This window comes from Elephas maximus, chromosome 21, assembly GCF_024166365.1.
Source record: "Elephas maximus indicus isolate mEleMax1 chromosome 21, mEleMax1 primary haplotype, whole genome shotgun sequence".
Classification (NCBI taxonomy): Eukaryota; Metazoa; Chordata; class Mammalia; order Proboscidea; family Elephantidae; genus Elephas; species Elephas maximus.
Genome location: NC_064839.1, coordinates 22,680,710 through 22,797,990, shown reverse-complemented (window position 1 = coordinate 22,797,990; position 117,281 = coordinate 22,680,710). Strand labels below are relative to the sequence as shown.

Below are 117,281 nucleotides of genomic sequence, written 5' to 3'. Positions count from 1 at the left end.
AGAAACAGATCGTGAACTTCATATGGAAGGGAAACAAGCCCCGAATAAGCAAAACATTACTGAAAAAGAAGAAGAAAGTGGGAGGCCTGATTTTAGAACCTATTATACAGCCACAGTAGTCAAAACAGCCTGGTACTGGTACAGCAACAGGTACATAGACCCATGGAACAGAATTGAGAACCCAGATACAAATCCATCCACATATGAGCAGCTGATATTTGACAAAGGCCCAGTGTCAGTTAATTGGGGAAAAGATAGCCTTTTTAACAAATGGTGCTGGCATAACTGGATATCCATTTGCAAAAAAGTGAAACAGGACCCATACCTCACACCATGCACAAAAACTAACTCCAAGTGGATCAAAGACCTAAACATAAAGACTAAAACGATAAAGGTCATGGAAGAAAAAAGAGGGACAACATTAGGAGCCCTAATACAAGGCATAAACAGAATACAAAACATTACCAAAAATGATGAAGAGAAACCAGACAACTGGGAGCTCCTAAAAATCAAACACCTATGCTCATCTAAAGACTTCACCAAAAGAGTAAAAAGACCACCTACAGATTGGGAAAGAATTTTCAGCTATGACACATCCGACCAGTGCCTGATCTCTAAAATCTATATGATTCTGTTAAAACTCAACCACAAAAAGACAAACAACCCAATTAAAAAGTAGGCAAAGGATATGAACACGTACTTCCTAAAGAAGATATTCAGGCGGCTAACAGATACACGAGAAAATGCTCTCGATCATTAGCCATTATAGAAATGCAAATTAAAACTACGATGAGATTCCATCTCACTCCAACAAGGCTGGCATTAATCCAAAAAACACAAAATAATAAATGTTGGAGAGGCTGCGGAGAGATTGGAACTCTTAGACACTGCTGGCGGGAATGTAAAGTGATACAACCACTTTGGAAATCTATCTGGCATTTCCTTAAAAAGTTAGAAATAGAACTACCATACAACCCAGAAATCCCACTCCTCGGAATAAATCCTAGAGAAATAAGAGCCTTCACACGAACAGATATATGCACACCCATGTTTATAGCAGCACTGTTTACAATAGCAAAAAGCTGGAAGCAACCAAGGTGTCCATCAACGGATGATTGGATAAATAAATTATGGTATAGTCACACAATGGAATACTATGCATCGATAAAGAACAGTGAGGAATCTGTGAAACATTTCATAACATGGAGGAACCTGGAAGGCATTATGCTGAGTGAAATTAGTCAGATGCAAAAGGACAAATATTGTATAAGACCACTATTACAAGATCTTGAGAAATAGTTTAAAATGGGAAGAACGCGTTGTTTTGTGGTTAGGAGACGGGGGAAGGAGTGAGGGTAGGAGAGGGTTATTTACTGATTAGATTGTAGATAAGAACTACTTTAGGTGAAGGGAAGGACAACACTCAATACACAAAAGGTCAGCTCAACTGGACTGGACCAAAAGCAAAGAAGTTTCCGGGATAAACTGAATGCTTCGAAGGTCAGGGGAGCAAGGGCGGGGGTTTGGGGACTATGGCTTCAGGGGACATCTAAGTCAATTGGCAAAATAAATTCTATTAAGAAAACATTCTGCATCCCACTTGGAAGTGTGGCGTCTGGGGTCTTAAATGCTAACCAGCGACCATCTAAGATGCATCAGTTGGTCTCAACCCACCTGGATCAAAGGGGAATGAAGAACACCAAGGTCGCAAGATAATTATGAGCCCAAGAGACAGAAAGGGCCACATAAACCAGAGACTACATCAGCCTGAGACCAGAAGAACTTGATAGTGCCTGGCTACAACCGATGACTGCTCTGACAGGGAACACAACAGAGAACCCCTGAGGGAGCAGGAGAGCAGTGGGATGCAGACCCCAAATTCTCATAAAAAGACCAGACTTAATGGTGTGACTGAGACTAGAAGGACCCCAGAGGTCATGGACCCCAGACCTCCTGTTAGCCCAAGACAGGAACCATTCCCAAAGCCAGCTCTTCAGACAGGTATTGGGACTGGACAATGGGTTGGAGAGAGATGCTGATGAGGAGTGAGCTACTTGTATCAGGTGGACACTTGAGACTGTGTTGGCATCTCTTGTCTGGAGGGGAGATAGCAGGGTAGAGAGGGTTAAAAACTGGCAAAATTGTCAAAAAAGAAGAGACTGGAAGGGCTGACTCATTAGGGGGAGAGTAAGTGGGAGTATGGAGTAAGGTGTATATAAGCTTATATGTGACAGACTGACTTGATTTGTAAACGTTCACTTAAAGCTCAATAAAAATTATTAAAAAAAAAACTACGATGATTCCCTGTTATGAGGATTTTTTTTTTAATTAATCTGAATTTGTTTTTGTGATTTCCCTATTTGAGTTGATATCAGGATGCTCTGTTCTGTGAACTTGTGTTGTGCTGGTATCTGATATTATTGGTTTTCTGACCAAACAATTTCCTTTAGTATTTCTTGTAGCTTTGGTTTGGTTTTTGCAAATTCTCTAAGCTTGTGCTTATCTGTAAATGTCTTAATTTCGCCTTCATATTTCAGAGAGAGTTTTGCCGGATATATGATCCTTGGCTGGCAGTTTTTCTCCTTCAGTGCTCTGTGTATGTCATCCCATTGCCTTCTTGCCTGCATGGTTTCTGCTGAGTAGTCTGAACTTATTCTTATTGATTCTCCCTTGAAGGGGACCTTTCTTTTCTCCCTGGCTGCTTTTAAATTTTTCTCTATATCTTTGGTTTTGGCAAGTTTGATGATAATACATCTTGGTGTTTTTCTTTTTGGATCAATCTTAAATGGGGTTCGATGAGCATCTTGGATACATATCCTTTCATCTTTCATGATGTCAGGGAAGTTTTCTGTCAGCAGATCTTCAACTATTTTCTCTGTGCTTTCTGTCCTCTCTCCCTGTTCTGGGACTCCAATCACACTCAAGTTATCCTTCTTGATAGAGTCCCACATGATTCTTAGGGTTTCTTCATTTTTTTTAATTCTTTTATCTGATTTTTTTTCAGCTATGTTGGTGTTAATTCTCTGGTCCTCCAGATTTCCCAGTCTGCATTCTAATTGCTCGAGTCTGCTCCTCTGACTTCCTATTGTGTTGTCTAATTCTGTAATTTTATTGTTAATCTTTTGGATTTCTACATGCTGTCTCTCTATGGATTCTTGCAACTTATTAATTTTTCCACTATGTTCTTGAATAATCTTTTTGATTTCTTCAACTGTTTTATCAGTGTGTTCCTTGGCTTTTTCTGCAGTTTGCCTTATTTCGTTTCTGAGGTCATCCCTGATGTCTTGAAGCATTCTGTAAATTAGTTTTTTATATTCTGTATCTGATAATTCCAGGATTGTATCTTCATTTGGGAAAGATTTTGATTCTTTTGTTTGGGGGGTTGTAGAAGCTGTCGTGGTCAGCTTCTTTATGTGGTTTGATATCGACTGCTGTCTCAAAAAAAAAAGATATAGTAGTAGTTTATTCTGAAATTGCTCACTGAGTCTTATCTTGTTTTGTTTTCTTTCAATATACGTGGGTGGGCTACTAGATTGTGCTGTCTTGTTTGTTGTAGCCCTTGACTTACTTATGACCTACTACCAGCTGGTTTGGGCTGTTGCCAGATATATATGCCTGAGTCTATTCACTATTCTTTAGTAGAATCTGATTTTGGGTCATCAAGTGTGTGGTGCTGACTGTCACCTATCCACCTACAGAAGTAGTGGTGATATTTGTGAGCACCAGATTCTAGTAGCAGCAGGGGGTCACACTCCGGGGGGGCAGGATGCTGACAGGCTTCCCCCAAGAGTCAGTGAGGTAGCTGTGTCTCTATTCCTATAGCACCTTGGTGGGTGGGCTCTGCAGCTGCACCTTAGGCCCCCAATGCAAGTACCTCTACAGATTGGTAGGTGTCACCCTCCTTAGACCCCTAAGGCAGGAGGCTAGGTGGTCTGGGGGGAGCTTCAGCCCTCAGTTCCCTGTTGTGGGTCAGTGAGGGCTCTGTTGAATATGCAGAGATATCAGACCTGGGAAACTTGTCTTTCCAGTAATCTGCTAAAACAATTACAGTCAGATCCCCATCAGGAATGCCTTTGCATTATAATAGCCACCTTGTTCCCTGTAGGGATGAAAGCCCAAGACTGTGGATCACATATGCTTGGCTGGAGCTGGTTCTGTGTTTTTAGTCCAATTAGGGAAGGATTTTTGGTCCCTGGGTTTTTTGTAGCTGCTTCTCTCAGACCAGGAGAATGGGTTAGGAAAAGACCCCCCCCCAAAAAAAAGAGAGAGAGAGAGAGAGAAAAACCGCAGTGCAGTTCACCCTCTGGCTCAGGAAATTCCAATGTTAATGAAGCCGCCGGGGAAGGGGAGGGGAGGATTCAGATAAATAGGAGAGAGTAGCACCCCAGAATATAGACAAAGTTACTTATCTTGCTTCAGATGACAGTTTTATCTGAGATTCCCGAGGGGAGCGCGTTGACTGTGTGCGCTGGCTGGGTAGAGATCGCCCTGAGGGTCTGGCCCACGTCCCGCGCTTGCGCTATCTCAGAAGCTGCGGTTAGTTCCTCCACTCCCAGTCCAAAGCCCAGCGCTAAGGTACCCGGCTGGGACGCTGCAGTCCTGGCTCCAGAACCAGTTGCTGCCTCCCGGTGACTTCTCCTCCTGTCAGCCGTGTTGCTGTGCTGCCTGCGTGCACTGGCTGGGCTTCCCCCAAGGTCAGTTCAGGGGGCTAGGGCTGTGCCCCGTGTTTGAACCCTCTCAGGATGTCGTGCTCAGCTCCCATGCACCCTGTCCAAAGCCTGGCGCCAACGTTTCCTGACTGGGACGCTGGCTCCAGGCTCCGAAAACAGTTGCTGCTTCCCCGTGGTTGTTCTTGCTCAGTCTCTGTCATTCAGGTCAACTCTTTAGATCTGTGTTTGATGGTCAGGGTTTGTAGATTGCCATGTATGTGATCGATTCACTTGTTTTTCCAAGTCTTTGTTGCAAGAGGGATCCGAGGTAGCTTCTACCTAGTCAGCCATCTTGGCCCCCGCCTCCTCCATCTTCTTTTGGTGCTTCCTGTGTCATTTAATATTTGCCCCATGTAATCCTTCAATATTGCAACACGAGGCTTGAATTTTTTCATCAATTCTTTCAACTTGACAAATGCCAAGCATGTTCTTTTCTTTTGTTTTTCTATCTCCAGATCTTTGTACATTTCATTATAATACTTTACTTTGTTTTCTTGAGCCAGCCTTTAAAACGTTCTCTTCAGCTCTTTTACTTCATCATTTCTTCTGTTTAAGAGCAAATTTCAGAGTCTCTTCTGACATCTGTTTTGGTTTTTCCTGTCTTTTTAATGACCTCTTGCTTTCTTCATGTATGATGTATGATGTCCTTGATGTCCTGCCACAACTCATCTGGTCCTCAGTCATTAGTGTTCAATGAGTCAAATCTATTCTTAAGATGGTCTCTAAATTCAGGTGGGATATACTCAAGGTCATACTTTGGCTCTCTTGGATTTGTTCTAATTTTCTTCAGCTTCAACTTAAACTTACATGTGAGCAATTAATGGTGTGTTCCACAGTCGGCCCCTGGCCTTGTTCTGACTGATGATATCGAGCTTTTCCATCACCTCTTTCTACACATGTAGTTGATTTGATTCCTGTGTATTCCATCTGGCGAGGTCCACATGGACAAAAACTAGTAAACCCATTGGTGTCCATTCGAATCCAACTCATACCGACACTATAGGACAGAGTAGAAGTGCCCCATCGGGTTCCCGAGGAGCACCTGGTTGATTCGAACTGCCAACCTTTTGGTTAGCAGCCAAACTCTTAAGCGTTACGCCACCAGCTTTCTGATCCACATGTATATTCACAATTTATGTTGTTGAAAAATGGTATTTGCAAAGAAGAAGCCATTGGTCTTGCAAAATTCTATCATTCAATCTCCAGCATCATTTTTATCACCAAGGCCATATTTCCCAACTGTACCACAGTGCATTTAACTAATCCCTATTTGGGGACATTTAATGATTCTATGAAAGAGGCTTTGAGCATCTTTATTGTGTCCCCAGCATGTTACCCAGGTGTACCCAGGTATACCAACACTCTTTATCCCCCTATTTTGATGCTTTCATATTGACTGTAATTTCGTCCCCACATCTGTGTTGTACACTACACGGTGAACACCAGGAAGAGATGGGATGTGTTTTGAATTCATCTTTATATCCATAGCACCTAGCAAAGTGCCAGGCATGCAGTAAATATTTGAGGAATGAATGAATAAAGTATGGATGGATGACTACAGCCAGGCACAAGGGGGAGATGGATATCCTTCACTGTAAGAATAGTCCGATCAAAGACCACTGCCTTGAGTGGCATGGAGTTCTCTGTCTCAGGAGTGTGTAACAGCAGGCTGGGTCAGCTGGCAAAAATGTTGTGAACTTAATCGAGGCATCACATGGGGGATTGGATGAAATTTAAGATGTCTTCCAAATTTGAGAGCCTAGAAATCCAGGAAATTTAAGCCCAGGGAAGCTAAGAGATTTGTCCTAAATTACCCAGCAGTTCTGGGGATGGGAGTTCCTCTAACAATTTTAAAGTTTGTTTTGAGTTTTCAAGATCAAAGCTTCATCTCCCTCCTGGGCTTCTGCCTGCTTGCCTTTGGGAAATTCACAGGGCACTGAGATCAATGTCCAGCAAAAGTGGCAACCCTTATGTAACAAGTTGTTTAATAAGTTTGTAACTTTGGGAATTAGAGAGTTTGTTCAGGCTGCTTAGAGAAGAGGTCATACTCCAGGTGGGCGTGGCTTAGCCCCCTCCCCCGTCCCGCCCCAGCGATCCTTACAAGAGGGATAGCTTTTCAAGATATCTTCTGTTATGGCTAACCAGGGGCCTGACCCGGAGCTTAGGCGCTGGGGCGGGACCTGCGAAGCACTTCGACCTGCGAAGCACCCTGGAGCGCGCGAGCCCTCGCTGGTTGCAGATACAGTAACCCTTCCACGATGCGGTTCTTGGCTCTGGTCCTGGCCTCCATCGCCGCTGCCATGGTTCAGGGTGAGTCATTTTGAAATACAAATATTGGGGGACACAACTGGAAATCCTTGTTTTGGGAGAATTGGACCGAGCTGTATTTAGGGCAAAGAAGAAGTCTCGTTCAGTTAACAGTGCACGCCTTACCAATTGGAGAAGCCGGGCCAGCCCATCCTGGGTCCTGGAGGTGGTGCAAGAGCGGATAAACACTGGGCAACCACCGCCCTACGGGCAGGACAGCAAAGAGCTCACCTCATGCCTCACAGATGAGATCTTCATTAGTCAAGATATGGCCAAATCACGGGGAAGGGCTTAGCAGAGAATTAAAAGCATGAACTCTGAAGCCAGTGTACTTGGATTTGAATACAGCTCGGCACTTACTAGCTGTGTGCTCTCCTTAACTTTTCCGTGCCTGTTTTTCCATCTCTGAAATGGGAATGATAATAGTAACTACCTCACTGGGCTGTTGTGAGGATGAAATAGGTTATCGTTTCCAAAGCACTTAAGATAGTGCAAAATACAGAAAACCGTAAACCAGTGCAAACCCTTTGCCATGGAGCTGATTGCCACTCATAGCAACCCTCTAAGAGAGAGTAGAACTGCTCCAGAGTAGAACTGCACCTCAGAGTTTCCAAGGAGTGGCTGGTGGATTCGAACTGCCAAGCTCTTAACCACTGTGCCACCAGGGCTCCTCCTGATATAGAGGAAGCATGAAAAAGGATTCGATACATAAAGGGGTACAGCCAGGGACCTCAGAATGCATCTGTACCATTTTAGAGAAGGAGAAACTGAGGTGCAGAGAGGGAAAGTACTTGCCCAAGGTCAGCCAGACAATCATGCCCTGGGATGCATCACTGGCTTTGGAAACCAGGCCAGCACTCCCCCTGTTGATATGCTGACAGCCCAGACCCCACCTGGATTCTGTCTTCTTTCTGGAGCAAAGAGTTGGTGGCTGTGACTCTGTGAGAGGCTAGGACTGTGTGAGGGCACAGTGAGAAAGGAACCGAATTTGGAGTGTGATACATTTCCTTACGCTGGTTACCGCATCCCATCTCCATCTTTACAAAGTCCACACTGGCTGCTTTCACATCCTCAGTTTACTTCTTTGTAAAATGGGTATATTAACACCTACCTAGCAGGGCTGTTTCGAGGCTTAATTTAAAAGAGCTGGAGTCATAACGTAAGTGGCAACTGCTGTTATTACCATTATTGTTTATGCCCCCATTCACCCACTTTCGCAACCTGGGAAATTTGACTTCTATTCACGGTTGAAGGTTATCATTGAGCTAATAAAGGCAAAGCCTAGTGCATTCTTCTCAATTTCTTCTCCTTAAGATCTTTGAAGCACTCTCTTCACGTGGCCAGCCCCTCTTCCTCTTTCCCCGTTGGCTACCATGATGCTGTCTCCCCACAACCCCACTGTGACCCCTGCCACCCCTCTGAGGGAGTTTCTCAGGCTTACCTGTAGCTGTCCCCTGTTCCTTATCCTTAGCTCTGTCTCTTTCCTCTCACACCGGCCTCCTCAGTGAAGCCTCATGCACCCATGGCCTCACCCTGCCCCATTCAAGTCTTGAAGTGCTCACTTCCTGTGGCACCTTCTCACTTGGTTATGTGGCTGAACCTCAGTGAAATGAGCCTGAAACAAAACCCAGGACCACAAGCCAGCCTCTTGGTCTTCTTCCTTTCCTTTGCATGTCCCCCACGTCTGGTCAGGTGCCAATTCTTGTCAATACCATCTTCAAAATTCCTTACATACATTAACTGTATTTCTTCATATTTTTCCTTCTAATTATGAAAAGGAATCCATGTGCAGTGCAGAAAACTTGAAAAGCACACACACACAAAAAAAGGTCACCTGTAAGGACATCACCCATTGGCATTTTCATATATGTGCACCCAGAAGAGTTCACCTCACGGTCATTTGTAACAATTAGCAACAACAACAAAAGAAAGCAATCTGAATGTCCACACTATGGGACTGACTGTTAACAGTATCCGACATGGATACTGCTTTGTAACCTACATTTGCGTGAAGAGTGTCCCATATCATTAGATATTCTTCCATAAGGCCATATCTATGTTATTCTTTTCTGTTCTGGGCTCATGCTTTCAGGAGATGTTGACAGTTTGTCTGTACCCAAAGGGAAGCAAGTGGGAGGACAGGAGGCTAGAAATAAGTTCCTATGAGGAATGTTTAAACACATGAAGGTTACTGGGGCTGTAAAAGAGAAGGTTCGAGGGATGGGCATGGCTAAGTGCCTGAAGAGCAGATAGGTTAGTTCAGTGCAGTCCCAGAGCAGGTAGAACCAGGACTGATGGTGGAAGCCGCAGGGAGGTGAATATTAGCTCAAGAGGGAAGACTTGTCTGCTCTACAAGGATGGAGTTGGAACAGACAAGAATCTGACCCCCAGACTCTCTCCCTGCTGGGTGCACCGGCTCAGAACCACCAGAAGAATATTCTTCCAGCTGCCAGGCCACTTTCCCTTATTCCAGAACTGTCCTGTGCTGCTCATTATTCCACTGACTGAAGCCCAAACCCTTAGGCTAGCATTGGAGGCCCTCCCTGGCATGCACCTCTCCCATTCCAGGGTGACCAACCCCTCCTAGATTCCACCTGGCCCCAGTAGGCCACTCGTCCTTCCCTGGGCAGATCTTGCACTTTGCCGTCTCAGAGCCTCAGCCTATTCTGTCTGCTTTATGGTTTATAGGCCCTCTTCTATCTCCTCTGGTTCAAATCCTCCCCTCCTGCCAGTTCCAGCTCCAGTGCCACCTCCTTCACAATGCCACCAACCAGAAGACATCACTCTACTTCTAACTCATGTAGCACCTCACTGGTACCTCTCCTAGGACACTGTCCACGTTCTTCCCACATTAGGGTCAGGTATTTCCGGGCCTCACTTTCCCTGCAAGGTTCACAACTGCTGAGAATCAGGGCCACCTCTTGCTCATCTTCTCATCTAGCATGCAGCTCAGCATCTACTGGGTGAAATGCTTCCAGAGACTTCTAAGAGAGGAAACCAAATGTCATAGTCAATCCTAGCAGCTTCCTTTTTGCATTTATTTCTGTTTATTTTTAATAATCTATTGAGGTGAAATTCACATAACATAACATTAACCATCTTAAAGTAACAATCCCGTGGCATTCAGTGCATTCACAGTGCTGTGCTGCCACCACGTCTATCTGGTTCCCACACATTCCCATCACTCCAAACTAACGCCCCTTACCAGTGAGCTGTTGCTCCCCACTGTCTTCTTCCCCACTCCCCGGCAACCACCAGTCTACTCTGTCTCTATGGATTTCTCAGTCAAGTAGCAATAGAAGGGAAATTGCTCAACATGATAAAAGGTATTTATGAAAAACCCACAGCAAACATCACACTCGGGTAGCCCCTAGAGAGGTCAGAAGAGTCAACTACAATGTTCTGAATCAGATCTGCTTTGTTCCTCTGGAACCAGGCACCAGGGTCCCACACTTGGAACGCAGCTGCTGGTCTTTAAGATGGTACCTAGCCAGGGACAGGGTGGGGTAAAGGCCAATCAAAGCACCATAAAGTATTTCTAAAGCATTTTTGAGTTGCTCTTTTTGATCTCTGATGTGTCTTCGTGTCCTCCCAATGTCCAGCAGGGCACCCATCCTCGCCACCTGTGGTGGACACCGTCCATGGCAAAGTCCTGGGGAAGTTTGTCAGCTTAGAAGGATTTGCACAGCCCGTGGCTGTTTTCCTGGGAATCCCCTTTGCCAAGCCCCCTCTTGGATCCCTGAGATTCGCTCCTCCACAGCCTGCGGAGTCCTGGAGCTTCGTGAAGGATGCCACCTCTTACCCTCCAATGTAAGCCGCTGGGGCGCGGCTTCGACATCTTTCAGTGGGGATGATGGCTTCCAAGTGACGCAGAAAAGAATCAAGGCAATCGTCTGGCTGGCTTCCAGTTTGTTCTGGGATTCATTAAGTGAACAAAACAACAACTTCTCTGTTCATTGCACTTGCATTCTAGCAGGGGGAGACAGATAAAAAGATAAAACCAAAACCAAACCCACAGCCATCAAGTCGATTCTGACTCATAGCGACCCTATACGACAGAGTAGAACTTCCCCATGGAGTTTCAAAGGAGCACCTAGGGGATTTGAACTGCTGACCTCTTGGTTAGCAGCCGTAGCACACAACCACTGCACCACCAGGGTTTCCCTGAAAAAAAATGTTAATAAACAAATTATGCAATATGTTTAGAAAACGAAAACCAAACCCACTGCCACCGAGTTGACTCCAACGCATGTTGGCCCCCAGTGTTACAGGGCTGACATTTTCTGTAGACTTTTTGGCCGTACCTTTGAAGGAAGCAGCTCACCAGGACTTTCTTCCATGGAATGGCTGGGTGGGTCTGAACCGCCTACCATTAGGTTACCAGCTGACTGCAAACTGCTTGCCGCGCCACCCGGGCGCCTATGACAGAGTAGAATTGACTCCAAGTTGTTGTTGTTGTTATTAGGTGCCATCGAGTCCTTTTCCACTCATAGCAACCCTATAGGACAGAGTAGAAGTGCCCCATAGGGTTTCCAAGGAGCAGCTGGTGAATTTGAAGAGCAACCTTTTGGTTCACAGCCTGAGCTCTTACCCATTGTACCACCAGGGCTCCAGAATTGCCCCATAGGGTTATGTTATATGTTAGATTATGATAAATGCTTTGGGAAAAATAAACAATTGACTGGGAGAAGGGATCAGAAGTAATAACCCTATTTATTCTCCTGCCTTGAAGCCTGGTATGGTTGGGGAGTGGGCAGGTGAGGTGAGGGAGAGTGTGACGACTAGGTGAGTTACCACCTCCCAGGTGTGTCCAGCTGACCCTTCATGAGCAGAGAATGGTTCCTTGGTCCCCATCCCCCTGGCCAAGCTGGGCAAAAGGTCAAAGCTTTCCTGGCTGGCCTGTGTCTCCCGTTGGGGACCTGGGCCACCTGCCTTCACCCATTCAGACCTTCTTCTCTTCAGCAAGACATTTCTGGGTGCTTCCAAAGCCCAGACTTTTGCTGCTTTTTTTTTTTTAAATACTCTACTCACAGTTTTCATTTCTCGATTACACAAGTAATACTTATTCATTGCAGAAAAGTTAAAAAAAAAAAAACACAGATGTAAGAATATTAAAATCATACACAATGCTACCACCCATAGAGAATGGCTGTGAATATTTCCGAATTTTTTTTAGTTTTTTTTTTTCCCTTCCTGTTGTATATCTATACTTTCTCCCTTTGAGATGGAATCATACTCTACAGATAGTTCAGCTGCCTGTTTTGTTCACTTAGAATTTTTATATCCTGAACGTTGTTCTATGCCATTAAATATCATAGTCTGACATTTCATAGCTGCATTGCATTGGGTGCTTAAACCATAATTTATTTATCCAGTCTCCTATTTTGGGCACTAAGCTTTTTTTTTTTTTTTTTTTGGATAATATAAATAACACTATGGTGAACACCACGTAGCTAAAACTTTGTGCAGAGCCATCAACGTTTCTTTAGGGTTAAGTTCCAAGAAATGACATTCTGAGTGGGATACCTTAGTGAGTCCCAGCTTCTCCACCTCCGGCCCCTCTTAGGTGTCCTCCACCTCCAGGTAACCCCTTACCGTTCCAGTGTGTTGGCGTCTGATAGTAAAGACTCCACGCAGAGGCTTAATCCTCTCAATCCATGTCCTGTCCCAACCCCTGGAGACACTGCCTCGCTTAGACCTGGTTGAAGCTCAGCAGTTCATTCTTCCCTCGGTCCCCAGGTGCTCCCAAGATGCATTTTCAGAAGAGATGACCTGGCAATTCATTACCAACAGAAATGAGACCATTCCTCACAAGTTTTCTGAAGACTGCCTCTACTTAAACATCTACACCCCCGCTGACTTGAGGAGGAAAAGCAGACTACCGGTGAGTAGCGGGAACCATCGGTCATGGCTTGTGAGATCTAGCTGCCTAGGGTTTTCTGGCAGAGACAAGGAGGGGGTGAAGGCAGCTTTGGTGAGAGCCTCAGGGGTCAAGGCTGTTATTTCAGGGGTCCCAGGGCTTCTTTTGAAATGGTTACCGAATGCTAGAAGGTGGGCCCTTGTCCAGCTTGCTCAGACTTGCCGATTACCTGAACACCCATCTTTGAGAAAGAGAATGTATCTCTGTTGCAATGCGCAGAGCAAGGAGCTAGGAGGCAATTCCTCAGATCTGGCTCCCTGAGTGACAGGGAAGCAGGGCTTATATGTGATTTGGGCAGCAAGATGGCAGCCGCACAGGTGTACTGGGGAGGGAAAATTCGAGAAGGTGATAAGGAAACAGGAGGTGATGTGATTCTTGTCAGACCTCTTGCTTTAGAATAGGGTCTGGGTGATGATTGTCCTTCTGATTCCTTCCTCCTGTCGCTATGTCCTCTGTTGAGGTCAATTAGTGATCACAGTTGGCCCTTCTGTGCATGGGGGGTGGGCCAGATCTGGCTTGGGCTAGTTTAAGGACTCCTGGAAATTTACTGGTATTTGTAGGGTCAGGTTATAGAGTCCCTGAATGGTACAAATGGTTAACACACTTGGCTGCTAACTGAAAAGTTGAAGGTTTGAATCCCCTTAGAAACACCTTGGGAAAAAGGCCTGGAGATCTACTTCAGAAAAAATCAGCCACAGATGGAGGGAAGATGAGAGGGCAGAGGGGGTCAGAAGCGGGTGGAATGGACACGAAAAGAGAAAGTGGAGGGAAGGAGCGGGTTGTCTCTTTAGGAGTATATAGCAAGGTGTATATAAATTTTTGTATGAGAGACTCACTTGACTTGTAAATTTTCACTTAAAGCACAATAAAAATAAAAAAAGTAATAGTAGTAGTAAAAAGGCAGCCACAGAAAACAATGCAACACAGTTCTACTCTGACACACACAGGTCACCATGAATTGGGAGTCGATTCCGTAACAACTGAGGTTTCTTTACCCAACAGGGTCAGAGAGCGTGACCGTGGGAAACCCAACAAGTTTTCCAGTATCTCAGTTTCCTCCTGGTGACACAGGGCATCTGGGGGAGTTTGCTGTACAACTGTCATGCACATTGTCATTTTTCCAAGTTCTCGCCTGCTGATAGACAGACAAAACTAATCACTCTTGGTTGCTGCATTAGGAATCTGATACCCAGAGCAGCTCAGACATCGTTTCAGATAAACCTAGAGCTGGAAGAAATCTTAGAGATAAGTGAAGATTCCAACACTCCCTTTACGGACAGGAAAACTGAGGTCCAGGGATGGGAAGAGAGGTCACGCAGCGAGTTGGCAGGCAAGAACTTGGGTCTCCTGATTTTCAGAACAGTGCATGTGGAGTAATGGTTAAGCATTCAGCTACTAACCAAAAGATAGGTGGTTCGAGCCTACCCACCGCTCCACAGGTAACAAATGTGGCAATCTGCTTCCATAAAGATTTACTAGGGTTTTTTTGTGGGGAGGCTCTTTGACCTAGACTAGGATGTGTGTGGCCTTTCCTCAGCCCGTGAACACCTGTCTGCAACAACTCTCAGTGCCTCATACAGAGAAGAGGGTTTGGGGTGTAGGACATGGGACAGTCCAAGAAGTGCTTTCCTTTGCCCTTGGCCTGCTTTCTGGGATTTTCTTGTAGCTGATTTCCTTGGCTAAGTCTTTTTGGCACAGGCTGATGGGCCAGTGAGTCAGCATTTCTGGAATAAACAGAGGCCCAGAGGTGGGGCACACTGCCAGACACAGGCTGGAGCGGGGAGGGGCTGATGCTGCTGGGGGCCCAGATTACAATGACTACTTTGGGCACGGAGGTGACCCCTGGGATGGAGAAGGGAGGAGTCTTAGCACCCAGCCGCCCTCCCAGGAGCACCCCGCTCAGTGCCTCAGGTGTGGGGTAGGGTGTCTGTGAACTTGTGCCTGGAAGTTGACCCCACATGGACTTTGTAAGGCCCAAGGAGGTGGGGGGAAAGGCTCACCCATTCATTCTTTTATTATGAACCTATGGAGTCCTGGATGGTGCAGGTGATTAACGTGCTCGGCTGCTAACCAAAGGTTAGAGATTAGAGTCCACCCAGGGATGCCTCAGAGGAAGGGCCTGGTGCTCTATTTTCAGAAAAAAACCAGCCATTAAAACCCTGTGGGGCACAGTTCTCCTCTGATACACATAGGGTCCCCATGAGTTGGAGTGGACTCAACAGCAACTGGTTGGTTGGCCCTCCATATGCGTACTACCGCGTGGGGGTTGGGGGAAGGAAGGACATAAAAGCACTACCATCCAGCCCCTACCTTCAAGGACCTTACCATCTGGGCTGGGCAGACGTATACTTCTTCAGCAAATTATTGCTGGCGCTCAGTCTTCCCTCAGAGATGACTGTAAATTCAGTCCCTAACCCCGGAGGGGAGCAGTGACCAGAGGTATGGGAGAAACAGGGGCTCTGGGAACCTGAAGGCAGGAAAGACTCTAGTTACAGACACAGGTTCTGGAGCCACAGGGTCTGGTTCAAATCCTAGTTCTGTCTCTTACTAGGTGAGAGACTTGGGCAATTACTTAATTTCTCTAAGCCTCAGTTTCCTCCAAATGGGAATAATCACGTAGGAATATTAAATGACACACATAGAGCCTTTATCTCAACATCAGGCTAAGCACACAAGGCACGTGCTCATTAAACATCAGTTAGAGTTGAAAAGAAGATCTCACACCTATCCAAACAGAGGGCTTACTGCACCGTGATCATTGGCTTCATTGTACTGGGGAGCTCAGCATCCGAACTCTGGAGCCAGACTGCCTTGGGTCAAGTCCTGTTTCTATCACTTATTAGCTGTGTGACATTGAACAAGTTAAGTGTCTCCGTTTTCCTTTCTGCTAAGTGGGATAATATAAGTACGTAAGTCATGGGTGGCTTTTTTTTTTTAATTTTTATTGTGCTTTAAGTGAAAGTTTACAACTCAAGTCAGTCTCTCATACAAAATTTATATACACCTTGCTATATACTCCTATTTGCTCTCCCACTAATGAGACAGTATACTCCTTTCCTCCATTCTCTCTTTTCTAGTCCCTTTGGCCAGCTTCTGACTCCCTCTGCCCTCCCATCTCCCCTCCAGACAGGAGAATCCAACATGTTCTCTTGTGTTTACTTGATCCAAGAAGCTTACTCTTCACCAGTATCATTTTTATCCAATTGTTCAGTCCAGTCCCTGTCTGAGGAGCTGGCTTTGGGAATGTTTTCTGTCTTGGGCTAACAGAAGGTCTGGGGGCCATGACCTTTGGGGTCCTTCTAGGCTCAGTCAGACCACAAAAGTCTGATCTCTTTACGAGAATTTGGGGTCTGCATCCCACTGCTCTCCTGCTCCCTCAGGGTTTCTCTGTTCTGTTCCCTGTCAGAACAGTCATCGGTTGTAGCTCGGCACCATCTCATTCTTCTGGTCTCAGGCTGACGTAGTCTCTGGATTATGTGGCCCTTTCTGTCTCTTGGGCTCATAATTACCTTGTGTCTTTGTTGTTCTTCATTCTCCTTTGTTCCAGGTGGGATGAGACCAACTGATGCAACTTAGATGGCCGCTTGCTAGCATTTGAGACCCCAGATGCCACTCTCCTAAGTGGGATGCCGAATGTTATCTTAATAGATTTTATTATGCCAATTGACTTAGATGTCCCCTGAAACCATGGTCCCCGAACCTCCGCCCCTGCTACACTGGCCTTCAAAGAGTTCAGTTTATTTAGGAGACTTCTTTGCTTTTGGTTTAGTCCAGTTGTGCTGACTTCTCCTGTATTGTGTGTTGTCTTTCCCTTGACCTAAAATAGTTCTTATCTAATATTTTTTACTATCTAATTAGTAAAATCCCCTCTCCCTCCCTCCCTTCTCTCGTAACCGTCAGAGAACATTTTCTTCTCTTTTTAAACAATTTCTCCAGTTCTTATACTAGTGGTCTTATACAATATTTGTCCTATTGCAAGTGACTAATTGCACTCAGCATCAGCCTTCCAGATTCCTCCATGTTATGAAATGTTTCGTGGATTCATCATTGTTCTTCATCAATGCGTAGTATTCCATTGTGTGAATATACCATAATTTTTTCTAATGTTGAACTGTCCCTGCATACCTAGTATAAATCCCACTTGGTCATGTTGATATGTTGTTGAATTCTTTTGGCTAGAATTTTGTTGAGGATTTTTGCATCTAAGTTCATGATGGATATAGGTCTGCAATTTTCTTTTTTTTCTGGTGTCTTTACCTGGTCTTGGTATCAGGGGCATGCTGGCTTAATAGAATGAGTTTGGGAGTATTCCGTCCTTTTCTATGTTCTGAAATACCTTTAGTAGTAGAGGTGTTAACTCTTCTCTGAAAGTTTGGTAGAACTCTGTGGTGAAGCCGTCCAGGCCAAGAGTTTTTTTTTGTTGTTGTTGGGATTTTTTGATTACCTTTTCAATCTCTTCTTGTGTTATGAGTCTATTTAGGTGATCTACCTCTGTTTGTGTTAGTTTACGTAGGTAGTGTGTTTCTAAGAATTCATCCATTTCTTCTAGGTTTTCCGATTTGTTAGAGTACAATTTTTCCTTGTAAAGTGATATGATTCTTTTAAGTTCAGTTGGGTCTGTGTAATATTGCCCATCTCGTTTCTTGTTTGGTTTATTTGCTTCCTCTTCTGTTTCTCTTTTGTCAGTTTGGCCAATGGTTCATCAATTTTGTTAATTTTTTCAGAGAACCAGCTTTTGTTCTTCTTAACTCTTTCAATTGTTTTTCTGTTTTCTATTTCATTTAGTTCAGCTCTAATTTTTATTGTTTGCTTTCTTCTTGTGCCCGAAGCTTTCTTTTGATGCTCTCTTTCTATTTGTTCAAGTTGTCTGGATAATTCTTTGAATTTGTCCCTTTCTTCTTTTTGTATGTGGGCATTTACTGATATAGACTGACCTCTGAGTGCTGCTTTCGCTGTGTCCCAAAAGTTCTGACAGGAAGTGTTTTCATTCTCATTGGATTCTCTGAATTTCTTTATTCCATCCTTAATGTCTTCTATAACCTAGTCTTTTTGAGCAGGGTATGGTTCAGTTTCCAAGGGTTTGATTTCTTTTCCCTGCTTTTTTCTGTTATTGTTTTCTACTTTTACGGCCTTATGGTCAGAGAAGATGCTTTGTAATATTTTGATGTTTTGGATTCTGCTAAGGCTTGCTTTATTACCTAATATGCAGTCTATTCTAGTGAATGTTCCATGTGCACTTTTTTTTAGATTATACTTGGCTGCAGTTGGGAGGAGTGTTCTGTATATGTCTATAAGATCGTGTTGTTGATTGTCCTATCTAGATCTTCCGTGTCTTTATTGAGCTTCTTTCTGGATGTCCTGTCCTTCACCAAAAGTGGTGTGTTGAAGTCTCCTACTATTATTGTGGAGCTGTCTATCTCACTTTTCAATGCTGATAGAGTTTGTTTTATGCATCTTGCAGCCCTGTCATTGGGAGCATAAATATTTAATATGGTTATGTCCTCCTGGTATGTTGTCCCTTTAATCCTTATATGGTGTCCTTCCTTATCCTTTGTGGTGGATTTAACTTTAAAGACTATTTTGTCAGAAATTAGTATTGTCACTCCTGCTCTTTTTTGATCATTGTTTACTTGATATATTTTTTTCCATCCTTTGAGTTTTAGTTTGTTTTTGTCTCTAAGTCTAAGGCGTGTCTCTTGTAGGCAGCATATAGATGGATCGTGTTTTGTTTTTTGTTTTTTTTTAATCCATTCTGCTACTCTCTGTCTCTTTATTGGTGCATTTAGTCCATTAACATTCAGAGTAATTATGTATAGGTATGAGTTTAGTGCTCTCATTTTGATGTCTTTTTTTGTGTGTCGTTGACAGATTCTATTTCCCACTTAATTTTTTGTGGTGAGTAGTTTGTATACTGTCTTTTCATCTTCTTCATCGTTGATTTTTTTTCTGCTAAGTCTCTATTTTTTTCTTGTATTTTATTTTGATGAGTAGGATAGTTACTTACCTTTGTGGTTACCTTAATATTTACCCGTTCTTCTAAGTTTAAATACATCTTTTATTTCTTTACATTGCCTTGTCTTCCTCTCCATATGCAAGATCTATGACTACATTTCTCAGTCCCTCTTTGTTATTTTAATGTTGTCTTCTTTTATAGAATGCCATTGCTGTTTCCCTGTTTTGAGCATTTTTTTATCTTGATTTGTTTTAGTGATTTCCCTGTCTGGGTTAACATCTGATTGCTCTGTCCAGTGTTCTAGTCTTGGATTGATACCTTGGTTTGCTTTTTACAAATTCCCTAAACTTCTGTTTATCTGGAAATGTCCTAATTTCACCTTCATATTTGTGAGACAGTTTTGCTGGATATATGATTTCTCGGTTGGCAATTTTTTTCCTTCAATGCTTTATGTAAGTCATCCCATTGCCTTCTTGCCTGCATGGGTTCTGCCGAGTAGTCTGAGCTTATTCCTATTGACTGTCCTTTTTCCTTTGTAGGTGATTTTTCATTTCTCACTAGCTGCTCTTAAAATTCTCTTTATCTTTGGTTTTGGCAAGTTTGATTATAATACGTCTTGGCGACTCTCTTTTAACATCTACCTTATGTGGAGTTCGATGAGCATCTTGGGTTGATATCTTTTCATCTTTCATGATATCAGGAAAGTTTTTGGACAGCAATTCTTCAACAATTCCGTCCGTATTTTCTGTTATCCCTCCCTGTTCTGGCATTCCAATCACTCGTAGGTTATTTCTCTTGATAGAGTCCCTCATGATTCTTAAGGTTTCTTCATTTTTGAAAAATTCTTTTTTCTGATTTTTCTTCAAATATATTGGTGCCAAGTGCTTTATCTTCAAGGTCACCAATTCTGCCTTCCACTTGCTCAATTCTGCTCCTCTGACTTTCTATTGACTTGTCTAATTCAGTAATTTTATTAATCTTCTGAATTTCTGATTGCTGTCTCTCTATGGATTCTTGGAGCTTATTCAATTTTTCATGTTCTTGAATAACCTGTTTAATTTCTTCAAGTCTTTTATCTGTGTGTTCCTCAGCTTCTTCTGCGTATTGCCTGATCTCCTTCCCAATGTCTTGAAGAGTTCTGTATATTAATCTTTTGAATTCTGCATCTGGTAATTCCAGGAAGCCACCTTCATCCAGAAGATCCTTTGATTCTCTGTTTTGAGAGCTTGTTGAAGCAATCATGGTCTGTTTCTTTATGTGATTTGATATTGAATGTGATCTCTGAGCCATCTGTAAGTTATTGTATTAATTTATTTTATGTTTGCTTACTGTATCCTAGTTTCTTGCTTTGTTTTCTTTTGATATGCCCAAATGGGTTGCTTGAGTGAGCTAGCTTGATGGTTTTAGCCTTTGGGGCTCTGACGTCCTGTCACCAGATGGCTAAAGCTGTTATCAGGTATATGAGCTTATGAGTCCACTCACTTGTGTGGATTCAGCTCAGGTGTCCAGGTAGCTGGTCATCAAGTGTGTGTTACAGTCTCTGTCCTACAGCCTTAGAGGGGCCGGTGTGTTTGGTGTAGGTACCAGTATCTGGTTGCAGCAGGGGATCATGCTCTGAACAGGGCAGGGGGTTGAGAACTGTCCCGAGTGTCTCTGAGGAAGCGCATCCCTGTGCCCTAGATCATACAGGTGGGTGGGTTCTGCAGACAGACCATGGGCAAACCCAGTGCTTTTGGTTGTAAGGTCTGGGAGGTACCAGTTATTCTAAGAACCCTGTTGTGGGTTCCTGGGTGGCCTGAGTGGAGCCACCAGTCCTTAGGCCCCTGGTATGGGCAGGTGAGGAGCCTGTTTAATAGGCCAAGCAGTGTCAAATATCAAACACCCACCTCTCCACCGCACAGCTTGAACAGTTTCAGTCTGCCAGCAAGGGCCTATTCAGATCCATGCAGGGGGGAAAGGTATTTAAAATCCACAGACCGTTTATGCCTGGACAGGAGCTGCTTCTGTCCTAATCTCCCCACATTAGTGGAGCTGGCAAATTATCTTTTCCCCTGTTGTGAATGTATTCTTTCTCCAAGTCCGGGAGCATGGCTTGGTGTGTTCAGTGGGCCTATCTCAGGCCTAGGGAAATCAACAGCCACTGAAGGTGGCTTGGGTTTGGGGGGCGTGGTTAAATATATGCAAATACTTAGTTTTTGCTGAGAGTGCTCTTCCTCTCTGGTTCTGGAGGTGTGAGTAGGCTGTGCAGCTGGCTGCTTTTCCTTGAGGGAGCTGTAGCTGAACACTGCCACCAACCTGTCTCAGCCACTCCTGTGAGTTTTGCCTGAGGGATCCCAGTGATTCAGGTGTGGCAACTTTTCTCCACTTCTGAACTCTTTCTCCCCCACCACTCAGCCCGTTTTCTTACTTTGCCTTTGACGTTCAGGGCTCCTAGCTTGTCATAAATATAATCGTTTCACTTGATTTTTCTGGTCTTTGTTGTAAGCAGGATTGCTAGAAGAAACTGGCTATTCAGCCATCTTGGCCCCACCTCATGGATGGTTTAACGAGCATGAAATGATTTGAAGTGCTTAGAACAGTACCTGGCACATATTGTGTGTTATAAAATGTGCCTTCTTTTTATTGACAATATTATTATTTTAGCCACTCCCACTTCTCCCCCATTATGTTAGTTCTTTTAATTCAAGGACCATGAGCTGTGAATGGTTATGTCCACTTTCATCCTATTCTTAGCACAGTCCCTGGCACATGGCAGGGTCTCAGCATGGAAGAGGCTGATTTTAGGCTGGGCTTTGGAGGGTTCCTGGGGTTTGGGGATTCCGAGAATGCAGAGGGAAGGAGGAAAGGCATGTTAGGAAGCGATATCATCAGGGACGTGTGCTCATCTTGGGATAATCATTTGCTCTAGGGGAGAAGTTCCATTCCCCGCAAAAGAGCTAAGTAAGGCAAAGCTGAAACACAAAGGCTGCTCAATGCACTGTTTGCTGAGCTGGCTGTGAGGTCCAGGCATGAGGACAGTGACAGTGTTGGGGAAAACATGACACCCTTGGCCTGTGCTGCTCCCAATGAAAGCATGAGGAGCCTTGGTGTTCAGGTGACACTTGATATGCTAGGGAAGACAGTGGGAGCAGCCAGGGTACACTGAGTGGGGTGGTGGCTTCAACTTCATTGGGAGAATGGGAGATAAGGCTCCAACCTTGCTGGGGACTGTGGACTTTGAACATTGGTCTCCTTTGTTTGTGACCAAGAGGTAGATGGCCAAAGCAAACAATCTCTTGAGGTCTCTCCTAGTTCTGCTTCCTATAACCAACATGGTTGCTTCCTCCTGTCCAGGTAATGGTATGGATCCATGGAGGTGGTCTGCTGGTGGGTGGGGCATCAATATTCGATGGGCTAGCCCTGTCTTCCCATGAAGATGTGGTGGTCGTGACCATTCAGTATCGCCTGGGGATCTGGGGATTCTTCAGGTAAGAGATCGGATTCTCCCCTCTGAACACTGGCCCTCAAATAAGGGTGCTAGGACCTAGCTCTGACCAGGTCAGCCTCTAAGGAGACCTTTGCTAAGTTCCTGAGTAAGACATTCAAGTCCCCCCCCCCACAACTTCTCGTTCCCAGGCCACACTGGTCCACTTACTGTTGAGCTTTTGCATATGCTGTCCCCTCTGCCTAGAACACCTACTTTACCTAACAAACTCCTGTTCACCCTACAAGGCCTACCCCAAATGTTATCTCCTCTTAAATACTCATCTTAATACTTAGTATGTTCCTTTATCATGGCAGTTAGCATGCAGCACAGCAGTTAAGGGATGACACATAAATGTTTGCCAAATGAATGAATGTAGAGTCCTAAACAAAACAAAGTGACAGAAAGGGAAGGTAGATAAAGACCCCTGTGTCAGGGATGTGGAAGCCCAGTCTTATCCTGGAAGGCCCAGCTGGAACCTCCCACCCCATCTACAGTCCTGAGAGGCTTTGCTGTGACATCTCTGTCCCCACCCCCACCCTCTTCTCTCACTCACAGCACCGGGGATGAGCACAGCCCGGGGAACTGGGGTCTCTTGGACCAGGTGGCTGCATTGCACTGGGTTCAGGAGAACATTGCCAGCTTTGGAGGGAACCCGGGCTTGGTGACCATCTTTGGAGGGTCTGCAGGAGGTGCAAGTGTCTCTGTTCTTGTAAGTGACCCCAGCACCAAGCCTGATACCCAGGACATGAGTCCCTTGAAGACCAGCCAGTTGAGCCATGGCCACCTTTTATTACAAGGCCTGGATCCAGGGCTGACACTACTCACTGCCCAACATCATAGGGTATAGAGTTAATCACAAAATTCTTCTCCGCCTCGAGGGAGCTTAAAGCTCAGCTTTGCACCCTTGAGCCATACGAGTAAATCTCCATACGGAGCCTATAGCCATGACATTCTCTTCATCTAGCCTGGTTGAGCTCTGTCTCTTTTTCCTTACCATTATACTGTTAAGACTTGCCTCACTTTTCTTGGGAAGCAGTGGCGGGTATAAATTATGCATACGAGGAGGCGAGGACAAGAGCAAGGCAGAGTTTCATTGTTTGGCTTGAAGCCAGATCCATATACACATCAAGGGGAAGCAGAGCTAGAAAGGGTGGAACCTCCTCTGAGGTGATCTGATGGCTTTTCCATGCCAGAAAGGGTGGACAGCCGTCTCTGGACTGAGGGATGGAAGTGTGTTGGGGGAGGAAATCTGGGGGAGGTGGGAAGGGGATGAGGGATATGAAGAGGGGTCAGGATGGGATAGGCCAGGGGTTGTGAGACATAGACAAAATCTGGAGACACAAGGTGTGATGGTTAAGCTTGTATGTCAACTCGGCTGGGCTATGATTCTTAGTGTTTTGGCAGTCGAATAATGTTGTGATCACTTCCCTATCAAGATTTGGTACATGATCATCCCCATGATGGAATCTGCTGTGAGTAGCCAATCAGTTCAAAAGGAGTTTCCTTGAGCTTGTGTTCTGCATGGAATATAAGTGGACGTTCTGGCAAGGCTTGGGTGCTTTTTCCTCATGCCGGATCCTACAGCTGGCTCCTGTTCATCTGACCTCTGGTTCTTGGGACTTGAGCTAGCAGCTTACCTGTGGTTTTGCCTGCTGATCTTGGGATTCATTGATCTTCTCAGCCTGTGAGCAAGAGCCCTGCTCTCTTACCTGCCAATCTTGGGTTCTCCAGACCTTGCAGCTACATGCCTCAGGAGAAGCCTCTATCTTGACATATGGACTTGGGACGTTCCAGCCTCTACAACTTCATGAGCCATTTCCTTGACATAAATCTCTCTCAATATATATATTAATACACTTTACTGCTTTTATGTCTCCAAAAAAAAAAAAAAAAATTTTTTTTTTTTTTTTTTTTTTTTTTTAGAGAACCCAGCCTAAGACATTTGTTACCAAGAGTGATTCTAGGAAACAAAATTGTAAGGATGACTTTTCTAAAATATTGATTCTCAAGTCTGGTTAGTTGTAAAGATGTTGATGACTCTGTTTCCAGTAGTAAAGAGGACCCTACTAATCCACAGCATCAGGTGGCAATCCAAATAGATCAGATATTGATGAAAGATGAGGTTCTGAATGATTGTGTGTGTGACACCTTTCTACAATTTAATCAGAATGAGAAGTATAAGGAAGCTGGTTGGTTGGTCCTATTTTCAGTAGGCATACTGGTGAAAGAGATGCTCTCAGGGCATCAGAGCTAGAGCTCAAGTGCCTTATAAGTGACCTGAAAGTAAGTTTTCACTTGTGTTTTGAAAGAAAGTAACAGAGCTGATGTTCATGAAAACCAAACCCACAATCTTATTTTAAGAATGGCCGAATTACAATGCCCACTCAGCTGTCAACCTCTAGAGGTGTCTGAAGTTAAAATGAGGGCACTGATTGGGAAGAAATGGGATCCTGAAACTTGGGGTGGGTACATATCTGCAGATAATCAGCAAGCTGGAGACATTGAGCCCCTAAATTCTGTTGAATCATGCCCGCCAACAGAACCAGCCCTGTCACTCTCAGCTGAAGAGATTACTACATGTTTGTCTGCTAAACCACCCTGCCCAGTAAAACCTTTAGCCCCTCCACTCCCATCTAATGAGATTAGCTCAGCTGCCTCTAAAGAGCCCTTATCTGAGTCATTGCCTGGGGCATTGCCTGAGACACATGCTTTACAAGATGATTCTGAATGTCCTCAAAACACTTCCCACTACCAATTTTGGATTCTAGACATATACTCGACTTAAGTCCCAGTGAGCCTTAAAAGGTGAAGTAAGAAGTGTGACCCAGGAGGAGGTACGCTACAGTCCAAAAGAACAGCTGGACTTTTCTAATATGTACAAACAGAAACCTGGGTAATATGTGTGGGAATGGGTATTAAGGGTGTGGTATAATAGTGCAAGGAACATAAAGGTGGATCAGTCTGAGTTTATTGATATGGGTCCACTAAGCACAACTTTTCAACTCAAGAAGGTAGGAAAGTATCTAATAGTTTATTTGGTTGGGTTGCTGAAGCATGGATTTCATGGTGGCCTACACTAAATCAGGTTGAAACATCAGACCTGCATTAGTATGCTAATGGACAGTGAATTCAGTCAGAATAGTCTGTCTTATATGGACTTATCATGTTGACTACTTAGTCGTGGTGTTCCCAGGAGTGAAATAGATAGGAAATCTACTAAATATTTATTTGTGATCTCTGCAAGGAGGTGAATTCTAGGTCAGGTGAACAGCAGTCTAACTTGAATCACCCAAATAGAGAGTCACGGTCCCTCAATCAATTCCCAGACATGCGTGAGTTTAAAGGCCCACAACCCCTTGGATGAAGGAGGCCAGGTCCCCTTGAGGAAGGACTCCAGTACACTGCCAAAAAATTGACACTTTTAATCTTCCTCCCAGCCTTCCAAAGGGATCTATGACCTTTTACAAGAGTGACTGTTGGTTGGGGAAAAGAAAATAATCAGGCTTTTTGGGGATTACTGGATACAGAAACTAGTTCCAGGAGACCCAAAACATCACTGTGGTCCACCAGTCAGTGTGGGGGTGTATGGAAGTCAGGTTATTAACGGAGCCTTGGCTCACATCCATCTCACAGTAGGTCCAGCGTGTCCCTGAACACATCCCGTAGTGATTTCCCAAGTTCCAGAACGCATCATTGGAATAGATACACTCAGCAACTGGCAGAACCCCCACATTGGATCCCTGACAAATGGAGTAAGGGCTATTATGGTGGGAAAAGCCAAGTGGAAGCCATTGGAACTGCCCTTACCTAGGAAAATAGTAAACTAAAAGCAATACTGCATTCCTGGAGGGATTACAGAGATTACTGCCACCATGAAGGACTTGAAGGATGCCAAGCTGGTGATTCTTACCACATCCCCATTCAGCTAGCCTGATTGGCCTGTGCAAAAAACAGATGGATCTTGGAGAATGACAGTGGATTATCGAAAACCTCACCAGGTGGTGACTCCAATTGCAGCTGCTGCTCCAGATGTAGTTTCATGGCTTGAGCAAATTAATGCATCTCCTGGTACCTGGTATGCAGCTATTGATCTGGCTAATGACTTTTTCTCCATACTTGCTTTGAAGGACCATTAGAAGCAGTTGGCCTTCAGCTGGCAAAGCCAGCAATAGACCTTCTTCAGTTGTCTACCTCAGGGTCGCATTGCCTCTCCTGCCTTATGTCATAATTTAGTCTGAAGGGACCTTCCACAAGACTTCACACTGGTGCATTACATTGATGACATTATGCTGATTTGACCTATTTAGGAAGAAGTGTCAAAGACTCTGGACTTACTGGTAAAACATTTGCTTGCTAGATCGTGGGAAATTAATCCCACAAAAATTCAGGCACTTTCCACCTCAGTGAAGTTTCTAGGGGTCCAGTGGTGTGAGGCATGTCAAGATATTCCTTCTAAAGTAAAGGATATGTTATTGCATCTGGCTCCTCCCACAACTAAAAGGAGGCGCAACACCTAGTGGACCTCTTTGGATTTCAGAGGCAACATATTCCTAATTTGAGTGTGCTACTCAGGCCTATTTTACTCTGGCCTATATATCCAGCGAGTGGAAAAACTGCTCCTTTTGAGCAAGGTCCAGAACAACAGAAGGCTCTATGACAAGTTCAGGCTGCTGCGAAAGCTGCTCTGCCACTTGGATCATATGATCTGGCTGATCCAATGGTGCTTAAATTATCAGTGGCAGATAGTGCCATCCCTTGAGGTGATTAGCCAGGAACCTAGTGGACGCTGATTACATTGGACCACTTCCATTATGGAAAGGGCAGTATTTGTTCTTACTGAGATAGACTCTTCCTCTAGATATGGATTTGCCTTCCGTCCACACAATGCTTCTGCCAAAACTACAATCCATGGACTTCAAAATGCCTTATCCACTGTCATGGTATCCCACACAGCATTGCCTTGGATTAAGGGACTCACTTCACAGCAAGTGAAGTGTGGCAGTGGGTCTGTGCTCATGGAATTCACTGGTTCTACCATGTTCCTCATCATCCTGAAGCAGCTGGGTTGATAGAACAATGGATTGGCCTTCTAAAGATGCAATCATGGTTCCAGCTAGGTGGCAATACCTTGCAAGGTTGGGGCAGTGTTCTCCAGAAGGCTGTATATGCTCTAAACCAGCATCCAATATATGGTGCTATTTCTCCCATAGTGAGGATTCATAGGTCCAGGAATCAAGGGGTAGAAATGGGAATGACACTACTCACTATTACCCTTAGTGACCCATTCGCAAGATTTTTGCTTCCTGTTCCCTGAGCTTATGCTCTGCAGGTCTAGTGGTCTTAGTTCCAAAAGGAGGAATGCTCCCACCTAGAGACACGTCATTGATTCCATTGAACTGGAAGCTAAGAATGCCACCTGGCCACTGTGATCTCCTTATGACTCTGGTCCAAAAGGCAAAGAAGAAGTTACCATATTGGTTGGTGTGATTGATCTTGATTGGCAAGAGGAAATTGGACTGATATTACATAATGGAGGTAAAGAAGAGTTTGCCTGGAATGCAGGAGATCCCTTAGGGTGTCTCTCAATACTACCAAGTCCTGTGATTAAACTCAATGGAACACTAAAAACTAGAGCACCTGAATTCCGACATGACTACTAATAGCCCAGAGCCTTCAGGAATTAAGGATTGGGTTGCCCCACCAGACAAAGAAGCACAACCAGTTAGGCTGCTTGCTGAGGCCAAGGGAATATGGAATGGGTGATGGAAGAAGGTAGTTCTAAATATCAGTTACAGCCACATGACCAGTTGCAGAAATGAGGACTGTAATTGTTATGAGTATTTCTGCTTTGTATATGTGCATCAAATATTTTTGTTTTCTTCACTTATAAAATATAAGATGTAAACAGGGCTAGTGCATTTCTGGGTGTATGTGTATTCATTGTATCATCTTAGGCACAAGTACGACTTTATAATTGTCTTTATTCATAGATTATGTATGGTTTAAGGAGATGTGTACAGGTGTCAGTTGACAACGGGTTGACTGATGGTTAAGATTGTATGTCAGCTTGGCTGGGGCATGATTCTCAATGTTTTGGCAGTTGTATAATGTTGTGATCACTTCCCTGTTGAGATTCAATATGTGATTACCCCCATGATAGGATCTGCTGTGAGTAAACAATCAGTTGAAAGGGAGTTTCCTTGAGCTTGTGGCTTGCATTGAATATGAGTGTACATCCTGCAAGGCTTGGGGGCTTTTTGCTCATGCTGGATCCTGCCAGTGGCTCCTGTTCACGTGACCTCCTGTTCTGGGGACTTGAGCTAGCAGCTTACCTGTGGTCTTGCCTGCCGATCTTGGGATTCATCGATCTTCGCAGATTATGAGCAAGAGCCCTGCTCTCTGACCCGCTGATCTTGGATTCTCCAGCCCCTGTGGATATGTGAATCAGGAGAAGCTTCTATCTTGGCACATAGACTTGGGACATTCCAGCCTCTACACGGTGTGAGGCATTTCCTTGATATAAATCTCTCTGCACATATATATTTACACACTTTACTGGTTTTGCTTCTCTAGAGAGCCCACCCTAAGACACAAGGTGTCTGCTGGTTTGGGAATATGGCTGGGGAGACACTGAGAGAAGCTAAGGTGGAAAACCAGATCAGAAGGTGCTGGCAGCTATGAGAAACCTTCCACCTGCCTGACAGTTGAGCAGAGGGTCAGTGCTATCACCATGTTTTGAAAAAGTGTATGGGCTTCATAGTTGAATACACTGAGGGAAATCTTTATATTTTTAAAGTGGAGAAAAAGGAAAAGTATAAGTAAGACCAAAGAAGAAAAAAGACATCCACAGTTGCACTACCCAGGAATACTCAGCATTAACATTTTGTCATGTATTTTTCTAGTGTTTTCTCCATGATTCAGTTAATCAATCTGTCTGTCCATCTATCTATCTATCCATCTATCTATCTATCTGAAAGAGTCCCTGGAGTACACAAACAGGTAACGTGCTTGATTGCTATCTGAAAGGTTGGCAGTTTGAGTGATTCCACTCAGATTTACGTCAGAAGAAAGGCCTGATGATCTACTTCTGAAAAATCAACCACTGAAAACCCTACAGAGGACAGTTCTACTCTGACACACATGGGATCTCCATGAATCAGAACTGACTTGGTGGCAACTGGTACTGGTGTCCGTCAAAAAACCCTCCTTGACATATCAATATAAGTACTTCCCTTAGCATTAAATATTCCACCATAATGTTATTCTTAAGAAGCCCTGGTGACACTGTGGGTAAGCACTTGGCTGCTAACTGAAAGGTCAGTGGTTCAAACCCACCAGCCGCTGTGTGGGAGGAATGTGGTAATCTGCTTTGGTAAAGATCACAGCCTTGGAAACCCTGTGGGGCAATTCTATTCTGTTCTATAAGGTCACTATGAATCAGAATCAACTTGATGGCACACAACAACAACAACAGCGTTAAATATTCTTCCACAGTATCATTTTTGTGTTTGCATAGTCATTCATGGTAATAATGCAAATTAATTTATTTAACCAAAGTCATAATACTGGACAATGGGTTATTTCCAATGTTGGGTAAATATCCTTATACAACCATGTATGCCTCCTTGATCATTTAGCTTAAGATAAATTCTGAGTTACGGAAATGCCTACAAAGAAATGTGTATTTAAAGTTTGTTGGGGATATGCCAAGGTGTTCTTCAGAACACTTTTGGTTGTTGATAATAAAGATGTGCCATACACTTCCTATTCCAGCCCTCACCCTGTGTTCCTGATCCACCCCGCTAAGCTTGTCTTGTGGAAGCCAGGCCCCTGGGTCAGTCTAGGGGAACAGCCCAGGACAGATGAGGAGCTATTATGTCCACTGAGTTCTCTTACATGCTCCTGAACCTCCTTGAGTTATCCTGAGAGCAATGTGCCAGGGCAGAGCTGTGAATGGAGGTAGCTCTGGAAGAACAGATGTGTCATTGACCCCTCCCTGTGAGCATAAACTCTCCTCCTCTCCACTCCCCTCACAGGTTTTATCTCCTCTGGCCAAGAACCTCTTCCACCGGGCCATTTCTGAGAGTGGCGTGGCCCTCTGTGTTGCTCTGGTCAAGAATGAAAGCAGGTTGGCAGCTGAGGTAGGTCTCACTTTGGACAGGTGCCTGCACCTTTTGCTCTGGCCTCCTGGAATCTCAGGGGTCTTTCTTGCCAAGGACTCAACTTACGTTGTCAAAGAATTATGGAAGTGAGAGTGGCTAACAGGACAGACAACGAGACACCTTACTCAAGGTCTTAGTTTGCTAGGGCTACCTTAACAAAAATGCCACAAGTGGGTGATGCTAAAGAACAAGGATTTACTGTCTGACAGTTTTGGAGACTAGAAGTTTGAATTTAAGGCATTGGCAGGGCTAGCTGTTCTCTGTCAACTCTAAGGGAAGATTCTTGTCTCTTTCTGCTTTGGTAGTTGTTGGCAGTTCTTGGCATTCCTGGGCTTGGAGATGCAGCTATCTCCATTATTGCTCTCTCTTTGTCATCTACTTCTCCCTGTGCCATTTAACTTATTCAACAAATACATACCGAGCATTGACTATGTACCAGGTGCTATACTAGGCTCTGGGGTGCCAGTGCACACTCACCAAGGCCCCACCATCATGCAGTCCACATTCTATCCATCTGCTTCTTCTCCTCTGGTTATGTTTTGCTTCCAGTTCACATGACCACTCCACCTGCCCCTGAGTTTTAAGAATTTCCTTTTGATTTCAGAAGGTAGTCAGGCTTTCTCCTCTGCTTTAGAGCGTTTATCATTTTTGTGTTAGAAGTGCTCAGCCCCAATTCCAGATCATTTACAAAAGAAATTCTCTGTCCCAGGTTTGCTTGGATGCCCATCCTTGGTCGCATTGAATGTAGTTAGGAGGGTGGGCAACTTGTATGCACGTGGCTTGCAGGAGCTACTATGGGAGCTCCGTGGCCCAGAAGTAACCATTCTCAGAAAAGTTGAGGGCAAAGTTGTGATGGACAGACCAGTCCACCTCCAAGACAGGCTGAAGGAAACCTCTCCTTCAGCAGGGTCTTCTTTTTCCTTTTTTTTTATTTTTAAAGAGGGAAAAAGGCTCTGGTTGTGTCACTAGCTCTCCAAGCAGTGATCTGAGCCCCTCAGCTTGTCTTAGAATCTTGACCATTATTTATTTATTTTTCATGACCCTTGAGGTAAGAATGATTTTTATATTTTTAAGTAATTGAAAAAATCAAAAGAAGAACAATATTTCACAACCTGTGAAAATTATATGAAATTCAAATGTCAGTGTCCATAAATAAAGTTTTATTGGAACACCACCACACCCATTCATTTACATATTTTCTTGTTTAACTTTGAAGCAACATCTGCTATGCATTGGGATGGATGCCAGGCCATTTTCCTTTAGGCCTTAGAGTTAAATGATATTCTGTACTTTCTGAAGTGCCTTCATGTGAGTCATCTTAACTGGACCTCCCGTAGTTCTGCACATGTTTTAATATGTGTTGGTACCCTTCTAAGCCCTTTCAGGTATTAAGTTAGGCCAGTCATTATCCCCATCTATGGGTGGAAAAGCTGAAGAGCCTTGGTGGCATAGGGTTAAGTGCTTGCTGCTAACTGAAAGGACGTCACTTTGAACCCACCAGCCACTCCATCAACAAAGACCTGGCAGTCTGCTCCCATAAAGATTACAGCCTAAAAAACCTTATAGGGCAGTTCTACTCTGTCATGGAAGGTCACTCTGAGTCAGAATCAGCTGAATGGCACACAACAACAACAACACCATAGTTGTAGAAACTGACGACAGAGAAGTTAAGTGACTTATCCAAGGTCAAATGTAAGTCAAATGTAAGTGGAAGAGCTGAAATAGGAATTCAGGCAATATTATTGAGAGTTGATGCTCTTAACTACCACTCCATACTGCCTCTCTTTAGACATTCAGCTCTGAGATCATTAAACAGATATAAGGTAACTGAGGAGCCCCTGGGTGGTGAAAACGGTTAAGCACTCAGAATAAGGCATGGTGTTCTACTTCTGAAAGATCACAGCCGTTGAAAACCCTATAAAGCACAGTCTTACTCTGAAACACATGGAGTTGCCATGAGTTGTAATTGGCTTGAGGACAACTGGTTCTGGTTAAGGTAACAGACAGAGAGAATGTGTAATTGGCTCAAATCACAATTCAAATTAATAATAGAGGCAAGACTAGGACACAGGACTCATACCTTCTCGTCTTTTTTCTGCTATAGTATGCTACCTTCAGAAATAGGGTAGGGGTGAAACGTTCTGTCTACATTGTTTGAGGGCAGGGATATTACTCTTGAATTCTACTGTAACTTGTGATCTCCACAGAAAGTTGCTACCTTGGCTGGGTGTAAAACCACCACCTCTGCTGTCATGGTTCACTGCCTGCGCCAGAAGACAGAGGAGGAACTCTTGGAGACATCGCTGAAGATGGTAGGTGCATTCATTCTTGTAGCCACATAAGTCCCACCCTTTAAACTTGGCCCCAGGCTTTATCATTTCAGCCGCCACATTTACCTAAAAAATCTACCTGGGCAGTTTCCTTTTTCTCAGGAGCAGCGTTAGCCTAAGGATCTCAATAAGTAATTTCTTCTATCCTTTTTTATTGTGAAATATATCAAATCTCAGAGAAGTAAAATAATAACATCAATGAAGAATTCTGTGATAATCCCCCAGTTTTATCAAAGTTTCTTATTTCACCATCCTCACTTTTGGATATATTTTAAAGAAATTAACGATTACAGATTTGGCTGAAAATCCCTGGGCATCCCTTTCTAGTTCCATTCTCCTCCTTCCTTCACAGAGAAAATCACCATCCTGAATTTTAGGGACAAGGTTATTAAGAACAAAGTTTGCCACAATTTATCGTGGTTAATTTAGAAGCTACCTAAATTATAACTCAATAGTAGCCCAGTTTTCTAGATTTCCTGAGACCCTGCCTCAACTGTGATTCTAGGGTAGCCATCCATCCACCCACCCATCTATCCATTTATCATCTTACCATCTATCTACTCAACTACAAATCTATCCAATCCATCAATAACATTACATCCATCGATTATCAATCCATCCAGATCCATTCATCATCCACCCACCATATATCTTCACTCCAAAAACCAATGATTCCTCTGTCCACCAGTTACCATCCATCTATCCAGTTATTTGTTCAACTCATCCATACTCCATATATTGGCCAACCCCTTCCATCCATTCATGCATCCATCCATTCATCTATCCATCCATGCTAACTATATGGGGGGTGTCAGAGTCGATGATGCAGACATAAATATGGATGTGTTTCCTTGCCCACAAGGAACTGTCGAAGGAAAAACACAACCATCCTTAACTGTGGTGGGAGTATGGAGGGGGAAGCCTTCATTTTAACCAGCAGGGATGCTTCACATAGAAGGTGACGTTTGCAGATTGGTGGATGGCTACAGCAGCTGTCATCTCAGAGAAGCTACAGCAGGGCACACACCTCAGAGAATACAGGACTTCAAGCCAAGCTATTCCCTTTGTGGGGGAAGGGTACGAATGTGAGCTCCAAAGTAGCCAGAACCTTTGGACTTTCCGTCTGGACCCTGGCCTCCTGTGGATACTCCCAGGGTTTCCCAGGGGCAGGCATAGAGCACTGGACTCTGCATGTATCCCCATGAGTTGAGCCCAGTGTGGTTTCTGGGCTTGGATCCTGGTGTCTCAACCCCTAATAAGGTGACCAAAGTGTTCAAAGAATTAACACACAAGTATTTTCTGATGCCTGGAAAGAGGCAAATATTTTAACAATTCTTTATGAGACACAAAGGACCCTGCTTATAAGGGGGAGAGTTGGTGAATTTGGGAAAACCCAGAGAACCTAAGAGTCCTAAAATCTCCTTTTGGGACTTTCTGTGATCATTTGGAAGCGCTTTCCATGATTATTCACTATCCCCAATACACGCGCACACACACACACACACACACACACGCACACACACACTCACACCTGACTGCTGGAGCTACAATTCAGAATGGAGAGACCCTTTCTGGTCACTTCCTGCATACTTGTCAGGCATATTCGCTGCAGTGTAATGTAACATTCAGCGCAATTTTGATGACCACACACCAAGGACAGCCGTGGGGAGGCAGGGGAAGGGTGAGTTTCAGTGAGCTTGTATGAGTCAGGGTTTTTTAGTGCAAGGTGAAAAAACTCATTTCAACGTGTCTCAAGCCAAAAAAAGGAATGTGTTGTAACAGGATCTTCAGATAACTGAAAGGAGTAGGTAGTTTCAGACATAGCTGGATCCTGGTGCTCAAATGATATTACGGGAGTCTCTCTGTCTCTGGAGGCATAGTGGTTGAGAGTTCGGCTTCTGACAAAAAAGGACTGTAGTTCAAATCCACCAGCCACTTCTCAGAAACTTATGGGACAATTCTTCTCTGTCCTATAGGGTCACTACGAGTCAGAATCGACTCAATGGCAGTGGGTTTCCTTTGCTTTTTTAATCTCTCTCTACCTCTCACCTTCCTATGCTCAGTGTTGGCTTCACTCTGAGGCAGTTTTGTCCCCTGGGAGATTAAAGAAAACAATGGCACTCTAAACGTACATTTTAGCAGTTTAGAAACCCTACTGGAAAGAGATGACCATTTCCCAATAATTCCCTCAGAAGTTTTGGGGTAAAATGACATGAGCAAGTACCATTCCTGAAATAATCATTGTGATCAGGGAGACAGAGCACCTCAGGTCAAATATACATTTCTGACCAAAGGGGTGAGAGTGGGGAAGAGGAAAATTGGGGTGCTAGATAGTAAACCGTGGTGGCACAGTTGTTAAGAACTACAACTGCTAACCAAAAGGTCAGCAATTCAAATGCACCAGTCACTCCTTGGAAACCTTATAGGGCAGTTTTACTCTGTCCTATACGGTGAGTATGGGTCAGAAATGACTCGACTGCAACAGGTTTAGTTTTGGTCTCCAAGAGAAGGGGAAATAGATGCAGGGCAGGGTGGCACAAACAAGAGATGTCCAGCGACTGTAGATTGGGGACCCCAGAAGTTGTCCTTGCCTTGTTCCTGCTGTCCCCTCCCCCTGTCCTATACCAGGGAAGCCAGGGTCCAGCCCACTTCCTCATGGCCCAGCCAGGGTGGCACCTGGAAGGAAGCCCTTTACCTCCAGGGCTGAGCTTACAAAAGATCAGCTTCTTTCCCAGGAAGGCTTCTCATTCACGGCCTCTGCCTTTGTCTTCACAGAAATTCTTCAGTCTTGATTTACTTGGAGACCCCAGAGAGGTAAGGGCCTTCGTTTTTTTAATTACAACTTTCAAGCCTTGCACTTTAATCTCCAGTGAAATGTGGATGAAAGAATCCTCCTTTTTGTGGAATCACAGTAACTCCTTGTGTTTATATTACCAAGGCCCAGAGAGGGGCAGTGACTGGCCTGGGTAACACAGCCAGGAGGGCCAGAGGCAGGACTGGAGCCCATTTCCCAGACTCCCAGTCCAGTGCTCCCAGACATCAGTTCTGTGCCATATGGACCAGACTAACCTTCTCTTGCTTATATTTCCTGCTCCCCAAAATGCCCCTTTGGGTGGAGGCTGAGCTAGAATCTTCCTCCATGGGGTGGCAGAGATGTTACCTGGATAAGGAGTTTCCTCAGGAACCTTCACTGAGGAGCCCAAATCTTCTCCTGAGAGGCCAGGGTTGGTTGGCTGTGCAAGCTGCACTCTTTACAGGGCCTCAGGGAGGGAGCCAAGGGTCTCAGTCCTGGGTGCACCCTCCTCCCGGCCACACGGACTGGATACTTTAGCCACATCCTCCCCATCTCCTTCTTCATCTGCCACCTTCCAACAGGTTACCAGCTTCTGGTGACATTGCCTCTGTACCATCTTACAATCCTGTCCTCTCTGCCCCCTCCCTGGGAAGTGATGTCCTGAAGAATCAATTGGATTTATTCAGTCTCTCAGTGATTATTTAATAAGCACTTACTATGTGCCAGGATCTGATTTAGAAACTGGGGCCAGAACACCAAAACAGGCCAAAAAAGACAAAATTCCCTACTCTCTTAGAACCTAACATTCTGGTTGGGGGGATTACAATAAACAAAATGTGTGGTGTGTTTGATGGAAGTCAGTGTTATGGAGAAAAATAAAGCAAGAAATTGGGGTAGAACCTGCCAGTGGGTATGTCCGTGGTTTGAATTTTAAGTAGAAGGATCAGGGAATGGCTCAGTGAGAAGGTGATATTTGAGCCAAGTTCTGGAGGAGGTGAGGAAGCCAGTTCTCAGGAAAACTGGAGGAACAGTGCTCTAGGCACAGGGAATAGCTTCTGCAAAGGCCCAGGGCACAAGGTCAGTGTAACTTGAGTGGATCAGTGAGGGGACAGACTAGGCTTCAGGATAAAGAGATAATGGGATGCGGGGGCGTGGCCATTTAAAGGATTTAGATTTTGATTCAAATCAAGATGAGAACCCATTGGAGGGTTTTGAACAGAGGGGTAACATAACCTTAGATTTCACAAAGGGTCTGTTTGGCTGCTGTGTTGAAAATAAACTGTAGGGAAGGGACAAGGGCAGATGAGGTGAGCCCAATGGGAGGCTGTTACATTGCTGTACATAATCCAAGCAAGGCAAGATGGCGGCTTGACCTAGGGTAGTAGTAGTGCAGTGTGGTGAGAAGGGATGGGAGTGTGGATATTTTTTGAAGGAATAGCATACAGGATTTGCTGACAGACTGAATGTAGGTGTGAGAAAAAGAGGAGTGCCCCTGAGCTTGTTTGTTTGTTTGTTTAAACTGAGCAAGGCAATGCACACAGCCCACATAACACAACCACATGCACCCACTCTGGGCAGCAGCAATTATGTCAACCTAACAGAAGCTGAAGTTGGTCACCCCCTCCCCACCACTGACTCCGCCCAGCTCTGGCCTCACTACTCTGTTCTCTTCCAGAGCTATCCCTTCCTGCCCATTGTGGTTGATGGGATGCTGTTGCCAAAGACACCTGAAGAGATTATGGCAGAAAAGAAATTCAACACCGTCCCCTACATTGTTGGAATCAACAAGCAAGAGTTTGGCTGGCTTCTTCCAAAAGTGAGAAAGTGGACACATCTTAGACTCTACCCCACCACCATCTCAAGTTAGGATGAGCTCTTCATTCTCCAAAGCCCTCTTTGAGTGGAGGGTGCCGGTTGCCTTCGGCATGAGTTGACGTTTCCATGAAAATCTTCTCTGAGATGGTCAAATGGGTGGTGCTGCCCATGGGAACCCCTCCCCCAAACACTGTGTCCTTCCAATCAATGAACCCTGAAACGTCAATGCTGGGATGGCCTGTAGAGATAATAATGGTTCATGTGGGAAAACCAAAGCCTGGAATGGGGATGGAGCTCGGGAGTTAAGAAGAGCTAAGCCTCAGGTCCAGGGCCCCAACCTAAGGCTTGGTGCTTTCATATTTTCTCTGTAAGTCTCTGCACATGCTCTTAGTAATCTAATTGGAAAGATTCAGAGAAAGCTGCTGTCTTGTGAGTTAAAACTGACTTCTAAAAGGGAAGAAGGACTTTCCCCTCAGAGGGATTTCAGAGGTTATCCCAAAGGACCAAAGCCCTAAAGGCAGGAGTCAGGGTTTCCTCAGACATCTGAGGCAGGCCTGTGTCATCTGCTCCACAGCCCTCTACTTCAACACTACCTGGCTTCAGCCTTCCCTTCTGACTCACTGAGCACTGGGGGGATTCTAGCCTGATAAATGTCACAGTAGGCTGCAAAGAATTGGGGCAACTTCTGCAAAACATTTTTCATCCTCCTGTACTCCTTGAGTTCCTGAACATAAGTCCATTTGATTCATTGATTTTGTCCAACTTATCGAAGCCCATGCTCATCAAAGCATGGCAAAGTAAGAGCCTCTTCAGTCTGTGTTGGTTTCCTTGGTTGTTTCTTCCTATTAATTCTCAATGATTCACAGCTGTGTAATCATTTTTTTTTTTTTAACAGTTGATGGGCTACCCACTCTCTGAAGGTAAACTGGACCAGAAGACAGCTGCATCGCTCTTGTGGAAGTCCTACCCCCTTGTTGTAAGAGTCCAGTGAATCATGGGAAGTGGCTGAGACCCCAAAAGGGGAAGGAACTTGCCAAAACCATATAGCACTTAAATGGCAGATCAAAGACTAAGACCTGAGGGTTCTGCCCCCATTTTCCTGCCTTTCCCACCTTGCTGCCCTGGATGAGAGCTGCAAAGAGCTTGATTGGTGTCCTATTAATGCAAGCTTTCCTCACTGGGTGGAGAAGCCACGTCGGCTCACCTGGGGGTGGGCAGCTGGTGGTCACTTTTCACTCTTGATCCATTCAGGCCATCCCTGAGGAACTGACTCCGGTGATCACTGAGAAGTACTTAGGTGGGACAGATGACCCTGTCAAAAAGAAAGACCTGTTCCTGGACATGCTTGGAGATGCAGCACTTGGTGTCCCATCTGTGATTGTGGCACGTCGTCACAGGGGTGAGTGCCAGAGGCTGGACAGGAGAGGGGATGCTTTCCACCTCCAGATCCTTTGTCTGTCCTTCCCAGCCCCCGCACCCCCAGCACAGACAGATATGTTGAAACTGCCGAGAGTCCAATCTCAAAGTTCAATTCCACTTGACCTGGAGTGAGGTACTGTTCTGTTTTGGTTTCTGCCAGAAGCCAACTCTAAGAAAAGAATCTGAGTGCTAGTAGTTTATGTGAGAGGTGATCCCAGAAAACACCAGTAGGAATGTGAGGAGGCGACCAAGGAGAAGAAAGGAAGCCAATCAATGATGCATTGTTCAGCAGTATCCACTGTGGACAACTGGCACTGGGAACTCTGGGAAACAAGAAGAGGACTTGCCTCGGGGTCATCCCATCTCAGCAGCAAGGGAGCTTGGGTACTTACTACAAACTCCCACTAGCCATTGGTTGTTCCCAATGGGTTTTTAATTTTCTGGCACTTTGACCTGTTGCATGAGGGGACAGAGTAGTCTCCAGTGGCCAAAGACCCCAGGCAAATAGTTATGGATGCTGGAGGTAGGTGTCAGGCTGGCATGTCCAGAAATGGAGGATATGGGTGGGAGTACTGACAGCATCTGCTCCTGGTGTTCCTTACTGGAAGTCATGATGATATGGGAGCTGGAGAGCAAATATTGGAAGGTACATCTTGGTCAGAGCTACCTGCAAACTACTTTATTAATTGATGGGGCTGGGAGAAGATTGGGAGCCAAGCATAGGGCCAGGGATGTTGTCAGGGACCAAGAAAACCAAAAGGAATGAGCAGTGGATGTGTGGGAGGAGGCAGTCTGCAGGATGTCAGTATCAGTGGCAGGATTTTGCCCATTCCATCATGTGCCTGCGACAAGCTGAGGGCCAGGGCAGGGTCTTCCATGGGATCTTCCAACCTCACCTTCCCCAAAGATGAGTAGGTGGGATGTGAGGTTAACGATGGAGGAGCTCACCTAGATAGTAGATGGATGTTTCCTCCTAGATGCCATTTTGAGGACTTCGCCTTTTCCACAAACTCCATTATCTCATTCTCCTCATGTGCAAGCTAACAAATGTTTCCTTGGTCCCTCTTTCTCTAACCCTGCTGGAAGGGTTTTTCAATTCAGGACTTTTTAAGTATGATCAAAACTACCTATAGCATGGAATAGGCTACCTAATACTGAACTACTTTGTGCCCAAGCACACCTCACAGCCATAATGTACAGGTGCTAATTACCTACCCTTTCTTCCTCTCTAGGGTCCTGATGAAACCCTTTAGCTGGGGGCCACCTGGGATCAAATCTGTTTTTTTCATAAATTTGGTTTTGTCTCCTGCAACCTGTGGTGTCCCTTTCTGCATCTTCTGCTAGTCTCATCCATCCCAGGATATTATATGACATTGAGTTTAGGGGCTTTTTATTATTTCATTCCTATATTTATGTCACTTCTTAATTAAAGTCCTTCAAATAAAAAGAACTTTTTTAATGTAAAATTAATTTGTTACAATTGTAAAAAGTTTTGAAAGACAGGAACACATATAGAAGAAATGAGGTATCACTCATAGTTCTTCTGCCTGGAGACTTTGCTGTCAATGTTTTTGGTTTTTGTTTTCCTAATAATTGTTTCATGTCTTACCTATAATTAAAAGATCAATGTTATGATTTTTCTTTTAATACTATATTATAAGCATTTCCCAATGTCATTGAAAAACATATATAACATTGGCTGCATGTGATTCCGTGCAATGAATACATTATAACTGGCTTTAACATCCCTTCTTACTGGCTACTTAGGCTGGTTGCTCCTTTTTTGATACCACAAATAACGTTATACTCATCCTTGTGTGCATAAATCTTTGACCACATCTCTAATAATTTTCTTAGGACTGCTTTTTAGAAGCGAAATTACTGGGCTGAACTGTAAGAGTATTTTAAAGCTCTTGACACTTATTGCAAAATTGCTATTCAGTGTATAAGACTGTGGATTTCTTAACTCTCTTGCACACTTGGGATACTAAGATTAAAAAATATTGTAAATTTCATAAGCCCTACCCCAACTGAAGAAAAAAAGAGAGAGAGAGAACAGCACGCTCTGTTTTAATTTGCAAATATTTGATTATCAGTCTCTGCGTCCTTTGTTCCTAATTGCTGTTACCCAAATCTGTGCCCTGCTTTCCTCTGTAGACCTGTGTTGTAATCATAGGAGTGTTATATATCCTACACAGTAACTTTCAAAAAAAAAAAAGAATTTCTTTTGGGCAAGATACTGCTTAAAATAAGTTCTCTCGTTCACAAAAGGCCTTTCCTCTATGGCTGGGTTCTCTTTCTTTTCTAAAACTTTTGAGTGGCAGGGGCAAGGCTAAACCACCTCCTTCGGCAAATTCACCTTGGCCTTGGCCTTGAAGCACCTGTTTAACAAGTAGATTTCAGAGCCACAGAAGAACTGATTGTTCCAAACAACACTTCTCAAGGGCACAGAGGAAGTGAGGGGAAGGATTAAATGAACTCTGCTGAGTCCTCATGTTTTCAGGTTAATAGTTGCCGTCAAGTTGACTGTAACTCATGGCAATCGCATGTGTGTCAGAGTATAACTGTGCTCTCTAGGGTTTTCAGTGGCTGATTTTTCAGAAGTAGATTCCCAGGCCTGTCTTCTCAGGTACCTCTGGTTAGACTTGAACCTCCAATCTCGCAGTTGGCAGCTGAGCACTTTAACCTTTTCTACCGCACAGAGAGAAATCCTAGTGTTGGGATGACATATATTGTTAAATCTTTTTGTGGATGATATTTAATGGTGTGAAGAAATGATTATAGTATATTCCAAAATAGCAAATATGATATTATCTCAACTATATATATATTAAAGGCATACGTGCTAAAATACCAAAAAAGGCTTCCTCTGAGTGGTGGGATTGTAAGTGATCCTTTTGTTCATTTTTCTGCATTTTGTAAATTTCTTACTATGCTTAGGGGGGAAAAGCTGTAAAATTTCTATACCAGTGGAAATATTCAAAACTAGGGAAAATTGAAGACATCTATTAGGCTGTAGATATTCTCCAAAGGAATGAAAACTAGTCTTTTATCAATGAAATACAATAGCGTACACTGGATGTATATAGATTTTTGTGTGTATGAAGGCATCAGTAGGCAAAGGGGTTTATATGAATTGACCTAGGGCCCTGTAATGATAGTCATTTTGAATAGATTGATGTAGGAATTTCAACATTCATTCATTCAACAAATACTAGGCCCAAATCCCTGCCGCACCTCAATCAACTATGCAGTCTTAAGTGAGTTAATGAGCTTTCCTGAAACTCCATTTCTGAATTGAGATGATAACCAGGGGTTTCCTGCAGGGCCACACAGCTCCCAACACACAGTTGGCACTCACAGAGCTCAGCCACTATTAATATAGTTGGTGTTGTGTACTCAGTACCCAGATGTGTGACCAAATCCCTGAACGCTCAGGGCCCCCTGGAGACCTTGGTATCACCCAGGTGGGCATCTGGTAAAATGAATAGAGCATCAATTCTTGTTTTCTCAGATGCCGGAGGCCCCACCTACATGTACGAGTTTCAGCATCGTCCAAGCTTCTCACCAGAGATGAAACCCAAGACGGTGATAGGAGATCATGGGGACGAGCTCTTCTCGGTCTTCGGGGCCCCATTTTTAAAAGGTGATGGCTCTTTGCTGGCTATGAGCTTGTAGTTAGGAGACCTGGGCTCAAGTCTCATTTTGGTGGCCTTAAGCAATTTCCTCCTTCTTTCCTGGCCTTAGTTTCCTGAATTCACCATAATAGGGTTGAACTACATTGGGCAGTTCCCAGCCTTTCTCCTGCCTAACATGCATGATGGGGGATGTGCATTCACATGCTCTCAGCTGTGGTCACTCTCAGAATCCAGACCTGTGGCATCAATAAGACAGGTAGTGAGTCACCTGTAGGGCTAGAATGCCATCCCTACATTTCCCACTCCTAAGAGCATAACAGAATGCGAGTGAGAGTAAGGCTAGACTTGGTGTGAACTTTGAATCACTTCTTATGTGTGGGTGTCTCTCTACTTGTCTGCTCATCTATTATCTAGCATCTATTTCTCTACCATCTATCTATCTGCTATGTATCTACCATCTATTTTAACATTTATCTAAAACTCACATCTTTTAAAATTTCATCTATTTAATAACACATTATTTTAAAGAAAATCCTTCACCAATGTCTACAATACCTAACTACTATGTATTACAGATAACTTGTGACCCACCTTTTGGTTCTCTGTGACACACCAATGCCTCTGGGCATCTCCCGGTTGTATAACCCCATAGGACCATTTCAGCTCTGTTTTTTTGAGACTATCAAAATGGGGGTGGGTGAAGGAGATTGAGAAAATACCCAAGGGAGAGCAGTCTTGGAGTTGGAGCTGCTGTGAAGGCAGCTATGGGGTGTGACATTGTGATTCTGAAGGGGAAGGAGGGTCATGTGGGTACAAAAAGATAAATGCAGCCAGTTCACAGATTGACTAGAGGCCCATCACTGACTCCCAGATCAGTAATTCTCAAACCTGAAGTGCACACAAATTACCCAGGATCTTGTTAAAATGCAGATTTTCTATCAGTAGGTCTGGGATAAGGACCAACATTCTGATGCTGCTGGTCCATGAAGCATACTTTGAGTATCAAAGGCTTTTTTTCTTTTCCCTTCTCCACAGAGAGTGGCACCGAAGAGGAGGTCAAACTCAGCAACATGGTGATGAAACTGTGGGCCAACTTTGCTCGGAATGGGTGAGATTGGTGGCAGAGAGGAGCAGAGTCGGGGACAGGGGTAGAAGGGCATACCTATTTGGGAAGTTTAAGTGGTAAAGCTCTTGACTCTATGACCAAAGTACTCTAACAATGGGAGCTTTTTAAAAGGGAACAAGCTCCCCCCAGAGATGGTGATCTCCCTGTCTTCGAGGCAAGTGAGCCTCTTGGCAGAGATGAAGCCAATGGATCCCTGCATGTCTCAGAAGGTTGCTTCAGTCCACACTCTAACTTTGGGAATTTCTATTTGATTCTGTTCCCAGGGACCCCAATGGAGAGGGGCTGCCCCATTGGCCAGCATATGACCAGAAGGAAGGGTACCTGGAGATTGGCATCACCACTAAGGCAGCCCAGAAGCTGAAAGACAAGGAGGTGGCTTTCTGGACTGAGGTCCTGGCCAAGAAGGCAGCAGAGAAGCCAGCGCAGACAGAGCACATTGAGCTATGAACAGAGGGCCAACTGGGTACTCTACATGGGCATTCTACAGAAGGCACTTATAGCTCAAAGAGGCTTCTTATTGTGGAGGCTGAAGAATTGTCTGGTGGGATGGAGAATTTTGTACTGATTGCCTCAAATTTGGGAATAAATGTTTTGGAGATGAAGCCAGTGTCTGTGTCTTGGTCTGGAGATTAAACTTTCCTCCTTAGAGAGAATGAGGTCCCTGGATGGTGCAAATGGTTTGTGCTTGACTACTAACTGAAATGTTGACAGTTCAAACCCACCCAGCAGTGCTGCTGAAGAAAGAAGAATGGCATGGTGATCTGCTTCCGTAAATATTACAGTCAAGAAAACCTTGTAGACCTTGGGCCTACTCTGTAACAAATGAGGTCCCCATGAGTTGGAGTCAAAGGCAATGGGTTTGTTTTGGGTTTTTTCCTTAGAGTGACTGCACTATGAGCAGGAAGGTGCTCTACTGGGGATGGCTGGGCCTCTGGGCAAGCAGGAAGCAGCAGGCCGAGTTCTGGGAGCTGCTGAGGGGGCCCTAGGTCTGCACCATCTCTCTGGGTCCTCAACAACTTCCAACAGCTGGATTTGGGATGGTCCGAGTAGAGCACCCCTCTTTTCAGTGTGGAGCTACCCATGGAGGTGGAGGTGACACAGGCTGAGTGTGTCCCTGGAGTGAGGTAGGAGGGAGAGAGAGGTGCCATGGTGACCCTGTGGCACTGCGGCATGGCCTTACTGACCATTCCACAGGGCTGTGACACCTTCAATATGCACAGTACTCTCCCAGGCCCTCCCCAAGGCTACCTCCTCCAGCAGCTGGTCTGTAGCCTCTGTAGCCTGGACTACTTCTTGGGTGGTGACCACCTTGGAGTAAGTCCCTCAAGCATCATCCTAAAACTGCCTTAGAGGTTAGTTTTGCCTTCTGCTCAGAGGCAGAAAGCTATAAGGAGTGTCATTCTTACCCTAACTGCAGGAAAACACTGGATTTTTCTCAAAATTATAACTTTTCCTTAACATACCAAAAAGCTGGGGTTGAAATCCAAACAAACAGCCTTAAAGACAGATGACAGGCACTTTGGAGGAGAGATTGGATGTGAACACTGGCTCACCTGTGGCAGAACCCAGGGGGCAGACGGGACCACCATACAGTGAGTGAGAAGAATGAATCTACAATTTGTGATGACATGCGGAAGGCCAAGTGTATGCTAGTGTGAGCGCGTAAAACTACAGGGAGGCCAGACCCAGAATTTCTTTGGTGATTGGAGACTTGTGGTAACAATGTGAGGAGGTGTGAGGAAAGGCAAAGTCAGCGAGACCTTGTGGAGACCTGAATGTTGTCTGGGCAATGGGCCCAAGAGAGCTACAGCAACTGGGCCATTTTTGTCAACCTCCTGCTTTTCACCACTCTCCTGCATAGGTGTCCCCTAGCACTAAGCTGGGTATCCACCTTTATTGGCACTCAGGTCCTCTCAGCCTCTGCAGTCCCGGCTCCTGCCAAGACCCTATCAGTCGGTTTACTCAGGGTTTCTGCTCACTGTTCTCTAGCGTTCTCCTCTGTCCCCTCTTCTGTGCTCTGGCTTTCTCTGCAGTTTCAAACCTCCTGAAAGAGGTTTGGTTGGTTGTCTGAGTCACCCTCCAGTACAGATCACCACTGACCAGGGTGTGATACCCCAGCCACTAGGCACCCTGGGGCTGAATGCCCACTGGACTGCTAGCTGTGACCAAGAGGGCAGGCCCGCAGGGTGCGAGCATAGCGACCGCCTTCTCCCCCTTCACAAGAGCCTGTGGGAAAGCAGTCTTCTGAGTGGCACCACCCAGCTGGCAAGCATGTCCAGAGCTTCACCTGGCAAGTATAGAGGTGAGTGGCTGAAGGCAGGTGTGAACAATTAGCCCAGGATCTGCACACCTGGCCCTGTGAATTGGATGTGACATCTCAGTTCACAAACACAGAAAGTAAAAAAATGGACTTCATTTTTTTTAGAAACAATTGAATTTAATTTCCATCTGGAGCCCACTTGTGCTGGTGACATTTCAGGATCTGTCACCCACGTCCCTGGGCTTCTATCTAAGGTGTAGGAACCCTACCAGCGCTGATTCACTGGGGTGTGTGGCAGGTGGGGGAGCAACGGGCTATCAGCATAGTCATCTGGCCCCACTGGTGTCTCCTGAGGCCTCCAGGTCCCCAACTGGCCCTCAGGTGTGGGTTTGGGATGGCTACCAGACTATGGCAGGGGCTGACAAACTTCTTCTGTAAAGGGCCAGAGATTAAATATTTTCAGCTCTGTAACTACTCAACTCTGTAGCAAGAAAGCAGCTATAGACAACATGTAAATAAATGAGTGTGATTGTGTTCCAATAAAACTTGATTTACTTGCATTGGCAGAGGGGCTAGAGTAAGCCCATGTTTCACCAGGAACTTGGAGTCCTTCTGCCCTGAGGGGGCACTCCTCCTGGATGAAATTCATGTTAGACTCTCACAGATGTGTCAGCTCGGCTGCCAGGAAAGAGCCTCCTTCCCTTGCCACAGCCCAACCTTCTTCCATCATTGAGAGAATGTGAGCAGGGGGGTGGAAGGGGCCCTTCTAGAGCTCCCACCTGGTTGTGACCATCATACCCATAGCCCCTGTGTAATGGATAAAGCATGTCCAAGGCCAGCGTTTCCTCTCAATCTTCCAACAACCCTGGAATAGGGGGATGGTTATTTTTATTAGGCTGAGACTCAGTGATAGGAACACCGTGTCCAAGGTCACACATCTGGCTTAGCAATTCAGGACTGCTTGGCCATCCGTCCTTGTGGCCATGGCTCCTTCATGTTCATCCGTACATTGAAACTGGGGATAAAATTGAAGCCAGGTTAGCTGGTGACCAGAGGCTTTCCCTTTAGACTATCACTTCACTTAGTCCTGGGGTCACGGCTAAGATCGGATTCATTATTGTGGCCCCCTAGCAAGTCCCTGTGTGGTACAAATGGTTACCATGCTTGGCTGCTAATTGAAAAGGTTGGGGGTTAGAGTTCACACAGAGGCAACTGAGAAGAAAGCCCTGGGGATCTACCTCCAAAACATCTGCCATTGAAAACTCTACGGAGGACACTTCTCTGACACTCATGGGGTTGCCATGAGTTGGAATCACCTCAAAGGAGCTCTAACTGGTATGTAAGTGCTTGGTCATAAAGCAAGATCGATGGGCTGATAGACAGACAGACCTTTACAAGGAAGACGTGGGCATGGGCCTTCAGTGATTATATTCGTTATTTGCTTCAACCCTAATAATAGTAGTAGCTAAGGATTATGGAATATTTATTTTGTGTTCTATGCACTTTTCGTATTAATTCAAATAATCTGCACAGCAACCCTATGAGGTGAATACTTGGTATTAACCAAGTGAAGGCTAACACAAGATCGAACCATGTTGTTGTTGGTGTTAGGTGCCGTCGAGTCGGTTCCAACTCATAGCAACCCTATTCACAACAGAACGAAACACTGCCGGGTCCCCCGCCATCCCTACAATCGTTGTTATGCTTGAGCTCAGTGTTGCAGCCACTGTGCCAATCCACCTCGTTGAGGGTCTTCCTCTTTTCCACTGACCCTATACTCTGCCAAGCATGATGTCCTTCTCCAGGGACTCATCCCTCCTGACAACATGTCCAAAATATGTAAGAGGCAGTCTCTCCATCCTTGCTTCTAAGGAGCATTCTGGACGCACTTCTTCCAAGGCAGACTTGCTCGTTCTTTTGGCAGTCCATGGTACATTCAGTATTCTTCGCCAACACCACAATTCAAAGGTGTCAACTCTTCTTCAGTCTTCCTTAGTCATTGTCCAGCTTTCACATGCATATGATGCGACTGAAAATACCATGGCTTGGGTCAGGCGCGCCATAGTCATAGGTGCCATCTTTGCTCTTCAACACATTGAAGAGGTCCTTTGCAGAAGATTTACCCAATGTGATGCGTCTTTTGATTTCTTGACTGCTGCTTCCATGGCTGTTGATTGTGGATCCAAGTAAAATGAAATCCTCGACAACTTCCATCTTTTCTCCATTTATCATGATGTTGCTCATTGGTCCAGTTGTGAGGATTTTTGTTTTCTTTATGTTGAGGTGCAATCCATACTGAAGGCTGTGGTCTTTGATCTTCATTAGAAAGTGCTTCAAGTCCCCTTCACTTTCAGCAACAAAGGTTGTGTCATCTGCATAACGCAGGTTATTAATGAGTCTTCCTCCAATCCTGATGCCCCGTTCTTCTTCATAAAGTCCAGCTTCTCGTGTTACGTGTTATTTGCTCAACATAGAGATTAAATAGGTATGGTGAAAGAATACAACCCTTACGCACACCTTTCCTGACTTTAAACCAATCACTATCCCCTTGTTCTGTCCAAACAAGCATAGTCAACTAGTAAGTGACAGAAAGGACAAGCTACATAATTTGCAGGGCCTGGTACAAAATTAAAATGTGGGACCCTTGTTAAAAATTAGTCAGAATTTCCAGACAGCTACAGCAGAGGATTAATGCAAGTATGGGGTCTTTCTTCTGAGAGCAGGGTCCCATGTGACTGCACAGGTCACATGCCCATGCAGCTAACCCTGGTGACAGAGCTGGGACATGAATCTCCGCAATTTGACGCCAGAGCCTGCGTCCTTAAGTGCAAAGCAATCCTGCCTTTTACCGAGGAAATGGTTTTAAAATCTTTAACCTGGGCTTGACCTGATCTCTAACTTCAGACAAATCTGGTCACTTGATTTTGACCAAGGGCAACCATTCTAGCTGATGGTTCTCTGCTGCCCTCTTGTGGTTGGTATTCATATACCACAACACTTACTGATGAAAATCAAAGACAATAGCCTTCAGTATGGATTACACCTCAGGAAGGCCCTCTTGCCTAGCCTTTCTCTGCAATGATTTATCCTTTGTCTCTCACGGGGGCTGGTCTCACAGACTCCCGCCTGGCCTGCCTGTCACCTTCCTCATCCTACAGGGCCAGAGGGATCCACCTGAACGGCCACAATTTTCCTCACCTCTCTATATCCATGCCCTTTGCCATGTGACTTTGTGGATCCACTCATTCAGTCTGGGCTGGTCTCCTAACTCGCTTTAAGAATAAAATGAGGCAGGAGTGACAGTGTTCCAGTTCCCAGCCCAGGCCTCAAAAAGCCTTGTACATCCTCACGCATTCTCTTTAACCCATGTGATCGCTGTGTGAACTATCGCAGGCTGGTCTGCTGGATACTGAGACACCACATGGAGGGGAGCCACCCCAGTGAGGCTGTCCAGAACCAGCCAGCCCCTGCTGACCCACCAGCTGACTACAGAGCCATGAGGGAGCCAAGTGGAGATCATCTGAGCCTGATTCCGAATAGCAGAACTTCGTGTGTGGCCCACAGATTCATGAGCTAAATACCTAGTGGTTGTTTTAAGCTTTGGGGTAATTTGTTACCCACCAATCACTCACTGATACACCATCTAACACCCACGAATACACTTCGCCAATCTGAAACTCTTCAATGGCTCCCTATTACCCTCCGGAAAAAGTTCCACTGCCTTATCCCAGCACAGCGGCCCCTCATTTTCTGGATTTTGCTCTTGTCCAGCTCCTCCACTTGCACCTTGCACAGTTTTGCAGACCCTCGTACTCATGTGCTGCTTCAGGCCTCTGTGCTGTCCCTTTTGCTAGTCTCATGTTCTGGAATTTCCTTCAAGGCTCAGCTCAAGTGTCACCTATTTGGGGGAACCCTCTCTGATCTCTGTAGATGGGATCCAGGGCCTGATTTCCCTGCCAGGTTGTGAGATGGGCCTTGATTCACTCGTCTCTGTAAGCCCACCCATCCACGGAGCACCTCACCCCACCAACCACTGAGCACCCTCCCAACCATCCACTGAGCACCCCACCCCACCCATCCACTGAGAACCCTACTGTGTGCTAAACACTTGTCTAAGCACTGGGGACACACATACAAGTACTTTGTAGTTGCTGCCTCTTGTCCCAAAACTTACTTGTCCCTTAAAAGATCATCTGCATAAATGCTGACAAGTGCAATGATGGGGGTAGGTCAAGAAAGGCTTTTTTTAGGAGGTGACATCTTGAGAGACATAGAGGAGGTAGCCAGTTTCAGAAAGATGGAGAAAGACGAGGGTGAGGCCCAGGGCATAGGGGCGTGCTGGAGAACTGCAGCTAGTCTAGCACAGTTGGAGCAGGGAGGTAGGGTGGGATGAGGAGAGGAAGGCTGAGAACCTTGGTTTTAGCTTGAAGCTAATGGGGAGTCACTAAAAGGGTTTTAAATGAGCGTTCAGTAGGTGCTTAATAAATGTTTCTTTATCAGTACATTATCTGCTTCCCCCTTGAGACTTTGAGTTACTTGCGGAGAGGTTATTCATTCTTTGTATTCTCTAGTTCCTTCTTGGTACGTAGTAGGACTGGGTATGATGCTGATGAATGAATCCCTCCAAGAAATACAATAAAAAAACAAGTGGATCTTTTCATCTAGACCAGGACCACTTTTCACTCCTCTGGCTTAGGGAGGTGTTGAGGCTCTAAGAAGGGTCCAGAGAACAAAGGTCCTCCATCCTCTCTTCCCTCAGCCCCTGCTTAGCAGCAGAAGTCTGTGTTGGTGCCACCTGGTGGCCACAGTGCCCATGTTATATTTTAATCAGCTTCCTTCATTGCGAAGGTGCCTTATCAGCCAGGGAAGTGGAGAGGGAACCTGGAGTGGGCAGAACGCATTACTCAGCAGACACGTTCACTTGCCAGCTCAGAGATGCCTCTATGAATGCTGACTCCAAGGCTGTCTGCCTTCAGCCTGCAAGACCTGAGGCTTGAGTCCATATAACTTGGACTCAAGAGAAATTTTATTCTAGACCACAGGATGGAATCCAGGGTGAGGAAGCCACAGAAAGGAAGCAATGGCCCGTGTCGAACCAATATTCTTCTCACCCTCTTCCTAACAGCATTGTATCCTGTCAAAAATGTCTCACCTCCCCAGACAACCTGACATGAACTTAGGAGAGACCTGGGGATGGCTCTTGCTGGGGAGCAGGCAGTAGGCAGCAGGCAGGTGCCTATTGTAGGACCTTCAAGTCCACAACAGGCCTACTGTGGCCAGAGGCTTGGGCTTATTCAGACCTCTGCTTCTGACTCTGATCTGCCCATCCTAGACTGTGACTCTCGAGCTACAGAGGAGATAGACTGAGGCTGCCCAGGTGGAGGCTGCTGCACTCAATAGCCATTCTCTGCTGCTGAGACAATGGATACTCAGCTTCGGAGTGTGTCCAGGCCAAATCCTTGGTGGGGCCTTCTCTGGGGACAGGGGTGTCTTTCCTGGTTTCCTGTAGCCCACCCCTTCCTCTCATGCCCTGATAGTCTGACCCAGCTCAGCCCTCCCAACACCTGGGGCCAACAAAGCTTTTAGCTGATAAGCACATCCCCAGACTCCTGTTAGTTACTAGCTCTTTGAGGAGTTGTCTGGCCACTATGTAGTTGTCTCCCCACCCCCTCTGGTTCACAGCTGAGGTCACACAGAGCATCTCCTTTGACAGCAGTCCATGTGGGCTAACAGTGAAGGGTTTTCAGGACAACTGGGTCCTCAGGTGGTTGGATGTTGCCTGGCACAGAAAATTAAGTGGAACAAAGAAACTGTCAGCACCAAACACACACACACAAATACATCAAAATGACAGCACTATTATCCTACCCATTAATAATTACACTGAATGTAAACGGACTAAATGCAACAATAAAGAGACAGAGAGTGGCAGAATGCATAAAAAATGCAATCAGTCCATATGTTGCCTACAAGAGACATGCCTTAGACTTAAAGACACAAACTAAACCTCAAATGATGGAAGAAAATATATCAAGCAAACAATAACCAAGAAAGAGCAGGAGTGGCAATATTAATCCCTGACAAAATATACTTGAAAGCAAAATCCACCACAAAAGATAAGGAAAGACACTATATAATGATTAAAGTATCGGTATGGCAGGAAGACATAACCAGAGTAAATATATACACACCCAATGACAGGGCTCCAAAATACATAAAACATATTCTCACAGCATTGAAAAGAGAAATAGATAGCTCCACAATAATAGTAGGAGACCTCAATATACCACTTTCGGTGAAGGACAGAACATCTAGAAAGAAACTCAATAAAGAGCACGGAAGATCTAAATGCCACAGTCAACCAACTTGACCTCATAGATATATACAGAACACTCCACCCAACAGCAGCCAAGTACACATTCTTTCCCCACACACATGGAACATTCTCCAGAAGAGACCACATTTTAGACCACAAAGCAAACCTTAACAGAATCCAAAACATCAAAATATTACAAAGCATCTTTTCTGACCATAAAACTATAAAAGTAGAAATCGGTAACAGAAACACCAAGGAAAGAAGTCAAATACATGGAAGCTTAAAAATACTTTACTCAAAAACCTCTGGGTTATAGAAGAAATCAAGGACGGAATAAAGAAATTCATAGACTCAAGTGAGAAAGAAAACAGATTCTGGCAGAACTTTTGGGAGACAGCAAAACCAGAGCTCAGAGTTCAATTTATAGCAATAAATGCACTCATTCGAAAGGAGAAAGGACCAACATCAAAAATTAACCCTACAGCTCAAAGAAATAAGGAACAGCAAAGAAGCTGAAGGCACCAGAAGAAAAGAAATAAAAGGGTTTAGAGCAGAAATAAATGAAATAGAGAAAAGAAAAACAGTTGGGTCAACAAGACCAAAAGTTGATTCTTTGAAAAGATCAACAAAGTCAGCAAAACACTGGTCAAACTGACAAAAGAAAATCATGAGAGGAAGCAAATAACTTCAATATGATATGAGATGAGCGGTATCACAACAGATGCAACTGAAATAAAAGGATCGTAGCAGAATACTATGAAAAATTATGCTTCAACAAATATGAAAACCTAGAGGAAATGGAAAAATTTGTAGAAACACTTTATCTACCTAAACTAACAGGAACCAAGGTAGAAAAATGAAATGAACCCATAACAAAAGAACAGATGGAAGAGGTAATTAGATTAAAAAAACTCCCAACAAAAAAGACCCTGGCCCTGAGAGCTTCACTGGAGAATTCAACCAAATTTTCAGAGAAGAGTTAGCATTGGCACTACTAAAGGTATTTCAGAGCATAGAAAAAGAAGGAATACTCCCAAACTCATTCTTTGAAGCCAGCATAACCCTGATACGAAGTTATGTAAAGACACCAGAAAAAAAAGAAAATTACAGACCAATGTCCCTCAGGAACATAGACACAGAAATCCTCAACAAAATTCTAGGCAGTAGAATTTAACAGCATATCAAAAAAAAATAATTCATCCTCACCAACTGGGATTCATCCCAGCTATGCAGGGAGGTTTCAACATTAGAAAATCATTCAATGTAACCCATCACATAAATAAAACAAAAGATAAGAACCACAGGATCTTATCAATTGATGCAGAAAAGACATTTGACTAAGTCCAACACCCATTGCTGATAAAAACTCTCAGCAAAATAGGAATAGAAGGGAAATTTCTTGACATAATAAAGGGCATTTACATAAAGCCAACAGCCAATATCACCCTAAATGGAGAGAGACTGAAAGCATTCCTCCTAAGGATGGAAACCAGACAAGGATGCCCTTTATCACCACTCTTATTCAACATTGTGCTGAAGGTCCTAGCCAGAGCGATAAGGCAAGAAAAAGGAACAAAGGCATCCAAATTGGTAAGGAAGAAGTAAAAGTATCCCTATTCCCAGAAGATACAATCTTATGCCTAGAAAACCCCAAAGAATGCACAAGGAAACTACTGGAACTAAGAGAGGATTTCAGCAAAGTATTAGGATACAAGATAAGCATAGAAAAATCAGTTGGGTTCCTCTACACTAACGAAGAGAACTTAGAAAAGCAAATCAATAACATGTACAATATTCCCAACATAATAAAGTACTTATGAACAAGTCTAACCTGACACATAAAAGACCTATACAAAGAAAAAAAAAACTACAAAACATTACTGCAAGAAAACAAAAGAGGCCTACATAAGTGGAAAGACATACCATGCTCATGGATAGGAAGACTCAACATTGTGAAAATGTCAGTTCTATCCAAAGCGATCTACACATACAATGCAATCCAGACCCAAATTCCACGGCATTTTTTAACAAGATAGAGAAACAAATCACCTACTTCATATGGAAAGAGAAGAGTCCTCGGATAAGTAAAGCATTAGTAAAGAAGAACAAAGTGGGAGGCCTCACACTACCTGATTTCAGAAACTATTATACTGCCAAGGTAGTCAAAACAGCCTGGTAATGGTACAACAACACATACATAGACCAGTGGAACAGAGTTGAGAACCCAGATGTACCAGATCACCTATGAGCAGCTGATATTTGACAAAGGCCAGATGTCCATTAAATGGGGAAAAGACAGTCTCTTTAACAAATGGTGCTGGCATAACTGCATATCCATCTGCAAAAAATTGAAATAGGATCCATATCTCACACCATACACAAAAACCCACTCAAAATGGATCAGAGACCTAAATATAAAATCTAAAATGATAAAGATCATGGAAGAAAAAATAGGGACAATGCTAGAAGCATTGGCATAAAGGTATACAAACCATAGCTAACAATGCACAAACACCAGAAGAGAAACTAGATAATTGGGAACTCCTAAAAATCAAACATTTATGCTCATCAAAAGACTTCATTAAAAGAGTAAAAAGAGAAACTACAGACTGGGACAAAATGTTTGGGGTCTAATCTCTAAAATCTACAAGAAAATGCAACATCTCGACAACAAAAAGACAAATAATCCAATTAAAAACTAAGCAGACACTTCACCAAAGAAGACATTCAGGTAGCTAACAGACATTTGAACAAATGCTCACAATCATGAGCCATTAGACAAATGCAAATCAAAACTACAATGAGATAGAGCCAGGGGCCAAGATGGCTGACTAGGTAGAAGCTACCTCGGAACCTTCTTGCAACAAAGACTTGGAAAAACAAGTGAATCGATCACATACATGACAATCTATGAACCCTGACCATCAAACACAGATCTAAAGAGTTGACCTGAGTGACAGAGATGAGAACGAACAACTACGGAGAAGCAGCGACTGTTTTCGGAGCCTGGAGCCAGCATCCCAGTCAGGAGACTTTGGCGCCAGACTTTGGACTGGGCGAAGGGGAGCTGAGCACGGCATCCTGAGATGGCACAAACACGGGGCACAGCCCTAGCCCCCTGAACTGACCTCGGAGGAAGCACAGCCAGTGCATGCAGGCAGCGCAGTGACGTGGCTGACAGGAGGAGAAGTCACCAGTAGGAAGCTACTGGTTTTGGAGCCAGGAGTGCGGCATCCCAGCCAGGGAACCTTGGCGCTGGGCTTTGGATTGGGAGCGGAGGAACTAACCGTGGCTTCTGAGACAGCACAAGCATGGCACGCAGGCCTGACCCTCGGGGGCAATCTGCACCCAGGAAGCACACACAGTCGACGCGCCCCTTGGGAATCTCAGATAAAACAGTCATCTGAAGCAAGATAAGTAACTTTGTCTATATTCCGGGGTGCTACTCTCTCCTATTTATCTGAACCCTCCCCTCGCCGTCCCAGGCAGCTTCATTAACATTGAAATTTCCTGAGCCAGAGGGTGAACTGCACTGCGGTTTTTCTTTCTTTGGTCTTTTCCTAACCCATTTTCCTGGCCTGAGAGAAGCAGCTACAAAAAACCCAGGGACCAAAAATCTTTCCCTAAGTGGGCTAAAAACACAGAACCAGTTCCAGCCAAGCATATGTGATCCACAGTCTTGGGCTTTCATCCCCACAGGGAACAAGGTGGCTATTATAATGCAAAGGCATTCCTGATAGGGATCTGACTGTAATTGTTTTAGCAGATTACTGGAAAGACAAGTTTCCCAGGTCTGATATCTCTGCATATTCAACAGAGCCCTCACTGACCCACAACAGGGAGCTGAGGGCTGAAGCTCCCCCCAGACCACCTAGCCTCTTGCCTTAGGGGTCTAAGGAGGGTGACACCTACCAATCTGTAGAGGTACTTGCATGGGGGCCTAAGGTGCAGCTGCAGAGCCCACCCACCAAGGTGCTTGATGAATAGAGACACAGTTACCCCATTGACACTTGGGGGAAGCCTGTCAGCATCCTGTCCCCCCGGAGTGTGACCCCCTGCTGCTACTAGAATCTGGTGCTCACAACTATCACCACTACTTCTCTAGGTGGATAGGTGACAGTCTGCACCACACACTTGATGACCCAAAATCAGATTCTACTCAATAGTGAATGGACTCAGGCTTATATAACTGGTAACAGCTCAAACCAGCAGGTAATAGGACATAAGTGATTCAAGGGCTACAACAATCAAGACAGCACAATCTAGTAGCCCATCTACGTATATTGAAAGAAAACAAAACAAGATAAGACTCAGTGAGCAAATATAGAATAAATCGTTACAATATCTTAGTGATGGCTCGGAGACAGCAGTCAATATCAAACCACATAAAGAAGCACACCATGATTGCTTCTACAACTCCCCAAATTAAAGAATCAAAATCTTTCCCAAATGAAGATACAATCCTGGAATTGCCAGATACAGAACATAAAAAACTAATTTACAGAATGCTTGAAGACATCAGGAATGAGCTCAGAAATGAAATAGGGCAATGTACAGAAAAAGCCAAGGAACACACTGATAAAGCAGTTGAAGGACTCAAAAAGATTATTCAAGAACATAGTGGAAAAATTAATAAGTTGCAAGAATCCATAGAGAGACAGCATTCAGAAATCCAAAAGATTAACGTTAAAATTACAGAATTAGACAATGCAATAGGAAGTCAGAAAAGCAGACTCGAGCAGTTAGAATGCAGAGTGGGAGATCTGGAGGACCAGGGAATTGACATCAATATAGCTGAAAAAAAATCAGATAAAAGAATTAAAAAAAATGAAGAATCCCTAAGAATCAGGTGGGATTCTATCAAGAAGAACAACTTGCAAGTAATTGGAGTCCCAGAACAGGGAGGGATATCAGAAAACAAGGAGAGAACAGTTGAAGATCTGTTGGCAGAAAACTTCCCTGACATCATGAAAGACCAAAGGATATCTATCCAAGATGCTCATCGAACCCCTTTTAAGATTGATCCAAAAAGAAAATCACCAAGACATATTCTCATCAAACTTGCCAAAACCAAAGATAAAGAGAAAATTTTAAAAGCAGCCAGGGATAAAGGAAAGGTCTCCTACAAAGGAGAATCAATAAGAATAAGTTCAGGCTACTCAGCAGAAACCATGCAGGCAACAAGGCAATAGGATGACATATATAGAGCCCTAAAGGTGAAAAACTGCCAGCCAAGGATCATATATCCAGCAAAACTCTCTCTGAAGCATGAAGGCAAAATTAAGACATTTACAGATAAACACAAGCTTAGAGAATTTGCAAAAACCAGACCAAAGCTACAAGAAATACTAAAGGAAATTGTTTGGTCAGAAAACCAATAATATCAGATACCAGCACAACACAAGTTCACAGAACAGAGCATCCTGATATCAACTCAAATAGGGAAATCACAAAAACAAATTCAGATTAATTAAAAAAAATGCTCAAAACAGGGAATCATTGAAGTCAGTATGTAAAAGATTGCAATAATCAAAAAGAGGGACTAAATACAGGTGGCATAGAACTGCCATATGGAGAGGGATACAAGGCGATATAGGACAATACAAGTTAGGTTTTTACTTAGAAAAATAGGGTTAAATATTAAGGTAACCACAAACAGGTATAACAACTCCATAACTCAAAATAAAAACCAAGAAAAACATAACGACTCAGCAAACATAAAGTCAACTACTATGAAAATGAGTAACACACAATCTACAAAGAAAAACGTCTCAGCACAAAAAAGTAAGTGGAAAGATGAAATTGTCAACAACACACATAAAAAGGCATCAAAATGACAACACTAAACACATGCTTATCTATAATTACGCTGAATGTAAATGCACTAAACGCACCAATAAAGAGACAGAGAGTCTCAGACTGGATAAAGAAACACGATCTGTCTACATGCTGCCTACCAGAGACACACCTTAGGCTTAGAGACACAAACAAAGTAAAACTCAAAGGATGGAAAAAAACATAACAAGCAAACAATAAGCAAAAAAGAGCAGGAGTAGCAATATTAATTTCTGACAAAATAGACTTTAAAGTTAAATCCACCACAAAGGATAAAGAAGGACACTACATAATGATTAAAGGGACAATTGACCAGGAAGATATAAGCATATTAAATATTTACACACCCAATGACAGGGCTGCAAGATCCATAAAACAAACTTTAACAGAGTTGAAAAGTGAGATAGACACCTCCACAATTAGAGTAGGAGACTTCAACACACCACTTTCGGAGAAGGACAGGACATCCAGTAAGAAGCTCAGTAGAGAGAGACACGGAAGACCTAATTGCTACAATCAACCAACTTGACCTCATTGACTTATACAGAACACTCCACCCAACAGCTGCAAAGTATACTTTTTTTTCTAGCGCACATGGACCATTCTCTAGAATAGTCCACATAAAAAATGTTAGCTCATAAAACAAACCTTTGCAGAATGCAAAACATCGAAATATTACAAAGCATCTTCTCAGAACACAAGGCCATAAAAGTGGAAATCAAAAACAGAAAAATCAGGGAAAAGAAATCAAATACTTGGAAACTGAACAATACCCTGCTGAAAAAAGATTGGGTTGTAGAAGACATTAAGGAGGGAATAAAGAAATTCATAGAATACAACGAGAATGAAAACACTTCCTATCAAAACCTCTGGGACACAGCAAGAGCAGTGCTCAGAGGTCAATTTATATCGATAAATGCACACATATAAAATGAAGAAAGAGCCAAAATCTGAGAACCGTCCCCACAACTTGAACAAATAGAAAGCGAGCAACAAAAGAATCCATCAGGCAGCAGAAGAAAACAAATAATAAAAATGAGAGCTGAACTAAATGAATTAGAGAATGGAAAAACAATTGAAAGAATTAACAAAGCCAAAAGCTGGTCCTTTGAAAAAATTAACAAAATTGATAAACCATTGGCCAGACTGACTAAAGAAATACAGGAAAGGAAACAAATCACCCGAATAAGAAACGAGATGGGCCACATCACAACACACCCAACTGAAATTGAAAGAATCATATCAGATTATTACGAAAAATTGTACTCTAACAAATTTGCAAACCTAGAAGAAATGGATGAATTCCTAGAAAAACACTACCTACCTAAACTAACACAATCAGAAGTAGAACAACTAAATAGACCCATAACAAAAAAGGAGATTGAAGCGGTAATCAAAAAACTCCCAACAAAAAAAAAACCCTGGCCCAGATGGCTTTACTGCAGAGTTCTACCAAACTTTCAGAGAAGAGTTAACACCACTACTACTAAAGGTATTTCAAAGCATAGAAAATGATGGAATACTGCCTAACTCATTCTATGAAGCCACCATATCCCTGATACCAAAACCAGGTAAAGACATCACAAAAAAAGAAAATTACAGACCTATATCCCTCATGAACAGAGATGCAAAAATCCTCCTGAAAATTCTAGCCAATAGAATTCAACAACATATCAAAAAAATAATCCACCACGACCAAGTGGGATTTATACCAAGTATGCAAGGCTGGTTTAATATTAGAAAAACCATTAACGTAATCCACCATAGAAATAAAACAAAAAAGACACAAACCACATGATCTTATCAATTGATGCAGAAAAGGCATTTGACAAAGTCCAACACCCATTTACGATAAAAACTCTCAGCAAAATAGGAATTGAAGGAAAATTCCTCAACATAATAAAGGGCATCTATATAAAGCCAACAGCCAACATCACTCTAATGGAGAGAGCCTGAAAGCATTTGCCTTGAGAACGGGAACCAGACAAAGATGCCCTTTATCACCGCTCTTATTCAACATTGTGCTAGAGATCCTAGCCAGAGCACTTAGGCTAGACAAAGAAATAAAGGGCATCCGGATTGGCAAGGAGGAAGTAAAATTATCTCTATTTGCAGATGACATGATCTTATACACAGAAAACCCTAAGGAGTCCTCCAGAAAACTAATGAAACTAATAGAAGAGTTTGGCAGAGTCTCAGGTTATAAGATAAACATACAAAAATCACTTGGATTCCTCTACATTAACAAAAAGAACATCAAAGAGGAAATATCCAATTCAATACCATTCACAGTAGCCCCCAAGAAGATAAAATACTTAGGAATAAATCTTACCAAAGATGTAAAAGACCTATATAAAGAAAACTACAAAGTACACTACAAGAAACTAAAAAGGACCTACTTAAGTGGAAAAACATACCTTGCTCATGGATAGGAAGACTTAACATAGTAAAAATGTCAATTCTACCAAAAGCCATCTATACATACAATGCACTTCCGATCCAAATTCCAACGACATTTTTTAATGTGATGGAGAAACAAATCACCAACTTCATATGGAAGGGGAAGAAGCCTCAGATAAGTAAAGCATTACTGAAAAAGAAGAAGAAAGTGGGAGGCCTCACTCTACCTGATTTTACAACCTATTATACAGCCACAGTAGTCAAAACAGCCTGGTACTGGTACGACAACAGGCACATAGACCAATGGAACAGGATTGAGAACCCAGATATAAATCCATCCACATATGAGCAGCTGATACTTGACAGAGGCCCAGTGTCAGTTAATTGGGGAAAAGATAGTCTTTTTAACAAATGGTGCTGGCATAACTGGATATCCTTTTGCAAAAAAGTGAAACAGGACCCATACCTCACACCATGCACAAACACTAACTCCAAGTGGATCAAAGACCTAAACATAAAGACCAAAGCGATAAAGATCATGGAAGAAAAAATAGGGACAACATTAGGAGCCCTAATACAAGGCATAAACAGAATACAAAACATTACCAAAAATGATGAAGAGAAACCAGATAACTGGGAGCTCCTAAAAATCAAACACCTATGCTCATCTAAAGACTTCACCAAAAGAGTAAAAAGACCACCTACAGATTGGGAAAGAATTTTCAGCTATGACACATCCGACCAGTGCCTGATCTCTCAAATCTGTATGATTCTGTTAAAACTCAACCACAAAAAGACAAACAACCCAATTAAAAAGTAGGCAAAGGATATGAACACGCACTTCCTAAAGAAGATATTCAGGCGGCTAACAGATACACGAGAAAATGCTCTTGATCATTAGCCATTACAGAAATGCAAATTAAAACTACGATGAGATGCCATCTCACTCCAACAAGGCTGGCATTAATCCAAAAAACACAAAATAATAAATGTTGGAGAGGCTGCAGAGAGATTGGAACTCTTAGACACTGCTGGTGGGAAAGTAAAATGGTACAACCACTGCGGAAATCTATCTGGCGTTTCCTTAGAAAGTTAGAAATAGAACTACCATACAACCCAGAAATCCCACTCCTCGGAATATACCCTAGAGAAATAAGAGTCTTCACACTAACAGATATATGCACACCCATGTATATTGCCGCTCTGTTTACAATAGCAAAAAGCTGGAAGCAACCAAGGTGTCCATCAACGGATGAATGTTTAAATAAATTGTGGTATATTCACACAATGGAATACTACGCATCGATAAAGAACAGTGAGGAATCTGTGAAACATTTTATAACATGGAGGAACCTGGAAGGCATTATGCTGAGTGAAATTAGTCAGAGGCAAAAGGACAAATATTGTATTAGACCACTATTATAAGATCTTGAGAAATAGTATAAACTGAGAAGAACACATACTTTTCTGGTTACGAGGCGGGGGGAGGGAGGGAGGGTGGAAGAGGCTTATTTACTGATTAGGGAGTAGATAAGAACTACTTTAGGTGAAGGAAAGGACAACACTCAATACACGGAAGGTCAGCTCAACTGGACTGGACCAAAAGCAAAGAAGTTTCCGGGGTAAACTGAATGCTTCAAGGGTCAGCGGTGCAAGGGCGGGGGTTTGGCGACTATGGCTTCAGGGGACATCTAAGTCAATTGGCAAAATAATTCTATTATGAAAACATTCTGCATCCCACTTTGAAATGTGGCATCTGGGGTCTTAAATGCTAACAAGTGGCCATCTAAGGTGCATCAGTTGGTCTCTACCCACCTGGCTCAAAGGAGAATGAAGAACACCAAGGTCACACGATAACTATGAGCCCAAGAGACAGAAAGGGCCACATGAACCAGAGACTTACATCATCTTGAGACCAGAAGAACTAGTTGGTGCCCGGCCACAACCGATGACTGCCCTGACAGGGAGCACAACAGAGAACCCCCAAGGGAGCAGGAGATCAGTGGGATGCAGACCCCAAATTCTCATAAAAAGACCAGACTTAGTGGTCTGACTGAGGCAAGAGGAATCCCGGCCGTCATGGTCCCCAAACCTTCTGTTGGCCCAGGACAGGAACCATTCCCAAAGACAAATCATCAGACATGGAAGGGACTGAACAATGGGTTGGAGAGAGATGCTGATGAAGAGTGAGCTACTTGTATCAGGTGGACACTTGAGACTGTGTTGGCATCTCTTGTCTGGAGGGGAGATAGGAGGGTAGAGAGGGTTAAAAACTGACAAAATTCTCACAAAAGGAGAGACTGGAAGGGCTGACTCATTAGGGGGAGAGTAAGTGGGAGTATGGAGTAAGGTATATATAAGCTTATATGTGACAGACTGACTTGATTTGTAAACGTTTACTTAAAGCTCAATAAAAATTATTAAAAAAAAAAGCTACAATGGGATAACATCTCAACCCAACAAGGCTGGCACTAATCCAAAACACAAAACAATAAATGTTAGAGAGATGTGGAGAGATTGGAACACTTATGCACTCCTGGTGGGAATGCAAAATGGTACAACCGCTTTGGAAAATGATTTGGCACTTCCTTAAAAAGCTTTTTTTAAAAAGCTAGAAATAGAAATATCATACTATCCAGGAATCCCTAGAATATACCCCCAGAGAAATAAGAGCTGTCACACCAATAGACATATGCACACCCACATTCACTGCAACATTGTTCACAACAGCAAAAAGATAGGAACAACCTAGCTGCCCATCGACGGATGAATGGATAAACAAGTTATGGTACATACACAAAATGGAATACCATACAACGAATAAAGAGCAATGATGAATCCTCGAAACATCTCACAGCATGGATGAGTCTGGAGGGCATTGTGCTGAGTGAAATTAGATAGTTACAAAAGGACAAATATTGTATGAGAGCACTATCATAAGAACACAAGAAAACTTTTAAACACAGAGAAAAGAATTGTTTGATGGTTACAAGGGTGGGGAGGGAAGGGGAGGAGAATTCACTAACAAGACAGTAGACAAAGATCAACTTCGGTGAAGAGAAGGACACCACAGAGCAAAAGCTAAGCGGTTTCCTGGACACATCCAAACACTTTGAAGAACAGAGTAGCTGGGCCTGGAGTCTGGGGACCATGGTTTCAGGGCACATCTAGGTCAATTGGCATAACAAACTTTATTAAGAAAATGTTCCACATTCCATTTTGGTGAGTGGCGTCTGGAGTCTTAAAAGTTTGCAAATGGCCATCTAAGATGCATCAAATTGTCCCATCCCACTTGGAGCAAAGGGGAATGAAGAAAACCAAAGACATAAGCAAACTATTAGCCCAAGAGATCACATAAATCAGAGATTCCACCAGCCTGAGGCCAGAAGGACCAGATGATGCCCTGCTACCACCAATAACTGCCCTGACAGGGACCAAAACAGAGTCCCAAACAGAGCAGGAGAAAAGTGTGAAGGGAAACTCAAATTCAAGTAAAAAGATCAGACTTAATGGTTTGACAGAGACTGGAGGAACCTCTGAAACTATGGCCCCCGATGCTCACTTAACCCAGAAATGAAACCATTCCTGAAGCCCACTCTTCAGACAAAGATTAGACAGGACTATAAAACACAAAACCATACACTTAGGGAGTGTGCTTCTTAGTTCAGTCAGCTACAGGAGACCAGATGGGTGGCTTCTGTCCTGAGGTAGGATGAGAAGGTAGGAAGAGACAGGTTGAATGAACACAGAAAACTCGGGGTGGAAAGGGGAAGTGTGCTGTTCCATTGGAGGAATTGCAACTACTGTCGCATAACAACACGTTTATAAATTTTTGTACGAGAAATTAACTTGAGCTGTAAACTTTCACCTAAATCACAGTAAATAAATACATAAAGAGGAGTTAAAAAAAAATTAGTGACACATTCCTCATGCATGGCATTAATTTATGTCAAGTTATCCACATCTCCCATTTAGGGAATGATGTCAGATTTCCTTTTGAGTGAGAATATTAAAGTAAAAAAGAGTTAATCCATTTAAAGAAAACTACTAATACAGATGGTATGCTAACATGGCAAAAAAAAAAAAAAGGAAAAGTGACATTGATAGGGGAATAGCTGAGGTTTCAGAAACACAGCAGATGTTGAAGCTACACTGGAAAACATCACAGAATTCTAGATTCAGAGAGCATTGGGCCAGGGGGCTTGGTGCACCAGAGATCATCCCATCTATAGCCAGCCCCTGCCAATCACTCCCCTCTTTCCAGAAAGGCAAACCGGATGTCACCCAGTGGGTTCCCAGACCTCTGCTCTCCCAGAGCAGTGTTCTCCACCATAAAGGCTGCAAGAGAATAATAAGAGGCAAGGTGGAGTGAACAACATGGGCTCCTACTTGCCCAGTGCTGTTCTAGAACATGCTCTCCATGTGTCTGTTCAGTAAATTGATGAAGACGGAAAGGCTTTGGGGGGATAATACGGAGCTCCTAGAGGTGTTTTCTCTCTCAAGTCCTGCCCCCTGCTTAGGAGTTGAGGCAATTTCCTAGAATTTTACCTTCCAGACTGTATAGGTCCACATGGGACAACATAAGAGTTTCCCCAAGGAACAAACAATAATACTAATCAACTGCCATTTAAACAAGAAAAGATGTCTGGCTTCCAGCTGAAATAACACAGAGAAATTTCACCCAACAAGGGAGACTGAGGTCTGGCTTGAGGCTTGGTGTTCTCCAGCCTCACCCATCATCTCTGCAACGTCATCATGAGCAGGAATGGGCTTTAGAGGCTCCGCCAGGCATCAGGCAAGAGCTGGGAGAAGCTGCCTGTGTTTGCAGTATTGATTGGTGTCACCAGCAGGCATGGACTTGAACACCGTGGGATTGGGAGAGTAATTCAGCCCTACCTTGTATTGGGCCAGCATTCTACCGTCTTCATAGGCTGAGAGCCAGGCTGTTTCCCAGGTTGCAAAGATAAGATGGATAGGGCAAAAGGTCATGCCTTAACAGCTCAGTGTGCATGCGTGTGTATGTGTGTGTGTCTGTCTGTCTGTCTGTGTGTGAATGGTGTGCTAAGTGATCGAAAATGGCCTGACTATCTCTTTCGGAGGACCACTCAGACTATCCCCTGTGGACAGAGTTGGGGTGCTCTTTACTGGGAAAAAAACAGTTGCCATAGAATTGACTCCTATTCATGATGAGCTCATGTGTGGCAGAGTAGAACTGCGCTGCTCAGGGTTTTCAATGGCCTATTTTTTGGAAGTAGATTGCCAGGCCTTTCTTCTAAGGTGCCTCGGCTTGGACTCAAGTGCCATCTTTTCAGTTAGCAACTGAGGATATTAACTGTTTGTACCACCCAAGAATGCCAGTCTTTATTAGGGTGCTTTTCCTGACCTGGAGTCCCTGGGTCATAAATTCCAGAATTTTTCCTTTTCAAATAAAGATATATACATTTTTATGAAAATTTTCTTTATTTAATTGAAATACAATTCACATGCCTAAAATCCACCCTTTTAAAGTGTACAGTTTGGTGGGTTTAGGTATATTCACAAAGTTGTACAACCATCACCACTAATTCCAGGGCGTTTACATCACCCTAAAAAGACACCCCAAACCCAATAGCAGTTATTTCCTCCTTGCCCCTTTAAACTCCCTAGCAACCTCTAATCTACTTTCCGCCTCTATGGATTTGCATATTTTGGACATTTCGTATAAATGGAATTCTATAATATGTGGCCTTTTGTGGCTGGCTTCTCTCACTTAGCATAATGTTTTCAAGGTTCACCCGTGTCATAGCACGCATCCGAATTTCATTTCTCTTGATGGTTGAATAACATTCCATGGTCTGGAGAGACCACATTTGCCTTATCCATTCTTCTGTTTGTGGACATTTGGGTTGTTCCACCTTTTGGCTATATGTGTAATGCTGCTATGGACGTTCATGTGAAGTTGTGTGAAACTATGTTTACAATTCTCTTGGGTACACACCTAGGAGTGGAATTGCAGACTTATAGAGAGTAACTCTGTTTAACTTTCTGGGAAACCACCGAATCGTTTTCCAAAGCAGCCAGAACTGTTTTACAACGTTTTTCCCCTTCACAATAGAACATAACCGTCTTTCTCTGTCAATGAGCAGAGCTCTACATCACTAGTTTGAGTAAGTGCATACTACTTGTTGGCCAGCTGTGGTGTTGTTGTTGTTGTAAGGTGCTGACTCATAGTGACCCTGTGTACAACAGAAGGAAACACTGCTGGTCCTGCACCGTCTTCACAATCGTTGTCATGCTTGAGCCCATTGGTACAGCCACTGTGTTACTCCGTCTCACCGAGCGTCTTCCTCATGACCGTTTCTTGATCTACATACGGGTTTCTCCTGAGCACGTTTAAGTGTCCTGGAATCCCCATTCCGTGCAATGTTATCCATCCCTTGTTATGATCCACACAGTTGAATCCATTTGCATAGTCAATAAAACATAAACATCTCTCTGTTATTTTCTGCTTTCAGCCAGGATCCATCTGACATGAGCAATGATGTCCCTCCCTCCATGTTCTCCTCTGAATCCAGCTTGAATTTCTAGCAGTTCCCTGTCAATGTACAGCTGCAACCACTTTTGAATGATCTTCAGTAAAATTCTGCTTGTGTGTGATATTAATAATATCGTTTGGTGATTTACACATTCTGTTGGATCACCTTTCTTGGCGATAGGAATAAATATGGATCTCTTTCAGCCAGCTGGCCAGGTAGCTGTCTTCCAAATTTCTTGGCATAGACAAGTGAACACTTCCAGGGCTGCATCCTTTTGTTGGAACATCTCAGCTGGTATTCCATCAATTCCTGGGGCCTTGTTTTCCACCAATGCCTTCAGTGCAGCTTGGGCCTCTTCCTTTGGTACCATCAGTTCCTGACCATATGCTACTCTTGAAATGGTTGAACATCGATTAATTCATTTTAGTATAGCGACTCTGTGTTTTCTTTCCATCTTCTTTTGATGCTTCCTGTGTCATTTAATATTTGCCCCATATAATCCCTTCAATATTGTAACACGAGGCTTGAATTTTTTCATCAATTCTTTCAACTTGACAAATGCCAAGCATGTACTTTTCTTTTGGTTTTCTATCTCCAGATCTTTGCACATTTCATTATACTACTTTACTTTGTCTTCTTGAGCCATCCTTTGAAATATTCTGTTCAGCTCTTTTACTTCATCATTTCTTCCATTTAAGAGCAAGTTTCAGAGTCTCTTCTGACATCTGTTTTGTTTTTTTCTGACTTTTTAATGACCTCTTGCTTTCTTCATGTATGATGTCCTTGATGTCATGCCACAACTCATCTGGTCCTCAGTCATTAGTGTTCAATGAGTCAAATCTATTCTTAAGATGGTCTCTAAATTCAGGTGGGATATATTCAAGGTCATACTTTGGCTCTCTTGGACTTGTTCTAATTTTCTTCAGCTTCAACTTAAACTTACATATGAGCAATTAACGGTCTGTTCCACAGTCGGCCCCTGGCCTTGTTCTGACTGATGATATTGAGCTTTTCTATTATCTCTTTCTATACATGCAGTTGATTTGATTCCTGTGTATTCCATCTGGCGAGGTCCACATGGACAAAAATTCGTAAACCCATTGGTGTCCATTTGATTCCAACTTATAGCGACACTATAGGACAGAGTAGAAGTGCCCCATAGGGTTCCCAAGGGGCACCTGGTTGATTCGAACTGCAATCCTTTTGGTTAGCAGCCAAACTCTTAACCATTACGCCACCAGGCTTTCCGATACACATGTATATTCATCATTTATATTGTTGAAAAAAGGTATCTGCAAAGAAGTCATTGCTGTTGCAAAATCCTATCATTCAATCTCCAGCATCGTTTTTATCACCAAGGCCATATTTCCCAACTGTACCACAGTGCATTTAACTAACCCCTATTTGGGGACATTTAATGATTCTATGAAAGAGGCTTTGAGCAACTTTCTTGTGTCCCCAGCATGTTACTCAGGTGTACCCAGGTATACCCGCACTCTGTATCCACCTATTTTGATGCTTTCATATTGGCTGTAATTTCTCCCCCACATCTGTGTTGTACACTACCCGGTGAACACCAGGAAGAGATGGGATGTGTCTTGAATTCATCTTCTCATATCCATAGCACCTAGCAAAGTGCCAGGCATGCAGTAAATGTTTGAGGAGGGGCAAGGGGAGATGGATATCCTTCACTGTAAGAATAGCCCGTCCCAAGACCACTGCCTTGAGAGGAATGGGGCTCTCTGTCTCAGGAGTGTGTAACAGCAGGCTGGGTCAGCTGGCAAAAATATTGTGAAGTTAATTGCGGCATCACATGGGGGATTGGATGAAATTTAAGGTATCTTCCAAATTTGAGAGCCTAGAACTCTAGGAAATTTAAGCCCAGGGAAGCTAAGAGATTTGTCCTAAATCACCCAGCAGTTCTGGGGATGGGAGTTTCTCTAACAATTTTAAAGTTTGTTTTGAGTTTCCATGATCAAAGCTTCATCTTGCTCCTGGGCTTCTGCCTGCTTGCCTTTGGAAATTCACAGGGCACTGAGATCAAGGTCCAGCAAAAGTGGCAACCCTTATGTAACAAGCTGTTTAATAAGTTTGTAACTTTGGGAATTAGAGAGTTTGTTCAGGCTGCTTAGATAAGAGGTCATATTCCGGGTGGGCGTGGCTTAGCACCCTCCCCCGCCCCGCCCCAGAGATCCTTACAAGAGGGATAGCTTTTCAAGATATCTTCTGTTAAGGCTAACCAGGGGCCTGGCCAGGAGCTTGGGCACTGGGGAGGGACGAGCGAAGCACCTCGACCTGTGAAGCAACTTGGAGCGCGCGGAGACCTCGATGGTTGCAGATACAGTAACCCTTCCACGATGCGGTTCTTTGCTCTGGTCCTGGCCTCCCTCGCCGCTGCCATGGTTCGGGGTGAGTCATTTTGAAATACAAATATTGGGGGACACAACTGGAAATCCTTGTTTTGGGAGAATTGGACGGAGTTGTATTCAGGGCAAAGTAGAAGTCTCATTCAGTTAACAGGGCGTGCCTTACCAATTGGAGAAACCGGCCAGCCCAACCTGGGTCCTCGAGGTAGTGCAAGAGCGGATAAACACTGGGCAACGACCGCCCTACCTGCAGGGCAGCAAAGAGCTCACCTCATGCCTCACAGATGAGGTCTTTTATTAGTCAAGATATGGCCAAGTCACGGGAAATGGCTTAGCAGAGAATTAAAAGCATGAACTCTAAAGCCAGAGTGCTTGGGTTTGAATCCAGCTCGGCACTTACTAGCTGTGTGCTCTCCTTAACTTTTCCGTGCCTCTGTTTTTCCATCTCTGAAATGGGAATGATAATAGTAACTACCTCACTGGGCTGTTGTGAGGATGAAATAGGTTATCGTTTCCAAAGCACTTAAGATCGTGTAAAATACAGAAAACCATAAACCAAATGCAAACCCTTTGCCATGGAGTTGATTCCCACTCATAGCAACCCTCTAAGACAGAGTAGAACTGCTCCAGAGTAGAACTGCACCACAGAGTTTCCAAGGAGTGGCTGGTGGACTCGAACTGCCAAGCTCTTAACCACTGTGCCACCAGGGCTCCTCCTGATATAGAGGAAGCATGAAAAAGGAGTTGATACATAAAGGGGTACAGCCAGGGACCTCAGAATGCATCTGTGCCATTTAGAGAAGGAGAAACTGAGGTGCAGAGAGGGAAAGTACTTGCCCAAGGTCAACCAGGCAATCATGCCCTGGGATGCATCACTGGCTTTGGAAACCAGGCCAGCACTCTCCCTGTTGATATGCTGAGAGCCCAGATCCCACCTGGATTCTGTCTTCTTTCTGGAACAAAAAGAGTTGGTGGCTGTGACACTGTGAGAGGCTGGGACTGAGTGTGAGGGCACAGTGAGAAAGGAACTGAATTTGCAGTGTGATACATTTCCTTATGCTGGTTACTGTATCCAGTCTCCATCTTTACAAAGTCCACACTGGCTGCTTTCACATCCTCAGTTTACTTCTTTGTAAAATGGGTGTATTAACAGCTACCGAGCAGGGTTGTTTTGAGGCTTAATTTAAACGAGCTGGAGTCATAACGTAAGTGGCAACCACTGTTATTACCATTATTGTTTATGCCCCCATTCCATCCACCCACTTTCTAAACCTGGGAAATCTGACTTCTATTCACTGTTGAAGGTTATCATTGAGCTAATAAAGGTCAGGTCGAGTGGATTCTTCTCAATTTATTCTCCTTGACATCTTTGAAGCACTCTCCTCACTTGGCCAGCCCCTCTTCCTCTTTCCCCGTTGTCTGCCATGATGCTGTCTCCCCACCACCCCACTGTGACCCCTACCACCCCTCTGAGGGAGTTTCTCAGGCTCAGCTGTAGCTGTCCCCTGTTCCTTATCCTTAGCTCTCTCTCTTTCCTCTCACATCGGCCTCCTCAGTGAATCCTCACGCACCCATGGCCTCACCCTGCCCCTTTCAAGTCTTGAAGTGCTCACTTCCTGTGGCACCTTCTCACCTGGTTATCTGGCTGAACCTCAGCGAAATGAGTCTGAAACAAAACCCAGGACCACAAGCTAGCCTCTTGGTCTTCTTCCTTTCCCTTCCATGTCCCCCACATCTGGTCAGGTGCCAGGTCCTATCAATACCATCTTCAAAATTCCTTATATACATTAACTGTATTTCTTCATATTTTTCCTTCTAATTATAAAAAGGAATCCATGCTCAGTGCAGAAAACTTGAAAAGCACACACACACAAAAAATGTCACCTGTAATGACATCACCCATTGGCATTTCGATATATGTACACTCAAGAGAGTCCATCTCACTGTCATTTGTAACAATTTAGCAACAACAATAAAAGAAAGCAATCTGAATGTCCACACTATGGGACTGACTGTTAACAGTATCCGACATGGATACTGCTTTGTAACCTACATTTGCGTGAAGAGTGTCCCATATCATTAGATATTCTTCCATAAGGCCATATCTATGTTATTCTTTTCTGTTCTGGGCCCGTGCTTTCAGGAGATGTTGACAGTTTGTCTGTACCCAAAGGGAAGCAAGTGGGAGGACAGGAGGCTAGAAATAAGTTCCTATGAGGAATGTTTAAACACATGAAGGCTACTGGGGCTGTAAAAGAGAAGGCTCGAAGGATGGGCATGGCTAAGTGCCTGAAGAGCAGATAGGTTAGTTCAGTGCAGTCTCAGAGCAGGTAGAACCAGGACTGATGGTGGAAGCTGCAGGGAGGTGAATATTAGCTCAAGAGGGAAGACTTGTCTGCTCTACAAGGATGGAGTTGGAACAGACAAGAATCTGACCCCCAGACTCTCTCCCTGCCGGGTGCACCTGCTCAGAGCCACCAGAAGAATCTTCTTCCAGCTGCTGGACCACTTTCCCTTATTCCAGAACTGTCCTGTGCTGCTCATTATTCCACTGACTGAAGCCCAAACCCTTAGGCTGGCATTGGAGGCCCTCCCTGGCATGCACCTCTCCCATTCCAGGGTGACCAACCCCTCGTAGATTCCACCTGGCCCAAGTAGGCCACTCGTCCTTCCCTGGGCAGACCTTGCACTTTGCCGTCTCAGAGCCTTAGCGTATTCTGTCTGCTTTATGGTTTACAGGCCCTCTTCTATCTCCTCTGGTTCAAATCCTCCCCTCCTGCCAGTTCCAGCTCCAGTGCCACCTCCTTCACAATGCCACCAACCAGAAGGCATCACTCCACTTCTAACTCCTGTAGCACCTCACTGGTACCTCTCCCAGGACACTGACCACGTTCTTCCCACATTAGGGTCAGATATATCCGGGCCTCACTTTCCCTGCAAGGTTCACAACTGTTGAGAATCAGGGCCACCTCTTGCTCATCCTCTCATCTAGCATACAGCTCAGCATCTACTGGGTGAAATGCTTCCAGAGACTTCTAAGAGAGGAAACCAAATGTCATAGTCAATCCTAGCAGCCTCCTTTTTGCATTTATTTCTGTTTATTTTTAATAATCTATTGAGGTGAAATTCACATAACATAACATTAACCATCTTAAAGTAACAATCCCATGGCATTCAGTGCATTCACAGTGCTGTGCTGCCACCGCCTCTATCTGGTTCCCACACATTCCCATCACTCCAAACTAACGCCCCTTACCAGTGAGCTGTTGCTCCCCACTGTCTTCTTTCCCACTCCCCGGCAACCACCAGTCTACTCTGTCTCTATGGATTTCTCAGTCAAGTAGGAATAGAAGGGAAATTGCTCAACATGATAAAAGGTATTTATGAAAAACCCACAGCAAACATCACCCTAGGTAGCCCCCAGAGAGGTCGGAAGAGTCAACTACAATGATTTCTGAATCAGATCTGCTTTGTTCCTCTGGAACCAGGGACCAGGGTCCCACACTTGGAACGCAGCTGCTGGTCTTTAAGATGGTACTTAGCCAGGGACAGGGTGGGGTAAAGGCCAATCAAAGCACCATAAAGTATCTCTAAAGCATTTTTTGAGTTGCTCTTTTTGATCTCTGATGTGTCTTCGTGTCCTCTCGATGTCCAGCAGGGCACCCATCCTCGCCACCTGTGGTGGACACCGTCCATGGCAAAGTCCTGGGGAAGTTTGTCAGCTTAGAAGGATTTGCACAGCCCGTGGCTGTTTTCCTGGGAATCCCCTTTGCCAAGCCCCCTCTTGGATCCCTGAGATTCGCTCCTCCACAGCCTGCGGAGTCCTGGAGCTTCGTGAAGGATGCCACCTCTTACCCTCCAATGTAAGTCGCTGGGATGTGGCTTCGGCATCTTTCGGTGGGGATGATGGCTTCCAAGTGACGCAGAAAAGAGTCAAGGCAATCGTCTGGCTGGCTTCTAGTTTGTTCTGGGATTCATTAAGTGAACAAAACAACAACTTCTCTGTTCATTGCACTTGCATTCTAGGAGGGGGAGACAGATAAAAAAAATAAAACCCAAACCAAACCCACAGCCATCAAGTCGATTCTGACTCATAGCGACCCTATACGACAGAGTAGAACTTCCCCATGGAGTTTCAAAGGAGCACCTAGTGGATTTGAACTGCTGACCTCTTGGTTAGCAGCCGTAGCACTTAACCCCTACACGACCAGGGTTTCTCTGAAAAAAAAAATATATATATTACTTAATAAATTATGTAATATGTTTAGAAAACGAAAACCAAACCCATTGCCACCGAGTTGACTCCAACTCATGTCGACCCCCAGTGTTACAGGGTTGACATTTTCTGTAGACTTTTTGGCCATACTTTTGAAGGAAGCAGCTCACCAGGACTTTCTTCCATGGAATGGCTGGGTGGGTCTGAACCTCCAACCATTAGGTTAGCAGCTGATTGCAAACTGCTTGCCGCGCCTCCCGGGCGCCTATGACAGAGTAGAATTGACTCCAAGTTGTTGTTGTTGTTATTAGGTGCCATCGAGTCATTTTCCACTCATAGCAACCCTATAGGACAGAGTAGAAGTGCCCCATAGGGTTTCCAAGGAGCAGCTGGTGAATTTGAAGAGCAACCTTTTGGTTCGCAGCCTGAGCTCTTAACCCGTTGTACCACCAGGGCTCCAGAATTGCCCCATAGGGTTAAGTTATATGTTAGATTATGATAAATGCTTTGGGAAAAATAAACAATTGACTGGGAGAAGGGATCAGAAGTAATGATCCTATTTATTATCATGCCTTGAACCTTGGCGTGGTTGGGGAGTGGGCAGGTGAGGAGAGTGTGACTACTAGGTGAATTACCACCTCCCGGGTATGTCCAGCTGACCCTTCATGAGCAGAGAATGGTTCATGGGTCCCCATCCCCCTGGCCAAGCTGGGCAAAAGGTCAAAGCTTTCCTGGCTGGCCTGTGTCTCCCGTTGGGGACCTGGGGCACCTGCCTCCACCCATTCAGACCTTATTCTCCCCAGCAAGACATTTTTTGGGGCTTCCAAAGCCCAGACTTTTGCTGCTTTCCTTTTTTTTTTTTTTAAATACACTACTCACAGTTTTCATTTCTCGATTGCACATGTAATATTATTCATTACAGAAAAGTTAAAAAAAAAAACACAGATGTAAGAACTTTAAAATCATACACAACGCTACCACCCATAGAGAACGGCTGTGAATATTTCAGAATTTTTTTTAGTTTTTTTTTTTTTTCCTTCCTATTGTATAACTATACTTTCTCCTTTTGAGATGGAATCATACTCTACAGATAGTTTGGCTGCCTGTTTTGTTCACTTAGAAGTGTATCCTGAACATTGTCCTATGGCACTAAATATCATAGTCTGACATTTCATAGCTGCATTGTTTTGGGTGCTTAAACCATAATTTATTTATCCAGTCTCCTATTTTGGGTACTGAACTTTTTTTGATGTTTTTTTGATAATATAAATAACACTACGGTGAACACCCTGTAGCTAAACCTTTGTGCAGAGCCATCAACATTTCTTTAGGGTTAAGTTCCAAGAAATGACATTCTGAGTGGCATACCTTAGTGAGTCCCAGCTTCCCCACCTCCGGCCCCTCTTAGGTCCCCTCCACCCCCAGGTAACCCCTTACCGTTCCAATGTGTTGGCGTCTGATAGTAAAGACTCCACGCAGAGGCTTAATCCTCTCAATCCACGTCCTGTCCCAACCCCTGGAGACACTGCCTCCCTCGCTTAGACCTGGTTGAAGCTCAGCAGTTCTTTCTTCCCTCTGTCCCCAGGTGCTCCCAAGATGCATTTTCAGAAGAGATGACCTGGCAATTCATTACCAACAGAAATGAGACCATTCCTCACAAGTTTTCTGAAGACTGCCTGTACCTAAACATCTACACCCCCGTTGACTTGAGGAGGAAAAGCAGACTACCAGTGAGTAGTGGTAACCATTGGTCATGGCTTGTGAGATCTAGCTGTCTAGGGTTTTCTGGCAGAGACAAGGAGGGGGTGAAGGCAGCTTTGGTGAGGGCCTCAGGGGTCAAGGCTGTTATTTCAGGGGTCCCAGAAGGTGGGTCCTTGTCCAGCTTGCTCAGACTTGCCGATTACCTGAACACCCAATAGAGAATGTATCTCTATTGCAATGCGCAGAGCAAGGAGCTAGGAGGCAATTCCTCAGATCTGGCTCCCTGAGTGACAGGGAAGCAGGGCTTATATGTAATTTGGGTAGTAAGATGGCAGCCGCACAGGTGTACTGGGGAGGGAAAATTCGAGAAGGTGGTAAGGAAACAGGAGGTGATGTGATTCTTGTCAGACCTCTTGCTTTAGAATAGGGTCTGGGTGATGATTGTCCTTCTGATTCCTTCCTCCTGTCGCTATGTCCTCTGTTGAGGTCAATTAGTGATCACAGTTGGCCCTTCTGTGCATGGGGGGTGGGCCAGATCTGGCTTGGGCTAGTTTAAGGACTCCTGGAAATTTACTGGTATTTGTAAGGTCAGGTTACAGAGTCCCTGAATGGTGCAAATGGTTAACACACTTGGCTGCTAACTGAAAAGTTGAAGGTTTGAATCCCCTTAGAAACTCCTTGGGAGAAAGGCCTGGAGATCTACTTCAGAAAAAATCAGCCACAGATGGAGGGAAGATGAGAGGGCAGAGGGGGTCAGAAGCAGGTGGAATGGACACAAAACAGAGAGTGGAGGGGAAGAGCAGGTTGTCTCATTAGGCCGAGAGCAATTAGGAGTATATAGCAAGGTGTATATAAATTTTTGTATGAGAGACTCACTTGACTTGTAAATTTTCACTTAAAGCACAATAAAAATTAAAAAAATAATAATAGCAGTAAAAAATCAGCCACAGAAAACAGTGGAACACAGTTCTACTCTGACACACATGGGTCACCATGATTTGGGAGTCGATTCCGTAACAACTGAGGTTTCTTTACCCAACAGGGTCAGAGAGCGTGACGGTGGGAAACCCAACAAGTTTTCCAGTATTTCAGTTTCCTCCTGGCGACACAGGGCATCTGGGGGAGTTTGCTGTACAACTGTCATGCACATTGTCATTTTTCCAAGTTCTCGCCTGCTGATAGACAGACAAGACTGATCACTCTTGGTTGCTGCATTAGGAATCTGATACCCAGAGCAGCTCAGACATCGTTTCAGATAAACCTAGAGCTGGAAGGAATCTTAGAGATAAGTGAAGATTCTAACTCTTCCTTTAGAGACAGGGAAACTGAGGTCCAGGGATGGGAGGAGAGGTCATGCAGCAAGTTGGCAGGCAAGAACTTGGGTCTCCTGGTTTTCAGAACAGTGCATGTGGAGTAATGGTTAAGCATTCAGCTACTAAACAAAAGGGATAGGTGGTTCAAGCCTACCCACCACTCGACGGGTAACAAACGTGGCAATCTGCTTCCATAAAGATTTACCAGGTTTTTTTTTTAGGGGGAGGCTCTTCTACCCAGACTAGGACAGAGAGGATGTGTGTGGCCTTTCCTCAGCCCACGAACACCTGTCTGCAACAACTCTCAGTGCCTCATACAGAGAAGAGGGTTTGGGGGTGTAGGGCATGGGACAGTCCAAAAAGTGCTTTCCTTTGCCCTCGGCCTGCTTTCTGGGATTTTCTTGTAGCTGATTTCCTTGGCTAAGTCTTTTGGCACAAGCTGTTGGGCCAGTGAGTCAGCATTTCTGAAATAAACAGAGGCCCAGAGGTGGGGCACACTGCCAGACACAGGCTGGAGTGGGGAGGGGCTGATGCTGCTGGGGACCCAGATTACAAGGACTACTTTGGGCACGGAGGTGACCCCTGGGATGGAGGAGGGAGGAGTCTTAGCACCCAGCCACCCTCCCAGAAGCACCCCGGTCATGGTCTCAGGTATGGGGGAGGGTGTCTGTGAACTTGTGCCTGGAAGTTGACCCCACATGGGCTTTGTAAGGCCCAAGGAGGTGGGGGGAAAGGCTCACCCATTCATTCTTTTATTATGAACATATGGAGTTCTGAATGGTGCAAGTGATTAACGTGCTCGGCTGCTAACCAAAGGTTAGAGATTAGAGTCCACCCAGAGATGCCTCAGAGGAAGGGCCTGGTGCTCTATTTTCAAAAAAACCAGCCATTAAAACCCTGTGGGGCACAGTTCTCCTCTGATACACGTAGGGTCCCCATGAGTTGGAGTGGACTCAACAGCAACTGGTTGGTTGGCCCTCCATATGCGTACTACCGCGTGGGGGTTGGGGGAAGGAAGGACATAAAAGCACTACCATCCAGCCCCTACCTTCAAGGACCTTACCATCTGGGCTGGGCAGACGTATACTTCTTCAGCAAATTATTGCTGGCGCTCAGTCTTCCCTCAGAGATGACTGTAAATTCAGTCCCTACCCCTGGAGGGGAGCAGTGACCAGAGGTGTGGGAGAAACAGGGGCTCTGGGAACCTGAAGGCAGGAAATGCTCTAGTTACAGACACAGGTTCTGGAGCCACAGGATATGGGTTCAAATCCTAGTTCTGTCTCTTACTAGCTGAGAGACTTGGCAATTACTTAATTTCTCCAAACCTCAGTTTCTCCCAAATGGGAATAATCACATATTGTTGTTATTGTTGTTAGGTGCCATCGAGTCAGGTCTGACTCATAGCAACCCTATGCACAACAGAACGAAACACTACCCAGTCCTGAGCCATACTTACAATCGTTGTTATGCTGGAGCTCATTGTTTTAGCCACCGCATCAATCCACCTCGTTGAGGATCTTCCTCTTTTATGCTGACCCTGCACCCTGCCAAGCATGATGTCCTTCTCCAGGGACTCATCCCTCCTGACAACATGTCCAAAGTACGTAAGATGCAGTCTCGCCATCCTTGCTTCTGAGGAGCATTCTGATTGTACTTCTGCCAAGGCAGATCTGTTTGTTCTTTTGGCAGCCCATATTCAGTATTCTTCGCCAACACCACAATTCAAAGGGGTCAATTATTCTTTGGTCCTCCTTATTCATTGTCCAGCTTTCACATGCATATGATGTGATTGAAAATACCATGGCTTGGGTCAGGCACACCTTAGTCTTCAAGGTGACTTCTTTGCTCTCAAACAATTTGAAGAGGTCTTTTACCAAACGCAATGCATCTTTTGATTTCTTGACTGCTGCTTCCATGGCTGTTGATTGTGGATCCAAGTAAAATGAAATCCTTGACAACTTCAGTCTTTTCTCCATTTATCATGATGTTGCTCATTGGTTTAGTTGTGAGGACTTTTGTTTTCTTTATGTTGAGGTGCAATCCAAACTGAAGGCTGTGGTCTTTGATCTTCATTAGTAAGTGCTTCAAGTCCTCTTCACTTTGAGCAAGCACGGTTGTGTCATCTGCATGACACAGGTTGTTAACGAGTCTTCCTCCAATCCTGATACCTCGTTCTTCTTCATATAGTCCACCTTCTCGGATTATTTGTTCAGCACACAGATTGAATAGGTATGGTGAAAGAATACCACCCTGATGCACACCTTTCCTGACTTTAAACCAATCAGTATCCCCTTGTTCTCTCCGAACAACTGCCTCTTGATCTATGTCAAGATTCCTCAAGAGCACAATTAAGTGTTCTGGAATTCCCATTCTTTGCAATATTATCCACAATTTATTATGATCCATGCAGTGAAATGCCTAGTCAATAAAATACAGGTAACCATCCTTCTGGTATTCTCTGCTTCCAGCCAGGATCCACCTGACATCAGCAATGATATCCCTGGTTCCACGTCCTCTTCTGAAACCGGCGTGAATTTCTGGCAGTTCCCTGTCGATATTCTGCTACAGCAGTTTTTGAATGATCTTCAGCAGAATTTTGCTTGCGTGTGATATTAATGATATTGTTCTATAATCTCCACATTCGGTTGGATCACCTTGCTTGGGAATAGGCATAAATATGGATCTCTTCCAGTCAGCTGGCCAGGAAGCTGTCTTCCATATTTCTTGGCATAGACGAGCGAGCACTTCCAGTGGTGCATCTGTTTGTTTGAAACATCTCGATTGATATTCCATCAATTCCTGGAGCCTTGTTTTTCCCCAATCTTCAGTGCATCTTGGACTTCTTCCTTCAGTACCATTGGTTCCTGACCATATGCTACCTCTTGAAATGGTTGAACATCAAGTAATTCTTTTTGGTATGATGACTGTGTATTCCTTCCATCTTCTTTTGATGCTTCCTGCATCATTTAGTATTTTCCCCATAAAATCCTTCACTATGGCAACTCAAGCCTTCAATTTTTTTTTTCAGTTCTTTCAGTTTGAGTAACGCCGAATGTGTTCTTCCCTTTTGGTTTTCCATCTCCAGCTCTTTGCACGTGTCATTATAATACTTTACTGTGTCTTCTTGAGACGCCCTTGAAATCTTCTGTTCCATTCTTTTTCTTCATCAATTCTTCCTTTTGCTTTAGCTGCTCGACATTCGAGAGCAAGTTTCAGAGTCTCCTCTGACATCCATTTGGACTTTTCTTTCTTTTCTGTCTTTTCAATGACCTCTTGTTTTCTTCATGGACGATGTCCTTGATGTCATTCCACAACTCATCTGGTCTTCGGTCACTAGTGCACAATGCATCAAATCTTTTCTTCAGATGGCCTCTAAATTCAGGTGGGATATACCCAAGGTCATATTTTGGCTCTCGTGGACTTGCTCTGATTTTCTTCAGTTTCAGCTTGAACTTACATATGAGCAATTGATGGTCTGTTCCACAGTCGGCCCCTGGCCTTGTTCTGACTGATGATATTGAGCTTTTCCATCGTCTCTTTCCACAGATGTAGTCAATTTGATTTCTATGTGTTCCATCTGGCGAGGTCCATGTGTATAGTCGCCGTTTATGCTGGCAAAAGAAGGTATTTGCAATGAAGAAGTCTTTGGTCTTGCAAAATTCTATCATTCAATCTCTGGCATTGTTTCTATCACCAAGGCCTTATTTTCCAACTACTGATCCTTCTTCTTTGTTTCCAGTTTTTGCATTCCAATTGCCAGTAATTATCAATGCATCTTGATTGCATGTTCCATCAATTTCAGAGTGCAGGGGCTGATAAAAACTTTTGTTTCTTCATCTTTGGCCCTAGTGGTTGGTGCATAAATTTGAATAATAGTCACATTAACTGGTCTTCCTTATAGGCGTGTGTATGTTATCTTATCACTGACAGCGTAGTACTTCAGGATAGATCTTGAAACGCTCTTTTTGACGATGAATGCAACATCATCCCTCTTCAAGTTGTCATTCCCAGCAGAGTAGACTATATGATTGTTTGATTCAAAATGGCCAATACCATGCATTTCAACTCACTAATGCCTAGGATATCAATGTTTATGCGTTCCATTTCATTTTTGACGATTTCCAATTTTCCTAGATTCATCCTTCATACATTCCAGGTTCTGATTATTAATGGATGTTTGCAGCTATTTCTTCTCACTTGGAGTCATGCCACATCAGCAAATGAAGGTCCTGAAAGGTTTACTCCATCCATGTCATTAAGGTCGACTCTACTTTGAGGAGGCAGCTCTTCCCCAGTCATCTTTTGAGTGTCTTCCAACCTCGTGGGCTCATATTCCAGCACTACATCAGACAATGTTCTGCTGCTATTCATAAAGATTTCACTGGCTAATGCTTTTCAGAAGTAGAATGCCGAGTCCTTCCTCCTAGTGTGTCTTAGTCTGGAAGCTCAGTTGAAATCTGTCCTCCATGGGTGACCCGGCTGGTATCTGAATATCGGCGGCATAGCTTCAAGCATCACAGTAACACGCAAGCCACCACACTATAGCAAACTCACAGACACGAGGGGGAAATAATCACATAGGAATATTAAATGACCCACATACAGCCTTTATCTCAGCATCAGGCTAAGAACACAAAGCAAGTGCTCATTAAACATCAGTTAGAGTTGAAAGGAAGATCTCACTCCTATCCAAACAGTGGGCTTACTGCACCATGGTCATTGGCTACATTGTACTGCAGAGCTCAGCATCTGAACTCTGGAGCCAGACTGCCTCAGGTCAAGTCCTGCTTCTGTCACTTACTAGCTGTGTGACATTGAACAAGTTACATGTCTCAGTTTTCCTATCTGTTAAATGGGATAATATTAGTACCTACCTCATGGGTGGCTTTTTTTTTTTTATTGTGCTTTAAGTGAAAGTTTACAAATCAAGTCAGTCTCTCATACAAAAATTTATACACACCTTGCTATATACTCCTAATTACTCTCCCCCTAATGAGACAGTACACTTATTCCCTCCACTCTCTATTTTGTAGTCCATTCGGCCAGCTTCTGACCCCTTCCGCCCTCCCATCTCCCCTCCAGACAGGAGATGCCAACATAGTCTCTTTTGTCTACTTGATCCAAGAAGCTCACTCTTCACCACTATCATTTTCTATCCCATTGTCCAGTCCAATCCCTGTCTGAAGAGCTGGCTTTGGGAATGGTTCCTGTCTTGGGCTAACAGAAGGTCTGGGGTCCATGACCTCTGGGGTCCCTCTAGTCTCAGTCACACCATTAAGTCTGGTCTTTTTATGAGAATTTGAGGTCTGCATCCCACTGCTCTCCTGCTCCCTCAGGGGTTCTCTGTTGTGTTCCCTGTCAGAGCAGTCATCGGTTGTAGCCAGGCACTATCAAGTTCTTCTGGTCTCAGGCTGATGTAGTCTCTGGTTTATGTGGCCCTTTCTGTCTCCTGGGCTCATAATTATCTTGTGTCTTTGGTGTTCTTCATTCTCCTCTGTTCCTGGTGGGTTGAGACTAATTGACGCCACTTAGATGGCCGCTTGCTAGCATTTAAGACCCCAGATGCCACTCCCCATCTGGGGTCTTAAATGCAGAATGTTATCTTAATAGATTTTATTTTGCCAATTGATTTAGATATCCCCTGAAACCATGGCCCCCAAACCTCCGCCCCTGCTACACTGGCCTTCGAAGAGTTCAGTTTATTCAAGAGACTTCTATGCTTTTGGTTTAGTCCAGTTGTGCCGACTTCTCCTGTATTGTGTGTTGTCTTTCCATTTACCTAAAATAGTTCTTATCTACTATCTAATTAGTAAAATCCTCTCTCCCTCCCTCCCTCCCTCCCCCCTCTAGAACCATCAGAGAATATTTTCTTCTCTGTTTAAACTATTTCTTGAGTTCTTATAATAGTGGTCTTATACAATATTTGTCCTTTTGCAACTGACTAATTTCACTCAGCATCATGCCTTCCAGATTCCTCCATGTTTAGGAAATGTTTCGTGGATTCATCATTGTTCTCCATCAATGCGTAGTATTCCATTGTGTGAATATACCGTAATTTATTTATCTGTTCACTCATTGATGAGCACCTTGGCTGCTCCCATCTTTTTGCTATTCTAAACAGAGCTGCAGTGAACATGGGTATGCATATATCTGTTCGTGTAGAGGCTCTTATTTCTCTAGGATATATTCCAAGGAGTGGGATTGCTGGCAGTACCATTTCTAGCCTTTCAAGGAAGCGCCAAATTGATTTCCAAAGTGGTTGTACCATGTTACATTCCCACCAGCAGTGTATAAGTGTACCAGTCTCTCCACAGCCTCTCCAACATTTATTATTTTGTGTTTTTTGGATTAATGCCAGCCTTGTTAGAGTGAGATGGAATCTCATTGTAGTTTTGATTTGCATTTCTCTAATGGCTAATGATCGTCAGCATTTCCTCGTGTTTCTGTTTGCCACCTGAGTGTCTTCTTTAGTGAAGTGACTGTTCATATCCTTTGCCCATTTTTTAATTGGTTTATTTGTCTTTTTGTAGTTGAGTTTTTGCAGTATCATGTAGATTTTAGAGATCAGGCGCTGATCGGAAATGTCATAGCTAAAAACTTTTTCCCAGTCTGCAGGCAATCTTTTTACTCTTGGTGAAGTCTTTGGATGAGGTTAGGTGTTTGATTTTTAGGAGCTCCCAGTTTTCTAGTTTCTCTTCAGTATTGTTATAATGTTTTGTATAATGTTTATGCCATGTGTTAGGGCTCCTGGCATTGTCCCTCTTTTTTCTTCCATAATCTTTATTGTTTTAGATTTTATATTTAGGCCTTTGATCCATTTAGAATTAGTTTTTGTGGATGGTGTGAGTCATGGGTCTTGTTTCATTTTTTTGCAGAAGGATGTCCAGTTATGCCAGCACCATTTGTTAAAGAGACTGTCTTTTCCCCATTTAACTGACTTTGGGCCTTTGTCAAATATCAGGTGCTCATATGTGGATGGATTTATGTCTGGAGTCTCAATTCTGTTCCATTGGTCTATGTATCTGTTGTTGTACCAGTACCAGGATGTTTTGACTACTGTGGTGGTGTAATAGGTTCTAAAATCAGGTAGAGTGAGGCCTCCCACTTTGTTCTTCCTTTTCAGTTATGCTTTACTCATTCGGGGCCTCTTTCCTTTCTGTATGAAGTTGGTGATTTGTTTCTCCATCTCATTAAAAAATGTCGTTGGAATTTGTATCAGAATTGCATTGTATCTATAGATGGTTTTCGGTAGAATAGACATTTTTATAATGGTATGTTTTTCCAGTTATGTAGGTCTCTTTTGGTTTCTTGCATTAGTGTCTTGTACTTTTCTATGTATGGGTATTTTACTTCTCGGGTCAGATTTATTCCTAAGTGTTTTATCTTCTTGGGAGCTTCTGTAAATGGTATTGATTTGATGATTTCCTCCTATATGTTCTTTTTGTTGGTGTAGAGGAATCCAACCGATTTTTGGATGTTTATCTTATATCCTGATACTCTGCTGAACTCTACTATTACTCAGTAGTTTTCTTGAGGATTCTTTAAGGTTTTCTGTGTATAAGATCATGTCATCTGCAAATAGAGATACTTCTTCCTTACCAATCTGGATGCCCTTTAATTTCTTCACCTAGCCTGATTGCTCTGACTAGGACCTCTAGCACAATGTTGAATAAGAGTGGTGATAGGGCCTCCCTGTCTGGTTCCCAAACTCCAGGGGAATGCTTTCAGACTCTCTTCATTCAGGATGACATTGGCTGTTGGCTTTGTATAAATGCCCTTTATTATCTTGAGGAATTTTCCTTCTATTCCTCTTTTACTAAGAGTTTCGATGTTGAATTTTGTCAAATGCCTTTTCTGCATTGATTGATAAAATCATGTGATTCTTGTCTTTTGTTTTATTTGTATGATGGATTACATCATTTCTTTTCTAATGTTGAACCATCCCTGTATACCTGGTATGAATCCCACTTGATCATGGTGCTAAGTTGTTGAATTCTATTGGCTAGAATTTCGTTGAAGATTTTTGCATCTAAGTTCATGATGGGTATAGGTCCACAATTCTCTTTTTTTGTGGTGTCTTTACCACGTTTTGGTATCAGGGTTATGCTGGCTTCATAGAATGAGTTTGGGAGTATTCTATCCTTTTCTATGTTCTGAAATACCTTTAGTAGTAATGGTGTTAATTCTTCCCTGAAAGTTTGGTAGAACTCTGCAGTGAAACCATCCAGGTCAAGGCTTTTTTTTGTTGGGAGTTTTTTGATTACCTTTTCAATCTCTTCTTTCCTTATGAGTCTATTTAATTGATCTACCTCTGTTTGTGTTAGTTTAGGTAGGTAGTGTGTTTCTAGGAGTTCATTTGTTTCATCTTGGTTTTCCAATTTGTTAGAGTACAATTTTTCCTTGTAATCTGATACGATTCTTTTCATTTCGCTTGAGTCTGTTATAATATCGCCCATCTCATTTCTTGTTTTGTTTACTTGCTTCCTCTTCTGTTTCTCTTTTGTCAGTTTGGCCAATGACTTATCAATTTTGTTAATTTTTTCAGAGAACCAGCTTTTGGTCTTGTTAACACTTTCAGTTGTTTTTCTGTTTTCTATTTCATTTAATTCAGCTCTAATTTTTATTGTTTGCTTTCTTCTTGTGCCTGAAGGTTTCTTTTGATGATCTCTTTCTATCTGTTCAAGTTGTTGGGATAATTCTTTGATTTGGGCCGTTTCTTCTTTTTGTACATGTGCATTTATTGATATAAATTGACCTCTGAGCACTGCTTTCGCTGTGTCCCAAAGGTTCTGACAGGAAGTATTTTCATTCTCATTGGATTCTATGAATTTCTTTATTCCATCCTTAACGTCTTCTAAAACCTAGTCTTTTTGAGCAGGGTATTGTTCAGTTTTCAAGGGTTTGATTTCTTTTCCCTGCTTTTTTCTTTTATTGTTTTCTACTTTTATGGCCTTATGGTCAGAGAAGATGCTTTGCAATATTTCAATGTTTTGGTTTCTGCTAAGGCTTGTTTATGACCTCATATATGGTCTATTCTAGTGAATGCTCCATGTGCACTAGGAAACAAAGTATACTTGGCTGCTGTTGGGAGGAGTGTTCTGTACACGTCTATAAGTTCATGTTGATTGCTTGTGGTATTTAGATCTTCTGTGTCTTTATTGAGCTTCTTTCTGGATGTCCTGTCCTTCACCAAAAGTGGTGTGTTGAAGTCTCCTACTATAATTGTGGAGCTATCTATCTCACTTTCCAATGCTGTTAGAGTTTGTTTTATGTATCTTGCAGCCCTGTCATTGGCAGCGTAGGTATTTAATATGGTTATATCCTCCTGGTATATTGTCCCTTTAATCCTTATATAGTGTCCTGTCTTATCCTTTGTGGTGGATTTAACTTTAAAGACTATTTTGTCAGAAATTAATATTGTCACTCCTGCTCTTTTTTGGTTATTGTTTGCTTGATATATTTTTTTCCATCCTTTGAGTTTTAGTTTGTTTATGTCTCTAAGCCTAAGGCGTGTCTCTTGTAGGCAACATATAGACAGATCATGTTTTTTTGTCCATTCTGCCACTCTGTCTCTTTATTGGGGCATTTAGTCCTTTAACATTCAGAGTAATTATGTATAGGTATGAGTTTAGTGCTGTCATTTTGATGTCTTTTTTTGTGTGTTGTTGACAGATTCTATTTCCCACTTAATTTTTTGTGGTGAGCAGTTTTTATACTGCCCTTTCCTCTTCTTCATTGTTGCTTTTTTTTTCTGCCAAGTCTGTATTTTTTTCTTGTATTTTATTTGGTGAGTAGGATAGTTAGTCTCCTTTGTGGTTACCTTAATATTTACCCCTATTTTTCTAAGTTTAAACCTATCTTTTATTTCTTTATATTGCCTTGTCTTCCTCTCCATATGAAAGACCTATGACTACATTTCTTAGTCCCTCTTTGTTATTTTAATGTTGTCTTTTTTTACATAATGACATCACTGTTTCCCTGTCTTGAGCATTTTTTTGGTCTTGATTTATTTTTGTGATTTCCCTTTCTGGGTTAACATCTGATTGCTCTGTCCGGTGTTCTAGCCTTGGAATGATACTGATATTAGTGATTTTCTAACCAAAGAACTCCATTTAGTATTTCTTGTAGATTTGATTTGCTTTTTACAAATTCCCTAAACATTTGTTTATCTGGAAATGTCCTAATTTCACCTTCATATTTGAGAGACAGTTTTGCTGAATATATGATTCTTGGCTGGCAATTTTTTTCCCTCAATGTTTTATATAGGCCATCCCATTGCCTTCTTGCCTGCATGGGTTCTGCCGAGTAGTCTGAGCTTATTCCTATCGACTGTCCTTTGTAGGTGATTTTTCATTTATCACTAGCTGCTCTTGAAATTCTCTTTATCTTTGGTTTTGGCAAATTTGACTATAATATGCCTTGGTGACTTTCTTTTAACATCTACCTTATATGGAGTTCGATAAGCATCTTGGATTGATATCTTTTCATCTTTCACGATATCAGGGAAGTTTTCTAACAACAATTATTCAACAATTTTCTCTGTATTTTCTGTTATCCTTCCCTGTTCTGGCATTCCAATCACTCGTAGGTTATTTCTCTTGATAGAGTCCCTCATGATTCCTATGTTTCCTTCATTTAAAAAAATTCTTTTATCTGAATTTTCTTCAAATATATTGGTGCCAAGTGCTTTGTCTTCAAGGTCACCAATTCTGCCTTCCACTTGCTCGATTCTGCTCCTTCGACTTTCTATTAAGTTGTCTAATTCTGTAATTTTATCATTAATCTTCTGAATTTCTGATTGCTGTCTCTCTATGGATTCTTGGAGCTTATTAAATTTTTCATGTCCTCAAATAACCTTTTTAATTTCTTCAACTCTTTTATCTGTGTGTTCCTCGGCTTGTTCTGCATATTGCCTGATCTTCTTCCTAATGTCTTGAAGAGTTCTGTATATTAATCTTTTGAATTCTGCATCTGGTAATTCCAGGAAGCCACCTTCATCCAGAAGATCCTTTGAGTCTGTGTTTTGAGAGCTTGTTGAAGCAATCATGGTCTGTTTCTTTATGTGATTTGATATTGACTTGTCTCTGAGCCATCTGTAAGTCATTGTATTAGTTTATTTTATGTTTGTGTACTCTGTCATAGTTTCTTGGTTTGTTTTCTTTTGTTTTGATATGTCCAAATGGGTTGCTTGAGTGAGCTAGCTTGATTATTTTCACCTTTGGAGCTCTGATGTCCTGTCACCAGATGGCTAGAGCTGTTATCAGGTGTATGAGCTTATGAGTCCACTCACTCGTGTGGATTCAGCTGGTGTCCCGGTGGCTGGTTATCAATGTGTGTTACAGTCTCTGGCCTACAGTCTTAGAGGGGCAGGGGTGTTTGGTGTAGGTACCAGTATCTGGTTGCAGCAGGGGATCACACTCTGAACAGGGCAGGGGGTTGAGAATTTTCCCCTGAGTGTCTCTGAGGAAAGCACATTCCCTAGATCGTACAGGTGGGTGGGTTCTGCAGACAGACCATGGGCACCCAAGGCTTTTGTTTGTAAGGACTGGGAGGTACCAGTTATTCTAAGAACCCTGTTGTGGGTGGCTGGGTGACCTGAGTGGAGCCACCAGTCCTTAGGCCCCTGATGTGGGTATAGGAGGAGCCTGCTTAATAGGCAAAGCAGTGTCAAATATCAAACATGCACCTCTCCACCACACAGCTTAAACAGTTGCAGTCTGCCAGGAAGGGCCTATTCTCCTGAAATAGGCCCACAGAGGTCCATGCAGGGCGGAAAGTTATTCAAAGTCCGTGAAGTGTTTATGCCTGGACAGGAGCCTCTTTTGTCCTGATCTCCCCATGTTAGTGGAGCTGGCAAATTATCTTTTCCCCTGGTGTGAATGTATTCCTTCTCCAAGCCCAGGAGCATGGCTTGGGGTGCTCAAATGGGCCTGTCTCAGGCCTAGGGAAATCAGCAGCCCTGAAGCTGGCTTGGGCTCCGGGGGCGTGGTTAAATATACGCAAATACTTAGCTTTTGCCGAGAGTGCTGTTCTTCTCTAGTTCTAGAGGTGTTAGTAGGCTGTGCAGCTGGCTGCTTCTCCCTGAGGAAGCTGCGGCTGAACGCTACCACCAGCCCACCACATCCTCTCCTGTGAGTTGTGCCTGAGGGATTCCAGTGATTCAACTCCGGGAAGTCTTCTCCACTTCTGAACCATCTCTTTCTCCTCATGCTACTCAGTCCGTTTTCTAACTTTGCCATTGATGTTCAGGGCTCCTAGCTTGTCATAAAAACAATTGTTTCACTTGATTTTTAGGTCTTTGTTGTAAGCTGGATAGCTGGAATCACCTGGCTATTCAGGCATCTTGACCCCACCTCATGGGTGGTTTAATGAACATGAAATGATTTGAAGTGCTTAGAACAGTACCTGGCACATAGTGTGTGTTATAGAAGTGTGTCTTCTTTTTATTGACATTAGTATTATTTTAGCCACTCCCACTTCTCCCCAGTTATGTGAATTCTTTTAATTCAAGAACCATGAGCTGTGAATGGTTATGTCCACTTTCATCCTCAATTCTTAGCACAGTCCCTGGCACATGGCAGGGTCTCAACTTGGAAGAGGCTGATTTTAGGCTGGGCTTTGGAGGGTTGCTGGTGTCTGGGGATTCAGAGGATGCAGAGGGAAGGAGGCAAGGCATGTTAGGAAGAGATATCATCAGGGACATGTGCTACTCTTGGGATAATCATTTGCTCTGGGGGAGAAGTTCCATTCCTCACAGAAGAGCTAGGTCAGGCAAAGCTGAAATACAAAAGCTGCTCCATGCAGTGTTTGCTGAGCTGGTTGTGAGGTCCAGGCATGAGGACAATGAAAGTGTTGGGGAAAACATGACACCCTTGGCCTGTGCTGCTCCCACTGAAAGCATGAGGAGCCTTGAAGTTCAGGTGAGATTTGATGTGCTAGGGAGGACAGTGGGGGCAGCCAGGATACACTGAGTGGTGTGGTGGCTTCAACTTCATTGGGAGAATGGGAGATAAGGCTCCAACCTTGCTGGGGACTGCGGGCTTTGGGCAATGGCCTCCTTTGTTTGTGACCAAGAGGTTGATGGCCAATCCAAACAACCTCTAGAGGTTCCTTCTAGTTCTGCTTCCTGTAACCAACATGGTTGCTTCCTCCTGTCCAGGTAATGGTATGGATCCATGGAGGTGGTCTGATGATGGGTGGTGCATCAATGTACGATGGGCTAGCCTTGTCTGCCCATGAAGATGTGGTGGTGGTGACCATTCAGTATCGCCTGGGGATCTGGGGATTCTTCAGGTAAGAGATTGGATTCTCCCATCTGCAACCTGGTCCTCAAATAAGGGTGCTAGGACCTAGCTCTGACGGGGTCAGCCTCCAAGGTGACCTTTGCTAAGCTCCATAGTAAGACATTCAAGTTCCTCCTCCCTTCACCTTCTCATTCCTTGGAGCCACCTATGCTGTCCTCTCTGTCTAGAGCACCTACTATACCTACCAAGTGCCTGTTCATCCTACAAGACCCACCCAAATGTTACCTCCTCTTTAATATTCAGATCAGTACTTTGTACATTCCTCTGTTATGACAGTTAACATGCAGCACAGCAGTTAAGGGTTGACAAATAAATGTTTGCCAAATGAATGAATGTAGAGCCCCAAACGGAACAATGTGACAGAAGAGGAAGGTAGTTAAAGACCCCTGTGTCAGGGATGTGGAAGCCCAGTCTTATACTGGAAGGCCCAGCTGGAGCCCCCCACCCCATCTACAGTTCTGAGAGCTTTTGCTGTGACATCTCTGTCCCCACCCCCACCCTCTTCTCTCACTCACAGCACCGGGGATGAGCACAGCCCGGGAACTGGGGTCTCTTGGACCAAGTGGCTGCACTGCACTGGGTCCAGGAGAACATTGCCAACTTTGGAGGGAACCCAGGCTCAGTGACCATCTTTGGAGAATCTGCAGGAGGTGCAAGTGTCTCTGTTCTTGTAAGTGACCCCAGCACCAGGCCTGACACCCAGCCGTGATGCTCATGAGTCCCTTGGAAACCAGCCAGTTGAGCCAAGGCCACCTGTTATTAAGGCCTGGATTCAGAGCTAACCCTACTCAAGGCCAAACATCATAGGGTAAAGAGCTAATAAGCAAACTCTCCTCGGCCTCGAGGGAGCTTAAAGCTCAGCTTTGCACAGTGGGACCATATGAGTAAATCTCCAGATATAGCCTATAGCCATGACATTCTCTTTGTCTAGCCTGGTCGAACTCTTTCTCTCTTTCCTAACCATTGTAATGTTAAGACTTGCCTCACTTTTCTTGGGAAGCAGTGGCGGGTATAAATTAGGCATAAGAGGAGGCGAGGACAAGAGTAAGGTGGAGTTTCACGGTTTGGCTTGAAACAGATCCACATACACATCAAGGGGAAGCAGAGCTAGAAAGGGTGGAACCTCCTCTGAGATGGTCTGATGGCTTTACCATGCCAGAAAGGGTGGACAGCTGTCTCTGGTCTGAGGGATGGAAGTGTGCTGGGAGAGGAAACCTGGGGGAGGTGGGCAAGAGAGACGAGGGATGTGAAGAGGGAACAGGGTGGGATGGGCCAGGGTTGTGAGACATAGAGAAAATCTGGAGACACAAGGTGTGATGGTTAAAATTGTGTGTCAACTTGGCTGGGCTCTGATTCTCAGTGTTTTCGCAGTGGAATAATGTTGTGATCACTTCCCTATTGAGATTTGATACATGATCACCTCCATGATGGAATCTGCTGTGAGTAGCCAATCAGCTGAAAGGGAGCTTCCTTGAGCTGTGTCCTGCATCGAATATAAGTGGACATTCTGGCAAGGCTTGGGTGCTTTTTGCTCATGCTGGATCCTGTAGCTGGCTCCTGTTCGTCTGACCTCTGGTTCTTGGGACATGAGCTAGCAGCTGACCTGTAGTTTTGCCTGCTGATCTTAGGATTCATCGATCTTCGCAGCCAGTGAGCAAGAGCCCTGTCCTCTTACCTGCCGATCTTGGGTTCTCCAGCCCCTGTGGCTACATGAATTAGGAGAAGACTCTATCTTGGCACATGGACTTGGGACACTCCAGCCTCTACAACCTCATGAGCCATTTCCTTGACATAAATCTCTGTATATATATTTATACACTTTACTAGTTTTGTTTCTCTAGAGAACCCAGCCTGAGACGTTTGGTACTGAGAGTGAGTCTAGGGAAACAAAATTGAAAGGAAGAGTTCTAAATTGATTCTCAAGTCTGGTTAGTTGTAAAGATATTGATGACTCTGTTTCCAGTAGTAAAGAGGGCACTACTAATCCACGGCATAAGGTGGCAATCCAAATACGCAATCCAAATAGATCAGATATCAGTGAAAGATGAGGCTCTGAGTGATTGTGTGTGTGACACCTTTCTACAATTTAGTCAGAATGAGAAGTATAAGGAAGCTAGTTGGTTGGTCCTACTTTCACTAGGCATACTGGTGAAAGAGATGCTCTCAGGGTATCAGGTCCAGAGCTCAAGTGCTGCATAAACGACCTGAAAGTTTTCACTTGTGTTTTGAAAGAAACTCTTATTTCTTGTAGTAACAGAGCTGATATTGATGAAAACCAAACCCACAGTCTTATTGTAAGAATGGCTGAATTACAACACCAGCTCAACTGCCAACCTTGAGAAGTGTCTAAAGTTAAAGTGAGGGCAGTGATTGGGAAGCAATGGGATCCTGAAACTTGGGATGGGTACATATCTGCAGATAATCAGCAAGCTGGAGACATCGATCCCCTAAATTCTGTCAAATCACTCCCGGCAACAGAACCAGCCCTGTCACTCTCCTCTGAGGAGATTACTACATGTTTGTCTGCTAAACCACCTTGCCCAGTAAAACCATTAGCCCCTCCAGTCCGATCTAATGATATTAGCTCAGCTGCCTCTAAAGAGCCGTTATCTGAGTCATTGCCTGGGGCATTGCCTGAGGCACATGCTTTACAAGATGATTCTGAATATCCTCAAAACACTTCCCACCACCAATTTTGGCTTCTGGACATATACTAGACTTAAGTCCCAGTGAGCCTTAAAAGGTGAAGTAAGAAGTGTGACCCAGGAGGAGGTATGCTACAGTCCAAGAGAACTGCTGGACTTTTCTAATATGTACAAACAGAAACCTGGGTAATATGTGTGGGAATGGGTAACAAGGGTGTAATATAATTGTGTAAGGAACGTAAAGATAGATCAGTCTGAGTTTATTGATATGGGTCCACTAAGCACAATATTTCAACTCAAGAAGTTAGGAAAGTATCTAATGGTTTATTTGGTTGGGTTGCTGAAGCATGGATTATGTGGTGGCCTATAATAAATCAGCTTGAAGTACCACACCTGCCTTGGTATACTAACGGACAATGAATTCAGTCAGAGTAGTCTGACTTATACGGACTTATCATGTTGACTACTTAGTCATGGTGTTCCTAGGAGTGAAATAGATAGGAAATCTACTAAATATTTATTTGATCTGTATAAACAGATGAATTCTAGGTCAGGTGAACACCAGTCTAACTTGCATCACCCGAAAGAGAGTCAGGGTCCCTCAATCAATTCCCAGACATGTGTGAGTTTAAAGACCCACAACCCCTTGAATGAAAGGGAGGCCAGGTCCCCTTGAGGAAGGACTCCAATACACTGCCAAAAATTTATACTCGCAATCTCTCTCCCAGCCTTCCAAAGGGATCTATGACCTTTTACAAGAGTGACTGTTCATTGGGGAAAAGAAAATATTCAGACTTTTGGGGGATTACTGGATATAGACACTAATTCCAGGAAACCCAAAACATCACTGTGGCCCACCAGTCGGTGTGGGGGCATGTGGAAGTCAGGTTGTTAATGGAGTCTTGGCTCACATCCATCTCACAGTAGGTCCAGCGTGTCCCTGAACCCATCCCATAGTGATTTCCCAAGTTCCAGAATGCATAATTGGAATAGATATACTCGGCAACTGCTTGAATCCCCACATTGGATCCCTGACAAATGGAGTAAGGGTTATAATGGTGGGAAAAGCCAAGTGGAAGCCATTAGAACTGCCCTTACCTAGTAAAATAGTAAACTGAAAGCAATACTGCATTTCTGGAGGGATTACAGAGATTGCTGCCACCATGAAGGACTTGAAGGATGCAAAGCTGGTGATCCCTACCACATCCCCATTCAACTCACCTATTTGGCCTGTACAAAAAACAGATGGATCTTGGAGAATGACAGTGGATTATCGAAAACCTAACCAGGTGGTGACTCCAATTGCAGCTGCTGCTCCAGATTAATTTTCTCATGGCTTGAGCAAATAAATGCATCTCCTGGTACCTGGTATGCAGCTATTGATCTGGCTAATGCCTTTTTCTCCATACTTGCTTTTGAGGGACCATTAGAAGCAGTTGGCCTTCAGCTGGCAAAGCTAGCAATACACCTTCAGTTGCCTACCTCAGGGTTGCATTGCCTCTCCTGCCTTATGTCATAATTTAGTCTGAAGGGACCTTGAGTGCCTTTCCCTTCCAGAAAACATCACACTGGTCCATTACATTGATGACAGTATGCTGATTCAACCTATTAAGGAAGAAGTGTCAAAGACTCTGGACTTACTGGTAAAACATTTGCTTGCTAGATTGTGGGAAATTAATCCCACAAAGATTCAGGCACTTTCCACCTCAGTGAAGTTTCTAGGGGTCCAGTGGTGTGAAGCACGTCGAGGTATTCCTTCTAAAGCGAAGGATAAGTTATTGCAGCTGGCTCCTCCCACAACTAAAAAGGAGGCGCAACATCTAGTGGACCTCTTTGGATTTCAGAGGTAACATATTCCTAATCTGAGTGTGCTACTCTGGCCTATATACCAAGTGACTCAAAAAATTGCTAGTTTTGAGTGGGGTCCAGAACAAAGAAGGCTCTACGAAAAGTTCAGGCTGCTGTGCAAGCTGCTCTGCCACTTGGACCATATGACCCACCTGATCCAATGGTGCTTAAAGTATCAGTGGCATATAGTGCCATCTCTTGAGGTGATCATCCAGGAACCTAGTGGCCGTTGATTACATTGGACCACTTCAGTTATAGAAAGTGTAGTGTTTTGTTCTTACTAAAATAGACACTTAACTCTGGATATGGATTTGCCTTCCCTGCACACAATGCTTCTGCCAAAACTACAAGCCATGGACTCCAAAATGCCTTATCCACTGTCATGGTATCCCACACAGCATTGCCTTGGATTAAGGGACTCACTTCACAGCAAAAGAAGTGTGACAGTGGGTCTGTGCTCATGGAATTCACTGGTCCTACTATGTTCCCCATCACCTTGAAGCAGCTGACTTGATAGAATGATGGATTGGCCTTCAAAAGATGCAATTATGGTTCCAGCTAGGTGGCAATACCTTGCAAGGTTGGGGCAGTGTTCTCCAGGAGGCTGTATATGGTCTAAACCAGCATCCAATATATGGTGCTGTTTCTCCCATAGCCAGATTCATAGGTCCAGGAATCAAGGGGTAGTAATGGGAATGACACCACTCGCTATTACCCTAGTGACCCATTCACAAGATTTTTGCTTCCTGTTCCCCGACCTTATGCTCTGCAGGTCTAGTGGTCTTGGTTCCAAAAGGAGGAATGCTCCCACCTAGAGACACGTCATTGATTCCATTGAACTGGAAGCTAAGAATACCACCTGGCCACTTTAATCTCCTTATGACTCTGGTCCAACAGGCAAAGAAGTTACCATACTGGCTGGTGTAATTGATCTTGATTGCCAAGAGGAAATTGGGTGGGTATTACGTAATGGAGGTAAAGAAGGGTATGTCTGGAATGCAGGAGATCCCTTAGGGTGTCTGTCAGTACTACCATGTCCTGTGATTTTAAAGTCAATGGAAAACTACAGCAACTGAATTCTGACATGACTACTAATAGCCCAGACCATTCAGGAATGAAGGTTTGGGTCACCCCACCAGGCAAGGAAGCACAACCAGCTAGGGTGCTTGCTGAGGCCAAGGGAATACAGGATGGGTGATGGAAGACGGAAGTTCTAAGTATCAGTTACAGCCACATGACCAGTTGCAGAAATGAGGACTGTAATTGTTATGAGTATTTCTGCTTTGTATATGTGCACCAAATATTTTTGTTTTCTTCACTTTTAAAATATAAGATGTAAACAGGGCCAGTGCATTTTTGGGTGTATGTGTGTTCATTGTATTATCTTAGGTGCAAATATGACTTTATAATTGTCTTTATTCATAGATTATGTATGGTTTAAGGAGATGTGTACAGGTGTCATGGTGACAAGGGGTTGAATGTGATGTTAAGATTGTGTGTCAACTTGGCTGGGCCATGATTCTCAATGTTTTGGGACCTGCATAATGTTGTGACCACTTCCCTGTTGAGATGTGATATGTGGTCACCCCCATGATAGGATCTGCTGTGAGTAACCAAACAATTGAAAGGGAGTTTCCTTGAGCCTATGGCCTGCATCGAATATAAGTGCACATTCTGGCAAGGCTTGGGGGCTTTTTGGCCATGCTGGATCCTGCCACTGGCTCCTGTTCATGTGACCTCATGTTCTGGGGACTTGAGCTAGCAGCTTACCTGTGGTTTTGCCTGCCGATCTTGGGATTCATCTATCTTCGCAGACTGTGAGCAGGAGCCCTGCTCTCTGAAATGCTGATCTTGGATTTTCCAGTCCCTGTGGCTGTGTGGATCAGGAGAAGCCTCTATCTTGGCACATGGACTTGGGACATCCAGTCTCTACATGGTGTGAGGCATTTCCTTGATATAAATCTGTCTGTAATATATATTTATACACTTTACTGGTTTTGCTTCTCTAGAGAGCCCACCCTAAGACACAAGGTGTCTGCTGGTGTGGGAATACGGCTGGGGAGACACTGAGAGAAGCTAAGGTGGAAAACTAGATCAGAAGGTGCTGGGAGCTGTGAGAAACCTTCCAGCTGCCTGACAGTTGAGCAGAGGGTCAGTGCTATTACCATGTTTTTAAAATGTGCATTGGCTTCATACAGTGAGGGAAATCTTTATATTTTTAAAGTGGAGAAAAAGGAAAAGTATAAGTAAGCCCAAAGAAGGAAAAAGACATCCACAGTTGCACTACCCAGGGATACTCAACATTAACATTTTGACATGTATTTTTCTAGTATTTTCTCCATGATTCATTTAATCAGTCGATCAATCTGTCTGTCTGTCTATCTATCTATCCATCTGCCTATCTATCTAAAAGAGTCCCTGGAGTACACAAACAGGTAACGTGCTTGATTGCTATCTGAAAGGTTGGCAGTTTGAGTGAGTCCACTCAGAGTTACCTCAGAAGACAGGCCTGGTGATCTACTTTTGAAAAATCAACCACTGAAAACCCTACAGAGGACAGTTCTACTCTGACACACGTGGGATCTCCATGAGTCAGAACTGACTTGGTGGCAACTGGTACTGGTGTCTGTCAAAAAACCTTCCTTAACATGTCAATATAAGTACCTCCCTAAGCATTAAATATTCCACCATAATGTTATTCTTAAGGAGCCCTGGTGACACAGTGGCTAAGCACTTGGCTGCTAACTGAAAGGTCAGTGGTTCGAACCCGCCAGCCGTGCTGTGGGAGAAAGATGTGGTCATCTGCTTTGGTAAAGATCACAGCCTTGGAAACCCTGTGGGGCAATTCTATTCTGTTCTATAGGATCACTATGAGTCAGAATCAACTTGACGGCACACAAAAACAGCATTAAATATTCTTCCACAATAACATTCTTGTGTTTGCATAGTCATTCATGGTAATAATGCAAATTAACTTACTTAACCAATGTCATAATATTGGACACTTGGGTTATTTCCAATGTTGGGTAAAAATATCCTCATACAACTTTTTATGCCTCCTTGATCAATTAGCTTAAGATAAATTCTGAGTTAGGGAAATGCTAACTAAGAAATGTGTATTTAAAGTTTGTTGGGGATATGCCAAGGCGTTCTTCAGAGTACTTTTGGTTGTTGATAATAAAGATGTACCATACGCTTCCTATTCCAGCCCTCATCCTGTGTTCCTGATCCACCCCCCTAAGCTTGTCTTGTGGAAGCCAGGCCCCTGGGTCAGTCTAGGAGAAGAGCCCAGGGCAGATGAGGAGCTATTATGCCCACCGAGTCCTCTAACATGCTCCTGAAGTCCTCGAGTTGTCCCCAGAGGAATGTGCCAGGGCAGAGCTGTGAATGGAGGTAGCTCTGGAAGAACAGATGTGTCATTGACCCCTTCCTGTGAGCATAAACTTTCGTCTTCTCCACTCCCCTCACAGGTTTTATCTCCTCTGGCCAAGAACCTCTTCCACCGGGCCATTTCTGAGAGTGGCGTGGCCCTCTCTATTGGTTTGGTCAAGAATGAAAGCAGGTCGGCAGCTGAGGTAGGTCTCACTTTGGACATCTGCCTGAACCTGCCTGGTCTCCTGGAATCTCAGGGGTCTTTCTTGCCAAGGACTCAACTTACGTTGTCGAAGAATTATGGAAGCAAGAATGGCTAAGTAAGACAGACAACAAGACACCTTGCTCAAGGTATTAGTTTGCTAGTGCTGCCTTCACAAAAAATGCCACAAGCCGGTGATATTAAAGAACAAGCATTTACTGTCTGACAGCTTTGGAGACCAGAAGTCTGAATTCAGGGCATTAGCAGGGCCAGTTGTTCTCTGCCAAGTCTAAGGGAAGATTCTTGTCTCTTTCTGCTTTGGTAGATCCTTGACATTCCTGGGCTTGGACATGCAGCTATCTCTGTTGTCATCCTCTCTTTATCATCTACTTCTCCCTGTGCCATTTAACTTATTCCATAACAGATCCATACTGAGTGCTGAGTATGTACCAGGCACTATACCAGGCTCTGGGGAGCCAGTGCACACTCACCATGGCCCCACTATCATGGAGTCCGCCTTCTATCCATCTCCTTCTTCTCCTCTGGTTACATTTTGCTTCCAGTTCACATGACCACTCCACCTGCTCCTGAGTTTTAAGAATTTCCTTTTGATTTCAGCAAGTAGTCAGGCTTTCTCCTCTGCTTTAGAGCTTTTATCATTTTCATACTAGAAGTGCTCAGCCCAAATTCCAGATCATTTACAAAAGAAATTCTCTGTCCCAGGTTTGCTTGGATGCCTATTCTTGGTCTCATTCATTGTAGTTAGGAGGGTGGGCAACTTATACGAACGTGGCTTTCAGGAGCTATTATGGGAGCTCCGTGGCCCAGAAGAAGGAACCATTCTCAGAAAAGTTGGGGGCAAAGGTGTGCTGGATAGACCAGTCCAACTCGAAGATAGGCTGAAGCAAGTCTCTCCTTTAGCGGAATCTTTTTTTTACCTTTTTTTACTTTTGAAGAGGGAAAAAGCACCTGGGCTTGTGTCACTAACTCTCCAAGCAGTGATCTGAGCCCCTCAGCTTGTCTTAGAATCTTGCCCATTGTTTGTTTATTTTTTATGACGCATGAGCTAAGAATGATTTTTATATTTTTAAGTAATTGAAAAAAATCAAAAGAACAGTATTTCACAACCTGTGAAAATTATATGAAATTCAAATTTCAGTGTCCATAAATAAAGTTTTGTTGGAATACTGCCACACCCATTCATTTGCATATTGTCTTGTTTAACTTTGAAGCAACATCTGCTATGCATTGGGACAGATGCCAGGCTATTTTCCTTTAGGCCTCAGAGTTAAATGATATTCTGTAGTTTCTGAAGTGCCTTCATGTGAGTCTTCTTAACTGGACCTCCCGTAGTTCTGCACATGTTTTAATATGTGTTGGTGCCCTTCTGAGCCCTTTCAGGTATTAAGATAGGCCAGTCATTATCCCCATCTATGGGTGGAGAAGCTGAGGAGCCTTCGTGGCACATAGGTTAAGTGCTTGGCTGCTAACTGAAAGGTCGTCACTTTGAACCCACCAGCCACTCCATCAACAAAGACCTGGGAATCTGCTCCCATAAAGATTACAGCCTAAAAAACCTTATAGGGCAGTTCTACTCTGTCATGGAAGGCCACTATGTGTCAAAATCAGCTGAATGTCACACAACAACAACCACACCATAGTTGTAGAAACTGACAACAGAGAAGTTAAGTGACTTGTCCAAGGTCAAATGTAAGTCAAATGCAAGTGGCAGAGCTGAAATAGGAATTCAGGCAATATTATTGAGAGTTGATGCTCTTAACCACCACTCCACACTGACTCTCTTTAGACATTCAGCTTTGAGATCATTATGCCCTTTTAAACAGACATAAGGTAACTGAGGAGCTCCTGGGTGGTGAAAACGGTTAAGCACTCAGAAGAAGGCCTGGAGATCTCCTTTTGAAAGATCACAGCCATTGGAAACCCTATGAAGCACAGCCTTACTCTGAAACACATGGAGTTGCCATGAGTTGTAGTTGGCTTGAGAACAACTGGTTCTGGTTAAGGTAACAGACAGAGAGAATGTGTAATTGGCTCAAATCACAAATCAAATTAATAACAGAGGCAAGACTAGGACCCAGGGCCCACACCGTCTGGGTTTTTTCGACTATCATATGCTATCTTAAGAAATAGGGTAAAACGTTCTGTCTACATTGTTTGAGGGAATTGCTATCACTCTTGAATTCTGCTGTAACCTGTTATCGCCACAGAAATTTGCTATCTTGGCTGGGTGTAAAAGCACCACCTCTGCTGTCATGGTTCACTGCGTGCACCAGAAGACAGAGGAGGAACTCTTGGAGACATCACTGAAGATGGTAGGTGCATTCATTCTAGTGGCCACACAAGTCCCACCCTTTAAACTTGGCCTCAGGCTTTATCATTTCAGCTGCCACCTTTACCTGAAAAATCTACCTGGACAGTTTCTTTTCTCTCAGGAGCAGCGTTAGCCTAAGGGTCTCAATAAGTAATTTCTTCTATCCTTTTTTATTGTGAAATATATCAAATGTCAGAAAAGTAAAATAATATTAATGAAGAATTCTGTGTAAATCCCCCAGTTCTATCAAAACTTGTTATTTTGCCATCCTCGTTTTCAGATATATTTTTAAGAAATTAACCATTACAGATTTGGCTGAAAATCCCTGGACATCCCTTTCTAGTTCCATTCTCCTCCTTCCTTCTCAGAGGAAACCACCATCCTGAACTTTAGGGGCAAGGTTATTAAGAACAAAGGTTGCCACAATTTATCTTGGTTAATTTAGAAACTACCTAAATTATAACTCAGTAGTAGCCCAGTTTTCTAGATTTCCTGAGACCCTGCCTCAACTGTGATTCTAGGGTAGCCATCCATCCACCCACCCATCTGTCCATTTATCATTTTACCATCTATCTACTCAACTACAAATCTATCCAATCCATCAATATCGCTTCACCAATCTAATATCAGTCAATCCACTAATCCATCAATAACATTAAATCCATCTATTATCAATCCATCCAGCATCCATTCATCATCCATCCACCATAAATCTTCACTCCAAAAACCAATGATTCCTCTGTCTGCCAGTTACTGTCCTTCTATCCAGTCATTTGTTCAACTCATCCATACTCCATGGATTGACCAACCCCTTCCATCCATTCATGCATCCATCCATTCATCTATCCATCCATGCATCCATCCATTCATCTATCCATCCATGCTAACTATATGGGGGGTGTCAGAGTCGATGATGCAGACATAAATATGGATGTGTTTCCTTGCCCACAAGGAACTGTCGAAGGAAAAACACAACCATCCTTAACTGTGGTGGGAGTACGGAGGGGGAAGCCTTCATTTTAACCAGCAGGGATGCTTCACATAGAAGGTGACGTTTGCAGATTGGTGGATGGCTACAGCAGCTGTCATCTCAGAGAAGCTACAGCAGGGCACACACCTCAGAGAATACAGGACTTCAAGCCAAGCTATTCCCTTTGTGGGGGAAGGGTACGAATGTGAGCTCCAAAGTAGCCAGAACCTTTGGACTTTCAGTCTGGACCCTGGCCTCCTGTGGATACTCCCAGGGTTTCCCAGGGGCAGGCATAGAGCACTGGACTCTGCATGTATCCCCATGAGTTGAGCCCAGTGTGGTTTCTGGGCTTGGATCCTGGTGTCTCAACCCCTAATAAGGTGACCAAAGTGTTCAAAGAATTAACACACAAGTATTTTCTGATGCCTGGAAAGAGGCAAATATTTTAACAATTCTTTATGAGACACAAAGGACCCTGCTTATAAGGGGGAGAGTTGGTGAATTTGGGAAAACCCAGAGAACCTAAGAGTCCTAAAATCTCCTTTTGGGACTTTCTGTGATCATTTGGAAGCGCTTTCCATGATTATTCACTATCCCCAATACACGCGCACACACACACACACACACACACACGCACACACACACTCACACCTGACTGCTGGAGCTACAATTCAGAATGGAGAGACCCTTTCTGGTCACTTCCTGCATACTTGTCAGGCATATTCGCTGCAGTGTAATGTAACATTCAGCGCAATTTTGATGACCACACACCAAGGACAGCCGTGGGGAGGCAGGGGAAGGGTGAGTTTCAGTGAGCTTGTATGAGTCAGGGTTTTTTAGTGCAAGGTGAAAAAACTCATTTCAACGTGTCTCAAGCCAAAAAAAGGAATGTGTTGTAACAGGATCTTCAGATAACTGAAAGGAGTAGGTAGTTTCAGACATAGCTGGATCCTGGTGCTCAAATGATATTACGGGAGTCTCTCTGTCTCTGGAGGCATAGTGGTTGAGAGTTCGGCTTCTGACAAAAAAGGACTGTAGTTCAAATCCACCAGCCACTTCTCAGAAACTTATGGGACAATTCTTCTCTGTCCTATAGGGTCACTACGAGTCAGAATCGACTCAATGGCAGTGGGTTTCCTTTGCTTTTTTAATCTCTCTCTACCTCTCACCTTCCTATGCTCAGTGCTGGCTTCACTCTGAGGCAGTTTTGTCCCCTGGGAGATTAAAGAAAACAATGGCACTCTAAACGTACATTTTAGCAGTTTAGAAACCCTACTGGAAAGAGATGACCATTTCCCAATAATTCCCTCAGAAGTTTTGGGGTAAAATGACATGAGCAAGTACCATTCCTGAAATAATCATTGTGATCAGGGAGACAGAGCACCTCAGGTCAAATATACATTTCTGACCAAAGGGGTGAGAGTGGGGAAGAGGAAAATTGGGGTGCTAGATAGTAAACCGTGGTGGCACAGTTGTTAAGAACTACAACTGCTAACCAAAAGGTCAGCAATTCAAATGCACCAGTCACTCCTTGGAAACCTTATAGGGCAGTTTTACTCTGTCCTATACGGTGAGTATGGGTCAGAAATGACTCGACTGCAACAGGTTTGGTTTTGGTCTCCAAGAGAAGGGGAAATAGATGCAGGGCAGGGTGGCACAAACAAGAGATGTCCAGCGACTGTAGATTGGGGACCCCAGAAGTTGTCCTTGCCTTGTTCCTGCTGTCCCCTCCCCCTGTCCTATACCAGGGAAGCCAGGGTCCAGCCCACTTCCTCATGGCCCAGCCAGGGTGGCACCTGGAAGGAAGCCCTTTACCTCCAGGGCTGAGCTTACAAAAGATCAGCTTCTTTCCCAGGAAGGCTTCTCATTCACGGCCTCTGCCTTTGTCTTCACAGAAATTCTTCAGTCTTGATTTACTTGGAGACCCCAGAGAGGTAAGGGCCTTCGTTTTTTTAATTACAACTTTCAAGCCTTGCACTTTAATCTCCAGTGAAATGTGGATGAAAGAATCCTCCTTTTTGTGGAATCACAGTAACTCCTTGTGTTTATATTACCAAGGCCCAGAGAGGGGCAGTGACTGGCCTGGGTAACACAGCCAGGAGGGCCAGAGGCAGGACTGGAGCCCATTTCCCAGACTCCCAGTCCAGTGCTCCCAGACATCAGTTCTGTGCCATATGGACCAGACTAACCTTCTCTTGCTTATATTTCCTGCTCCCCAAAATGCCCCTTTGGGTGGAGGCTGAGCTAGAATCTTCCTCCATGGGGTGGCAGAGATGTTACCTGGATAAGGAGTTTCCTCAGGAACCTTCACTGAGGAGCCCAAATCTTCTCCTGAGAGGCCAGGGTTGGTTGGCTGTGCAAGCTGCACTCTTTACAGGGCCTCAGGGAGGGAGCCAAGGGTCTCAGTCCTGGGTGCACCCTCCTCCCGGCCACACGGACTGGATACTTTAGCCACATCCTCCCCATCTCCTTCTTCATCTGCCACCTTCCAACAGGTTACCAGCTTCTGGTGACATTGCCTCTGTACCATCTTACAATCCTGTCCTCTCTGCCCCCTCCCTGGGAAGTGATGTCCTGAAGAATCAATTGGATTTATTCAGTCTCTCAGTGATTATTTAATAAGCACTTACTATGTGCCAGGATCTGATTTAGAAACTGGGGCCAGAACACCAAAACAGGCCAAAAAAGACAAAATTCCCTACTCTCTTAGAACCTAACATTCTGGTTGTGGGGGTTACAATAAACAAAATGTGTGGTGTGTTTGATGGAAGTCAGTGTTATGGAGAAAAATAAAGCAAGAAATTGGGGTAGAACCTGCCAGTGGGTATGTCCGTGGTTTGAATTTTAAGTAGAAGGATCAGGGAATGGCTCAGTGAGAAGGTGATATTTGAGCCAAGTTCTGGAGGAGGTGAGGAAGCCAGTTCTCAGGAAAACTGGAGGAACAGTGCTCTAGGCACAGGGAATAGCTTCTGCAAAGGCCCAGGGCACAAGGTCAGTGTAACTTGAGTGGATCAGTGAGGGGACAGACTAGGCTTCAGGATAAAGAGATAATGGGATGCGGGGGCGTGGCCATTTAAAGGATTTAGATTTTGATTCAAATCAAGATGAGAACCCATTGGAGGGTTTTGAACAGAGGGGTAACATAACCTTAGATTTCACAAAGGGTCTGTTTGGCTGCTGTGTTGAAAATAAACTGTAGGGAAGGGACAAGGGCAGATGAGGTGAGCCCAATGGGAGGCTGTTACATTGCTGTACATAATCCAAGCAAGGCAAGATGGCGGCTTGACCTAGGGTAGTAGTAGTGCAGTGTGGTGAGAAGGGATGGGAGTGTGGATATTTTTTGAAGGAATAGCATACAGGATTTGCTGACAGACTGAATGTAGGTGTGAGAAAAAGAGGAGTGCCCCTGAGCTTGTTTGTTTGTTTGTTTAAACTGAGCAAGGCAATGCACACAGCCCACATAACACAACCACATGCACCCACTCTGGGCAGCAGCAATTATGTCAACCTAACAGAAGCTGAAGTTGGTCACCCCCTCCCCACCACTGACTCCGCCCAGCTCTGGCCTCACTACTCTGTTCTCTTCCAGAGCTATCCCTTCCTGCCCATTGTGGTTGATGGGATGCTGTTGCCAAAGACACCTGAAGAGATTATGGCAGAAAAGAAATTCAACACCGTCCCCTACATTGTTGGAATCAACAAGCAAGAGTTTGGCTGGCTTCTTCCAAAAGTGAGAAAGCGGACACATCTTAGACTCTACCCCACCACCATCTCAAGTTAGGATGAGCTCTTCATTCTCCAAAGCCCTCTTTGAGTGGAGGGTGCCGGTTGCCTTCGGCATGAGTTGACGTTTCCATGAAAATCTTCTCTGAGATGGTCAAATGGGTGGTGCTGCCCATGGGAACCCCTCCCCCAAACACTGTGTCCTTCCAATCAATGAACCCTGAAACGTCAATGCTGGGATGGCCTGTAGAGATAATAATGGTTCATGTGGGAAAACCAAAGCCTGGAATGGGGATGGAGCTCGGGAGTTAAGAAGAGCTAAGCCTCAGGTCCAGGGCCCCAACCTAAGGCTTGGTGCTTTCATATTTTCTCTGTAAGTCTCTGCACATGCTCTTAGTAATCTAATTGGAAAGATTCAGAGAAAGCTGCTGTCTTGTGAGTTAAAACTGACTTCTAAAAGGGAAGAAGGACTTTCCCCTCAGAGGGATTTCAGAGGTTATCCCAAAGGACCAAAGCCCTAAAGGCAGGAGTCAGGGTTTCCTCAGACATCTGAGGCAGGCCTGTGTCATCTGCTCCACAGCCCTCTACTTCAACACTACCTGGCTTCAGCCTTCCCTTCTGACTCACTGAGCACTGGGGGGATTCTAGCCTGATAAATGTCACAGTAGGCTGCAAAGAATTGGGGCAACTTCTGCAAAACATTTTTCATCCTCCTGTACTCCTTGAGTTCCTGAACATAAGTCCATTTGATTCATTGATTTTGTCCAACTTATCGAAGCCCATGCTCATCAAAGCATGGCAAAGTAAGAGCCTCTTCAGTCTGTGTTGGTTTCCTTGGTTGTTTCTTCCTATTAATTCTCAATGATTCACAGCTGTATAATCATTTTTTTTTTTTAACAGTTGATGGGCTACCCACTCTCTGAAGGTAAACTGGACCAGAAGACAGCTGCATCGCTCTTGTGGAAGTCCTACCCCCTTGTTGTAAGAGTCCAGTGAATCATGGGAAGTGGCTGAGACCCCAAAAGGGGAAGGAACTTACCAAAACCATATAGCACTTAAATGGCAGATCAAAGACTAAGACCTGAGGGTTCTGCCCCCATTTTCCTGCCTTTCCCACCTTGCTGCCCTGGATGAGAGCTGCAAAGAGCTTGATTGGTGTCCTATTAATGCAAGCTTTCCTCACTGGGTGGAGAAGCCACTTCGGCTCACCTGGGGGTGGGCAGCTGGTGGTCACTTTTCACTCTTGATCCATTCAGGCCATCCCTGAGGAACTGACTCCGGTGATCACTGAGAAGTACTTAGGTGGGACAGATGACCCTGTCAAAAAGAAAGACCTGTTCCTGGACATGCTTGGAGATGCAGCATTTGGTGTCCCATCTGTGATTGTGGCACGTCGTCACAGGGGTGAGTGCCAGAGGCTGGACAGGAGAGGGGATGCTGTCCACCTCCAGATCCTTTGTCCTTCCCAGCCCCCGCACCCCCAGCATAGACAGATATGTTGAAACTGCCGAGAGTCCAATCTCAAAGTTCAATTCCACTTGACCTGGAGTGAGGTACTGTTCTGTTTTGGTTTCTGCCAGAAGCCAACTCTAAGAAAAGAATCTGAGTGCTAGTTGTTTATGTGAGAGGTGATCCCAGATAACACCAGTAGGAATGTGAGGAGGTGACCCAGGACAAAGAAGGAAGCCAATCAATGATGCATTGTTCAGCAGTATCCACTGTGGACAACTGGCACTGGGAACTCTGGGAAACAAGAAGAGGACTTGCCTTAGGGTCATCCAATCTCAGCAGCAAGGGAGCTTGGGTACTTACTACAAACTCCCACTAGCCATTGGTTGCTCCCAATGGGTTTTTAATTTCCTGGCACTTTGACCTGTTGCATGAAGGGACAGAGTAGTCTCCAGTGGCCAAAGACCCCAGGCAAATAGTTATGGATGCTAGAGGTGGATGTCAGGCTGGCATGTCCAGAAATGGAGGATATGGGTGGGAGTACTGACAGCATCTGCTCCTGGTGTTCCTTACTAGAAGTCATGATGATATGGGAGCTGGAGAGCAAATATTGGAAGGTACATCTTGGTCAGAACTACCTGCAAACTACTTTGTTAATTGATGGAGCTGGGGGAAGATTGGGAGCCAAGCATAGGGTCAGGGAGGTTGTCAGGGACCAAGAAAACCAAAAGGAATGAGCAGTGTGATGTGTGGGAGGAGGCAGTCTGCAGGATGTCAGTATCAGTGGCAGGATTTTGTCCATCCCAGCATGTGCCTGTGACAAGCTGAGGGCCAGGGTAGGGTCCTCCATGGTATCTTCCAACCTCACCTTCCCCAAAGCTGAGTAGGTGGGATGTGAGGTTAACGATGGAGGAGCTCACCTAGGTAGTAGATGGATGTTTCCTCCTAGATGCCATTTTGAGGTCCTTACTGGACTTCTCCGTTTCTACAAACTTCAGTAACTCATTCTCCTCATGTGCAAGCTAACAAATGTTTCCTTGGTCCCTCTTTCTCTAACCCTGCTGGAAGGGTTTTTCAATTCAGGACTTTATGAGCATGATCAAAACTACCTATAGCATGGAATAGGCTACCTAATACTGAACTACTTTGTGCCCAAGCACACCTCACAGCCATAAGGTACAGGTGCTAATTACCTACCCTTTCTTCCTCACTAGGGTCCTGATGAAACCCTTTAGCTGGGGGCCACCTGGGATCAAATCTGTTTTTTTCATGAATTTGGTTTAGCCTCCTGCAACTTGTCTGACCTGTGGTGTCCCCTTCTGCATCTTCTGCTAGTCTCATCCATCCCAGCATATTACATGACATTGAGTTTAGGGGCTTTTTATTATTTCATTCCTATATTTATGTCACTTCTTAATTAAAGTCCTTTAAGTAAAAAGAACTTTTTTGAATACAAATTAATTTGTTACAATTGTAAAAAGTTTTGAAAAGACAGGAACACACATAGAAGAAATGAGGTATCACTCATAGTTCTTCTGCCTGCAGACTTTGCTGTCAATCTTTTTGGTTTTTGTTTTCCTAATAATTGTTTCATGTCTTACCTATAATTAAAAGATCAATGTTACGATTTTTTTTAATACTATATTATAGGCATTTCCCAATGTCATTGAAAATCCATTGAAAAACATATATTTCATTGGCTGCATATGATTCCGTGGAATGAATACATTATAACTGGCTTTAACATCCCTTCTTACTGGCTACTTAGGCTGGTTGCTCCTTTTTTGATGCCACAGATAACATTATACTCATTCTTATGTGCATAAATCTTTGACCACATCTCTAATAATTTTCTTAGGACTGCTTTTTAGAAGCGAAATTACTGGGCTGAACTGTAAGAGTGTTTTAAAGCTCTTGACACTTATTGCAAAATTGCTATTCAGTGTATAAGACTGTGGATTTCTTAACTCTCTTGCACACTTGGGATACTGAGATTAGAAAATATTGCCAATTTCATAAGTTACCCCAACTGAAGAAAAAAAAAAGAGAGAGAGAGAGAACAGCACGCTCTGTTTTAATTTGCAAATATTTGATTATCAGTCTCTGTGTCTTTTGTTCCTAAATGCTGTTACCCAAATCTGTGCCCTGCTTTCCTCTGTAGACCTGTGTTGTAATCATAGGAGTGTTATATATCCTGCACAGTAACTTTAAAAAAAAAAAAAAAAGAATTTCTTTTGGGCAAGATACTGCTTAAAATAAGTTCGCTCGTTCACAAAAGGCCTTTCCTCTATGGCTGGGGTCTGTTTCTTTTCTAAAACTTTTGAGTGGCAGGGGCAAGGCTAAACCACCTCCTTCGGCAAATTCACCTTGGCCTTGGCCTTGAAGCACCTGTTTAACAAGTAGATTTCAGAGCCACAGAAGGACTGATTGTTCCAAACAGCACTTCTTTTTTTTTAATCCAAGGGCACGATGATGAAGTGAGGGGAAAGATTAAATGAATTGTGCTGAGTCCTCATGTTTTCAGGTTAATAGTTGCCGTCAAGTTGACTGTAACTCATGGCAACCGCATGTGTGTCAGAGTATAACTGTGCTCTCTAGGGTTTTCAGTGGCTGATTTTTCAGAAGTAGATTCCCAGGCCTGTCTTCTCAGGTACCTCTGGTTAGATTTGAACCTCCAACCTCTCAGCTGGCAGCTGAGCACATTAACCATTTGTACAGCACAGAGACAAATCCTCGTGTTGGGATGACATTTATTGTTAAATCTTTTTGTGGATGATATTTAATGGTGTGAAGAAATGATTATAGTATATTCCAAAATAGTAAATATGATATTATCTCAATTTTATGTATATTTTTAAAGGCATATGTGCTAAATTACCAAAAAAGGCTTTCTCTGAGTGGTGGGATTGTAAGTGATCTTTTTGTTCATTTTTCTGCATTTTGTAAATTTCTTACTATGCTAGGGAGGAAAAGCTGTAAAATTTCTATACCAGTGGAAATGTTCAAAACTAGGGAAAATTGAAGACACCTATTGGACTGTAGATATTCTCCAAAGGAATGAAAACTAGTCTTTTATCAATGAAATACAGTAGCGTACACTGGATGTATATAGATTTTTGTGTGTATGAAGGCATCGGTAGGCAAAGGGGTTTATATGAATTGACCTAGGGCCCTATGAGGATAGTCATTTTGAATGGATTGATGTAGGAATTTCAACATTCATTCATTCATTCAACAAATACTAGGCCCAAATCCCTGCCCCAACTCAATCAACTATGAAGTCTTAAGTGAGTTAATGAGCTTTCCTGAACCTCCATTTCTGAATTGAGATGATAACCAGGGGCTTCCTGCAGAGCCACACAGTTCCCAACACACAGTTGGCACTCACAAAGCTCAGCCACTATTAATATTGTTGGTGTTGTGTACTCAGTACCCAGATGTGTGACCAATTCCTTGAATATTCAGGGCCCCCTGGAGACTTTGATATCATCCAGGTATGCATCTTATAAAATGAACTGAGCATGAATTCTTGTATCTCAGATGCTGGAGGCCCCACCTACATGTACGAATTTCAGCATCGCCCAAGCTTCTCACCAGAGATGAAACCCAAGACGGTGATAGGAGATCACGAGGACGAGCTCTTCTCGGTCTTCGGGACCCCATTTTTAAAAGGTGATGGCTCTTTGCTGGCTATGAGCTTGTAGTTAGGAGACCTGGGCTCAAGTCTCGGTTTGGTGGCCTTAAGCAATTTCCTCCTTCTTTCCTGGCCTTAGTTTCCTGAATTCACCATAATAGGGTTGAACTACATTGGGCAGTTCCCAGCCTTTCTCCTGCTCTAACATGCATGATGGGGGATGCGCGATCACATGCTCTCAGCTGTGGTCACTCTCAGAATCCGGACCTGTGGCATCAATAAGACAGGTAGTAGGTCGCCTGTAGGGCTAGAATGCCATCCCTACATTTCCCACTCCTAAGAGCATAACAGAATGCGAGTGAGAGTAAGGCTAGACTTGGTGTGAACTTTGAATCACTTCTTATGTGTGTGTGTCTCTCTAACTTGTCTGTTCCTCTATTATCTAGCATCTATTTTTTTTATCTCTCTACCATCTATCTATGTGCTATATAACTACCATCTATTTTAACATTTATCTAAAACTCACATCTTTTAAAATTTGATCTATTTAATAACACAATATTTTAAAGAAAATCCTTCACCAATGCCTACAATACCTAACCACTAAGTGTTACAGATAACTTGTGACCCACCTTTTGGTTCTCTGTGACACACCAATGCCTCTGGGCATCTCCCGGTTGTATAACCCCATAGGACCATTTCAGCTCTGTTTTTTTGAGACTATCAAAATGGGGGTGGGTGAAGGAGATTGAGAAAATACCCAAGGGAGAGCAGTCCTGGAGTTGGAGCTGCTGTGAAGGAAGCTATGGGGTGTGACATTGTGATTCTGAAGGGGAAGGAGGGTCATGTGGGCACAAAAAGATAAATGCAGCCAGCTCACAGATTGACTAGAGGCCCATCACTGACTCCCAGATCAGTAATTCTCAAACCTAAAGTGAACACAAATTACCCAGGATCTTGTTAAAATGCAGGTTTAGAATCAGTAGGTCTGGGATAAGGACCAACATTCTGCATTTCTAATGAGCCCCCAATTAATTCTGATGCTGCTGGTCCATGAAGCATACTTTGAGTATCAAAGGCTTTTTTTCTTTTCCCTTCTCCACAGAGAGTGGCACAGAAGAGGAGGTCAAACTCAGCAAAATGGTGATGAAGCTGTGGGCCAACTTTGCTCGGAATGGGTGAGATTGCTGACAGAGAGGAGCAGAGTTGGGGACGGGGTAATAGGGTATACCTATTTGGGAAGTTTAAGTGGTAAAGCTCTTGACTCTATGACCAAAGTACTCTAACAATGGGAGCTTTTTAAAAGGGAACAAGCTCCCCCCAGAGATGGTGAGCTCCCTGTCTTGGAGACAAGTGAGCCTCTTGGCAGAGATGAAACCAATGGGTCCATGCATGTTTCAGAAGGTTGCTTCAGACCACACGGTAACTTTGGGAATTTCTATTTGATTCTGTTCCCAGGGACCCCAATGGAGAGGGGCTGCCCCATTGGCCAGCATATGACCAGAAGGAAGGGTACCTGGAGATTGGCACCACCACTAGGGCAGCCCAGAAGCTGAAAGACAAGGAGGTGGCTTTCTGGACTGAGGTCCTGGCCAAGAAGGCAGCAGAGAAGCCAGTGCAGACAGAGCACATTGAGCTATGAACAGAGGGCCAACTGGGTACTCTACATGGGCATTCTACAGAAGGCACTTATAGCTCAAAGAGGCTTCTTATTGTGGAGGCTGAAGAATTGTCTGGTGGGATGGAGAATTTTGTACCGATTGCCTCAAATTTGGGAATAAATGTTTTGGAGATGAAGCCAGTGTCTGTGTCTTGGTCTGGAGATTAAACTTTCTTCCTTAGAGAGAATGAGGTCCCTGGATGGTGCAAATGGTTTGTGCTTGACTACTAACTGAAAGGTTGGCAGTTCAAACCCACCCAGCAGTGCTGCTGAAGAAAGAAGAATGGCGTGGTGATCTGCTTCCGTAAATATTACAGTCAAGAAAACCCTATAGAGCTTGGGCCTACTCTGTAACAAATGAGGTCCCCATGAGTTGGAGTGAAAGGCAATGGGTTTGTTTTGAGTTTTTCCCTTAGACTGACTGCACCATGAGCAGGAAGGTGCTCTACTGGGGATGGCTGGACCTCTGGGCAAGCAGGAAGCAGCAGGCTGAGTTCTGGGAGCTGCTGAGGGGGCTCTAGGTCTGCACCATCTCTCTGGGTCCTCAACAACTTCCAACAGCTGGATTTGGGATGGTCGGAGAGGAGCACCCCTCTTTTCAGTGTGGAGCTACCCATGGAGGTGGAGGTGACACAGGCTGAGTGTGTCCCTGGAGTGCGGTGGGAGGAAGAGGTGGCGTGGCGACCCTGTGGCACTGCTGCATGGCCTGACTGACCATTCCACAGGCCTGTGCCACCTTCAATATGCACAGTACTCTTCCAGGCCCTCCCCAAGGCTACCTCCTCCAGCAGCTGGTCTATAGCCTCTGTAGCCTGGACTACTTCTTGGGTGGTGACCACCTTGGAGTAAGTCCCTCAAGCATCATCCTAAAACTGCCTTAGAGGTTAGTTTTGCCTTCTGCTCTGAGGCAGAAAGCTATAAGAGGTTTCATTCTTATCCCAACTGGAGGAAAACACTGGATTTTTCTCAAAATTATAACTTTTCCTTAACACACCAAAAAGCTGGGGTTGAAATCCAAACAAACAGCCTTAAAGACAGATGACAGGCACTTTGGAGGAGAGATTGGATGTGAACACTGGCTCACCTGTGGCAGAAACCAGGGGGCAGACGGGGCCACCATACAGTGAGTGAGAAGCATGAATCTACAATTTGTGATGACATGCGGAAGGCCAAGTGTATGCTAGTGTGAGAGCGTAAAACTACGGGGAGGCCAGACCCAGAAATTCTTTGGTGATTGGAGACTTGTGGTAACAATGTGAGGAAGTGTGAGGAAAGGTAAAGTTGGCCAGACCTTGTGGAGACCTGAATGTCGTCTGGGGGCAATGGGCCCAAGAGAGCTACAGCAACTGGGCCATTTTTGTCAACCTCCTGCTTTTCACCACTCTCTTTTTTCCTGCATAGGTGTCCCCTATCCACTAAGCTGGGTATCCACCTTTATTGGCACTCAGGTCCTCTCAGCCTCTGCAGTCCCGGCTCCTGCCAAGTCCCTATCAGTCGGTTTACTCAGGGTTTCTGCTCACTGTTATCTCGCGTTCTCCTCTGTCCCCTCTCCTGTGCTCTGGCTTTCTCTGTACTTTCAAACTTCCTAAAAGAGGTTTGGTTGGTTGTCTGAGTCACCCTCCAGTACAGATCACCACTGACCAGGGTGTGATACCCCAGCCACTAGGCACCCTGGGGCTGAATGCCCACTGGACTGTTAGCTGTGACCAAGAAGGTAGGCCCGCAGGGTGCGAGCATAGCGACCGCCTTCTCCCCCTTCACAAGGGCCCTGTGGGAATGCCGTCTTCTGAGTGGGAACCACCCAGCTGGCAAGCATGTCCAGAGCTTCACCTGGCAAGTATAGAGGTGAGTGGCTGAAGGCAGGTGTGAACAATTAGCCCAGGATCTGCACACCTGGCCCTGTGAATTGGATGTGACATCTTAGTTCACAAACACAGAAGGTAAAAAAATGGACTTCATTTTTTTTAGAAACAATTGAATTTAATTTGCATCTGGAGCCCCCTTGTGCTGGTGACATTTCAGGATCTGTCACCCACGTTCCTGGTCTACTAAGTTGTAGGAACCCTACCAGTGCTGATTCATTGGGGTGTGTGGCAGGTGGGGGAGCAATGGGCTATCAGCATAGTCATCTGGCCCCACTGGTGTCTCCTGAGGCCTCCAGGTCCCCAACTGGCTCTCAGGTGTGGGTTTGGGATGGCTACCAGACTATGGCAGGGGCTGACAAACTTCTTCTGTAAAGGGCCAGAGATTAAATATTTTCAGCTCTGTAACTACTCAACTCTGTCTTTGTAGCAAGAAAGCAGCTATAGACAACATGTAAATAAATGAGAGTGATTGTGTTCCAATAAAACTTGATTTACTTGCATTGGCAGCGGGGCGAGAGTAAGCCCATGTTTCCCCATGAACTTGGAGTCCTTCTGCCCTGAGGGGGCACTCCTCCTGGATGAAATTCATGTTAGACTCTCACAGATGTGTCAGCTCGGCTGCCAGGAAAGAGCCTCCTTCCCTTGCCACAGCCCAACCTTCTTCCATCATTGAGAGAATGTGAGCAGGGGGGTGGAAGGGGCCCTTCTAGAGCTCCCACCTGGTTGTGACCATCATGCCCATAGCCCCTGTGTAATGGATAAAGCATGTCCAAGGCCAGCGTTTCCTCTCAATCTTCCAACAACCCTGGAATAGGGGGATGGTTATTTTTATTAGGCTGAGACTCAGAGAGAGGAACACTGTGTCCAAGGTCACACAGCTGGCTTAGCAATTCAGGACTGCTTGGCCATCCGTCCTTGTGGCCATGGCTCCTTCGTGTTCATCCGTACATTGAAACTGGGGATAAAATTGAAGCCAGGTTAGCTGGTGATCAGAGGCTTTCCCATTAGACTATCACTTCACTTAGTCGCGGGGTCACGGCTAAGATCGGATTCATTATTGTGACCCCCTAGCAAGTCCCTGTGTGGTACAAATGGTTACCACGCTTGGCTGCTAATTGAAAAGGATGGGGGTTAGAGTCCACGCAGAGGCAACTGAGAAGAAAGCCCTGGGGATCTACCTCCAAAACATCTGCCATTGAAAACTCTATGGAGCACAGTTCTCTGACACTCATGGGGTTGCCATGAGTTGGAATCACCTCAAAGGAGCTCTCACTGGTACGTAAGTGCTTGGTCATAAAGCAAGATGGGTGGGCTGATAGACAGACAGACCTTTACAAGGAAGACATGGGCATGGGCCTTCAGTGATTATGTTCGTTATTTGCTTGAACCCTAATAATAGTAGTAGCTAAGGATTATGGAATATTTATTTTGTGTTCTATGCACTTTTTGTATTAATTCAAATAATCTGCACAGCAACCCTATGAGGTGAATACTTGGTATTAACCAAGTGAAGGCTAACACAAGATCGAACCATATTGTTGTTAGGTGCCGTCGAGTCGGTTCCGATTCGTAGCAACCCCATCCACAACAGAACGAAACACTGCCGGGTCCCCCGCCATCCCTACAATCGCTGCTACACTTGAGCTCATTGTTGCAGCCACTGTGTCAATCCACCTCGTTGAGGGTCTTCCTCTTTTCCACTGACCCTGTACTCTGCCAAGCATGATGTCCTTCTCCAGGGACTCATCCCTCCTGACAACATGTCCAAAGTATGTAAGAGGCAGTCTCTCCATCCTTGCTTCTAAGGAGCATTCTGGCCGCACTTCTTCCAAGGCAGACTTGTTCATTCTTTTGGCAGTCCATGGTATATTCAGTATTCTTCGCCAACACCACAACTCAAAGGCGTCAACTCTTCTTCAGTCTTCCTTACTCATTGTTCAGCTTTCACATGCATATGATGCGATTGAAAATACCATGGCTTGGGTCAGGCGCACCATAGTCTTCAGGGTGACATCTTTGCTCTTCAATGCATTGAAGAGGTCCTTTGCAGAAGATTTGCCCAATGTGATGCGTCTTTTGATTTCTTGACTGCTGCTTCCATGGCTGTTGATTGTGGATCCAAGTAAAATGAAATCCTTGACAACTTCAGTCTTTTCTCCATTTATCATGATGTTGCTCATTGGTCCAGTTGTGAGGAATTTGTTTTCTTTATGTTGAGGTGCAATCCATACTGAAGGCTGTGGTCTTTGATCTTCATTAGAAAGTGCTTCAAGTCCCCTTCACTTTCAGCAACAAAGGTTGTGTCATCTGCATAACGCAGGTTATTAATGAGTCTTCCTCCAATCCTGATGCCCCGTTCTTCTTCATAAAGTCCAGCTTCTCGTGTTATTTGCTCAGCATACAGATTAAATAGGTATGGTGAAAGAATACAACGCTTACGCACACCTTTCCTGACTTTAAACCAATCTCTATCCCCTTGTTCTGTCCAAACAAGCGTAGTCAACTAGTAAGTGACAGAAAGGACAAGCTACATAATTTGCAGGGCCTGGTACAAAATTAAAATGTGGGACCCTTGTTAAAAATTAGTCAGAATTTCCAGACAGCTACAGCAGAGGATTAATGCAAGTATGGGGTCTTTCTTCTGAGAGCAGGGTCCCATGTGACTGCACAGGTCACATGCTCAGGAAGCTGGCCCTGGTGATAGAGCTGGGACATGAATCTCGGCAGTTTGACGCCAGAGCCTGCGTCCTTAAGTGCAAAGCAATCCTGCCTTTTACCGAGGAAATGGTTTTAAAATCCTTAACCTGGGCTTGACCTGATCTCTAACTTCAGACAAATCTGGTCACTTGATTTTGACCAAGGGCAACCATTCTAGCTGATGGTTCTCTGCTGCCCTCTTGTGGTTTGCATCCATATACCACAAGACTTACTGATGAAAATCAAAGACTATAGCCTTCAGTATGGATTACACCTCAGGAAGCCCCTCTTGCCTAGCCTTTCTCTGCAATGATATATCATTTGTCTCTCACGTGGGCTGGTCTCACAGACTCCCGCCTGGCCTGCCTGTCACCTTCCTCATCCTACAGGGCCAGAGGGATCCACCTGAACGGCCACAATTTTCCTCACCTCTCTATATCCATGCCCTTTGCCATGTGACTTTGTGGCTCCACTCATTCAATCTGGGCTGGTGTCCTAACTCGCTTTAAGAATAAAATGAGGCAGGAGTGACATTGTTCCAGTTCCCAGCCCAGGCCTCAAAAAGCCTTGTACATCCTCACGCATTCTCTTTAAAACATGTGATCGCTGTGTGAACTGTCCCAGGCTGGTCTGCTGGATACTGAGACACCACATGGAGGGGAGCCACCTCAGTGAGGCTGTTCAGAACCAGCCAGCAGCTGCTGACCCACCAGCTGACTGCAGAGCCATGAGGGAGCCCAGTGGAGATCAGCTGAGCCTGGTCCCGAATAGCAGAACTTTGTGTGTGGCCCACAGATTCATGAGCTAAATACCTAGTGGTTCTTTTAAGCTTTGGGGTAATTTGTTACCCACCAACCGCTCACTGATACACCATCTAACACCCACGAATACACTTCACCAATCTAAAACTCTTCAATGGCTCCCTATAACCCTCCAGAAAAAGTTCCACTGCCTTATCCCAGCACAGCGGCCCCTCATTTTCTGGATTTTGCTCTTCTCCAGCTCCTCCACTTGCACCT

At 44.2% G+C, this 117,281-nt stretch overlaps 1 pseudogene; it reads left to right on the top strand.

The window, feature by feature from the left end:
• The first annotated feature begins 4,579 nt into the window (after positions 1 to 4,579).
• LOC126064517 (liver carboxylesterase 1-like) lies at positions 4,580 to 111,810 on the top strand (annotated as a pseudogene).
• Positions 111,811 to 117,281: the final 5,471 nt, after the last annotated feature.